The sequence below is a fragment of the Neoarius graeffei genome, chromosome 25 (assembly GCF_027579695.1).
Source record: "Neoarius graeffei isolate fNeoGra1 chromosome 25, fNeoGra1.pri, whole genome shotgun sequence".
Taxonomy (NCBI): domain Eukaryota; kingdom Metazoa; phylum Chordata; class Actinopteri; order Siluriformes; family Ariidae; genus Neoarius; species Neoarius graeffei.
Window position 1 is genome coordinate 10,862,586 of NC_083593.1, and position 142,242 is coordinate 11,004,827.

General features: G+C 42.7%; 4 protein-coding genes across 10 annotated transcripts; 1 reads left to right on the plus strand and 3 right to left on the minus strand.

Annotated features, from left to right (window-relative positions):
- Positions 1-3,576: 3,576 nt before the first annotated feature.
- LOC132873369 (peptidyl-prolyl cis-trans isomerase-like) lies at positions 3,577-10,499 on the minus strand. The gene is made up of 5 exons (XM_060908859.1): positions 10,355-10,499; positions 8,173-8,203; positions 7,996-8,084; positions 7,606-7,778; positions 3,577-4,165 (listed from the first exon to the last, which is right to left on the minus strand). The coding sequence occupies exons 1-5, from the start codon at positions 10,421-10,423 to the stop codon at positions 4,033-4,035; spliced, it is 495 nt and encodes a 164-aa protein (XP_060764842.1). The 5' UTR covers positions 10,424-10,499; the 3' UTR covers positions 3,577-4,032.
- A 3,810-nt stretch (positions 10,500-14,309) lies between these two features.
- zmiz2 (zinc finger, MIZ-type containing 2) lies at positions 14,310-64,986 on the minus strand. Of its 4 annotated transcripts, none has more exons than XM_060909207.1 (19): positions 64,908-64,986; positions 37,677-37,782; positions 35,647-35,761; positions 34,282-34,475; positions 33,634-33,817; positions 32,774-32,998; positions 32,097-32,291; positions 31,497-31,598; positions 30,943-31,111; positions 27,111-27,252; positions 23,097-23,307; positions 22,773-22,878; positions 21,990-22,147; positions 21,589-21,656; positions 18,539-18,607; positions 18,199-18,443; positions 17,450-17,619; positions 16,765-17,004; positions 14,310-16,679 (listed from the first exon to the last, which is right to left on the minus strand). In XM_060909207.1, exons 2-19 carry the CDS (start codon positions 37,724-37,726, stop codon positions 16,572-16,574), a joined length of 2,751 nt encoding a protein of 916 aa, XP_060765190.1. In that variant the 5' UTR covers positions 37,727-37,782; positions 64,908-64,986; the 3' UTR covers positions 14,310-16,571. The 4 variants fall into 4 exon arrangements, with proteins under 4 accessions (XP_060765190.1, XP_060765189.1, XP_060765191.1 ...); XM_060909206.1 differs by lacking the exon at positions 64,908-64,986 and adding an exon at positions 64,303-64,867; XM_060909208.1 differs by lacking the exon at positions 64,908-64,986 and adding an exon at positions 37,900-37,924.
- A 16,980-nt stretch (positions 64,987-81,966) lies between these two features.
- pargl (poly (ADP-ribose) glycohydrolase, like) lies at positions 81,967-92,791 on the plus strand. The gene is made up of 16 exons (XM_060908358.1): positions 81,967-82,126; positions 82,677-82,952; positions 83,150-83,242; positions 83,359-83,442; positions 83,521-83,592; positions 84,072-84,158; positions 84,285-84,445; positions 85,324-85,403; positions 85,572-85,644; positions 85,723-85,798; positions 85,955-86,102; positions 88,936-89,014; positions 91,575-91,683; positions 91,765-91,873; positions 91,972-92,100; positions 92,259-92,791. Exons 2-16 carry the CDS (start codon positions 82,677-82,679, stop codon positions 92,369-92,371), a joined length of 1,689 nt encoding a protein of 562 aa, XP_060764341.1. The 5' UTR covers positions 81,967-82,126; the 3' UTR covers positions 92,372-92,791.
- ogdhb (oxoglutarate dehydrogenase b) lies at positions 92,494-142,016 on the minus strand. Of its 4 annotated transcripts, XM_060908354.1 has the most exons (23): positions 141,869-142,016; positions 137,931-138,213; positions 136,116-136,298; positions 135,528-135,621; positions 131,460-131,575; positions 129,447-129,601; positions 126,862-127,008; positions 126,620-126,710; positions 124,788-124,967; positions 123,864-123,992; positions 121,948-122,127; positions 121,665-121,817; positions 121,430-121,532; positions 121,112-121,240; positions 120,878-121,028; positions 120,641-120,768; positions 115,837-116,015; positions 115,678-115,749; positions 115,454-115,579; positions 112,801-112,873; positions 99,936-100,099; positions 93,637-93,791; positions 92,494-93,535 (listed from the first exon to the last, which is right to left on the minus strand). In XM_060908354.1, exons 2-23 carry the CDS (start codon positions 138,156-138,158, stop codon positions 93,415-93,417), a joined length of 3,057 nt encoding a protein of 1,018 aa, XP_060764337.1. In that variant the 5' UTR covers positions 138,159-138,213; positions 141,869-142,016; the 3' UTR covers positions 92,494-93,414. The 4 variants fall into 4 exon arrangements, with proteins under 4 accessions (XP_060764337.1, XP_060764338.1, XP_060764339.1 ...); XM_060908355.1 differs by lacking the exons at positions 135,528-135,621; positions 136,116-136,298; positions 137,931-138,213; positions 141,869-142,016 and adding an exon at positions 134,363-134,494; XM_060908356.1 differs by lacking the exons at positions 92,494-93,535; positions 93,637-93,791; positions 99,936-100,099; ... (2 more) ...; positions 115,678-115,749; positions 120,641-120,768 and having other exon boundaries at positions 115,925-116,015.
- Positions 142,017-142,242: the final 226 nt, after the last annotated feature.

Consider the following 142,242-nt stretch of genomic DNA (forward strand, 5'->3'; position numbering starts at 1 on the left):
AAATATGTTCAAAACCCACCAAAATGCACTTGAAACCGCCCAATCTGGCAACACTGCGCGCATGCTGCTTCTCTTGAACGTATACACGGAAGTAAGACAGAAGGTAGTTTGTCGACGTCACCTCAAGACGACGCCAACGATTGGTCAAATTTGCGGGAAGGTTGCGGTGATTGGATAGAATTGCAACACCGCCCTGAATTCGCGGGGATTGGTTGAATTTGTGTTGAAGTTGCAAATCGCAACATCGCGAAATCCTGGAGGGTCTGCTTTTTTGCTTGGCCCAGACTCCGTCTCCTCGCTCACTGTAGCTTTAGGTACTAAAAATCGGTCTATTTTGTCTCTGGCAAAGGCTAGCTGAAGTTCGCTAAATGTCCGCAATAGTAACTTATTCTGGTTTATGTTTCCTCACGTTGCGCCCCCCCTGAAGAACTCTGGTGCCCCCTAGGGGAGGTGCGCCCCACACTTTGAAAAGCCCTGGTCTAGTTCATATCTAGTGTTTTATACTGTTTATATTGTCTGAGTGTTTAGTCTGTCCTGTTCTTATCTACTGTTTATTTATTCTGTTTATATCGTTTGAGTGTTTAGTCTGTCTAAAGCCCTATTCGCACGGGATTAGTATTACCTGTGAACCTATAGTAATTTGTAAATTCCCACCCAACCTCTGTGTTAAATAAATCCCTTGCATTCGCACGGGATAAGCAAAGTCCGTAATTTACTCAATTTACAGACATCACGACCGGATATGTCGTAACATCCTGTACTTCAGAAACACCCATTCAGTCATGTCCCGCCCCAGTTAAAGACAGCTGACAAATCAGAAACACCCATTCAGTCATGTCCCGCCCTCCCGCCCCAGTTAAAGACAGCTGACAAATCAGAAACACCCATTCAGTCATGTCCCGCCCTCCCGCAACAGTTAAAGACAGCTGACAAATCAGAAACACCCATTCAGTCATGTCCCGCCCTCCCGCTGCCACTCGGCGAAAAAAAAGTGTAGACACAGGCTTTTTAGCTTACAAATTACTGTTTTTTAAAAAAATTATTAGAAGGCACATGGAGTTTAGTCCTGCCTTGGCCAGTGCATTCTGAAAGTATGTTTCGGTCTGTAGCCAACAATGCATGTTATTGCAGATCATATCTCTCCACACAAACTAAAGGCGCAGATGCCGACTTTTTCATGGACTGTAACGGCATTTGCTTACGTAGTAATTTTAATACAGAATTTACTCTGATGAAATTATTCAGACACTCCAACGCCCCTCCCCCCAAAAAAATCGGATCTGCATGAGCCGTGAAAAAGGCGCGCCGTTTGCATCCCTGTTTAAACTCATAGGTTAACTGACTTTAACCGGCTAATGAGGCTCGGTGGTCGGTCAAGATTTTTTTTAATTTTCGCCATCCCTAGTCCATGGAGGATATGGCCTGGCTATAGCTATGAAATATTAAAAATGTTCCTTACCGGAAGCAGCCACACAAGTCATCCAGGTCAAAAATCTCCGAGCTCTCCTCTTGGATTTCTTGCTGTTTTTGGGAAGCGGATTCCATGTAGTGTGGTATGGGGCACGACTACCACTTGCCCCTAAAACAGTACTCATGAAAATGTCAACCGTAGCCTCCATTAGCCTACTCCAGTAACCGGAAAAGATATAAAACGCGCGCAATTACAACAACAAACACGGACATGCGTATTCGCACGGGACTAGTATTGTCACTGGACGTCTGTGTTTGACAAAATATAGTAGGTAATTTGCGGCGGAATTATTACTTTACAAATTACAGACATGGCGCATTCACACGGGACTGACATCTCAGACATTCTCTGCAATTATTACAAATTGCCAGAGGTTCACAGGTAATACTAACCCCGTGCGAATAGGGCTTAATTCCTATCTAGTGTTTATACTGTTTATATTGTTTGTTTTTTCAATTATTCTATTTTTATTTATTGCATTGCCAGTTTGCACCGTGGGTCAGAGAGGACTGATATTTCATCTGTGCTGTATGTCGAGCATGTGTAGCATATTTGACAATAAAGTTGACTTGACTTTATTTGTTCTCTGGGGGGGGGGGGGGGGGCTGACTCTCCCACACTATAAAAAAAAAAGTTTTCCCATAATGTTGCTTTAAAAAAAAAAAACACCCCGACCGAAAACAATACTCAGTAGCGGACGAGGTAATAACACACGGCAAAACAAGCACTTGAAAACACTAAGGACATGGCTGAGAGGGAAATACAAACCTTTCACGAAGAAGTGATCACTGCAAACTTCACCACGCTTCGACTTCTCCGAGACTCAAAAACCACCTTTCTTGATGTCTTTTTGTAAAATCCTGTGTTCGTTTTTTTTATTATTAATTCACAGGAAACCTGAGGTGTAAGGTATTTTTCATACGAGTAATACACTATCAACTGAGCTTTAGTAGACCACCAGTTAGCTTTGAATAACTAATTAGGCGGATGTGACGTCACGCGAACCCCAAGCACTACAGGAGCCTTTGACTGACAGGCAGTACAGCCAATCAGCGTCTAGTTTAACCACAGGGCTCCAATTATCACGAGCTTTATGATTGGGCCATTTCACTTGGCATCAATGACGGAACTAAATTTGAGCCAATAAGCTTTATGCAAAAGCGTGTGGTTAGTGATGGCGGTCTCCAGTAGTCTGCAGGGCCTGAATCAGGGCCTGTTTCTGCACATAGTGTGTTTACATTATATACATTACTCCAATAGCTTTCTTTGATAAATTAAAAAAAAAAAACCGCTAGACTTGCTGGAAGTAAAAGAATGTCGTTAGGTTTCGAGTTTTACTTAAAGAAAAACATATTACCCATTTTTAAGTTATGATTAGTTAGGTCCTTCACCAGGCTCTTTTCATGCTTCTGCCACTTCATGATTGAGGCATTGCGTTTTTCAGTTCTCCATGCATCATCCTGTGTTCACTTACTGTGCGTGTGTCTAGGTAGGCTTAACATTTTGGGTAGCATATGCTCATGAAATAAAGGCATCAGGTTTGGTGGCATTCTTCATTTTGGATAAATATTTCAAAGTCCTAGATCAGTTTCTCAGTAAAGGCAATATCAAGACTTCAAAATACACTCAGTATAGGTTGAGACTGGGAGCCTGAGGGTAAGAAATAATTGATCTCAGCAACTATAATTGTCTCATCAAACATGATGTAAAATAAGACTTGGTAAATGCCTTCCTCCTACAGTTTGGTATTTCACTCACTGTACTTCACTTTGAGTCTTTGTATTAACTGTTGCACTTCTGATCTTGTTCCTCCACTGCAGGTGTCTGTTAAGGTACATGTGTATGTCCCATGTGCAGCAAACCATCCTCCCATCAAGTAAATCAGCAGTATATTGGATGAACAGGTGGCAAATAACCAGCACAAGCAAATACTCCAACAAGCTTTCCACAACAGGAAGTCTAGATTTGTAAATTACAAGACACTAAGGCAAGCATGGAGATTGGCAACAGTCGCATTCAAATGTGTCCCACTTGAAGCAAGAGTTAGTTAAACAAAAAACCCACACCAACTTTTCCAGGTGCTGATCTAGACACTAAAGTCTCTGTAGAAAAAAGTTACAATTTATTTTTAGAATGTATTTTCCTCTTGAGCATACAGTGAGCATATTGATTTCCTTCTCTTAATTACAGCTTTTATTTCCACTAAACCTCCCAACTAGAACTCTAAGCTTCCAAAAATTGTTAAATATCTCCCCTACAAATGTCAATGAATTTTTTTTTTTTTAATTTGCTAATGCCATTACCAGCTGCTTGCTAGAGTCAATCTGCAGCAGCACCATTTCCAAAATCAAGGGGGAACCTCATTTAATGCCTGAGGCAATCACAATAAAACAGATGGAAAGTGGAAGAGGTTCTTGTTCTGCCTTTAAATAGAACATCTGTTTAACAAAAGTATGGATGTTAACAAAAACATGGTTGATGCACAATTGTTTTGATAAGAATGAAAAAGAAAATTAAAGGGAAAGGAATGCACAAGACTGAAGCTAGGTGTTGAGTGGTATTTAAAGTTGGCCACAATCAGCAATGGTGATCTTGGAAGAGCAAGTGCCCTTGTCATTTCCTTTGCTTTCTATAGCTCTGACGACATCCATGCCCTCAACAACACTCCCAAACACAACGTGCTTGCCATCGAGCCTGTTAAAAGAAAGAGCATAAAAAGAGCTTTACTTTACTGAGAAAGACCAATACACACCATTTAATAAATAGCAGCAGCACAAGGCATGAAATAGTTAATGCTCAAGATAATATCCCCCCCAAAGTTGTAGTTATGATGAATTTCTTTGATTGCAGCATGGCTAGTGTCAGATGGGCTGGTTTGAATATTTGATAAAAATGGGCATTTTAAAGAGACGAGACTAATTTAATACAGAATTCACTCCCCCGCCCCCCCAACTGTTTTAGTAGTTCTTACGACCCATAACTGCAAACAAGATTGTGCCTGACTCATGCAAGGTCCTGTCCACTAAAGCTTTACATACACCTACTGGCACCCATCAAATTTTATTCTTCGTGCCACATGCATAGCACTGAATTTTGGCTTTTACAAACTTCCACTTACACCACAGCACTCTTGTATTCTCAAGTCTGTTTATTTTCCATCACAGCAGCAAAAATACACTGATTTACAATAAAGTGCACCTAACGGTTTCTACAGCAACAGTTTGCAGGAAGTCACATAGCCGACATGCTACAAGTTTCTGCTAGATGTTTTGAGTATTTATGGATTATCCAGCATCAGGACTTCATAACAGCATGTTCAGACCAAAAAAAGTCAGATCACTCATTTTCTACAAGAGTCCACATCTCCAGGGCATCGTGGCTCAGGTGGATAAGGCGCCATACCATAAATCCAGGGACCCAGGTTCGATTCCAACCTGAGGTCATTTCCTGATCCTGCCCCCTCTCTCTCCTGCTCATTTCCTGTCTCTACACTGTCCTATCCAATAAAAGGTGGAAAAAATCATCCACATCTCAGCTGCATGATCATTGGCAATGTTGAAGTCCAGACAACTTTACAGTAACACGCTATGATGCAGTTTGGCAACAACCAACCCAAATTGAGAAGCTCAAGAGAATACTAGAGACCAGTTGTGTAAATTTTAATCCTCAAACCATTCCCACATACAATAGAGAAAAGTTAATAACTGCAGCAGCACATTAGCTCATCCATTGCGTCCTTCCATTGTCCACATTTCATGAAAATCGCTTCTCTCAAGTCTTCACTGATCATTCTTTTTGGCAGGAAGGTAGGTCTGCCTGGGGTGCATAGCTTCTACCCAAATTTGCATATTGCAATTAAAGACGGAGTAATTAAGCCCTAACGAACAGTTTCCAGACGATTGTTTCTTCTGATTTTGATTCTTTCTGGCATGAAGGTAGAAGCATCTAGGTGCTCCTAACTTCTACCCAGATTTGCTTAAATACAATTATGAAGTTATGGACTAGTTAAGCCTTAATGAGCAGTTAAAAAAAAAGCTTCCATCAATTCCTCATCATTTTAGATCTTTCTGGCAAATATTTTTAGGGTGCATATAGCTTGCAGCAATTATTGCACAAGGTAGCCCACTTTAGGTTGCTACTTCTGGACTATACAGGGCTAGAGTGAGCGCCATCATTGATGGTCTCATTTATAACATGTCTGTTTACAACACTTCATAGCGATTTACACTCTAGATCATAGGTGGCCGAGCCGCATGCGGCTCTTTGCCTGGTGTCATGCGGCTCTCACCTTCACGTCCAAGTTGGTGTTCGTTTGTGGTTTTATGTGCGTTTTCGCTTCACTGCAGTTAATTACGGTTATTTTATTAAAGGTGCTTCGCTTGGTTTCATTACGGTATTTTCACATCATGACAAATGCACAGGTGCGTGAGATATGCTAAATTCCCCTACAAGTAGCACTTCTGCTGCTGTGTGTGTATATGTGTGTACATTTGAGTATGTGAATGTGTGCTGATGAATTCAGATACACTACATGCCAAAAGTTTGAACATACCTTCTCATTGAAGTAGCAGGTGACCGTTTGTGATGCTAACTGCGCGTGTGAGTATTGTACTATCCCTGCTGCTGAGGCTTGGGATACGCAGTGGGCACGCGCAAGCCTGAGTAGTGGGTGAGTGCTCATTCAGTTTTGACGCCTTGAGTGAGAGTAGAGTATACTGCAAGTGTAAATAGTCATGAGAACACAGAACACATTGAATGAGAAGGTGTGTCCAAACTTTTGGCATGTAGTGTATATACATTATGTATTTGTTCATTTGTTTTCCAGTTATCAATTTGTGCACGCGCGCGCATGTGTGTTCTTTCAAAAATTTGAGCATTGTATTATATTTTATCTATATTTGCACTTGCACTGATCACTGTTCCCAGTGCCTATAGAGCTTGTACTGTTCGAGGAAATTAAATTAGCACTTTGTAATTTCCATTTTCCAACTGACTGTATTTATTTGAATACTTATTTATTTGAATGCAGGTCTTGTGCAGGTCATGCAATTGAGAATTCAAGCTGAATCAAAATGGCTTTTGCATTTTCGATGTTAAACAGGTAACTCCAAAATGCACTAGAATACAGGAAATTGCATCTAAGAAATCCAAAATTTTTCGGGGGAGGCCCCCCGGAACCCCCCCAATGGGGGGAATCCCCACATGTAAACAATGTCTGCCTTTGTGCCCCACCTACAATTTTCTTCACCAGTCGCCACTGTTGAAAATGACTGGCCTGTGGTCTTGGTACGGCAGTAAATGTATCATTATCATGTTGGTGTGGGGCATTGGTTAAGTTGGAGTGTGACATCAATGTGGCTGTGTGTGTCTGCGCGCGCAGAAGGAAGGGTAATATTCGTGTGCCCATGTTCATGTGCCGATGTGGCTCTTTGCCGTAACACAGTAAGAATTGTGGCTCTTGGGCTCCGACTGGTTGGCCACCCCTGCTCTAGATACTTAAAAAGCAGGAATGCAATTCATTGGCTCACACAGATTGTGGTGTGCATCAGTGAATAAAGACCAAGGAGCGTGGATGGGATTTGTTACCATCAAGTCCTTGCATCTCTGAATGAGATGCCATATCCTGGCTTGACAATTCATTAGTCCACAGAAACCTGCACTGTTAACCATACTTATGGCATCACGTCTAAAATAAGATCACTTTGATTTCATTAACTTGCCTGTCACAGTTCCTCCAAGCCAATGTAACAGTTGGAATCCATGATAAACTTCAGCTGTCAATAAGGTTGGACCTTGGCTTTTTACATGTACAAAGACTTATTAAATCCAAGCCGTGTGTGGTTACAAGCCACCTTTTCATTTAAAAATGAAGTGATCCTACACCATACTCCACTTCACCATGCTTTCAGAAACAATGCAAGATTTGATCATAACGGGCCCTTACAGTTAAAAGGAGACCTACTCACTAACCATTTATTCCTTAGTTGAGAACTCTTGAGTAATTCTTCCTTCCAAACAAGCAATTGTCAATTAACCACCCTAGACCAAAACACTGCATATTAAGAGCATCAAGTCATATTGCATCTGACACACAAAGGAAAATGTGCAAGTGAAAAAACTGAAACAGGGCTCACCAGGAGGTTTTCGCAGTGCAGATGAAGAACTGTGAGCCATTGGTGTTGGGTCCCGCATTAGCCATGGACAGGGTGCCAGGGGACGTGTGCCTCAGAGTGAAGTTCTCATCTGCAAACTTCTCACCATAGATGGACCTTCCACCAGTTCCATTGTGTCTCGTGAAGTCACCACCCTAAAAGGATTTGCAACAGCAATTCAGATCCAGTCAACAAACTGGGGGTGGGTTTCCCAAAAGCCTCTTAACCAAGAGAGCATTCACTTTGCAGCTCACTAGCATTTAACAACGATTTTTGCACCATGACACTTTTGGGAAACTCTGGCCCAAACAGTTTAATGTTCAGGTATTAAAACCATCCCAATAAACTTGGGTTAGGTGTGTGGGATCTTACCTGACACATGAATCCTGGGATGACACGGTGGAAGCCAGAGCCTTTGTAGCCGAAACCCTTCTCTCCAGTGCACAGAGCTCGAAAGTTCTCTGTGTAGAATTTCACAAGAAATGTTCACTTTTTTTAAAAATAAAAATTAACTCACAGGAGAAATAAACCAACAAAGAAAATACTCACCAGCAGTCTTTGGGACCGCATCAGCTCTCAACTGAGAAACAAAAAGGAAGAAAGATCAGGATTCCACCAAGATAGAAACTCACTGGACCATGAACCAATTCAACAACATTAGTGCACAAACTCACTTTAAAGCCATTACTAAAAGTGGGACACACCCACTGATCACACATTAAACCAGTGCAAGTCATGCAGGCAAAGCTACATTTTAACCCAAATATTTACATAGACTTATCACTGCAGGTCCAAGTGCAATTAAAGCATTTTACCAATAAATGCTTTGAACCTGCAAGAAGCACAAGACTGAAATGTTATCCATTTAATGACCAGGGGATTAAAAACTCAGCATGCATCCTTCAGTTAGACTACAAGTATTTAACTTAACGTACTCATAAGCGTGAAAGGTATGCTTTATGCATTAATTACTCCTGCAAGTACAATTTACTGGAAAAAGTACATGCAGCAGTAAATATAACGCACTGCTCCCTCCTGCGGTGGTACACGTGAGTGCGCTTTTCTGCTTCTCTAATGACATGCGGCTTCAAAGGAGCGGCGATTACAGTAGTGCGCCCCCTGTCGGCTACAACAGTAATGTCCGGATCTCTCACACTTCAACGAGTCAAATTCGAAGCAACACTTCAGCCTCCAACTCATTTCCACTGGATTTGTTTAAAGACCAGTCGTAAAGTCAAATGCAAAGCCGGTAACTGTGGACGAAAAGAAACTCTTGCGTTAACGTGCCTGCTGTATCCGCTTACCCAGCATCTGGATGTAAATCTTAGCGGAGTCATTTCAAAGTGGCACCTCGAAACGTGAGTCGAGTCTGCCGAGATGACTCAGCGGAAAGATTCGAGTCACGCCTAAGCGACATTAAATGCATTTCAGTTAAATAACTTATCGAGATAGATTTGATACTCGTTTTAGCTAGTTTGATTGCTAATAGTTTTCAATTAAGCCCTTAAAAAAAGGCGACCTTTTCTCACACACCGGCTCCGGTTTCCAGAAAGCGGTCCTGCCCAGTAATTTTCCATTAACCGCGGAAGCCCTCACCCTCCCACGGCTCGGCTTTCTGAAATATCCTCAAAAAAAAAAAAAAAAAACTCACACAAACCTCTCCACACCACACTATTGAATGTGGGTATATTACACAGATATAGCCTCATGTTTTTCTTAATTAAGCTGAGAAACACCGAGCCAGTGACCGTCGCTTTGGGATCCGTGAAGCGGAATCTCTTCAGCGACAGAGGAAGCGGTTTCTACAATCTTTCACCTCACATTATCAGTTAATTTTCTTCAGTACAGACAAACAAACCCAAACCCATTAAATAACTACATCTGAGCATTAAAAGATACGGTTTTTTGTTGCGAAAACATCTCTACTATTAGGGAAAAAAACCAAAATGGCGGATTGACTCGCTGCTCTTCCCTCAACTCTTTTGAAGTCTCGTTTTCGGCCACGTGAGAACAATGAGGCCGAGTTTTTTGTTTTTTTTTTTACACACACACACACACACACACACAACTCCTGCTTCATTACACTAATCTCTACGGCTGGTGAAGGTTTTAGCCCTTTTAGAGCATTCCTGTAGACTTGTACTGAAAATAACCAGCTTGAGTACCATTTTAGTAAATCCTATTTATACACAATTAAATAAAAAGTCGTGCACGGGCATGAGAAATCAGTTATGCCTGCGAATAATTAAAAAAAAAAATTTAATGCCACCCATGAAAAATAAAGTTTAACATCAGAAAAACGACTATAACGCGAACAACTTTTAGCCAAATATGCCAATATGATGCTCAACAGCAATTCAAAATGGCACCTTTAAGCCAGGAGGGAAATAAAGATGGCGTCTAATTTCTAAAAAAAAAAAAAAAGCTCCATTAGGAAACTTGACTCGTCTTTTATCTTGGAGCACGTGATCATTTTCAATCCGACAAAATACGCAGCATCTATTTTCTCTGCAGCGCCTTACAAAAAAATAAAATAAATTTAAAAAAAAAATCCATATATTACTATAATAAATATGCAGGTGTGTACAGTTTTATGCTTACAGAATAGTCTGAGCTTAAGCTTTGCTACAGTACAAGGAACAACATGAGTAACTGTACCATACTACCCAGTCTGTTTCAAACAGTTAGTCATATTTAAGCAAAACTTAACCAGTCATTTTCATTTCCTCACCTCCATCACAATCCTTCCTATATTTTTCCCATCAACAGTGATATCAAAAAACACTCTAGGGTTGGCCATGTCGACAGAAACGTGCTCTACTCTCCAGCACTAATACGAGAAACCGTGAACAGGATGTAGGAGACCGATCTGCAAGCAAAAACTTGAATATATAGAAGCAGTACGGAAGCCGTTTCCTATTGGAACATATTTAGACACGAGCTCTTGATTGACAGGCAGTACATTCAATCAGAGTCTGAGATACTGTATCGTTTTACCACAAAGCTCCAATTATCACGAGCTTTCTTACGATTGGGCCATTTCACTTAGCATCAATGACGAAACTAAATTTGAGCCAATAAGCTTTGTGCGAAAGCAAGTGGGTGGGTGTCTGTATTCGCGCGGTTAGTGACGTGGTGTCATGGCGTCAGGGCGGCGGCCAGGGATTAAGTTCGCCATTATGGAACAGACCAGTGGGGAGAGTGGCTGGTTATGAATCAGGAAAAGTCACTTGTTTGTTGTGTCAGTATAGATTAAAATAAGAACAATAAAGCAATTAAGAAATGGTTGCCTGGGGGGGGAGAGTTATGGAAGTTGTTAGAGGTTTTTGTTCCCTGGACTTTGTAAAATACTGACTGATAGTATTTTGTATTTTTCCATGATTGTGATATTACAGAGTAAAGGAACCTGATAGTTTAACGGTGACCTGTGACTCACCCGTTTGGGGTTCCAGTGCTGGGAGTGTGTGATGTTCCAGTGATAGAAATCACAGCCCAAGATGATCACATTTATGTTTATTATTGAGCATTTATAGTTATCTGGTTTAATACTCAAATAAATTACATACTAAATATAATCTGTATTTCTAACTGAACCAAAGACAATATACAGTCAGGTCCATAACTATTTGGACAATGAACATTTTTTTTTAATTTAAAATGAAGCAATTAAGATGTGTTTGAAATGCACACTTTCTGCTTTAATTCAAAAAATCTTGCACTAACCTTTCAGGAATTACTTTTTTTTTTTTTTTTATTAATATACATAGTCCTTCCATTCTCATAGGCTCAAAAGTAATTGGACAATTGCCCGATAAACCATTTCATGCCTAGTTGTGGCCTGTTTCCTCATTATTTCATGACAAATTAAGGAGATAAAAAGTCTGGAGTTGAATTTACATTTGGTAGCTGTTCATGGGAACTTTCAACACCTCTATGTGGTCCAAAGAAGTTTGAAGTAATTTAAGGAGGCCATCTTCTTCTTTTGGCCGCTCCCGATTAGGGGTCACCACAGCGGATCTTTTGTCTCCATCGCTCCCTGTCTTCCGCATCCTTCTCTACCACACCTGCCACTTTCATGTCCTCTCTCACTACATCCATGTATCTCCTCTTTGGCCTTCCTTGTTTTTGTTTGCCTGGCAGCTGCATCCTCAACATTCTCCTTCCAACATGCTCTGCATTGTCCGGAATAAATTGAATGATACACGTTGATGGATTAATTTGCTTTTCTACGCCCTTTTTTGAGGAATGTATTGTAGGACTTAAACCATCATCTGAAGAGGTGAGATCGCTCCTTTTTCCCCCTTATTTTTGCTGGCGGGATTGACTCTGCCCTAAGGGCTATTCTCTCTCTCTCTCTCTCTCACTTTGCACCAGGCATTACACAATAAATATTCACAGTGAAAATATTTTGTAAGCGCATTTCATGAACCAAGTTATAGGATTTCTTGACAACTCGCATCGCATCGCAATGAGATCATTGGCACTACTGGTGTTAAGAATCAGACCATTTTATAAATGAATATTTTGCTGTAGAGCTGCAGTGTTTGTACAATTGCATGTTTTTGCTTCACTATTACTGTCACTATTCTGCTTCTTGCATTACTACTGTGAACTAACACTGAACATAATAATAATAATAATATCCAAGCTCGTGTTTCACTCTCACTAGTGCTCTGTAAGGCTTTTTCCTGGTGATATTCGTTACACTTCTACCCAGCGTGAAGCACTCACAGTCATGTGGTTGTGACGTCATCGTAAACAAATCCGTTTTACTCATCCAGACGACTTCACAACGGCAACGTTGCCAGATCTTTCCACTCTGGAACCCGTTCTCAAAAAGATTGCGTTTTGGGCACCCAAAACGCCGGTGCCGTGTGGACGCCAGGCCTAAACGATAAGCAATTGTATCGGAGTCACCCGAATCCGTTGCCGTGTGGACAGGGCCTCAGTCTTATCTCTCTTAGCTTAATTCCCAATATGTGCTATCCCTCTGATGGAGGCCATCATTAGGCTAAAATCTCTCTCACACACACACCAGAGAGATGGCAGAACATTTGAGTGGTCAAATCAACAATTTGGTACATTCTTAAAAAGAAGGAATGCACTACTGAGCACAGTAACACAAAAAGATCTGGAAGACAACTAACGTGGATGATCAGAGAATTCATTCCTTGGTGAAGAAAAACTATCTAGCCAAGTCAAGAACACTCTTGAGCATGTAGGCCTATCGTTATCAAAGTCTACTATCAATAGACATCTTCATGAATGTAGGTTTATCTCCAGATGCACACCACTGGTAATGCTCAAGAACAGAAAGGCAAGATTAGATTTTCCTTGAAAGCCTGCCCAGTTCTGGAACAAGATTCTTTGGACAGATAAAACCAAGATTAACTTGTACCAGTCAGAATGATGGGAAGAGATGCATAACGACATCATCTGCCAAACATGAGCATGCATGGCTGTTCATGGAACTGGGCCACTGGTGTTTATTACCTCTGCCAAATTTGTTGGAGGTGGTTATGTTTTTGCCTCCGTTTATTTGTTTGCCCATTCCATGCCAACTTAACTCAAAAAGTAATGAATGGATTTTGATGAAATTTTGAAGAACCATGGGCCAAGGAACAATTAATTCGATTTTGATGTAAATCTGAATACATGGCTTGGCAGAGGTATGCACTCTACCAAGTGCTCTTCTAGTTGACATGACTGCTGATTGAAGTAGCAGGATGGATTCTGAAGTGGACAGAGCAATACTTTATGCTCCGATTCAGTCAAATGCTGCAAACCTGATATGACAGCGCTTCACAGTACAGAAGGATAAATGACCCAAAATGTACAGTGAAAACAATCCAAGAGCTTCTTAAGGTACAGAAATGGAATGTTCTTAAAACGCAGAGCTCATCAACCCAATTGAGCATGCTTATATTTATAACTGTTAGTTTGTCCAATGGGTGGCACGGTGGGGTAGTGGTTAGCGCTGTCGCCTCACAGCAAGAAGGTCCAGGTTCGAGCCCCGTGGTCGGCAAGGGCCTTTCTGTGCGGAGTTTGCATGTTCTCCCCGTGTCCGCATGGGTTTCCTCCGGGTGCTCCGGTTTCCCCCACAGTCCAAAGACATGCAGGTTAGGTTAACTGGTGACTCTAAATTGACCGTAGGTGTGAATGTGAGTGTGAATGGTTGTCTGTGTCTATGTGTCAGCCCTGTGATGACCTGGCGACTTGTCCAGGGTGTACCCCGCCTTTCGCCCATAGTCAGCTGGGATAGGCTCCAGCTTGCCTGCGACCCTGTAGAAGGATAAAGCGGCTAGAGATAATGAGATGAGAGATGAGATGAGTTTGTCCAATTAATTTTGAGCCTGTGAAAATGGAGGGTCTATGTAAAAAAAGAAAAAAGTTAAAATTCCTAAATGGTTCATGCAATATTTCTGTTAAACCCCTTGAATTGAAGCCAAAAATCTACAATCACGTTTTGATGGCTTCATTTGAAATCCATTGTGGTGGTGTACAGAGGCAAAAATCACATAACTGTCCAAATACTTATGGACCTGACTGTAAATCTTAGAAAGCAAATTGTCCCATCCTGAATGTAGGCAGTTCGTGCACTTCCCATTTTTTTTTCTTTGTTTGTTTGTCCCCTCCAACAGAGATGGTCTTATCTTAGGACCTCAAATAACTCAAATGCAACAGGATGGGGATTAAGTCTTTACTTAAAAAACATAATGGAAATATTTCACATCTTTAGAAAAACAAAAAATGATTAAGATTTTACAAGTTTAATTCAATCATTAAAATGAAAGTAAAAGATTCACCTACACATGACGGTCAAACTTTTTTTTTTCTTTCTCCTAACAGTTGGACGAACAGCAAGTGTGACTTGCTGCTGGTCTCAAAGACGCTTCTCCGCTCTCTTATTGAAACTCTTCATGGTCACAGATCTGATGGTGAAATGATTTTTTTTCTTTTTAACAAATTCATAAACTTTGCTAGATAACACACCGAAGAGAGATGCATACAGGTCCACCAATTATCTTTATAATTATTATAATAACAATTATATAATCAAAAGATAAAATTGTATGATACACAAATGTCTTCAAAAACAATTGCACATCCAAGAACTCCTGACCCTCCCTGGATTATTTAGGATACAAACTGCACATAGCCAACAGCGTCCAGAGAGCAATCATAAATAATAAAGACAAGACAGGATACGGGGCAGCAGACTGTCCTCCTCTCTCCATCGAGTCTCTTTTGCAATCAATCAAACTGAAAAGGAACAAGAGCTTTTTGGACAAAAACGAATGTTTGCCATAGTGTTTAAAGTGTATGTGGCGTTTTACCATGGGGTACAGAGAGTGAATACATCTGTAACAATAATCATCTTATATCTGTACATATTTTTAACACGGCTCCCTAATTGTTCCTCATCAGTAACAATAATGGGTACTGCCATTAGACCAGACTATCAAGAGGCCATCATACTGCAAAAATGAAAGATCTGGATGTCAGAGACAAAATGTGAGACTGTGAAAATTTAGGACCTGAATGCACTCTTAAAACAGGAGAGTTGCATTTTGTGAGCTTGAGTGTGCATTTGTGAGAGATCTACCCTGTCTGCTAGGTGTGATTGGGTTGCTTGTGCTCTGTGAGACCTCTTCTTTCTGCCGAATAAGGGGACATTGCATATCTAAAGGCAACTAAAATAACATGATGCCTAGAAGGTAAAGGCTGCGTGAATCAAGAAAGGCCAGGATTGAGACTTCTTTTGCGTAGGACAGGTTTACAATCAGCACAGGACTTTGTGCCAACAGTGCAGGAAGACACCATTATTTAAGTAGAAGGAGGAGGGAAAGAGCGGTGAGTAGAGAAACACACTTGGTGTAGTTTGTGGTACGTCTGTGCATTAAGGTGTGCTTCTTGTATTTCGTCTTACGTAAACAAACTCCCGGGGACTGAACGTGTTTTTTTTTTTTTTTCATATCTACATTGGCTGCCAGACAGCGCAGGATTCAAACCCCTCCCTCTAGACACGGCCTAATTTTTTTTAATTCGGCAAATGAGTACAGTACGTTTCTTTGATGCTACAGCGAGATATGCTTCGGGACTGCATCTCTAAACAACAAGGCAAAGGACAAGGGCATGCAGGCTGTAAAGAGGCTCTTAACACAAAGTATAAGCAAACTCCTGGACTTCAAGTACAAATTTGTGAGATCAAGTAATGGTGTGGGCATATGATAACATGCTAGCTTACTGGTGGAAGGGTTTTTTTTTTTTTTTTAAACCTGTTGAGGTAAGGCATGTCTGTGTCTTGTGTTTGCAGGGTCCATTGGCATTCCCAGCTTTTACACATGCATTCATCAAGTTACAACAGAGGCCAGGCATATTTTGGCTTTTTTTTGTGTGTGTGTGTCATTCTTAAAGAGCCTGTAGCTTTATCAAAACTCGCTTCTTCATGTTAATTGACAAATTCTGGATTTTAAAGAATGTCAGTACTTTACACTTGATTAAAACATGATCAAGAATAAATGACAAATGGGCAAATTCAATAAACTCCAAATGCAATGTAATTTACACCAAGCACAAGTCAGACATCAGATGGGGTGTTTTTCTACAAATGGATTTTGCAGAGCTGGAAATATAAAAGGGACTCTTCAAATAAAATAATAATAAAAACACAATAAAACCATGACATTTTTCAGAGGCAGACTAACAGAGACATCAAAGTCGGATTAAACCTTCTGCACCTTCCTTGCTATGAGCATTTCTGCATTCCAGTCTCAAAGGAACAGAGCAGGCCAATAATTAGACTCAAACGTTTGTGAGGATTCCACGCCCTGATTCCCCACACTTCCTCATAGCGTGCTAAGAGTATGTACTGCTGGGAGATGGTTTTTTTTTTTTTTAAGGATGGTGTGGCTAAGTTGGAGGTGGTATACAAGCTGTGTGTGAACTCAGTTGCTCTCAAACAGCGAGAGCAGGTCATCATTGCTGTTGTTAGGGAGGTCAGGAGGACCCAGGTAGGTCAGCAGCTCATCTGGGTTTGTTAGCTCTGGGAGCAGCTAGAGAAGCAGAAGAGGAAAGACAGCGTTAGGGTCGTTGGTCATTAAGAATCATCGTAAACCAGATGATTCAATGGTGACTCACATCAAGACCAGGCTCCGTTACGTCGCCTGGCCCCCCGGGGCCGCCCAGGCCAAAGCTATCTGTGTGCAGCCGGGGATTCTGGTTGGAGTTGCGCGAGTGCATGGGTCCTCCTGGGCCGCCCAGGTTGGAACTGCCATGGAGAGGTTGATGCTGCTGTTGCGGCTGTTGCGGCTGCTGCTGTTGTGGCTGCTGTTGCTGGAGGGGATTGTGGGATGGGTCCATGCGACTGGAGTGGGGAATCTACAAAAAAGGTAAAGGAGCTAGATCACAGAGTGACACAAGTGATTAAGAAATTGTAAGTGCACACAGAGAAACAGGACATGTGCCTAAAAGAAGCAGCTTTAATTGTGTAAAAGCTGTGGTTTAGAGGAGCAGCTGTCAGTGACATGGCTGAGAGTGCAGCAGGTCGTACTGTCGCCTCCAGAACCAGTCAAGGAGCGCTTACTCTCACATGCAGCACCTGGAACCGTAAGCCATCATCTACCTTCACTGTAGGATGGTATTAACGCAACTAATGCATGGTAGTGGTATGAGGCATGTCCCTTTAACAAATCAAGTTACTTAAGCTCAGAATGACATGTATGGATATTAAAATTCTCAACCTCAACTTTGTCATTTTTTGTGAAAGCCTGGGAAGAAAAAAAAAAAAGCCTTATCAGAGGCACAAACGACATAAATGTGCTACCTGTCCGGGCATGGGGTGCCCCACAGGTTTCTCAGGGGTCAGCAGGCCACTTGGAAGGTCGGCCTGGTAGGAGAGGGGTGGAGGCCCCGAGGAAAACTCGCCCAAGGTTGGAGTGCTGGGGGCGTTGGGGAAGTCTGAGAAGCCTGGCTGATTGGAATATCCTGAACCGGCTAAGAGACATAGGAAACAAAAAGGTATACCATCAGTTTACAGGCTGAGAGTCAGTCTTCACAGGCTAACAAGATGGACTTCAGTATTCAGAACTGTCAGGTATTGCTTGTCTGTCTGATCCAGCTAGATCCATCTGGTCCATCTCTATTTTCCCGCCCACTTGCTCATTCTCTCGCACAACGACTATTGATCAGGTTTGACGAAAGCTTAAATGTGCTTCCTTTAAAACTCCGCAACATTTTCAACCTGACACTCATGTAGCATCACGGGGCAGCTCGGTGAGCACGGAGGAGAGCTCTAACGCCTCTTCAGTATGCACAAACTCGCAGACATCTGTAATTTGTTGGTGTGGATTCCTTCCCAGACCCTACTGCGCTGTCCAAGGTCTGTTATACTGTCTGGGAGTCCCAGCTACAGAAGGCAGAACTGGGATTCAAACTCATGATCTTCTTAGACAGCTGAGCCCCACACACTGCTTCGAAAGCTATATGATGTGTAACTACTTTGAGGCTAATTTTATGACTGCATAAACATTACTAGACAAGAAAAAGGAATAAAAAATTTTTTTTTTTAAAAACCTTGGCTGGGGTAATCAGGTGTGCTGCTGCTGCCGCCTTGTGGTAAGGACTGGTAGGGCGACGAGGCCGGGCCCAGGGCGGCAATCATCTCCATGACACTGGGCAGGATCATGTGACTGGGGCTGAGGGTGCGACATCGTTTCAGCGCTGGACCGTCCGGATCCTCTTTAATATGCAGGTCAGGCTTCACAGGGACCGGCTTCCAACTACACACTGGATCAATAGTGATCTCCTCATAGTCAGAACTATAAAAACACATTCAAATTCAGGTTAAAGAACACTGGAAACTAATTAGCTCAAGTTTACCGAACTAAGGTCACAGTGGTGTACGCTAACTTACTTCTGGATATAGATGAGAATGCCCAGCATATACTGATCCACTTCTAGTCCTTCCAGAAGAGCTGTCTTACTGCAAAGATCAGTGTAAGAGATTTGAGCATTTCTCAGAGTTCATCGGAACCGGTCCTTTTTCATAAGTTGTGACTGTTTTTAAAATCAAAACTACTGTGTTGGAATTAAAGTGGCTGCTGGCACATTTGATGAAATCACTTTTCTCGTTTTCAAAGTAAAACCATGTGTTTGGCTTCGAAAGGATTAATACATGAAAGACTGGTTGGCCAAGTCGAGCTATTCCAATATTAAACTGCTTAGCCAATAGTTAATCTGGATAAATTCAGTGTTGCATGTGTGATATTTGAACTTAGTACTGATTGCAAAGTGTCTCACTGCCTACGCAAGCTTAGCATCAGTGAGACATTTGGCATGTTAGACATGGACAATCTTAGCTCTTCTAAATCTACCGTGTTGATTTTTTTTTCTGCTTTAAATAATTGACATTGCAACAACCCTTGCACTTTTAAATCTAAATGTTTGAAATGTAATTTAGTCCATAGTCTTGCATGTCCTGTCTTGTGTTGTTGGTACTAACAACTTCGTTTATAATATATAGCTTTTTTATTTTTAAATTAAATACTGTGGGCCCGCAGTAATTGGCTAATGCTGTTGTGGTCACCCTACCACACACACACACACACACACTTTCTTGTAAAGATTTATATTATTTATTTTATTAATTTTAGAATTGATGACGAGACTAATAAAATAAAAATGTTTTGTTGTGTGACCTTTCAGCAGTGATGCAGGTATTCTTCAGGACACTACACACTTTCAGCAAACATCGAATTTTACAGAAAACATTAGGCATATATAAAACAGTAAAAGCAGATAACGTATAGTTTGAAAATGTCATATACAACCCCAATTCCAAAAAAAGTTGGGGCACTGGAAAACAAATAACAAAAACAGAATGTGAAGATTTGCAAAATCATGGAAACCTTACAGTACATTTCATTGAAAATAGTACAAAGACAACATATCAGATGTTGAAACTGAGAAATTTTATTGTTTTTTTGAAAACTATATGCTCATTTTGAAATTAAGTGCCAGCTAAATGTTTCAAAAATGTTAGGACAGGGGCAAGAAAAGACTGGAAAATGTGTGTAATGTTTAAAAAAAAAACAAACCTAATGTTTGTTTCATTGGCAACAGATCAGTAACATGACGGAGCATAAAAATGGCATCCCAGAGAGGTGGAGTCTCTCAGAATTAAGATGGGGAGGGGTTCACTGCTCTGTGAAAGATTGCGTGGGCAAACAGTGCAACAATTTAAGAATAACGTTCTCAATGCAAAATTGCAAAGAATTTGGGGATCACATCATTTATGGGACATAATATCATTGAAAGATTCAGATAATCTGGAGAAATCTCTGTATGCCAGAGACAAGGCTGAAAACTGACATTGGATGCCTGTGATCTTCAGGCCCTCAGGCGACACTGCATTAAAAGCAGACACCTGTCTGTAGTGGAAATCACTGTGTGGGCTCAGGAACACTTCAGAAAGCCATTGTTTGTGAAAACAGTTCATTACTGCATCCACAAATGCAAGTTAAAACCAGATATAAAAATATCCAGAATATTCTCTGGGCCCCGAGCTCTTTTTGGAAAACTGTCCCGAGAACTGACGAATCAAAAGTAGAAATTCTTTTTAGAAAATCATGGACACCACGTCCTCCAGGCTAAAGAGGAGAGGGACCATCCGGCTTATCATCAGTGCACAGTTCAAAAGCCAGCATTCTGTGATAGTATGAGGGGACATTAGTGCACATGACATGGGTAGCTTGTACATCTGGGAGGGCATCATTAATGCTGAATGATATATACACGTTTCAGAACAATATGCTGCCATCCAGACAAAATCTTGTTCAGGGAAGGCCTTTCTTCTTTCAGCAAGACAATGCCAAACCGATTTCTGCACATATTAAAACTGCATGGCTCCATAGTAGAGTCCGGGTGCTAAACTGGCCTGGCTGCAGTCTAGGCCTGTCTCCCATTTCAAACATTTGGTGCATTATGAAGCGCAAAATACGACAAAGGAGACCTCAAACTGTTCAGCAACTGAACCTGTATATCAGGCAAGAATAGGACAACATTTCTCTTTCAGAACTACAGCACTTGGTCTCCCAAATGTTTACAGAGTGTTGTTAAAAGTACAGATGATGCAACACACTGGTAAACATGCCCTCTGTCCCGAAATGTGTTGCTGACATCAAATTCAAAATGAGCATATATTTTTCAAAAAAAGAATAAAATTTCTCAGTTTTAACATTTGATATGTTGTCTTTGTACCATTTTCAATGAAATATAGCATTTCCTTGATTTGCAAATTAACACATTCTGTTTTTATTTACAATTTACACAGCATCCCAACTTTTTTGGAATTGGGGTTGTATTACATTTACGAAAATGTACATTACATAAACTGTAGTGTCATTGATAACGTATCTGAAAGTCTTCCACAGACTAGAGATCAAACAGCTGCATTGTTAAGGGTTAATAATTAATTCCTTTGGACAAATGATAAATTTATTTGCTATCCTACTGGCAAATACAACTCCAATGTGCTGGTCAGTCCTGTGGCTAAAAAATGGTTAGGTAATGTAATGTAATAACTTGTGACCAACTAGTTTGCTAGTGAAGTAACAGGTTTATATGTTTGTTATTCTTCTTCAACAACAATTCTAATACAATGCAGTGTAATTTAAGTGACTTTTCCCTGTGTGTAATCTTTACTTTTTCATAATAAGGTTTACATTTGCATTAAACTATCCATCTGGATCAAGTGTTTTTGCATGTTAAAAGGTCAAACAGGGTGTTAACTCTGTTAGTTCTGCTTCACAAGCTCACTTATCAAAATGTGCAATCCATGCTTTCATGACTAACAAGTATCCAAGAGATGAATGAATCATTTAAATATTTTGAGACGCAGCACTTCCTCGAATTCTGTTCATAGGAGGTTAAATGTGGTGCATCTAAAAACGTCCTGACTCTTACTTGCACACAGGACAGCGCCAAGTCCCTCTCTCACAGTTAAGCTGCAGGTACGATTCCAGGTCAAAACACTGTGGGGGAAACACAGGCAAAGGCACTTTTACGAATCGATAAAACATGACCATGTTAAAGGTACAAACATCAGCAATCGGAGCAACCAGTCAGCAGGTTACTTGTTTACTCACCTTTTTAACAGGCAGAGTTCTATAGACCCAATATACAAAAAATATTTTTGAGCTCACAAAAAAAAAAAAAAAGAATCTTAACATACTTTTATCAACTTGATCCTAATCCCAACCAAATGACAGCTGAACTGGACTATAAGGTTTAAGATAACTTTCTCTCAATTTCAAATGTTCGCGCACAAAGGCAGGAAACAGGTATCCATCCCCTCATCCTCTCACCTGTATGTGCCTGCAGTCGTGGCCTCGAGCTGGAAGCTGGATGCGTCGGAAAGTGATCGGACACTTGAGGGAGACCTTGATGGCCGTCTGCTCCACGCCATCTTCGCCGTTTAGCCCAGGTGTTCCTGGTATGGTTCCGCTGCTGAAGTTCCTCTTGACTGGAAGCAGAGACGTGAAGGTGAATGACAGCAAAAATGGGCAAGATCATACTTCTCAAGGCCAATTTATGCTGACAACGCAGTCCTCGCAGATGGCGTCGCAGATGGCGTCTGCGTAGCCCCCCCCCTTCGCAGACGCTCTGCGCGCACCTCCCAAAAATTGTGACCACTGCAGAAGCCTCGCAGACAGCGTCGCAGACAAGAGGGCTCTGATTGGTCCACTCTACATCCGCTGTACACGCACTTCCGCTTCCCTACTTTCCCGGTTTGGTTTGTTTTCACGACCGCCATTTTTAAAAACACGAGCGAAGATGGAGCAGCACGAAGAGCGGTTGATCGAGGAAGTGAGGAAGTACGTACATCTATACGACTCCAGTTCTAGTCATTATAAGTAACCGGAGTATAAACACTCCACTAACCACACCCACCAACTACTCCTAGCGATTTCGCGACTTCGCGCCCCCTTGTGTTGTGGCGGTGAATAACATCGCGCACGCCTATTACTCCCCGCTCAACGATAAATTACAACTGTCTGCGAAAAGCTATCTGCGAAAGCCTTGTAGCAAGAGCATGCAGAGGCCCTTACACTGTAAACAGAGAGTGAACTGGCAAGACTAGGGCTTACTTTTGGTGACACAGTGCTCAGCAGGCAGGAGCCTCTTCTTCATAAGACCCTGCAGCACAGAGCGCACCGAGGGCCGGTGGACCAGCTGCAGCACGAACAGATGAGACTGGAGAGGAGGAGAAAACACACCTTTACAAACACATTTCATACTTAACATATAAATGCATTTATATTCATCACAGGCAGTATAAGATGATATAATAAACGCAAATGTCCAGTTTCCCAGAACATCAGGATCTAGAAGTTTATATTCTTTATTTTGTTTCACTTTGTAAGACTGTGTTGGTTCATTTAGCTTCAATTCTGATGAACACAAGCACTTACACAGCAGCAGGCGGTGACGGTAATCTGGATGGTGTTCCGACCTGGCTGGCACACATGTTTCAGGTATAGAGGCTTGTGGGAGGTTTTGTTGTCACCTCGTTCGATGGTGAGGGGCGTGGCGTTCACGCTCACCTGCACCGAGGCCGGCCAGTTGGTATTCATCTGCCGGTCCTCATGATGGTAGCACTTAAACTGCAACTCCAGGTCTGGCCTAAGCAAACAAACAAAGGGGATTCATCAGTACAATACAGTAGCCTATGCGTATACACTCCTGTTTGCACTACCTCGCTGCACTGTGTGTACCCTGACTGTTGTGTATATTTTTAGTATATTGTGTATATGGTGTGCTGTTTATTGTTGATAAATTTTTATAATGTATACTGTATATTATAGATATTGTATATTATTGATATAGATTTTTTTTATGCATAATATTGTATATTAGAGATAGTGTTTATTATAGATATTAGGGGTGGCACGGTTCACAAAAGTCGCGGTTCGGTACGTACTGCGGTTTGAGGTCTGCGGTTCGGTACGTATTGCGTTTTTTTTTTTTTTTAAATCTTAAGTACTCTGTATTTGGGCATATAGCCTACTATTTACCTTAAGTAAACATAGTTTAGGATACAGCATTTAAGAGAGGTTAAAATTATAGTTACAATGAAATAATCATGCACAAACTGAGTTTGAGTTGACATAGGCACATTTTATGAACAATCTCTGATGAAAAGCCAGGTAGTATTTTGAAACAGCAAGAGGGAAGACATGGATGATTTCAACAGCTTTTTTATTTACTACAGTATTTATACAAAGTGTCAGGAGTGTTTGCTGCCATGTTGTGGCATCTAGAGGAACCAGGTGTCTTTTGTCACATACAGAGTTTTCATAATTGGAAGAAATAAAAATGAACTTACTTTACAAAGCTTGCATATTGTGACGTTTTTGTCAATTGATTTTTTGCCGGCGTCATCGCATGTAATGGGAAAACCAAAATGTTCCCACACACCTGATTTGAATGCCGCGGGGGCATCCTCTATGTACGACGACCTGCCTTCTCCACTCCCACTTGCCATTTTTGCACTTGCCATCCACACTCCGCTGTCACTTCAATTCTTTCGAATCGCGTGAAAGAGAACCACGTGGTTTCATACGGGCATTCGGCTTTTTTTTTTTGGCGAACGTCTTAAATAGGGGTACCGCGGTTTATACGCGTATTGCACCGCAACAGGCGTATCGTACGGTTCGGTTTTTTTCCCATAACCGTGCCAAGCCTAATAGATACATATAATACATATATTTTAGACATTGTGTATAATATAGGTATTGTATATTATGTATATAGTATATAATAGTTACTGTAGATTGCATATTATATGGTGTAATGTCTACAGTGGTGCTTGAAAGTTTGTGAACCCTTTAGAATTTTCTATATTTCTGCATAAATGTGACCTAAAACGTCATCAGACTTTCACACAAGTCCTAAAAACAGATAATGAGAACCCAGTTAAACAAATGAGACAAAAATATTATACTTGGTCATTCATTAATTCATTCATTCATTATCTCTAGCCGCTTTATCCTTCTACAGGGTCGCAGGCAAGCTGGAGCCTATCCCAGCTGACTACGGGCGAAAGGCGGGGTACACCCTGGACAAGTCGCCAGGTCATCACAGGGCTGACACATAGACACAGACAACCATTCACACTCACATTCACACCTACGGTCAATTTAGAGTCACCAGTTAACCTAACCTGCATGTCTTTGGACTGTGGGGGAAACCGGAGCACCCGGAGGAAACCCACGCGGACACGGGGAGAACATGCAAACTCCGCACAGAAAGGCCCTCGCCGGCCCCGGGGCTCGAACCCAGGACCTTCTTGCTGTGAGGCGACAGCGCTAACCACTACACCACCGTGCCGCCCTGGTCATTTATTTATTGAGGAAAATGATCCAATATTACATATCTGTGAGTGGCAAAAGTATGGGACCCTCTAGGATTAGCAGTTAATTTGAAGGTGAAATTACAGTCAGGTGGTTTCAATCAATGGGATGACAATCAGGTGTGAGTGGGCACCCTGTTTTATTTAAAGAACAGGGATCTATCAAAGTCTGATCTTCACAACACATGTTTGTGGAAGTGTATCATGGCACGAACAAAGGAGATTTCTGAGGACCTCAGCAAAAGCGTTGTTGATGCTCATCAGGCTGGAAAAGGTTACAAAACCATCTCTAAAGTGTTTGGACTCCACCAATCCACAGTCAGACAGATTGTGGACAAATGGAGGAAATTCAAGACCATTGTTACCCTCCTCAGGAGTGGTCAACCAACAAAGATCACTCCAAGAGCAAGGCGTGTAATAGTCGGCGAGGTCACAAAGGACCCCAGAGTAATTTCTAAGCAACTGAAGGCCTCTCTCACATTGGCTAATGTTAATGTTCATGAGTCCACCATCAGGAGAACACTGAACAACAAATGGTATGCATGGCAGGGCTCCAAGGAGAAAGCCACTGCTCTCCAAAAAGAACATTGCTGCTCATCTGCAGTTTGCTAAAGATCACATGGACAAGCCAGAAGGCTATTGGAAAAATGTTTTGTGGACGGATGAGACCAAAATAGAACTTTTTGAGAGCATTATGTTTGGAGAAAGGAAAACACTGCATTCCAGCATAAGAACCTTATCCCATCTGTGAAACATGGTGGTGGTAGTATCACAGTTTGGGCCTGTTTTGCTGCATCTGGGCCAAGACGGCTTGCCATCATTGATGGAACAATGAATTCTGAATTATACCAGCAAATTCTAAAGGAAAATGTCAGGACATCTGTCCATGAACTGAATCTCAAGAGAAGGTGGGTCATGCAGCAAGACAGCGACCCTAAGCACACAAGTCGTTCTACCAAAGAATGGTTAGAGAAGAATAAAGTTAATGTTTTGGAACGGCCAAGTCAAAGTCCTGACCTTAATCCAATCGAAATGTTGTGGAAGGACCTGAAGCGAGCAGTTCATGTGAGGAAACCCACCCACATCCCAGAGCTGAAGCTGTTCTGTACGGAGGAATGGGCTAAAATTCCTCCAAGCCGGTGTGCGGGACTGATCAACAGTTACCGGAAACGTTTAGTTGCAGTTATTGCTGCACAAGGGGGTCACACCAGGTACTGAAACCAAAGGTTCACATACTTTTGCCACTCACAGATATGTAATATTGGATCATTTTCCTCAATAAATAAATGACATTACAGGTATTAGTTGTGGTGTTCTCAGTTTTGTAAGCACACACTCCGATAAGGCAATGCTACCAACAAGAAAATTCCACCAGGCAGAATGTTTGAGCATGACTTAATAATAAGCAACTCCTCCATTTTAAAAGACCAAAGGCACTACAGTCCTGACCACTTTTTTTTCCCCAAACCCAAAACAAATGCGTTTCCCCATTCTCGTTCAGTTACTTTAGCTCAAAAGGCAGAAAATAGTAGTCATCAGGTGTCTCCTTTATATTGCCTCAGAAAGGAGTCAACACTGTCAGTGCCACGGCTAAACTGGTGCCAGAACCCGATGACTCTGTTTTTGATTGACGTGTTTAAATACGAGGCGATAATGTGATATCAGTAGTATAGTTATATGACCTTGCCTTGTGCACGTTGCTGTATTCTCATCAGTTTATTCAGCGTTTCCTCCACATTACTGTGCATTTTAGAAGCCACTGTTCGCTAGCTAGTGGCATCGTCAACCTAGATTAAAGTGTTGCCACTTACCAGCCCTAATATATTTATACTTCGTATTTAACCCCAGTAATCACGTACTAAACGACGAGAAGCAATAAATTTGGAGATATATTTACACAAAGATACAAGATACCAAATATTCCAAGCACAAAATATATGAAAGATTTACAAGATGTACGAAAAAGCAAATCTGTAAAGTACTTGCTCAGACAGAACACTTAAGAGACAAACTGTGAGAATCAAATCAGGAGATTAGACTCCAGTGTGCGGTTAGTGTGAACAGTCTGTCTGACCTCATCATGAGCGTCTTGTAGACGGAGTCGCGCAGCTGGAAGACGTGGTTGCTGACAGCCAGGTTGTGCTCCAGCCGGAAGGGTTCCAGCACCACCCCATCCCGAACGGGGAAAGTCAGACGCAGGTCATCGCTTGGGTTCCCTGCAGACAGAGGACAGAGTCAGACCGAGCACTAGAGGAATGTTAAAGAAATACTCCAGCTTTTTTTTTTTTTTAAATCTCACTTTGAAACACATAGATAGGGTTTTAAAAAAGTAAGCAAGAAAACACTTCAGTTTACTCCAATTTCATGTATAAAGGAAATGCAGTACATCTGCTGAAGTATTCCTACAGAATGCTTCCATGCATTTCTCCGTTAATAATAAAATCTGTATAGTTCATCCTTTCGGAGATAGAACTACTTGACAGGGTGAAGAATTTGTACATATCTGATCGGACAGATACACCAGAAAACCCTTTGAGGGAAGTCTAAAATAAACGATCTCGTGCCTTGAGAACTGTTTTCTGGAGAATGAAATAATGTTAATTTTGCAAATGTGATTTTAGCTCGTTATCCCAATAAGGATTGTTTCATAGAAATCACTTGATTATACAGTGGAGGAAATAATTAATTTGATCCCTTGCTGATTTTGTAAGTTTGTCCACTGACAAAGAAATGAACATTCTATAATTTTAATGGTAGGTTTATTTTAACTGTGAGAGACAAAACATCAAAAAGAAAATCCAGAAAATAACTTCATATAAAAGATATAAACTGATTTGCATTTCTTTGAGTGAAATAAGTATTTGAACCCTCTCGCAAACAAGACTTAGTATTTGGTGGCAAAACCCTTGTTGGCAAGCACAGTGGTCAGACGTTTCTTGTAGTTGATGAGGGCAATTCCATGTAAATGTCAACCTCACCATGCAAAAATAAAGCAACATGTAATACATCAAAACCACTCCCAGAGATATCACTTAGGCCTGTATTTTACAAATGTGAATAAGTTGAACCAGTTTGTAACCAACCTAATATGTCACAGTCAGTCTTTCTTTCTTATAATGTAAAACCCAAGCTAAAATCAACTTTGATCATGTACAATTCTATATTATTGCCACAAGCCACAGAAATGTATGCTAAAATCCACAAAACAGCAAAACAATAGCCATCCTAAATATTATTTAAGAACTTTGATAGTTTTAGCTGATATTTAGAGAGTTTTTCAAAGGGTTATGGTGGTTAAATTGCTGATTTTCTAAACATATGCCATGTCTATTTCAGACGCGTCACATCCATAACGGAATTTCGTCACATCCATAACGCTGACTTTTCCTTCCGAAACTCTGCATGAAATACAAAATATTTTAAACAAAGATTTTTTAATATTCACCTTGGACCCCTCTATCAAATGGATATCTCCATTTCGACATTAGGTTTACAATTTCACAGAGTTTGATAAAAATGTACAGTCACCCAAGAAAAGTGATACTTTTTCTGTCACGTCCATAACGCATCTTTTATTGGCATTTTCTGGCATGCCCTAGATGTACTATGGGAATTGTTCTTGTTCTATCACTTCTCCAGTATGGTACAGCCTTAAAATATGCAACACCTGTTTAAATACTGGGAGACAATAAAACATGCACTGGGTCATTTGTTGCCATTTTGAGTTCAAGTGTCACGTCCATAACGCTGGAATTGCTCGTGACCAGGTTTGCGCACATGTCAGGAGGAATTTTGGTTCACTCCTCTTTGCAGATCATCTCTAGATCATTAAGGTTTTGAGGTTAAGGTTTTCGCAACTCGGAGCTTCAGCTCCCTCCATAGGTTTTCTATGGGATTAAGTGGCTAGGCCACTCCATGACCTTAATGTGCTTCTTCTTGAGCCACTCCTTTGTTGCCTTGGCTGCATGTTTTGGGTCGTTGTCATGCTGGAAGTAGTCTGGCTAACGCGACTTCAAAGCTCTGCGAGCATTTGGTCTGGCAAAGATATTAAGCCCAACCGTTTCCCAAAGGCGTGGTTGACCCGCCTCCCTGAAATGCCGCAGTTTGCTACTGGTCGAAGCCAGAAAAGGCTGTGACGAAGCTTAAACCAATCACATCACTCTTTCCTCTGACGTATGTGACGTGACGGAAACTGCTTGAGTAACAGGAAGAAGATAAATACCTCCAGGGCTGCTCTTTGCTCCGTTTTCAATGAGAACTTCCCGTTGAATGCTTTCAATACAGCATCTACCGCTGTGTCAAAGGCTTGCCGCTGCTCCATGTTCGTAATGTTTCTAGTGAATGAAGCGCTTCCGGCATAGATTCTGTAAACAATCTATGGCTTCCGGTCGCAGTTCTACTACGTCACTGCCTTGAACACGCCTCTACCCAGGGCCGTTGGAGATGCTCAAAGTTGATTGGCTCCCGATTTTTCGGGAGCTTGGAAGAGCTGGAGATAGCTTGCCTTGCCAGACTAAGCTCGCAACAGGCCCTCGTGTTGCGTCACACTTAGGATGGGCGGGCCCAGGCTATGCTAGAAGACCCATCCACGACCCATTTTCAGTGTCCTGGCAGAGGGAAGGAGGTTGTCACTCAGGATTTTACGGTACATGGCCGCGTCCATTCTTCCGTTGATGCGGTGAAGTAGTCCTGTGCCCTTAGCAGAGAAACACCCCTAAAGCATAATGTTTCCACCTCCATGCTTGACAGTGGGGATGGTGTTCTTCAGGTCATAGTCAGCATTTTTCTTCCTCCGAACACGGCGAGTTGAGTTAATGCCAAAGAGCTCGATTTTGGTCTCATCTGACCACAGCACCTTCTCCCAATCACTCTCAGAATCATTCAGGTGTTCACTGGCAAACTTCAGACGGGCCTGCACATGTGCCTTCTTGAGCAGGGGGACCTTGCGGGCACTGCAGGATTTTAATCCATTACGGCGTAATGTGTTACCAATGGTTTTCTTGGTGACTGTGGTCCCAGCTGCCTTAAGATCATTCACAAGCTCCTCCCGTGTAGTTCTAGGCTGATCTCTCACCTTTCTCGTGATCATTGATACCCCACGAGGTGAGATCTTGTGTGGGGCCCCAGACCGGGGTCGATTGATGGTCATTTTGTATTTCCTCCATTTTCAAACTATTGCACCAACAGTTGTCTCCTTCTAACCCAGCTTCTTGCTTATGGTTTTGTAGCCCAGTCCAGCCTTGTGCAGCTCTACAATCTTGTCCCTGACATCCTTAGACAGCTCTTTGGTCTTGCCCATGTTGGAGAGGTTGGAGTCTGATTGATTGATTGATTCCGTGGACAGGTGTCTTTTATACAGGTGTCAATTTAAGACAGCTGTCTTTAATGCAGGTAACGAGTTGATTAGGAGTGTCTAACTGGTCTGTGGGAGCCAGAACTCTTAACGGTTGGTAGGGGATCAAATACTTATTTCACTCAACGAAATGCAAATCAATTTATATATTTTATAAAATGTGATTTGCTGGATTTTCTTTTTGATATTCTATCCCTCACTGTTAAAATAAACCTACCCTTAAAATTATAGACTGTTCATATATTTGCCAGTGGCCAAACTTACAAAATCAGCAAGGGATCAAATAATTATTTCCTCCACTGTAACTTTGTTCAGTTTTCAAAAGTAGCAGATATTTCACGTGTGAGAAAAAGAAGCAGCTGATGGGACCCCAAATCAAATAAAGTGACCTGGTAAAGATGTCTAAAAGTAAAAACTGCATAAAGGTACTGGTTCGAGGTTCTAGTCACTGTATGTATGGTTAGTAATATAGCCGTATATACAGCGAACTGCTGTAAAGAGTACTAAAGCAATATTGTGAGAGAATATATTGTGAATGTATTAGCTCCGGTACCTGTCGGGGGCTGCATTGTGTTGATATTGGGCTTGACATCAGGGAGGAAGGGAGACTTCACATCCTGACCAGGCGACATGTAGGGTGGCATTGAGCTGCCAGGAGTCATGGGAGGAGTAGGGTTCCCTGGCAGGGGTGAGCTGGGGTAGCCAGGCATCGCCCGCCCGGGCTGGAGGAAAAAAAAAATATATATATATATATATTGTAATAATAAAATAACGATTACATGTACACATCTGGAACAGTACAATTGCTACCAAATAAATGCAAACTGCACACAAAAAAAATTCTATTAATAATAGCATTAGTCATAAAAGATAGATTAGTCATATGCAAATTACACCATGCTAACCCACTGCTTCAGTGATCACATTAGCATTTTTGGAGGAAGTGCCCTTTTGAGACAGAGCACCTAGTGACAAAGTCCAATCAGGGTGCTTCTGAAATTGTTAAATATTAACTGGATGTGACCTGCATACTTATTTACGAGAACATGTAAACAGACAGAAAGACAAAAAGAACGCGTGTGAAACAAAGAGAGACAGGACACTGACCCCGTTCACAGCCCCTTGGTTAAACGTGTTGTACCCTCCACCTCCACCCACTCCTGTGGCCAGACTCCCATGGTTGTTACCTTGCCCGTTGAACTGATCCGCCTGAGAAACAAACAATTATCTTAAATGTCAGACTATCAAATTATAATAAGGTGTCATTCAGTCCTACCTGATCGTCTCCTCTGATCACCCTTTTGCTATTACAGCAACACATTCACCATCAATAGTCAACTAGCATTTACAAATAATACTGAAACTAATATTAGTGTATTTACCAACTCATAAACAAAGGTTTTAAAGCAACATTTATATTCGTGCCTCATTTAAACCACAGATCCGACTGGTCTTTTGCTGTCCGCGACATTTACAAGATCTTTTCATGTTCACTCGGGCAGTAGTACACATATCAGATTCCAGCGTTTTTGCGCTCACAAAGCAGCAGTTTGTCTACCATGAAATACAGAAGCAGGAACCTCTTCACTACGACATCTGATACCGCTGGCTACAGAGCGACACAAGCCGCTTGCGAAAAGACCATTGTCAAAATCTTTCTAAATGTATTCTGCTGTGATTAAACTAAGTAAGCCATGGCTGTTTCACCTTGTAATATTGGCCTGGGTTTCCTGATCCTGCAGGATACTGGCCCATGTTGGACTGCTGAAGCGGCATCCTGTGGCCCGTGTAAGAAGGCGAAGATGCCGAGCGCTGTGGCCCGGGGCCGTGGTACTGCATGGCCTGGCCAGGATAAGGACCTGCTGCTCCCATTCCGGAGCCATACTGCTGGCCTGGGAATCCCTGTGAGAGGAAACCGTCACATGACGGAGGATAAATACTGATAAAACATACAGCATCATGCTGCTTGAAGACAGAATAGAAAAAATAGTGCTGTGATACAAAGCAGTCAGTGGTACAAAAGTGCTCACAAGATCCGTGTTTGTTTCTTTCCAAATATATTGTGATCTTGATCATTTATTCCCCAAGTCTGATAATCGCATGGTAGGGAGGAGGCTTTAGTTAACACAGAGGTATTTCTGAGAAATTACCAAATTATTTTAGAGGAAGTTTTGATGACAAGGAGCATCACCCTAGTATGAGAAATTGATGCAGGATCTTGCACAAAACACAACCATTGTTGAAACAAACATGAAAACAAGAAGAGTACACTTACATTATTATGCTCAAAACTTTTTGCTAGCTTTCCTAGTACTGTGCCCATATTAAATTACAACCAACAGCTAAAAAAAACAGACACAAAAGCAGCACCTCCTCTCACTAACCTCAGAGTTGTAAGGGCGCTTCAAGCCCTGCTGGTGTCGTGGCGGAGGGCCCTGCTGCCCTCCGGGGTAACCGGAGTGCTGGGGCATACGCTGTCCCTGCGAACCGTACATGCCTCCCATAGAGGGGGGTCTGGAGCCCACCATCCCGGAGGAGGCCATGCCTGGTGGGCCACGGGGTCCAGGGTGGGGCATGAACTGAGTGTTGTAAGAGGAAGCACCACCCATCTACAAGGCCAAAAAAAAAGAGGAGTAAAACAACAGAAAGGTCCCTACGCCCATCAGACCTAGCATTCTTGAAACAATGGCTGGAGATTTGCCTGACACTGACATGCACTGGGCACAGATAGGAAAACAGCAACTAGGTCACCATCATGGACGATCAAATCCACCCTCAACACCGCGGTTATGATGTGATGTCTACTGCTGTCCTGCCAGTGTGTAAAGTCTGTTTTTATGATGAGAATTGGGGGGGAAAACATCTCCTTTTAGACTAATTAAAGCCATATTCTTGGATTGGTATTTTGTGATCTGCTGTTTCACCAGCAGGGGGCATATTGAATGCAACCAGAAGCTTGTACCACACAATGGCATGTTAGATTTGAAACACAGAGTGCTCAATGTGAAAGGGAAATTTGAGCTGAAATCTGTACACCTCCATCAACAAGAACAGAACAGAACATGGCATGCTCTTTGTTTTCCTGCCTCGTTTCTCAAATGAAGCAAGTGACAAAATAAAGGTCACCTGGCTCTGGTCAAGTGACATTCCTTTTTGTGCAATAAAACCTCCTCCGTGGTCAAATGTGAGCAAGATGACCTGATAACAACTAAGCAAACAAAGACAAACAGGAGATGCTCCTTACAGGCCCATAGTTCATCTCCTGGTTCTGCTTTTCCTGTATTGCGGCAACAGTCGCCGTGGCAGTGGCGGTTGCTGTGGCAGCGGCAGCGGCGACGGCGGCGGCGGCAGCGGCCTGGGTGAAGTCAGTGGGAGGGCGAACGCCGTGAGGAGGCATCCCGAGGGAGCCTCCACCATTATTGGGGTAACTAAAAACACAGGGTGCAAACACAAACAAGCCGTCATTCATGCTGGCTCACATCATCACCCATTCAACACAACAGGACACCATTACTGGCTGTATTGGAAAACAGATGTTATACTTTGGAGCGTGGTGTGGGAGTGTAGGTGATTATGTGTGTTGCTATGCAAAGTAGAAAGCTTCATCGTTGAAGTGTTCCATAGAGAAAAAGCAAATGATCAGAGTGCAAAGATATATTGCTATGCAAATCACTTTCAGGGGGAAAAACAACAGTGTGTGTGCGTGCGTGCGCGCGCGTGTGGGTACATGAGTCAGTGCAGGGGTGGGACTCCTCTCTGACACACATGCTCAGCCCTCGCAGAAGTGACGCTGAACCAAAACAGTGATGTCGTCCTACTGCTTCACCACTCAAGGCCTGATCAAATCTCCTCTAAGAAATGAATTCAGACCAGAACCGTAGGCTCTTCTTACCTGCCGCCATACGCAGGTCCGGTCGGATATCCCCCGCTAGGCCGGCCATACATCCCCTGCTGCATGTAGCCCTTGTTGGGCTCCGGGTAGCCCTGCTGCCCCATGAACTGGGGAGAGTTCATGCCAGGGCTGTTGCCAGGCATCATGTGACCACCAGCTGAATTGCCACCCGGGCCCATAGGAGCACCAAATACCTAATAAACAGAGAAACAGTACAGTATTCATCGATTTGCTTCTCTGTAATGGTTTCTAAACTAAAATTACTGATTAAAAAAAAAAAAAAAAAACAGCACTACACCAGAAATATCATCCAGGTCCGGAATATATGACCTAGGGTCAATTGCCTCTTTTCCACCAAATCAGTTCCAGGGCTGGTTCGGGGCCAGTACTGGTGCTGGTTCACAACTCGTTCAACTTGCGAGCCAGCTGAGAACCAGTTTGCTTTTCCATCGCTCACGGTGCTAAGGGAAGCCACGTCATTACGTCGCTGTATGCGTCAGTTACGTCGCTACGTTTGCATAAACCTTGGCACGAATATCGAAGCAAAACCAACACGGAAGAAGCAGCAGCAGCAACAATAATAATAATGGATGACTTCGCGTTTGTACAGCTGCGGCTTCTCGTCGCTTAAAAATGGCGATCTTTCGCGGTCTTGTTATTGTTGTTGGTCTTAACAACTCCGCCCCCCCACTGACGTAAGCGGTTCTTTCCTCTGGCCCAGCAGAGAGTTGGTGCTAGCCTGGAACCGGTTTTTCTGGCCCCAGAGCCAGTTCTTTGTCAGTGAAAACAGAAAACCTGGTTCCAAACTAAGCACTGGCCCCGAACCAGCCCTGGAACTGCTTTGGTGGAAAAGGGGCAAATGAGAAGCTTGATCGTACCCAAAGCATGATATCCATGATGTTTCAAAATGACCAGGATAACAGAAAACCTTTATCGAGCTCAGCGGTATTTTATAGACAGTTTTAACAATCGTCCATCTGAAAGGGGCTTTTCCATTGCACAAAGTACTGTGACATCAAATGTAAGTAAAAAATATAAAACACTCCAAGGTGCGCTGTTGTAGGAAGCTCATCAACAAGACCCTGACGCTGATTATTTTCCAATAATATTTCTCTTACAACAGCGCTTCGCCAACATTTGCAATTTTTAACTATTATTTTAGATCGTTAACGAGTCGTTACTATCGAACGGTAATCTATTAGATTGAACACGTGCATTAATATAAACCTGAATTACAGTCAGAACTACTGCTGTTGGAGAAATTTAAACAACTTCTGACCAAGTAGCGCTGAGGATTCAACAAAGCTGTGGAACAAATCGGTTTTACATGAAATCTCTTTAGATGGTCAAAGAGGCCAGGCTTACCTGGCTGGCTGAAGGATTGGTAACCCCCCACACTGTGGTTACCACAGACAGGGAGCCGGGGGGCTGGTTGGTGCCTTGCTGCCAGGACGCTGGGTCATAGGGGTACGAGCCGTCACTGTGAGAGAGGGACAGCATGCAAGGGCGCCAAGGTTAGGATTAACGGAAGAGACAGGAATGCTAGCCTTTCTCTCTTTTTCTCCTCTTTGTGTGCGCCCTTTTGACCATGTGACCGGGCAGGTGGTGAATGTTTGATTTACCTACTGTGGGCTGATCTGTTGCCGAATCGACAGGGCTGAAATGACATAATGGATTTTTACGCTCATGTCTTCATGTGATACTGACATACGGTGTTAACAGAGTCAGTGTGTCAATGAGAGACAGAAAGCATGTGTGTGTGCGTGCGCGCGCATGTTTGGAAGTCTTTGTGTGACTTGAATGTGCTACAGCCACATGCTCTAGAGGTGCTCGGCGCAATGTTTCCATGGCGACTACAGTCACTTAGAGACAGGAAAGAGTAGCGATGCCAAGGGAGGGGTGTGTGTGTGTGTGTGTGTGTGTGAGAGAGAGAGATTGTGTGTTGGTGTTCGCAGATGTGTGTGTGTGTGTGTTAGAGTACCTACTGTTTTCTGTATAACTGGATCAAACCAGATTGCTCTCATTTAATCTTTCCAAAATTAGCCAAACTACATTAGGCGGTGCAGCGGATCAAAGTGGAAAAAATACAGCTGGTAGAAAATATCAGTATGTGATTACACGCATCTTATTTTGCTTCGAAATGAAAAATATTAATTCTCTTACAGTGGAAGTATCCTAAAGACAAAAACACCAAAAGACGCCCTGTGTACACCATAGAGCTGTGAGTTTTACTGGCATCAGGATCATCATCAGAACAAAACTGTTGGTTGATTTATTTATCGTTGTAGCACAAATGGCATAGAGAATATCGGGAGCTGAAATCATACTCAAGCGTACTTTCTGTAGGAGTAGAAGAATCCACAAGAAAGGTTGCTTTTTTTTTTTTTTTTAATCCTCACCACATGACTAACAGTGAGCTCTTGACACACAGCATAGCTGCAATCTGAACAGTTAACCCTGAGTACCCTTTAACACTCGATATCAACAGCACCGCTGTGGAAGCTCCAGAGCCCTGCTGAACGTGTTTTCAGCTCAACCAGTGGTCATTTACCGTTGGCCCGCCGCCCACAGGATATTGGGGCTCTGCTGAGAGATGGCCTCCAGCCGTTGGTGGTCGTCGCAGGATTTGTGGAACCGAGTGAGCAGACCAGCTTGCCTACGGTGGCATGAAGCATTCCACAGGAGGCTGAGGGTTTTTTTTTTTGAAAAGGGGGAAGAAAAAAAAAAAAAACCCACCAGATGCTCTTCCATCATACACCCCCGGCCTCATATCAACCCACCCGCACTGAAACAGGAAACCGCTGTTCCGGAGCCAAACCCAAAGGCACCAATCAACGCAGAGCTGACAGCACAGCCAATCAGAATTCAAATCAACAACGAGGCACATCCGAGGCAGGGCGAATAATGACAGGCAAGGATTCGGCACGCTGCTGAGGAGTAGTGAAGCCATCACCACTGCGCCTCTTTTTGTAAAACCGATGTTCACTTTTCATATTTGGTTAATTATGTTCTTTCACTACTAAGCACGTGTACAGGGCAGAAAGAGCACTACTACAGGAAGACGCTACACAACAGTTAATAAAATACATCTCCGATGTCGCTTGCGGTCTCTTAAATGCTATACGTAGTAAATAAGTGCTAGATCGGCGAGACCGATAAGCAGCCAGAAGCGTTGTAAGGCACGGCTCGAGTCTTCGGGGAACGTGAGGAAACGAGTGACAGATCAAGAAATTCAGGGGCTCAAGCGTGCCATTTTCGAGGAGGAAGTGTGTGTGGGTGAAGTGTAGAAGGCACAAACACACACACACACACAGTGTACTGACACATGAAGAAGAAACAGAGAGCAGACAGTTTGTTCGTGCATGCACACACAAACACACAAACATTGCACGCACCTGTGTGGCGTTGGAGGCAGGGCAGGTTTCATGGAGTTGATGGGGTTCATCGGAGGTACGTGGGGGTCAGCTGAGAACCCCGAATCACCTCAACCTGGCAGGCAGTCTGACAGAGACAAAAAGACAAAATGTCAGATTGACTGAAAGAAAATGTGTTGGGTTTTTTTTTTCTCGTTATGAGTCACTGAGGGCATGTGGGTGCAGTGGCATCGTGTAGCTTTACTTTGATGGCTGCAGTTCAGCCCCTTCGGCAGAACGGGTTAATCACCAAGCGCAGAGCACTGGGACTCCTCTCGACTCACCCCCCCCACCCCACCCCCACTCCCACGCTTCGATAATGCACATTTCACAAGCAGTGCTCGAGCTGCACCAATCACAGCACTAAAAATAAAGACCACAAAGAAAGCGCTTTTCCAGAAAATGCACAATCCTCTCAGATTCCCCCTCAGTGCTGGGGATGAGAGAGGACTTGTTTCCGGCTGGAAAGCTCAAGCAGACAAAAGAAAACACATAAGACTGAGTGTGTGTGTGTGTGTGCACTACTAGAGGGATGGAGACGAGAGATTTTAGACGCATTTGTGGACAAGGCGAGTACGCCCTGCTCCAAACACCACTGGCTGGCTGTAGATTCCTCCTCTCCATCGAGAGAGAGAAGGAGGGAGGGAGGGAGGGAGGGAGACGATGGGGCTATTTATAGCGCTTTGATTTCAAAAGGAAGAGAAAAATGCAGTGTGGAAAAAAGCGGCTCAGGATCTTGTGGCGGTCTGTGTGCGATTCGAGTCCTTCTTGAAGATAATGCCTTCAACCCCCCATCAATTATTCAGAGTGACCGGGGGAGCGCATTTGAAGAAGAGGTGGCTTTGCTGGTTCTTGCTGGGCTTTTTGTGGATGTACATGTGTGCGCGCGCACGCACATGCGTGATTGTGTGTGTGTATTGCAGTCGTTAAGTAATGACAACACCCCCACCTCCAAACACACACACACACACCTTGATCAGAGCGGTATCCTATCCTTTTCTCTTGTTCAATTCCTCCGTGTCTGCCTCCTATCTCGAGGGTAAGCACCATTAACAGACATGCTAATTTGCTGCCAACATCAGTGCCTGTCATCCCCTTCCCTCATCCTCCACCCCCTTCTTCCCTCTCTCTTTCCGTACAGATTTAGGTCAGACGCCCTACAGCTTGGAAAAGAGGGATGGAGAAGAGGTTGAGTGGGGAGGAGGGGAGAGATGGGGTTTATATACGAGAGGGTCACCTACAGGGATAATGATATATACATACACACACACACACACACACGTGTGTGAAAACTAGTAACAGAGAAAAGGATGGGGAGTATTAGATGGATGAGCTCCTCCAAGGTCATGTTTTGATAACCACTTGATTGAAGCAGGTTCAAAAATATTAACATGCTCGCACTGGCCTCTTTTCAGCCACGTGCCAACGTGCATGTTGTGAAATCGCCCATCTTTGTCTCCCCACACCGCAACACTCCACGAGTACGTGGCCGCTTTTGTGCGTTTAGCCTCCTAACGACGCCTGAACGCCCTCGCCGTGCTTTATAACGCCTCGATTTAATTAACGTCCACCGAACGGCTGATGAACTTAACCGTCTGTGCTTAATTAGGCCTGCACTTGAAAAGCCAACCTCTGTGATTATTAGCGCCGTGCATTCAAGAGCCCCTTCAGCGAAGGAGCAGCCATCCAAACCGGTACTACAAATTACAGTAACACATCTGCTGGCGTGGCTAAACACGACACTGCAGCGTTCCCTCTCTCTCAATCCCTTGTAAACCACACACGCTGCCTTCTGAACGAACAGTTTGAAGTGCGGAAAGCATAAGCTATGCGTCATGGCGGCAGCTAAAAGAAGGCACAACACAGCTTGGCACCATGCGGACAGCGTGCGTGCGCGCTCGCGCGCACAAACCACTGGATCTTATTTACGAGCCCCTGGGTAGTGCACTTCAGCATCCTGATCTCTGTGTTTGTGTGCGAGGGAGACGGATAATAGCACAAACTGTTCTTACTCCGCAAGGAGCAGAACACACTGTTCTTTCTTTCACTCTTGCCGAGGTGGATTTTATCCATCTTTCATTCCTCCCCCTGTCTGCAGTGCCCAGATCCTGCTGCTGTGCCCCCACCTCCTCCCCCACCCCATCACCAGTGCACACTTGCTAACAACCATCTCTCTCCTTGTGAAATCTCCGTCTATCCTTAAGCTTCCATTCCCCTCTCTCTCTCTCTCTCTCTCCATTTTTCTGTTTGTGTCGCAGGTTGCGTCCTCCGCTTGCAGAACAGGAAATTTTGGGCAGGGACGCATGAGACGAGGTGCGGCTGCAGGAGTGTCGATTCGAGGGAAAAAAAACCAGACACGAAAAATGTTTAATATGTAATCCTGACAGCGAGCACGTGCATTGAGCGTTTACTAAACGCCTGCAGGTCTTTTTATTTCTGATAGGCCGTAGAAACGGCTGCGTGTCAGCGCTATTAAAACCCCAAGTGCAGATTCAGCTCTCTGAGGGGACGGTGTGTTTCAAGTGCACAACCATGTAGTGGAGCAAAACAAGAGAACGGAGCGATCCTACACAAACGTCGGCGATGCCTAGCCTATATTTTAACTGTAGGTTACTGTTTAACAGTATCCAGAAGCCGTGTCCTGTCCCTGCTTCATCAAACCGATTGAGTAGACACTACAAAACAAAACAAAATCACGAGTCAATAACCCAAAATGGAGCATCACTAAAAGAGAAAATGAGCTAATAACCCACTTGGGACCGCCGTCCAAAAATCTCTCATTTGTCCGCATGCCAAACCAGGAGCGACTCTAGTCACATGACCAGGAAGCAGCCCCTCCCCCCGTGTGGCCCCAGGCTGGAGGAGTGAAGTTTAGAGGCCTCCAGCACACACTAGGACACACGGGGGAGGGTAGCCAGGGGGAAGGGGATTAGGAGCCACAGGAAGACTGGGTCTGATAACACATTCCTGCACACACACACAGGCTTGAGCACGCATTTGACAAGCACTGCGAAAATCATTAACTGCCACCATAACAGGTTTAAGGTGATCAGGACTGCAGGGCAGGAAGTCACACACACACACACACACACACACACACGGAATGAGAAGAAAAAGTGAATTGGCAAACAAACATTTGCAATGCCAACTCCCGAAATCAGTCCTACACTGTTGGAATCTGAGCTATTACTTAGCACTTCCTTTTTTTTTGCGCAAAAGTGGAATACCACCTGCACAGGGGTCTTGAAGCGCCTCGTTTATTGTGACGATTGCTTTCCAAAAAGCGTTGTCAGGTTAGCAATTCGCATCTGAGCGCTGGGTCAATTTTCAGCAGACGGCACCTTGCTTCAAGGACATGAATGCCTAAGCACGGATAAAAAGACAAAAAGAAATGGATTTCCTTCTACGAGCGTAAAAAAATAAGCAAAGTTTGTGGGCGGAGCTTCTGCGACAGACATTTCCTGATCACAACTATGGTTCCGAGGCGTTTTGAAAATAAAAAAAAAACAAAACAAAACCAAGGATCATGACGAGTTAAAGAGTACGCAAATCGGTCCACGCTGTCGTGTGATGACTTCCAGCAACTTTGAGTACGCGTTAGCCATCAGCTGCTTTCCTTGAGGGGGGCGACTACACAAGTGTCGTCTCCCAGGTCAGCTGTGTTTGCATTAGTCGTCAGTCCCGCGCTCAAAGCTTGTTTGCTTTTCTCATACCTACAGGTCTTGTGTGCTTGCATAGCGTTCTTCTGACACCTCCCTTTGAATAAACTGATCAGATGTCAGCACGGAGCACGGGACGAGGTTTAAAACCCAGCCTGGAATGCTAGCATTATTATTCTCAACATCCTCAAGTAGCTTGCTGCGGATAGGACTTTGCCGACATGGCATCTCCAAAGCGTCCGTGTTTCATGAGACATCTGTAAGTGGTTTGTAAGTTTGTGTCTAGCCGAAAGGCAGAGAGCCAAGGCTGAGGAGCCGCAACAGCAGAGTAGAACGAAACTATCTCTACTCAGCACAATTAATGGTGCAGCGAGCGCCTTCTCTAGGTCAAGTGTCCCACCCTTTTTCATCACGCCCTCTTTCTCTATTCACGAGTCCAAAGTTACAAAGGAATACTCGGCCTCCACCTTAATCACCTTCAAGACAAGGCTGAGGCCAGTAAACATTCAGAATATCCTGCATGCCTTTGGTTCGTCTTGGAGTGGATGGAGCTTGCTGTAACATGCTACAGTTGCAAACGATGGCTTATCTCGTTTAAACAGGAAATGAAAGTAAACAAGGCTCGTGTAAACCAAGCGATTAACAACACTAAAGAGGAGCAATGGGCAACACTGTTTACAGTGATTAGCAAAATCAAGCACAACTTACTGGTACATGGACACCAAAAAGACTCGAATGCCCCTTTTCCACCAAAGCAGTTCCAGGGCTGGTTCGGGGCCAGTGCTTAGTTTGGAACCGGGTTTTCTGTTTCCACTGACAAAGAACTGGCTCTGGGGCCAGAAAAACCGGTTCCAGGCTAGCACCAACACTCTGCTGGGCCAGAGGAAAGAACCGCTTACGTCAGCCGGGGGGGCGGAGTTGTTAAGACCAATAACAAGACCGCAAAAGATCGCCATTTTTAAGCGACGAGAAGCAGCAGCTGTACAAACGCGAAGTCATCCATTATTATTGTTGCTGCTGCTGCTTCTTCTGTGTTGTTTTTGCTTCGATATTCGCGCCAAGGTTTATGCAAACGTAGCGACGTAACTGACGTATACAGTGACGTAACTGACGTGTCTTCCCTTAGCACCGTGAGCTATGGAAAAGCAAACTGGTTCTCAGCTGGCTCGCGAGTTGAACGAGTTGTGAACCAGCACCAGCACTGGCCCCGATCCAGCCCTGGAACTGATTTGGTGGAAAAGAGGCAGAATAGAAACCAATCAAATTTGCTCAAGTGCCAAGAGCTTGTCTTTGGTCACAACATGACCAAAACCAACTCTACCCAGTAAAGCGCTTGCTTGGAGGGAGATCGCAAATCTTGACAAACTGGGAGCTTATGGATACAAAAAGCACTCTGCGAATGCATTCATCTGCCCTGTGATGGTGTATGAACAGTAGTTAGGATTACTCCAACTAGTCCACTCAAGCATACTTCGATGACTTATATTAGGCTCCCAAAATGTTCTACATGTCCAGAAATGCATCCTCAGATTTCCTTTACTGCTCAAGATGTAGAGCAGGAAGTCCCGGCGCTCTAAAACGCATTTTCCCTGCATGAGCCGCTTTGAATCGAGCAGCCGCGGATGGATGCAAATGGAGCCACGTTGTATTGATTCCTCTTTAACGACTTTGTTACGCCGCTGACTGTCCTTTATAAAAGCCGCGTCTGCTGGTTCGTTCAAGGGCCTCTGCTTGATAAACTTGTCTGACTTCAACACTCAGTCCTCCCCGTCACCCCTCCTTCCCCCTGCAACGTGACTCACTCTGCACACAGTGATGGCTTTCTCTCTTTCGGTGGTGTAGAGGGGAGAAAACAGGGTGGCTGACTGATGGTTCGCCTGATTAACGGTGACACAAGCACACGATGAAGACTAGGTTCGTGCTGCCCTGCCTTGCTGACAAAAGCCACATTATTCTCTGACCTTACAGTGTACGGTTTTAGAAGAATGTTATAATCAAAATAAAACGGCGTCACACCTATTCGGTTTCGCCATGTCCGTACCATGCAACAAGTTAACCAGTGACTTTTAGCTTTGAATAATGAACACAGCCCTCAGGCTAATAAGCAAGCTCAGCCTGTTAGGCTAAACTCCTCTTCATAATGAGATTTCACACCTAGTTGATATTCAGAGCCGTACCGGTCTCGCTGCGAATGCCTCAAACCGATGGTGTGCGTCAACGCTCAAGACGGAGATCAGACTAAACATTTCGCCAGGGAAATGTTTACGCGAGACATTTCTCCTCTTTTATTTAACAAGGGAGCGCCCGAGGTGAGCTCAGGACACCGTTCACATGCGTGGCCTTCAGGCTTTAAAAAAGAGAGCCGTGAGGATCCAGTTGGTGAGAGAAGCGCTGGCGGAAAGCCTCGGACCACAATCCATACAGGGCAATAAAGCCGCTTCAATCGCATGTGAACAAGCAGCCGAGAATCCCCTTTCTGACCCACGTCAACACTTGAGGTCTCATCTCAGACTTACATAGGCTATTGTGGTGAATAAACAGGAGCTATGGAGAACGGCAAGCAGAAATGTGTCCAGCTGCACACATGTGGCCTTTGCGCATGGTCAGGTCTGGTTAAGCTGATTACTGAGTGAGGTATAAACGAAAAGATCTGAGGACATTCAAGAAACGCAGCTGGCTTTCCAGGAAATAAAAGCTCTCTCACACACACACGTCCTCTCTCTCAAACTCACTCTCTCACTCTTCGATGCAAGCATGCTATGAATCAAACATGTGGACTGATAGAACAACGGCTTGGTTTCCAGTCAGTGGGTGTAGGCTGTGGTCAGAGCTGCTACGTAAGCCTCAGAAAGAGCAAAACAAGACGGTGACGAGGCGTTTGGTGTGGAGATGTCAGAAAGCACGGGCTGTCCGTGTCACAGTTGCGGGGGCGCTACGCCGTGTCGTGGCGTCAGTCAGACAAGGAGTTCCACCCCCTGCGCCCTGCACTGACTCATTCCAGTCTGACACACATGTTGCAAGCGCTTTCCAGCTTACGTTCACACACACTCATGCAAATGCACATTGATCTTGCACCCAGCATATTTGCAAGTCCTTAAAAACATGGTGCTAGATTAGAGAGCAAAAGCGAGCGCCCTGGAGCCTCTTCGCAGATAGGAGGCACATGGGGAACGAGAGTAAAACCAAGTTTCTTTTCATCCAGCTTTCTGTTTTGCAATTCTCCAGACCTGATGCATTTTTATTCATCGCGCATCACACGAAATACGTCATACTCTACCGTGATTAACCGCTCCTGACTGCCGTACTAGGATTTTTTCCCCCCCAGACTGAGTAGGAGTACCAATTCTGAAATGACTAACCTACTTACTATCAAACAATAAACGGTATCATGGAAGTTTATTTAGCTCCGTTTATATTCGTTGCTGCTAGCAGTAAACTCCTCGTGCCGAGTTTTACGTTTACGATGTTGCGTTGTTTGAACGTCCTGACTGAAAACGAGAGCACCTTGACTCATGAGCAAAGCGTAGATGTGGGCGAGTATGAGGAAAGGTAGCGCACGTGTCTCAGTGCTCTCTGTAGTGAACTGCACAAATAACGCTTGATGGTTTGAATCTGTAGATCTCCTTGTGTGAAATGAGCTAATCTGTCACTGGAGGAGTAATTCATGCTCTCCGTGACGAAGGTAGTAAAGCAATAATAAATACGCAATATACCTATAATCCAGGAAATATGCCTCTATTGGACTATTGTCTCTACTGGAAGTCACGAGCAGGCATATCTACAAATGTATTTTTTTAATTTATTATTATTTTGGCGCTGTTGTTGGTCCTCCACTAGCCTGGGAAATCCCATGCTGCTTTGCACAATCGTTCCGATCTGAAAAGACAGCATGGAAACTATGGTCTAAAGGCTCGCCCGAGTTAGGGAGCCAATCAGAGAGTGGGGAGGGGTGGAAAGACGGTGACGCGTACTACTCGACAAACGGAAGCTTGTAGTTTATTTGGGACTGTTTACGGATCACATTTAACATGGCGGCGAGCGATACGAACCAAACTTTCGATCAAGCTTTAGACACTGTTCTGAATAGTTTAGAGCGAAAGTTTTGTTTTGCCTTCTCTTTCCTTCTCTTCTTCGCCTCTTCATCGCTCTAACTACGTCACCGGGTACAACTGCCATGATTGGCCATGGGCTACGTATACGCCAAATGATAGACATTCGCAACATCCAATAAACGGCCGTTGACAATCGTAAACCACACCTCCCCTACGAGAAATTCAATAGGCGGATTCCAGACCATATTTCACTTGTGATATGGTCTGGTGTTAACCAGACTAGGTCCTCCACTATCCTCTTGCGTCTGTGCCACACCACACTCTCAATGACCGCAAAAAAAAAAATCTAGATTTTGGACTGGTCTTAAATGCACGCCTTCGCAAATAAAATACAACCTTAACGCTTTAGATTGACCGACAATCCAGTCACGTCTAGGTACGAGACACAATTGTGTTGTCTCGATACAAACATTGCAATACGAATTTTGCTCCTCTGATGTATATTGTGACATCTCATCTCATTATCTCTAGCCGCTTTATCCTTCTACAGGGTCGCAGGCAAGCTGGAGCCTATCCCAGCTGACTACGGGCGAAAGGCGGGGTACACCCTGGACAAGTCGCCAGGTCATCACAGGGCCGACACATAGACACAGACAACCATTCACACTCACATTCACACCTACGGTCAATTTAGAGTCACCAGTTAACCTAACCTGCATGTCTTTGGACTGTGGGGGAAACCGGAGCACCCGGAGGAAACCCACGCGGACACGGGGAGAACATGCAAACTCCGCACAGAAAGGCCCTCGCTGGCCCCGGGGCTCGAACCCAGGACCTTCTTGCTGTGAGGCAACAGCGCTAACCACTACACCACCGTGCCGCCCCATATTGTGACATTTCCGTTCAATATTCATTATGAGCTCTACACCCTCTTACACAGGTGACGAGAGAGCCACAGAGGAACTAGCATACGAAGTTTGCAAGTGGAAACCTAATTGCCTCGAAACAGGTTTACTTAACAATCCAAAACATTGTTCCAATCATCCTTCTTTTCCACCAACAGGGAACGGGTTCCATTTAGAGCATTTCAGCTACAAATAAATTAGCTCGGAACCTAAAACACTCGTCCCCAACTGGCTTTTCCAGCGTGAACCGTGACGACATAAGTGGGCGTCATTCATTTGGAGAAGGAGCAAAGTGCAACAATGGAGAACGCAATGGAAAAGGAGACATCTTTTTTTTTGGGGGGAGGGGGGGTTATTGAATAGAACGAAAACATATGTACAATAACAGAAAAGATCGCTGGTGATCAATACGATCCGCCATCTTGCTACTTCCGTTTACTTCCATTGTATTGTGGTGCTATTGTATTCCAACGCCCTTGATTAGAGTGGTTCCGCTCAAAACTGGTGAAAACGTGGACTGGTTTGCTAACAGGCACCAAGGTTCAAAGAATCCTGAACGGAACCGGTTCAAGAACCCGTTCCCTGTTGGTCAAAAAGCGGCATCGGGAAGGAAGCGTTGCGGCACGTCTCGGACACAAAACCTGTTAACCAATGACAGGACGTTCATGAAAAATTGGTAGCTTACTTCAGTGAACATGAAAGCTCCATGCTAGTAGTATAAACCATTCTACCATGTTTTTTTTTTTTTTTTTACTGACCTAATAGGTCTAATCATCTCATTTTCTGTTGGTGTGTCTTATACATTCCTACGTCCTTTCGTCTTCATCGAACTGGCTTCTTCGCCACATCTGAGGGCTGCTTTATAGTTTTCAGGCGTCTCTTATGGCTTATCACTGTGGCGCGGAGTCAAAAAAAATCATATCATAAAACGCTACAACTAAAACTTCTGAAGCAATCTGAAAGCGTATGGCGTTTTATTCAGGGTCATTCTGACAGTCTGGTGGGGGAGGGGTTTGATAACTCAAGGATAATCCGCGATGACATCATTTCGGATTATAAATCTCGCAGCACAATCCAAGCATTAGAGGGTGTCATTTAGTGACCACTCCACCTCCTCCAGAACACTGTGTGAGGTCGAAAAGGTTAAAGGTCAGGACAGCTTTATTGTCCTGATGGCTTCTTAGTGCTACAGCAGACGGAGTGTCTGCACAAACTATTTTATGGCATCTCCTATCTCTACAACAGTAGAGATAGTACCCTACTGTACTCGCAGTACACCGAGTCTGAAACAATCCAGGACATCCGATTTATGTTTGGTGAGCTTAAGCCTCAAAAGGGTATGCTGCTCAAATCAGACATTTGTCCCTAAACTGATTGGGTCACTCTTAGTAATCAAAAGCTCTTGAAATAAAGTTTTTTTTTTTTTTTTTGCCACTTGACTCATCATCTCAAGACATACAGAAGATTCAGCCGTTTGATTGGGTCTTTGAGTGTTAGTATAATACCGTGCTAATTTTCTTTAAAGTGCCACCAGTTTGTTCTTACTAGCAGAAATTCTGGTGGTGCTTAGATGCTAAATCTACATAAATATACAATCGTGGTGATGAGATCATCATAAGCTTGAAGCGGCTCGTGGTATGGTGTAGCGCTAATGAGGCATCCGTCAGGGTCCACAATGTCCCCGTCACCGAGTACAGAGAATCCATTAACCCGAGTGACCTTGCATAGCTCCTACTCAGCTCTGCCTGAGGAAGAACCTGAAAAAAAGCTCTTCAAGCCAGCCGGCTGAGCCTCTTTACAGCAGATCAACTCGGCATCTCTTCTGGAGGAGGATGGAGGCAATAAATAGAAAGGAATCGAGAGTCGACTTGTGCTGAGCAGTTTGTGTGGAGTACTTAATGGTGATTTGAATTTCATTTCCAATCCAAATCGATCTCGTGGAATAATAAGCAAATGCTTTCCCTCACGCAAAGCTCACACGGTCTTTATAGTACCAGACTTCCACGTATTTATCCGAAAGCTCTTTGATGAGCACAGAAACCCTTCACTGCGAAGATAATAGTGGGATTTCTGCTGAACTAACGAAAGTAATTATTTGTGTAGGCCTAATGCTAGTTTAAACAAACTAACAGAAGTCTGCGATTCAGCCAATGCAAAGCAGTTCATGTTCTCAACTAAATGTTACCCTAATGTAAGCAAATGAGTACGTTTCTTCACACAGGAGACGCAGCCTGGAGCCCCCACTTCCTCGCCCTCCTTTTGTCTGTATAATGATAAATTGTACTGTACCTGTACCTCCTCACTCGCCATATGGAGAGTATGAGTGATGACATGGAGCTGTTTTCCTCTGGTGGCCAGATTAAAGGGAAACGGGTTTATTTATGGAGTAGCCACGTGGCAGGGCAGAGTGGCGGCAAAACTGCATCAGAGCCAGGCACAGTGCTGATGGGAAGATTAGACCAAAACCAACTTCACAGGCAAAAACCACAGGAAGTCACTCTAACCGAACGGTTCTGCATCATCCACTGTACGAAGTAGCACAATATAATGGCATCATCTCTCGTCACTTGTCTAGCATCGTATTTAAAACAGGATATTTGTTTAATTGGGTTTATTTTCACAAGACTCCACGTGTCTATTCGGATTTGCAGACTAGGGTGGGGTTTACATTAGACCGTATCAGCGGATCACCAGATTAACGTTTTTAAAACGATTAGTGTGCACACAGCAACGCCAATACACGATTAGCGTGCACACAGCAACGCCAATACACGGATACGCTCGGCTCCGCAGGCATCCTGCGCTCCAAATCACTCCGCCCTGAACAGCGAGTGCCCTCTGGAGGGTGCGCACTCCGGCCCTGCGCAGCTCACAGAGCGCGCGAGTATAGCGCACGAGCAGTGATTCGGGACTGAGCCGCTGTGTGTGTGATCTCAGCGCATATCACTTACCACTTGCAAGTGGAAGGATGGCAAGCCTAAAGACCATCATAACGACACAATGGGCAGTATTTGCATCAGTATTTGCAGTATTTTCATACTTTTATACTCTTTAATGAAAGGTGATACAAGGCGGAAGTCCGCGCCGTTTTTCAGCAGTCGCGTCACATGACCAACGCCAGCGAATCAGGAAGGTGGATGTCACAGTGACGTTGTCCAATGACGACGCCAGCTAGAGCTCAGCACAGCGTATCTGCGTATCCTCAATGTTTACACAGCACCGGACCAGACACGATTTGGATTGAATACGTGGACCCTGGCGGATTCCCGTTTCCCGGCGTTTCCAGGCGTTTTAATGTCAACGGACAGTGCATCCGCGAAGAAAACGAGATAGATACGGTCTAATGTAAACTTGGCTTAGAAAACACTGAAACAAATGCAGAACTTTAATGGTTTTACTGGACATTAGAATCCAAAATTCAGGATCGTGGTTCAGAAAGATTACAGCTAAAACGGAAGAATTCACGACCTACGGGTGTTACGGTTTGAAATTTTCACGCTATAACAACAACCGAGTCTACAAACACCTCATGGAGTCATGCGATCATTGACCATTTCCAAACACACGAGCCTGTAGTGAGAATGAAAGGAAACTTTTCATTTGGGACGCGATACTTTTTCTTTTCTTCGAAAGATGAGGATTTTTTCCATTAATCTATTTTGCTGTCGGGACTCGTCACGCTGTCGTTACACGCTGAACAAGTGTGCAAATCCATACGTCAGAAGAGCAAGAGTTTGCGCACGCCATTTTCCAGACACAATTTCACCCTTCGCTGGGTTTTGATAATGAGAGTTCATCAAGATCATGCACGGGTACTTTAAAAATGATCAAAATGTTTCATTAAATACTCATTTGCTAGAACTGCGGAAGGATTGGTTTCGTATTAGTTCTTCGCTGCCCGTTTACGCCAACAGCATTTCGGACAATTTTTCACGCAGCCTACCCAAAGAACAGAACAGAACTCATTTATAATGTATTTACTACAGCTTTTTATACATTGCGCAACCTTTAATTAGCATTAAAAGGTGCTGGATGTGCAATTATGACTAAGTTAAGTTTCACTTTGACTTTTCTGGCAGTCTAAAAACATTTTTTAAGCTGGGAGTAGTTCTGGCAGTAAGGCAAATCACAGATTTATATAAATGTGCTCTTTCGAATGTTTTATTTCTATAGTAACAGCTACTTTACTGGGACTTGTATGTCAGCATTTTTATTTTTTAAATGTAACTGCTGATATGGTGGAGTCTCCAGTGTTGGCACTTTGTAACAGTCAGAAGTAAAGTTTTCCACCATTGGGAAGTCTTATTTTGTTGTATTAATTTCAAGAGGCTGGTGAAGGAACAACTACTGCATTTACATCTACTAGAACAAAAGTGATCACTTGTTTCCCAGGCGTTCCACAACATTAAATGTGACTTTGAGGGAGATACGCAGAACCATGGCCTCACTTTTTGTTTATAAATGCCTTGAGATCTCAAGAATGGCATAGGAATAGTTTTAAGCGTTAACAATAAATCTAATACGAACATTTTTACGATTAAAGTGATTTATATAGGCAGCGGTCTGAGTGAATGGCCTTGACATCTGTGACGTCACAGCGGGAAGTCTATTGGTCTCATCGCCATTTCCACTATACTAAAACACAGAGCCGACTGCAACGCCGATCCTCCGTTTTGAGCTAATTTATCGCCATGCCACATATGTGTTGCTGGCCAGTGCAGCAACACGATAGAAGGTGGACTTAAGTTGCATTCATGGCCCAAGAATGTTCAAACTGCAAAGATTTGGATGGGTTTTGCGAGAAGTTCACAGGCACGTTGGGCGCCTACGAAGTGGTCTCTCCTCTGCTCTGCACATTTTACTGAAGACTCGTACGAAACCTCTGATCTGTTGAGGAGCGTTGGCTATTGAAAGAGGGTGCAGTACCAACAATTAAAAGAAAATAAAACTATAAGAAAAGGAAAGTAAGTTCAATTGCACCAGTTCTCCTGGAGTTGTTGCTAAAACCCACGATGGAACGGGGCATATTATCGCTCGGGCAGTGACCTCCCCGCGGTTGTTGCTAAAACCAGTGATGTCCCGTCTTGGGTTTTAGTAATTGCCTGAGCTGAGCAATAATGGCGGAGTACTCAGTATGGAGAAAACGGAGAACGAGTGGACCAGCCATCTGATTTCTCCGCTGGATATGCTTGCCTCAGTAGCAATATCTCGCCCTTACGTGGAAGAAGCAAATAAACGAAGAACTGAAAGTCAGATTGTTTCAAAACAATCGGCCACAAGATCGGCCTTCAAGAAGCGAGAACACCGACAGGTAAGATGTGACTCTCATTTGGATACAAAACAACAAAAACAGCAACACTCGTTGTTTACCTGCATTTAGATTAATACATGTAACTTGTATTGTGTATTTAAGTTACCGGTACAAAAGATTATTTAATTTGCTTCAGAGTGTGATTGTCTCAGTTCATCTGATTATTTAATTAGCCTTTTACGTTTTATCAGTGCAAATGCATGCATGTACATGTCTGTTGCGTAAGTTATAACACCTATCCTGTTTTAATGAGAGTCAACCCACAATCAGTGAAGTCAAATCGGTCTTAAGCTGGGCATACACTGTGCGATTTTTAGCCCGATTTTGACACGATTTTCACTCGTGCGACTATTTTGGAGATCGGGCCGAGTTTTGGCTCAATCGTGCGTCTCGGATCGTGTAGTATACATGGGGTAACGACAAGCGATTAACACCTCGCGACCTCCTCCCGATCGATCGGATGAAAATCAAACCTGTTTGAAATCCTGAGCATCGCATCCGAGCATCGGATCGTATAGCGTGAGAACAGGAATCGTAAGCTGCATGCTGTTTACCCCTGCGATTCACTCGTACAGTGTGAGCAGCAGCTGAATACCACGATTGAAAAAATAATAATAATAATCGCACAGTGTATGCCCAGCTTTAGTTGAGCAAGTCGGTAACGGTATTTCTTCCTTTCACCATAAAGTTTTATTTATACAACTTTGGTCTATAGCTGTCAAAGGCCTCGGCCTTAAAACCGGTTACCGCTGTGACGTCACGCACTCAGGGCTGGCTGGCTCAGCGGGGCAGCTCGAACGCCAACTTCATGGTTGATTTTAACTCTCGAAAATATATTTTTTTAAATTCCCATTTATGCAGCATACAAGAGTCAAGGATGGGGATACTATCCACTCAGAAATGTATTTAAAAATAAAAGGTTCTGCGTATCTCCTTTAAAGGGACAAAAAGTGTGATGGGTTGTGCTTTCATAGATAAATAAAAAAATAAATACCATCACCTTGCTTGTGGGAAATGTAGCTGAACTAATAACTTACGGTGACAATTCTTCACAGCAATGCGACTTGGACAAGCGTCACAGCAACAGGTCAACAAAAGTTCCCGCTAATTTCCACCCGTTAAGTCAGATGCTGTTCATGTTCAGAAGTTTATGCTTCCCGACCGCTTTGCTGCCCCACTTGAAATGAGTTTTCCAATATTCTGAAGGCTTTGAGAGCATAAACCTGCCTTCAGGGTGCTGAGGCAAAGTACTTGAACCATCGCAGTGTCTGCGGATTTTCTTAAGAGCCCATGTACCAATACAGTATCACAAGAAACAGTGGTTAAGCCTCTGGACTATGGAATCAGAAGGTTGTGAAGACCACCAAGAAACAAGCTCTCAGCAGCTTCTTCTTAACTATTATTAGTCTGTGGTTCAAACATCTCACTACACCACTTCAGAGCGTCGACTGCTCTTAAGAATAAATTAGTATTATTACACACACACACACGCGCATATTCTGTAAAGGAGAAGAATCCATTAGCAGCTAGTCATTCATGTGAACACCCTCTTCACTCACATTCTCAAGATTCCCAGCAGCTGGTAGAAAGGAACTCAGGGCTGACCTCGGTGACCGTTGCACATTTATATCCAAGACAAAGTGTCTCATCTTTCAGCAGAATCAACAGTCCCCAGGCCATGGTGCCTACAGGAGCAATTTGAGCAAGTGGTCCAAAAAAGCCTTGTGTCCTATAGAGATCAAAGCTGTTCCTGTGCAGCTAAACACACCAGGGGGAGTGAAGGAACATCAGTTTGCACAGCAAACGGCAGCTGTTCCGAAAAGGGAGAGTTACCTGCCCCCCCCGCACTGCGCAGACCAACCCTTCCCCCAATCCCAAGAGCGTAGTCTTTAGTCGTTTTAACAGCCATTACGCCTCCATGACAAAAAGATCTAACACGGACACGTGTTCGACATTAAGGACGGCGACATCATTTGCCGGGAGACTGAGATTTATAAGACAAGATAGCACAAGAGTCTTGGTCTACATCTTGCCTGTTTGTGATGCAGTGTTGGGCACGTACAGTCGAGTCTGGGTTCTCCAGGTTACTCTGGGCACAGGAGAATTCGTTAGCGAGCCAGGCCACAGTTCGGAATGCTAATCATGCTGAGATGGCCACAAGGCAGCTTGAGCGTGTCTCGACACTTTGGCAAACCCGCTGTCTGTGGCTTAACTAACAAAAGAATGGCAGCCTAAATTCTGGCTTAATGGTTTCACGAGAGACTGTGCAGAACGTGCCGTCTTTTCTTAAACGAAGGGGGGGGGATTTAAAAAAAAACAAAACAAAACCTTCTTCCATGCGGCGGTGCTGCTTGGCCACGATTCTCCATTTATTATCCAAGATGATGACCCCTGGCCTCTGCTTTTGATCAGGGAGATGTGTGCAGAGGGGGGTAATGAAGCAGTCAGCTACTAAAGATCTTTACTGTGTGCTAAGCCAGTCAATAGGAGGTCAGCCATCTCTTTCTCCATCTGTCTGAATATGCAATGCAAGAGTGGAGGGAGGGGAAGCGGCAGGCAGGGCACAGACAGATTACACAGGCAGAGCTATCTGATGATCTCCAGGCTGTTCAGTCTTACTGTCAACCTTCTGTTAACACTTGTGTTGCGGTCTGAGAAACACCTGTGTGTATGATCTGCTCTCTGATGCTAGGGACTGTGCCGAGAAGGATTAGCGCTCGATGAACATCCTGGGCTTATGCTAATAACGGACATGTGATTGCTGACAGGGTTTAAGCTAACCAGGCTTGATGATAGGGTTGTTACGGTGTCATGGGTTTACAGTAAACGTACAACACGCTCCCTTTTATCTTACAAGGACAAAATGCTGACAAGATTTTACAGAAACGTCAATGTCAGAAATATCCTTCAGGAAAGATTCGGTCATATCCGAAAAGAAGCATGCTTTTTCTTCAAATAAAGGACGCTCCGGGAAGGCTTTTCTATCTACCGAAACCAAGTAATCGGGCGAGTTTAAACCTCGGCACAATAAAATATTTAGTACGGTTTAAAAGGACTTGTCAGAGAATTGTAGTCCTGCTTCCACGGTCAGTTATAAAGTTCCTAGCATAGCTACGTATTATGGTCATGTGACCGTCTTATGATCAAGCACAATACACAATGTGGCTAAAAAACAAGCCGTACGCTAAATAGCAAACCCTAAAGGCCTCTGCATGCTCTTGCGACAAGGCTTTCGCAGATAGCTTTTCGCAGACAGCTGTCATTTATTGTTGAGCAGGGAGTAATAGGCGTGCGCGATGTTATTCACCGGCACAACGCAAGGGGGCGCGAAGTCGCTAGGAGTAGTTGGTGGGTGTGGTTAGTGGAGTGTTTATCCTCCGGTTACTTATAATGACTAGAACTGGAGTCGTATAGATGTCCGTACTTCCTCACTTCCTCGATCAACCGCTCTTCGTGCTGCTCCATCTTCGCTCGTGTTTTTAAAAATGGCGGTCGTGAAAACAAACCAAACCGGGAAAGTAGGGAAGCGGAATTGCGTGTACAGCGGATGTAGAGTGGACCAATCAGAGCCCTCGTCTGCGACGCTGTCTGCGAGGCTTCTGCGGTGGTCACAATTTTTGGGAGGTGCGCACAGAGCGTCTGCGAAGGTGGGGGGGGCTACGCAGACACTGTCTGCGACGCTATCTGCGAGGACTGGGTTGTCAGCATAAATTGGCCTTAACACCCATACTTGATAACAGAGCCCTATTTGCATGGTGTGTGATTTTGCACTGTACCAGATCACCATGGGTATTTGGTTCACAACCACATGCACTTAAAAATATTTAACACTGTATGCAGGCCTAGACATTAAGCATTTACCACTGGTGGCCCATTGGGCCAGTGGAATTGAAAAGTTACTGGCCCAAATGGAAAATGTGGTGGCCCGAATGCGCGTGGTACGCAAACCACAGCTGCCGCAGGCAGCCGCTGCAAGCACCACAGGTGCTTGCACAAAGAGAGGGGTCCGGGGGCCCTCCCCTGGAAAATTTTGATTTTTCAATTCATATTCGTGCATTCTGGTGCATTTTAAGGTGAAATTAATGAAAATAAGATTATTCATATTTTGCTAACATTATTATATCTTGATTGTTTGTTCACATTGATATTTTATTGTTTGCATTTCTTGTTCTATCAATTTCTTAGTTACATTTAAAATTTTCCTTTGTTCTTGTTCTCTGTTCGTTTAACACATGCTGTTGGTTACTGTTTTACATTAACAATTGTTTGTATAAGTTTTAGAATAAGCTAAGTTTTGCCTCACCATGCAACTAACTTGTTTATAGAATAAGCTTTGCCTGTAACCCACCCTGTGTGATGGAGACATATTTTCTTTTTTTGTCATGGTTTCAGCTTTGGCTCATATATTCTCAACATTGTAGATATTGAATTCTCACCACTGTAGATATTCTTATAGAAATAGAGGTACAATTAACTTTTTAAATACACCTTTATATAATAGCCACAAGACACACACAGGCCAGTCCCAAGTCTGGATGAAAGGGGAGGGTGGCATACGGTACTAACCCTTATCAAGCTGGATTTAAATGGGCGTTTTTATTGCCCATGAAGAAGTTTTATTTCTTAATTAATAAAATATCATGAGAATCACTGACAAACCATACATTTCCTGAAAGGGTGGATTTTGGGGAATAATCTAGTGAGATTTTTGCAAAGCCTTACCTGCTCGGGGGCGATTTATAACCCTAATTACCTGTTAATTAGCTAATTAACAGGTATGCTCAGGTGAGTCAAAAAGGGGTGAAATGTTTGGGCTTTTTTTTTTTTAATAAGACAAGATATAAACACCAAATTTTCAGGATATGTCCTTGGAGGAACTAGTAGTAAGTTTTTGCAAATTCAGCTCATTTGCATAAACCAGTGCCATGGCAACAGCAGACACCCTAGCGACTGAGGGTATACTGGGTTTAGCATGGTCTGGTTGTACCAGAGAGGGTCAGAATAGTTATTATTTTTGTTGTAATGAACTAATGTAAACCTAGTTTGGCTATTTTGATAGATTTTATCATCTTTGGATATTTGAATAATATAATATATGGGATCAGATCTAATTTACCACATTATTTTATCTGTTCTTCTATTTCAGTCATAGCAAGCAACATTTATACTTCATTCTTGAATCACTAAAAGGTGATACATGTGTAGCCATATTTCTTGGCAGTGTATCCTGAAATTTTGATATAATATACAAAGTCTGAACGATTTTACACCATCTGAAGCTAAAGCGCGTGTGGTGAAATGCTGTTTTACGATTTGGCGAGTTGTAAACCGAGCGCGACGTCGCGCGCTCTGATTGGCTGCCGAGTTCAAAATGAAGCCGAACATCTCCGAAGATGCACGAAGACGGCACACTCCTGCCACGGAGCGGAGGATGACAAAAACAAAGGTGGCGGACCTCGTATCGAAAAGGTGCATTTTCCGAACAATTTCTTCACAATTCTGGGTAAAATATGAGTAATAAAATTTGTTAATTTGTATCGAAAACGTACTGGCCCGCCCGGGCCACTGTTTGGCCAAATTTAGTGGCCCGAAAGACGTAAAAAACACCGCCGGGCCATCGGGCAAGTGCTAATGTCGAGGCCTGGTATGCAATGCTGTGTGTAGGACATCGGCTTTGTGTTAGTACTGTATTGCTCAAACTTTATTATCTGCAGGATCTTAGTTAGGTAACGATGCTGTTTTGAAATAGATCTATTTCAGGATTTAAGGCTTTGCTTGCAAGCTGCAACCTACGGTGTTAATTTTAATCTAACCTAGTGCGCCGCAGTACATTACTCAACGCAGAACCAAACATCCGAATGAGTGTCTGTTTGTAAGCGATGACTGTCCAGACAGGCATTAAGGCTTAGTCATTTTTAACCAAGATCAGATACGGAACAGAACCAGGAGAATATCTTACAGTATATAATATTCAGCTAAGACGAAAGAGTTGCGTCTCGTTCTGGTCTCCATTACTGACCAGATTGATTTTCAACATCTGAAATGTTTCATGGTGGACAAGCCCCTGTGAGCTGCTGTTCTATGATCTGATTAAACCTGTTTAAAAGCACGAGTAGGGGGTCCCGTGTCAGGGCGGCCCGTCTGTGTGTTAACGAGAGGGGCATTCCTCGGAAACTCGAGCCCGCTCTATTAAGTACGACGACCGCAAACCAGAGCTGAAGAGCGAAACCTGACATAATGCGAGCCTCTGAGTGATTCTTCAGCGCAACCACAATGAGTCGATCCGAGCAGAAAGCGCGGGCTGATTATTTCAACACGGTTGGCACGGCTCAGTGCGCGATTGTAAAAATCCAGTGCGGCGCGACGGCAGACAAGAGAATGGAGAACAAGGACTGAGATAGCGAGCAATATAGAAATGTTCAGTGTCAACCAACGTGCTGACAAAGCTAAAACAAGCTAAAACTAATATTTATAGATACTTATGAATGCAGAGGTGTGGCTCTTTCAGAGAATCCTCACAGCACGTTCGTAGTAACTGCTGATTATTCAGAATGAATCTAAATTCCCAGTCAAGGTCATTTCCTCTGCGAGTGCTTTACTCATTGCGTCATGTATTATGGGGCTTTGAAAGTCTGTAATCCTGAGCCACAACTATGAGGCAAACAGCTGAAAAAAGAATCAGGGTCAGCGCGTCAAAAACTTAAACGCACTCGGTTAATGATCGGGCTTCATGAAAGCACCATGAGGTCACGTTTGCATCAAGGCGTTCTCTGTTTTGGTCTCTAGCTGGTGGAATAAATTTCCCCGGACTGTCTGAACAGCCGAGCTCAAGTGAAGATGGAAGACCTACCTCTTCTCAGGACGATTTAAAAAAAAAAAAATGATGGTGGTATTCACATGAGAGGTGAAGCTTTGGAAGCTGGTTTGTTTGAGAGGAAAGTGGACAAAAGCCCTGCTGCACCACCATCACGATCAGGTAGAGGAACCCACCAACTTGGCAAGTCGAGGAAAGAAGCTCAAATTCAAAAACACACACAATCTTGGACCTCACATGTTAATCATGAAGGTTAACGCGTAACAAATCAGACCCCCTATTGTTCACGAGCGCACCGTAAAATACCAATTAAATCATTTATTCAACAAGTATGTCAACCTCGAGGTGTGAGGGCGCCAATCCTCCTAAATCACCCACTGTCTCTGAGAGCAAGATCTAAATTAAATTACCTGCTTGCTCTTTTGTTTTGCCTCTGGAGCGCCTGTTGACATATCCCAAATAGAAAAAGGAAAAAAAAATGCTGTCTTCACATTCCAAGCTCAGTATGTTTTCACAGTCCAAGGTTAAAGAAAAAAGAAAAGATAAATTTAAGGGTGTACTGGCACTCTTTTAAACCTGACTCCTCCCCAGGACATGTTAATTGCTTTTTAATATGTTCGAAAAGAAGGTAGTGGACTCAATTAAGATATGATTAAGAGATTATAAAGCTTTTCCTCTCCGCTCTGTGTGTGTGTGTGTGTGTGTGTGTGTGTGTGTGTGTGTGTGTGTAATAAAGTGGTGAACAGAGACGCTTAAAAAAAAAAAAAAAGGCCCTTATGGAAGCATGAATCAAAACATCTCAAAATAAGCAGTTTGTTAATGACCCACATCATTACGTCAGGAGCAAAGAGACAAACGGAAATGAGTGGGAAGCTCTGACTAATATCATCAAGTCCTAAAAAGAAAGCTCGCTAGGACATCTAAAAGCAGCATGGATGACTCCTCCTCGCATGAGTGATCTGAGTGTAAAGGTACAGCGTTCGTTTTCAGAACGCCGAAGGTCTACTTAAAGCCAGAAGCCGTGCACTTAATAATTTACTAAGCCTTTACGACAAGGAGTGCTTCATGGAAACGTTACCTGCCACTGCGAGGCATGTTCGAAATAAAAGTACACGGTTTTTAGGAACACCTGTACACCTGCTCGCTCACTCAGGGTCAGCCAATGAGGTCACAGCAAACCAGCATTTAATTCTTCAGTTAATCTTGAAGTCACACGGGGGAAGTCCGAAGCTTTGAATATGGCCTAAATGAGGCAGCCTGAATACTTTCGGGATGATTTCCTAGATTTTCATGTGTAACAGTTGCTTGAATTTACCCAGAATGGGGCTCCCAAAAAAAAAAAAAAAAAAATGCAGTGAGCAGCAGTTGCGCAGGTAAACACCACTCTTTACAACAGCGGCGAACAGAAAAGCATCTCAAGACGCGCAACACTGAAGCGGATGGGCTACAACAGCAGAAGATCGCCTGGGATTTCACTCCTGTCAGCCAAGAACAGCAACCTGAAGCGACAGTGGGCACAGACTCACCTAAACCACCTGACTGGATAGTTATATGAATGTACAAATGTAAATGTGTTCCTAATAAAGTGCCCGGTGTGAGCATGCAACCAAATATTTCTGTGCAATTTGCATTGCAAAAAAAAAAAAAGGGGGGGGGAGGGGTTGTAATTATAGGATTACTGACTGAAACCTCATCTAAAGGGAGAAAGTGTGCCAGGGAGTTTATTACCAGAACCGTTTTAGACGAGGGGAAGCAGATGGGATGTTGAAGAAAAGTCATTTACACTACAGACTGACTATTTTAGATAATAAGACCCAGGAATTTCTATAACATTATGCCATACATATACACACACACACACAAACAATTTTTCTTTCTTTGCGCAACTTTGTGGCATAGTGGAAAAAGTTTGTCAAAAGTCATGACCCTTTACTACATTAGAAAATAATAAAATAATAAAACGCTCATCATTAGCGCAAGTAACGTCACGTATCACTTAAATTTTAAAGGTGCATTAGCTAATATTAGTCTTTATTTTATTATCGAAGACTAGGTCTAAAGTTTTGGTGCGTTCGACATTTGAATGATTCCCGACCATGTTTGTGAAGCTCCGCCCCCAGGATCTACGCTGGAAGCGGTCACACTACAGGCCAAACGCAAAAAAGCCTTCAAGGCCAGAAATCGGTGTTCCAAACGGACTCTCTCACTGACTTAATACACTTATTTATACAAGTAAAGAAAAAATATTAACTATTGCACCTATAAGTTCTGCTATTACACCAAGGCATAAGATAAACGTGTGTCGCTGGCGTTTATTTTCAAACACGTTTGTCGTATTGCGGTGCTACAAAGAGTCAGGGCGTGTTAAATGAAACGTTAAAGCCGTCTGATTAAAAAGGAGCCAGGTGGCCATGACTTGACCCTTGGAAAAGGCATCTGTACCCTACCTGTTCTTTGACCCTCAAACACAAAGACTGTATCATGGATCCTGGCTCATCAAAAGAACCTCACCATCTGTCCCCATCTGTAACATCACCATCTTTTCTGACCTGGGCAACAGTGTGCGTTCACAGAAAGCAGACAACCATGTGCAGGAAGAAGCAAATTAAGCATCTGAACATTGCACAATATCATATCTGGCTTTTTAAAGCACAACGCCATCATGTAAAGCACATGGCTGGAGCGCTCCAGCGTAAAGGAACTGTAATGTCGACGTTCACACATAGCTCAGACCGAGTGTATCTGAAGCTCGCCGTTTCTGTAGCCAAATCACAAATTTCCCTTTGCGAGCCAACAGTTCTATCGGCTCGCTCTGTAGCAATTAACAGCGTTGCGGTAACTGAGCCGACTCTCAACAAGCTTTATATTATATATATATATATATATATATATATATATATATATATATATATAAAAATGCTGTCAAGCGATTAAAATATTTAATCACGATTAATGTCGCGACTGTCATAGTTAACTCGCGATTAATCGCAATTTAATCGCACATTTTTGTCACATGAAAAACCATGTAATTCTCTTATCAGCATAAAAAAGTGAATGGGCTTGCTTTGTACCAATGTTTTTTTTTTATTGCAGAGCATAACACGTCTTGTCACAGCCACTGACATCCATAACTTCCATATTAGATGAGAAAACCAACGGATGAAAAATAAAGTGCATATCACTGTGAAAATAAAAAAATGTTTTACTTTACTCTTCATTAGTTTCTTTTGAAGAGAAGTATTTGCCATAAAAGAAGAAAAAAACAAGGGGTGTCATGGCTCAGGTGGATAAGGCGCCATACTATAAATCCGGGGACCCGGGTTCGATTCCGACCCGAGGTCATTTCCTGATCCCTCCCCGTCTCTCTCTCTCTCTCCCCCGCTCATTTCCTGTCTCTACACTGTTCTATCCAATAAAGGTGAAAAAAGCCCAAAAAAATCTTTAAAAACAAAAAAAAAGAAGAAAAAAACAGATAACAAAAATAAAAACATTCATCATACGTTCAAAAACGTTCATCATAGTGTGGCACTGTATTCTCTAATTCTCACTGCTTATAACTCTACACCTCCCCGGTGGAGATGAGCTGGGAAACTGAAGACTGAAGGAACAGTATTGAAAAGTATTTTTCCAGTCTCACCTGGGAAAGGTAATCCCATGTGATCTCGTTTGGACGGTAAACCTGTTGGTACAGTTAAACGCAGCACATGAATGAGGCATCTTTATTAGACGGTTGAAGAATCTCCACTTTGCCCCATCCAATATGGCGGCGAGGATGTTTATATGTCTATGCCTTTCTCCATCACTCACACGTACTCTTATTGAAGCAGCGTGCGACAAGCCTCAACAGGAACTACGGGTGACTCGCAGGGCCAAATTAGAATTTGCGTTAACGGCACTATTTTTTTTAATCGCGTTAAATTGAGATCGCGTTAACGCGTCATTATCGCGCTAACTTTGACAGCACTAATATATATATATGCACAAAACATAACGCTATTGCACATTTGACGCTGTCTTGCATTTACGTACAAGATCCATCACATGAAACAATGTAACATGCTGACGGCATAAAATATCCATAATCAGATCGGGAAATGTGTCAAATTTACTTTCTCGTGAACATCACCAAGCCTTCATCAGCACTGCAAATTGCTTTGGATGAAATAAAAAAATCGCCTGCCAAATGAGCACATGTGCAGAAATATACAGCTCTATCATTTCACATTGGTACTTCCTGCCAAAAAAAACCCCAAAACACCTGACTGAGAAAGGTCCTTGCATCCTTATTTCCAGACCCCTTAAAATCAGCTCAAATGACTTCTACTTATCTAGCTGTCTGGGAAATTCTTAAACGTGAAGTAAGGTGAGGCAGGAGAGATAAAATTACACTGGTATTTCATCACATCTCCATAAGGCAAACTTGCCGCATGAGTCGAGTGTAAAGACAGTAAGAAGCTGCACTACAGCTGACGTTAGGTCAAAAACAGTAAGAGCAGTGCTGGCTCTGCCAGGAAGGCTTTGGATACTGATCAGAAGGTTGCGAGTTCGTGTCCCACTACTCACTGGACAAAAGCGTTAATCCAATGGTTCCAGTTCCCAATGGAACCGTGGCAAAATATTATCCTTAAATGTTACTAAAGACATCGTTAGGGGACAGATTAAGGTTTCAACTTCACCGTTTTACTCCCATTCTCAAATTCAAAATCACCATCTCATCTCATTATCTAAAGGCGGGGTACACCCTGGACAAGTCGCCAGGTCATCACAGGGCTGACACATAGACACAGACAACCATTCACACTCACATTCACACCTACGGTCAATTTAGAGTCACCAGTTAACCTAACCTGCATGTCTTTGGACTGTGGGGGAAACCGGAGCACCCGGAGGAAACCCACGCGGACACGGGGAGAACATGCAAACTCCGCACAGAAAGGCCCTCGCCGGCCACGGGGCTCGAACCCGGACCTTCTTGCTGTGAGGCGACAGCGCTAACCACTACACCACCGTGCCACCCCCAAAATCACCATAACAGTTTTATAGAAAATAAACGGTATTCAGTGCGAGTGTGAACGGGGCACAAGTCAAGTTTGTGGGGTTTTATTGTCGTTCCTGTATATAGGAACGAAACAACGTTTCTCCAAGACTGTGGTGCAACAAATTAAGGCTTTGTTTGAAGGACCTGTCATTCTCAAGGTCCCAATCACACCATCACCAACTTCTTAGTCAAAAATCTAAGTGTTTTGAATGAAAATGTGACAGCAAAGACACACAAAACGACATCTCTTACTTCACCTCAGCCATAACGTCTGGGTGATCCTGAAGACAAACTGTGAAACTACGGACCAAATCTGACATCTCAGTTCAGACTAATGTGAGCTCCAGAATGGAATTAAAAACACCATCCATGGTGCACCTCTGTTCCACTTACCTTCCTACTGCACTTCTAATATCATGATAACCCCAAAATAAATTCCACATGCACGTCGAATCATTTCTCACACCAATTTCGCTTGGCTTTAAACCAGAAACATGGGTCGAATTCGTTCGTGTAAAGCAGCACCTTAGCTTGAGGAGCTAATTCGAGTTGGCAGAGCAGCTCGCTAACCCGAGTCCTCATACCTAGTAGTAATGCTAATGCGTTAGCATGGCTCAGCTAGCTCACCAGCTGTTAGCATGAATTTAAAAAATACCTTAAAAGCATTTTTAAAGGGACATAGTGGAGTCGGGTGGGCAAAGAAACCGTGGTTAATATTTAGAAATTATTTACGTTTATATATATATATATATATATATATAGATAGATATATTTTTTTAAGTAGCAGTATTGGTTAGCTTTGCTAGCTAATTAGCCGTGTAGCTCTTACCTTGAGACTCCTCCAGCTGCCCGTGGTTGCTCGGCTTGGTGAACCGTGTAGGACTCGGAAAGACACTGAAACAAAACTAACTACTCCTCTGCTTGCTACAAGGAGCTGGATTTAATAACTGTATTATTACTACTACTACTACTAATAATAATAATATTATTATTATTATTAATTATTATTATAGAAATAAAAATCCTTTTTAAAGGGATTGACTGAACTTGGAGTTAAGACGTGACACCGCGGCTAGTCGTCCTAGTTCTGACTGTAATCCATCTACGAGGAGCCTAAGAGCTAAGAGCCGGGGCTACCAGTGAAGCTCCCGGGCTCTGTGCGTGTCTCTGGCGGTGGAGGAGCTCCCCGGAGTCCGGCGGTGAGACCGCAGCATAACCAGGCGAACACTCGGAGCGCTGTGTGTGTGTGTAATCCGTAATGTTACCCACTCGGCCGTATTTTGCCAGGCTCAACCGCATTCCTCTCTCTATTGCACAATGAGCCGCTATAATTTATTCATGAGCTCATGGGGATGGAGTGAGAGTCTCTCTCTCTCTCTGTCTGTGTATGTCAGAAGAAAAGAGAAGCAGTTTTTTTTTTTTTTTGTCACTCACCCCCTCATCATCCTCCTCATCGCCGCCCTCCCCGGGCTGAACTGAACTTCCCCCTCCGCTACTCTTCAGGCCAGATTAACAGATCAGCACATCGAACGAGTGACAATCGACCAGCTTGACTATCGCTCAATGACACAGATAGGTTCCGTCCTAAACCGCGCGCAAACTCACTAAAGAGTCTGTCAAACTCACGCGCCACTCTTACCATTTAGTAAGCAGTTATGCACGTGTTCTTACCTCAGCTTAAGTGCACTATTTATTACACTAGTATGTGGTTTTGAATGTAGCCCGCCTACTATTGAATACAGTAGGACGCAATTTGGCATGTAGCTTATTATTATTACAGTACAGTGGCAGTATGCAGTCTTTGTTTGTTTGTTTGTTATATACTACCACCACCAGTAATTTATATAGAGGAACTCAAGATGACACAGTTTTGGAAGAATAAAACAGAATATTTAGTATATTTAGCATAATGATTTAATAATTAGATGTAAAAGTTTGAATTTAAATCAAAATGTTTATGGGAGGTGTCACGGTGGTGGTGGTTAGCGCTGTCGCCTGACAGCAAGAAGGTCCGGGTTCGAGCCCCGTGGCCGGTGAGGGCCTTTCTGTGCGGAGTTTGCATGTTCTCCTCGTGTCCGCGTGGGTTTCCTCCGGGTGCTCCGGTTTCCCCCACAGTCCAAAGACATGCAGGTTAGGTTAACTGGTGACTCTAAATTGACCGTAGGTGTGAATGTGAGTGTGAATGGTTGTCTGTGTCTATGTGTCAGCCCTGTGATGACCTGGCGACTTGTCCAGGGTGTACCCCACCTTTCGCCCGTAGTCAGCTGGGATATACCCATACAAAAAAGAACAGTAAAGAACTTATAAGAGTTTACCACTGTCTTAGTAGTAAATCCTTATAAATATAAGGATAAATCCTTATAAGGATTTATAAATAAATATATATGCCATGTATGATTTACTCCTGAAAGTGGCCCATTTTGCATTTTCCTCATACAAATTTATGAAAATCTAGTATGTATGAAGTGAACATTGTGCATGGTTTTTACAGATAATGTGTATGATGAATTACACCGTCTTTGTATGCTTCATGTAATGTTTGTAGTTTTAAATTATATTTTACAGTTTAAAATGTATATGCCTTTTATATGTAAATCCACATATGTTTGTGTTGGATTTACATATAAAAGGCATGTACATTTTAAACTGTAAAATATAATTTAAAACTACAAACATTACATGAAGCATACAAAGACGGTGTAACTCATCATACACTCATCTCATCTCATTATCTCTAGCCGCTTTATCCTTCTACAGGGTCGCAGGCAAGCTGGAGCCTAACCCAGCTGACTATGGGCGAGAGGCGGGGTACACCCTGGACAAGTCGCCAGGTCATCACAGGGCTGACACATAGACACAGACAACCATTCACACTCACATTCACACCTACGGTCAATTTAGAGTCACCAGTTAACCTAACCTGCATGTCTTTGGACTGTGGGGGAAACCGGAGCACCCGGAGGAAACCCACGCGGACACGGGGAGAACATGCAAACTCCACACAGAAAGGCCCTCGCCGGCCCCGGGGCTCGAACCCAGGACCTTCTTGCTGTGAGGCGACAGCGCTAACCACTACACCACCGTGCCGCCCTCATCATACACATTATCTGTAAAAACCATGCACAATGTTCACTTCATACATACTAGATTTTCATTAATTTGTATGAGGAAAATGCAAAATGGGCCACTTTCAGGAGTAAATCATACATGGCATATATATTTATTTATAAATCCTTATAAGGATTTATCCTTATATTTATAAGGATTTACTACTAAGACAGTGGTAAACTCTTATAAGTTCTTTACTGTTCTTTTTCGTATGGATAGGCTCCAGCTTGCCTGCGACCCTGTAGAACAGGATAAAGCGGCTAGAGATAATGAGATGAGATGTTTATGGGATTTTAGGGTTGTTTTTTTTGGGGGGGGGGGGGGGGGCTGGGGCAGAGATGAATTAGTGTAATGGTTCTCGTTTTTAAAATAAATACAACAGCTCATTTTAAAAATGTCTCATTTTATCTTAGACATATTTTCCTTTGCATTTTGTTGTGGATTCTGTATTAACAACTTAATCAAGATATAAAATGTTTACGGAATTTATAGCACGTTTTTATGATCCAGCAAGCTGATAAATTGATCACTGTTGTTGTTGTTGTTGTTGTAAATATCTGCACATTTTGTAAGCATTCCAATAATTCTAGGATTCCCCAAGTAAATATAAATCCACATCAATATATTTGCACATTTTACAAACATGCACTGATAAACCACAGTCTCTAGACATCTGCTCTAAATGTCAAATTTATATGAAAGCTTTTCAAAAGTTTTATTTTACAAAATAATTTTTTAGCCTGGCATTTTTTTTTTTTGGCAGAAATTTAAGTATCACTTGATTTTTCCTTTTTCCTCTTTGCCTGCACTACAATCAAAATTACAGGATGAGGACGCATGTGATACTCTGTGTATAGTCTATGGAACCTAACCATTTTAAGGTCACTTTTTTTGCACAAAATACATGATTTTATATCATAATAGAGATAATTAGGTATAATTAGCTTTATCTGGTAATTAATGTTTTTAGAAAATATTAATTTGCTCTTCATTATGCCAACAAAGTGCACCTATACAGTGGGGCAAAAAAGTATTTAGTCAGCCACCAATTGTGCAAATTCTCCCACTTAAAAAGATGAGAGAGGCCTGTAATTTTCATCATAGGTACACTTCAACTATGAGAGACAGAATGGGGGGAAAGAAATTATAGGATTTTTAATGAATTAATTGGTAAATTCCTCGGTAAAATAAGTATTTGGTCACCTACAAACAAGCAAGATTTCTGGCTCTCACAGACCTGTAACTTCTTTAAGAGGCTCCTCTGTCCTCCACTCGTTACCTGTATTAATGGCACCTGTTTGAACTCGTTATCAGTATAAAAGACACCTGTCCACAACCTCAAACAGTCACACTCCAAACTCCACTATGGCCAAGACTAAAGAGCTGTCAAAGCACACCAGAAACAAAATTGTAGACCTGCACCAGGCTGGGAAGACTGAATCTGCAATAGGTAAGCAGCTTGGTGTGAAGAAATCAACTGTGGGAGCAATTATTAGAAAATGGAAGACATACAAGACCACTGATAATCTCCCTCGAGCTGGGGCTCCACACAAGAGCTCACCCCGTGGGGTCAAAATGATCACAAGAACGGTGAGCAAAAATCCCAGAACCACACTGGGGGACCTAGTGAATGACCTGCAGAGAGCTGGGACCAAAGTAACAAAGGCTACCATCAGTAACATGCTACGCCGCCAGGGACTCAAATCCTGCAGTGCCAGACGTGTCCCCCTGCTTAAGCCAGTACATGTCCAGGCCCGTCTGAAGTTTGCTAGAGAGCATTTGGATGATCCAGAAGAGGATTGGGAGAATGTCATACGGTCAGATGAAACCAAAATAGAACTTTTTGGTAAAAACTCGACTTGTCGTGTTTGGAGGAGAAAGAATGCTGAGTTGCATCCAAAGAACACCATACCTACTGTGAAGCATGGGGGTGGAAACATCATGCTTTGGGGCTGATTTTCTGCAAAGGGACCAGAACGACTGATCTGTGTAAAGGAAAGAATGAATGGGGCCATGTATCGTGAGATTTTGAGTGAAAACCTCCTTCCATCAGCAAGGGCATTGAAGATGAAACGTGGCTGGGTCTTTCAGCATGACAATGATCCCAAACACACTGCCCGGGCAACAAAGGAGTGGCTTCGTAAGAAGCATTTCAAGGTCCTGGAGTGGCCTAGCCAGTCTCCAGATCTCAACCCCATAGAAAATCTTTGGAGGGAGTTGAAAGTCCGTGTTGCCCAGCGACAGCCCCAAAACATCACTGCTCTAGAGGAGATCTGCATGGAGGAATGGGCCAAAATACCAGCAACAGTGTGTGAAAACCTTGTGAAGACTTACAGAAAACGTTTGACCTCTGTCATTGCCAACAAAGGGTATATAACAAAGTATTGAGATGAACTTTTGTTATTGACCAAATACTTATTTTCTACAATAATTTGCAAATAAATTCTTTAAAAATCAGACAATGTGATTTTCTGGATTTTTTTTTTCTCATTTTGTCTCTCATAGTTGAAGTGTACCTATGATAAATTACAGGCCTCTCTCATCTTTTTAAGTGGGAGAACTTGCACAATTGGTGACTGACTAAATACTTTTTTGCCCCACTGTATGTTAGGTGTACCTAAATAAAGTGGCCTACCTTGAATTGAATCCGTTTCTGGGTGATATGAGAGAATTTATTAGGATTCACGAGTGTCTTCTTTCTAGATATACAGAAAGGAGTTTGGGAACACTTGGAAACTGTTGCTCAGTTTAGGAGTAGCCAGCAGCACTGTTTGTTACTGGCAGTGTCAAATTAAAAGACTAAAAGTAGTTTTTTGGGGGGACATTCAATTTTTGCTTATAAAGACTTGTCATAGATTTAAGTATCAAAAATTTGATATAAAAGACACAGATGCTGTCTGTCAGATGTCTTGAAACACACTATCCATTCATCTATCCATTATCTGTAGCCGCTTATCCTGTGCAGGGTCGTGGGCAAGCTGGAGCCTATCCCAGCTGACTATGGGCGAGAGGTGGGGTACACCCTGGACAAGTCACCAGATCATCGCAGGGCTCACACATAGAGACACACAACCATTCACATTCATGGTCAATTTAGAGCCACCAATTAGCCTAACCTGCATGTCTTTGGACTGTAGGGGAAAACCAGAGCACCTGGAGGAAACCCACACAGACACCATGCAAACTCCACACAGAAAGGCCCTCGTTGGCCGCTGGGCTCGAACCCAGGACCTTCTTGCTGTGAGGTGGTAGTGTTCACCACTATACCACTGTGCCGCCATTGAAGCGCACTATTAAAGCGTAAAGCTATCCATAGACGAAACAAAAAACATGTTGATTAAATATAGCAAAGATATACATGTATTTAAAGTCTTAATTACTGGACATTCTCAGATCTTAAAAGGTCTCTACAGTCAATTTAAAGGGTAAACTAATAAGTCTATAAATACTTATAAAGTCTCATCAGTAACAGTATTAATGGTAATGCTTTACATGAATGATCCCATTAATAAGTAACACTATAAAACATATTAGTTTACATGAACAAACCATGTACTTCTTTAATAGCGGAGCAGAGTCCCTTACTTAAGAGAATATAGTAATGCATTGACCTGATTTTTGATGGCTTTTGATTGTACGCGTATGACGTCCGTATGAACAACGAACGTGTATCACCACAGGGAACCCAACCGTACGTGCAAGGCAATGTATCTCATAAACACTTGAAAACCAGACAATGAAATTTGTATCTTTATTTATATAAGACAGATGGGTTTTGAGCCAGTGCTTATTTTTAACTTGCTTTTTTTTAAAATAACGTGATTATTTACTAACACGTTTTATGGAAAATATTCACGATAGTTTCATATAAAACAAGTTAAAACAGTTTTATTAATCCACTAGCTTGTTGGACAGTTGACAGTTTCTGTCATGTAACAGCGATAGATGGATATAAGTGCAGGAAGCATTTTATTGAAAGCTTGCTAGCAAACAGATCCAAAACGGAGACGAAGTCAGGGTCGAAAAACAGGCAGTGGTCAAGCGAGACACAGACAGACAGGATATCAGAGGTAATCCAATACGCAAAGTCCAAAAACACAAACAGGATCCAAACCAGAAAAGTGCTACAAAATACAAGGCTTAATAACGTCAGACACAGGGTAGAGCATATACTTCGGAAAGCCTGCGTGTTACTGAGAGTCCTTATATGCATGCGCTGTGATTACACTCTAATCAGGAACAGGTGCATGGTAATTAGTCCTAATTGTGCGGTGTGCACATGCAAACGCGCATCGAAGTGAGATTTTTCCAGACAACTGTTTGACGTATCAAGTTTGATACTGGATGGTGTGACAGAGTGCCTGTCAGTAAAGTTGAGTATGTGCTCTGACTGCCATACCAACAAGCCTGGCTCTTTGGTGTTGTGGTCAGGGCGCAGGTTTGGCAGGATAAGGTCACTGTTCTCTCACTTCACGACAGATGGTGTCAGAAGTGGGACGGCTTGCCGGGAGGCCATCGGAGGTATGCCCTGTGTGTGAGCTGTACGAGGGACCCCCAGGATAGGTGGCCCCTGTGCAAGGGACCCCAGAGATGGGTGAAGCACAAGTGTGTGGGGCACCCTGGTATGGGAGAAGTACAACTGGGGGATGTGTGAGGGATGCCTGTGTGTGTGAAGCGCACGGATGCGCCTTCTTCCCAAAGGACTGGGCGGTGTGACGGAGTGCCCGTCACTACAGTTGAGTATGTATTCTGACTGCCATACCAACGAGCCTGGTTCTGTGGTCAGGGTGCAGGTTTGGCGCCCTGTAGACCTGGGTTCAAGGTAGGATAAGGTAACTGCTCTCTCGCTTCAGTAACTACATAGTAATGATGTAAAGTGAAGGCGCTGGTTCACTGCTGTCCACCAGGTACCCTGCAGAGTCACACTATAGTAAATGTTGTGGTGTTGTTTCTGGTGCATGGCATACGGTCTCAAAGAAATGAATAAATACGTAACTGTAATTCATTATTGGTATCACTGTCAGAAGACGATGCAACAATTTAGCGATGACAATTCAGTGGTTCATATGCTATAATATTATTATTCTATTCAAGTTGATTGTTGTGCCCTTGCAAATATTTTGCAATAAAATAAAAGCTCCACTTTTCGGCCGTGACGAAATATCTATATTACACCCTGAGTGACTTACATTTGTATTAACTGTTTCTAATTCTTCTTCCTTCTTTTTAATGATAAGCCAAAACAGCCAAAGAACTGTTCATCACCATCTCCATTAACCAAAGGTTACACCATTAATGAGCCCACAATAACTGGTTATTAACTGGCAAAATTCAGAACTGAGGCTGAAAAGCAAGTCCTAATAATTACCTCAGAGTTCAGGAGCATTTAGAAGCATTCACTGTTGGATCCGGAGCCTGTCCTCAGGGTGTGAGGTGAGAATACACCTTGGCTGGAATGCCTGTACATTGCATGGCACCGTAATAATTCACAACTAGTGTCACTAATCTACCTAATATGTTTTTGGGACGTTGGAGGAAACCTGAGAACCCAAAGGAAACCCAGGGAAGAACATGTGAAACACTGCATAGCCAAAAATCTGAACTCAGGTTCAAACCCTGGAGCTGTGAATCAGTAGTGCTACGTACTGAAATTTCATTTTTGCTCATTTAAATGGGATTTGTTTTCAGGCACTAATTGATTAACCAGTAGTCGATGCAGGTCAGTTAACGTGTTACTTTGCACGTCATCGTTCTGACTGAAGCCCTTGTTATCTCTGCCCCGTTAATGAACTCTCTTTCAAAGTGACTTAGATCTTTTGTAATCTTGATTGAAAATTGAGGTTGTCATCATATTTCTACATCCCTTATACTACTGTAGGGTGTTAATTACTGTCAAACATTGTGTTATGTGCCTAATTAGTGCCTACTTAAATATAGGAATTTTTAAATGAATTCTAATCCTTAATTCATTTCTATCAATCCCTGGCATATTTTTTATTTTTGTTTAATATAATTATCATTTTTAGAGTATTTCAAACGAGCCCGTTGCTTGAATCTGCCTCTCGGTGTATGTTTGTTTGTTCATATGCAACTGATCTTCGAAAAATATTGTACTTATTCAGCCGTTAGACAACACTGGCCACACCTCTTTAAGTCAATTATGTCTTTGTGTTCCTTTGTTTGTCAATCCTTCACTCTTTCGCTGGAGCGTAACTGATATTCCTTCCTTGTTCTACCTTGTTATGATCTCACAGGGCAATGCCATATCTGCAGAAAAAGAGGAAAAGAACTGCCCTTAAGACACTGAGTCAATAAAACAGACACTTTACCATGCCAAGAGGGAATGGATTACACCACCGCAGCTCAGAGCTGGGAGGAGAGCTGTACGGGTAGGATGAATGGAGAATCTGGACGATACAGAATTATTCATAGCACCGTATGTGTCACATTTGAGTGATTTTGTCGTAAACGACGGAGCGCATATGAGGCAGAGTGGAGCTGTGGTTATATAAGGAATGAGCTAGAATATCGTAGTTTCCTTCTGTCGTCCCCCTGTTTGGGAATGGTACATTCTGTGCCGATGGCAAGAACATGTCATGGGAATTATCCAGCAGAGAGAGACAGCAGGAAGGAGGGAGGGAGAGAGAGAGAGGGAGAGAGAGAGAGAGAGGCTAGACTGAAGCTGCTGAGAAAAGAACAATAGATCTGCAGTCTTGGTGAGCGTGACTGAATGCGACTCTAGAGGTTTGGAACCAGACATGTGCTGTAGGGAGTGAGTGCTTTGTCAAAGGTGCAGGGAACAAAAGGAGTCAGCTGACCAGGTAATGAGAGGACAAATTAGAGCCCATCAAAGCATTACATCCTCATAAGCAACATCGATTTTTCATCCATTCAATTAGTTCATTCGGCTGTTGGATTAGACCTCCTCACCTGACGTTAAGGGAACAAGCTGAGTTTGATGCATGTTCCACAGGTCAAAGGGACAAGGGAGATTATTTGAGAATAAAAAGAAAACACTGAAAACATTATCGCTGTATTATGCTTTGTGTGTAAGATCAGTCACTTGAAGTGCCTGCATCACTGTGTGAGGCCAGTGCAGCAAAGGCAGGAGGGGTGGGAGGGTGTGTGTGTGTGTGTGTGTGTGTGTGTGTGTTGGGGGGGAGAATAAGTCAGACTTATGCTCAGCAGCTCCCTGTTGCCCTGGAAACAGGTGCTGAGATTCTTTGCCTTTTTTCCCCATCTTTTTCTCCTCGCTATCGATGTCAGTGCCACCTCCCACAGCCTCCCTTCCCCCACGACCTGCCACATGCCCCCCCTCCCTCCTCTTCCCCTTCCCCTTCCCCATTCCCATCTACTGCAGTCATTTAACAATGTCACAGGCCAGAACAACCCACCTCCCCCTTTTTTGCCCTTCAAGAATGGAAAGCCTGCCATATCAGGGTCAACCAGCACCCAGCTATTGCTCGCAAAGAGTGCCGGGGGATTTCGTCCACTCCTGTCACCCACGGCCCGGGTCCTTCCTGTAAGATAAACGAAAGACAAAGAAGAATACGAGAGAACAGAAGTACATTCCTGCATCCTTTCCTATTCCAGCGGTGTGCAGCTGTCGAATACACATGCACGATCTGCACCAGAGTGATGGATGCATTTGTTGTTGGTGCAGCTGTGGGTTTTGTTTTTTTTTTTTGTGTGTTGTTTTTTTGTTTTTCCTCATGGAGGAGATTTATCTGCTGTTTCGACCACATTTCTCGATCTAAAGCCCAAAAGTGAAGCATGGTTCTTGGAACACATGGAAGAGTTGGAGTGTTTGATTTCATTTTCTGGCCTTTTAAAGTCAACAGTGCTTTTTGGAGGGGCCGTGCTCTGCATTCCATTGTAGTGACTTCTCCCTGGCCTGGAGAGGAACATTCCCGGGAAGTGGCTAACAGCAATGAAAAAAAATAATAAAATAAGGGAGGGGGTGGTGGTGGTGATGGAAGGTGGGCTTTGGATGGCTGGATCAGGAAGGGAGATTTGTTCTCTCCAGCCTTCTCTGATCCAGTGACATAACAACATTGCAGCACTGAAAACAGGGCTTGTGCATTAAAATGCACAACATAATGTAGACAAAAACAACTCAATGCCAAATTATCTCCTTTGGAAAGCTCGTATTTCAGACAGCTGTGTTCATACGAGATGTGTAAGAAGTCACCTCAAAAGGGCGGGCAGAGCTTGTTGTGCAAGCCTGCGGATAACAGTGGCGTAACTCAGAAGGACGTTAACAGCCACATCATTCAGAGTAACAGCAATCGAAGCAGGCATTCTGTCCCACTCAATCATACCATCGCACTCCTAATTAGGATGAAAAGAGCCAAGGCTCCAGAGAAAGTATGTCAACTTGATTCTGCTGTCCTCGCTCGCTGAAATAGGAAGTGTTGTGATTCCTGTTGGCCGTGTACTGATGTAGTAAACACTGTCAGGGTAAAAGATGTTCACTGTTAACAGGCAACATCGAATCAGACACTTAAGTGGAACAGAAACATAAATTAGCAACAACAGGAGCTAAAGAGTAAACAGAGGTGATCTGTAGTATCGTTTAATCATTAATATTGGCTCGAGCAGCATGGATAAGACAGAGGCTTAAGATAAGAGTTCAAATCATATGAAAGTGTAGAAGGGAGGAAAAAAAAAAAAACAATACACACCCTCAGGGTAGAACCATCTGACTCAAACAGGGAGAGCTTTTCACATTTAAAGTGGCCTGTTGTTCTGGTTGCCAGAGGTGATTCTCTGTGAATGGTGTCCTGCGGAGGGGGTCAGAGGACTTTGGTCAGTGAGTCAGCGAGGACAGCTCAGCATTGTTGGGCTGTACCTAAAAAAGAAAGAAAGGAAAAGAAAAAAAATGGTTATAAAAGCAAACTTTTAAAAAACATGCAGCGATCCAGAGGTTAATCACTGGTCCGATGGGACCTGAAGAATGTCATAGTTGTGGTTATGATTCGATGAGGTTGGGTTCTTTTCCTAGGTAAAAACCCAGAGATAACACTGTTCTTAATAAATGTTGATAGTTTCACAGGGCTTGAGTCTAAAGGAGTATAATTATTGTTGACTCAAGTCGAAAAGAAATAATTTGAGTGGTAGTGCCATCTGTTGGTAGAATCACACTTTCCACCAGACGATGGTCCTGGCGTACCCCTACCCTGGACATTTAGCATTTAGCTTGTTCTAAAACACTGTAAGCGCTGAGGGGCCCAAAGGCCCGAGTGATCAGCTTACATTTTAAACACCAAGGGGCCGTGTTGTAGTACTTGAGACCAGTTTCAAGACCGCTTGTTGAAGGTCTCGGTCTCGTATCGGAATCGACCGCATTTTTACTCGGTCTTGGCTTGGTCTCAGACATAGAGGACTCGGGATTTAATTTCAAGAACAGTCAAGACCACAACTGCGGAGATTTCACTAAATTGCCTGTGCATTGTCTGATTTATTTGTTTAACATCATTACTGTGATTGGATGTAAAAATTTCTTGCTTTAAATGCAACCAATAACGTGATTCATTGCTAATTTGAAAAATTTCTTCCTGTTAACGGCTGTCACCCCTCCCTCTCTGCCCCCTTCACACCCACTGGTCTGGTCCTGGCCTTGACTTGGTCTCGCCCTGCCTTGGTCTTGACTTGATCTCAACCCCTCAAAGTCTTGGTCTTGCTTCGGGCTTGAATTGGACCGAGACAAGACCAAGTCATAACTCAGACCAAAGTGTATCGAGACTCTTGATACACTTTGGTATTGGTCATGACTTGATCTCGGTTAGGTGGTCTTAAATACAATGCTACAAAAGGGTCTGTGAGCTCTCACATTGGAAGCACTTAGGCCCTGTCCACACGGCAACGGATTCAGGTGACTCCGATACAATTGCTTATCGTTTAGGCCTGGCGTCCACACGGCACCGCCGTTTTGGGTGCCCAAAACGCAATCTTTTTGAGAACGGGTTCCAGAGTGGAAAGATCTGGCAACGTTGCCGTTGTGAAGTCGTCTGGATGAGTAGAACGGATTTGTTTATGATGACGTCACAACCACATGACTGTGAGTGCTTCACGCCGGGTAGAAGTGTAACGAACTCGATGCGAGTTGTCAACAAATCCTATAACTTGGTTCATGAAACGCGCTTACAAAATATTTTCACTGTGAATATTTATTGTGTAATGGTGCAAAGTGAGAGAGAGAGAGAGAGAGAGACTCTGCCCTTAGGGCAGAGTCAATCCCGCCAGCAAAAATAGGGAAATAAAGGAGCGATCTCACCTCTTCAGATATTGGTTTAAGTCCTACAATACATTCCTCAAAAAGGGCGTAGAAGAGCAAATTAATCCATCAATGTGTAGCATTCAATTTATTCCAGACCATTAAAGACGCCGCCTTCCGCGTAGAATCATACGTCATCCTCGCCGCCATATTGGATAGGTCAAAGCGGAGAATAAAGATTAGCTGCGTTTAACTGTACCAACAGGTTTGCCGTCCAAACGAGATCACATGAGATTACCTTTCACAGGTGAGACTGGAAAAATACTTTTCATTGTATTTGTTCATTATAATGTAATTTTACGAACAGATTTTCCTGACTTTGTGGCTAATATGAAGTCTCGCGCATAATAGTTTATGCGCATGCGTCCTTACTACTTCTATTGTTCTGGTGTCTCCGAAGGGACCGTCTTACAGCGCCCCTAGAGGTGTGGCATGTGTATTGCATCATTTTCAGCAAGCGTTGCGTTGCCATATGGACCTGATATTTTACTGATCGTTGCCCATTTGGACGCGATATATTTTTAAATAACATCTCGTTGCCGTTGTCGTGTGGATGTAGCCTAAGAGTTTGGGGGGCAGTAATGGTCAGCTCACACTTTAAACAACAAGGGCACTGGGAGCTTGCACATTGTAAGTGCTGAGTAGTCTGGGGGGCCCTAGTGGTTAGCTTATGCTATAAGCACTCAGGAGCCTAATGGTCAGCTTGCACTGTGTGCACTGAGGGCCCAGGTGTTGAACTTTCTTCAGAAGTCTTGAGCCACGCACAGTGTGTGGCCTGAGGCTTGGAAGCCCCCTGGCAGTCTGAGGCCCCAGGGCAATGGACGCACTGGCTCAGTCCATAATCTAGCCTTGCATCCTGATTCCCTAGGTCATGGACGAAGACAACTATCAGTCTAAAAACTGGTCTTTAGTCTTCGTTCGAAGACTGCTAGTGACTCAGCTATTCGGGCATCTCGGGGAAGTTCATTCCACCCCCTGTTGTAGATGCCAGAACACAAAGAGTCTTGATGCAGGCCTTCCTTGTACCCTGAGAGATGGTGGGACCAGTCGAACAGGGCTAGAGGATCGGAGGGGGCATGGCGCAGTGCAGGGTGTGTAAACAATTATTTTTTACATGTCTACAATGTCTATAATCTCATTAGCTAGCTAGCTCATGTTAATTCATACTGTGTTGCAAGCTACATAGTCATCTGTCTAGCAAAGATGCCCTTTACACATTAAACTAAGTGTTACCTATAGGCAGTGTTAATTTTATCCAGGAAAATTATGAAAAGTATTAATTGACAACCTTTTATTTCATGATGAAATCTCTGTTCATTATGCCCTGACGAGTAAAGATGAAATGAAACAGCTGGGTCTGTTCAGGCAGACACATTCATTTTATATGATTTGGTTTGGGCGGCACGGTGGTGGAGTGGTTAGCACTGTCACCTCACAGCAAGAAGGTTTTAGGTTTTAGACGGGGGCCTTTCTGTGTATAGTTTGCATGTTCTCCCCGTGTCCGCGTGGGTTTCCTCCGGGTGCTCTGGTTTCCCCTACAGTCCAAAGACATGCAGGTTAGGTTAACTGGTGACTCTAAATTGACCGTAGGTGTGAATGTGAGTGTGAATGGTTGTCTGTGTCTATGTGTCAGCCCTGTGATGACCTGGCGACATGTCCAGGGTGTACCCTGCCTCTCGCCCATAGTCAGCTGGGATAGGCTCCAGCTTGCCCGCGAGCCTGCACAGGATAAACGGTTACAGATAATGGATGGATGAATGATTTGGTTTTGGTAAGTGTTAACTGCAAGAGCAATACAAATAAGTATCAGGGCCAAACACTTATAATAATGTTTAACACGTTATTAATTTAAAAGAAAAACCAAATCCATACTGAACACCACCAGTCTCTTAAAATACCTGTACATGTTTCCACAGGCTTTGGCTCACATAATTTGCATGGTATTTTCTTTAAAGCATTTAAAACTTATGATAACTGATAAATTAAGCCAGAGATGTTCATCTGTCTCTGCTGATGTCATCAGACATTGCTGCTTGGGAACATTTGGCACAGGAAGTGTAGAGTTTCGACAGGAAACTGCTTTATTTTGATAGAAATTTGAAATATAGAATTTTTTTTACTTGATAATGGTGATAAATAACTGTAATGAAGTTGAACATTTTCTTTAAACAAACAAAACTAAAAGTACTACAATTTAATTACACTGAAAAAAGTTCTATTACAGTTAACTATGTAATCAGGTCCTGTACATGCAGTTTGTTACTTTCCACTATATTGCAGTAAATCTGAATATCTACGTTAAATTATTAAGTGAATTTGGGCAAACAGTATGCAGTAAAAAAAATGGATTTGTCAAAATTGTTCCCACCATGAAAGAAAACATTTAACTATTTTAGTTTGTTCACATGCACATGGCCAGGGTCAAGATTAAAGTTGATGTAGCACAAATCTGAAATTTTGCCTTAACGTAAGCACAGTTCAGATGTTTTTCTTAAACTGCTTGAATTTTCAAGTGGTTCTACATTGGGCATTGCACAGATACAAATGTTGAAGGGGAAAAAAAATGATGGTGCCACACTTGAGCAAAACTACTCTAATAATAATAATAATCCATCCATTATCTCTAGCCGCTTTATCCTGTTCTATAGGGTTGCAGGCAAGCTGGAGCCTATCCCAGCTGACTATGGGCGAGAGGCGGGGTACACCCTGGACAAGTCGCCAAGTCATCGCAGGGCTGACACATAGACACAGACAACCATTCACACTCACATTCACACCTACGGTCAATTTAGAGTCACCAGTTACCCTAACCTGCATGTCTTTGGACTGTGCGGGAAACCGGAGCACCCAGACAAAACCCATGCAGACACAGGGAGAACATGCAAACTCCACACAGAAAGGCCCTCGCCGGCCGCTGGACTCGAACCCAGGACCTTCTTGCTGTGAGGCAACAGTGCTAACCACTACACCACTGTGCCGCCTGCATAATAATAATAATAATAATAATAATAATAATAATAATACTACACTTGAATTGAGTAAAAGCATACTCAAGCTCTGGTGGAAAAAACTAAAAAACTACTTGAGTGTTTTATATAAACTCTAAATAAGTGCTTTATTAAAGACCTGTAGATAAATGACCTACAGGCAGTGATACTATCAACCAAAAGACAAAATATCTCATCTCATCTCATAATCTCTAGCCGCTTTATCCTGTTCTACAGGATCGCAGGCAAGCTGGAGCCTATCCCAGCTGACTACGAGCGAAAGGCGGGGTACACCCTGGACAAGTCGCCAGGTCATCACAGGGCTGACACATAGACACAGACAACCATTCACACTCACATTCACACCTACGGTCAATTTAGAGTCACCAGTTACCCTAACCTGCATGTCTTTGGACTATGGGGGAAACCGGAGCACCCGGAGGAAACCCACGTGGACACGGGGAGAACATGCAAACTCTGCACAGAAAGGCCCTCGCCGGCCACAGGGCTCGAACCCGGACCTTCTTGCTGTGAGGCAACTTTTCTATATTAAAAAAAGACTATAAAGGGCAGTAAACATTAAAAAAAAACTACGTTACATGTGGCATGCTTTTAAAACTATCAGTCACTCAGTTCTCAGGAAATTGGATGGTATGTTGTCCCACCATTTTGAACAACCTGCTTGGCTTCTTCTCAAAAATGTCATTTCCTTCTATTTGTGCAATACAAGACAGCCTCCATTAGTCCCCCCCCACTCAGGTTACTTTAACAACGTATAAATTTTAATCTATCAGCAAGTGTATCAAGTGCAGCCTCAACACTGCTATGCAGCTAACAGTAGACCTGTGGTCAGAAAATGGACACTGATAAAGTGCTGGTATATCTGCAAGGTGACCAAGACACACAGGTTTGTCAGATAAACCCCCCAGTCCCACTGCTGTATCTGATAGACTTCTATCAGAGCTACACTGTGGTGGACACTGTCCCATGATGGACAGGGTAGAGGGATCTGGCAAACTGCATGGCCACAGATGGGCTACAGTCAGCAGTCTGATGATGTACTGTAGGAATATACACAGCCAGTGTTATTGTAGGGCCAAGCCCACCCTTATCAGTGGGCGTGGTCTTGAAACCCGTAACTGTGAAGCTGCTACTTTCTGCTGGAACAGTCTGAATAGTTCTATTGTTATGGCCAAAGCCACCTGTAAGGAAACTTTCCGAAAGGCATTTTTATTTGGCCACAGATAACTGCTTCGATTTGAAAAATCACTTCTGGAGGTAAATTCCCATTATCATATTAAAGAATAATACAGAAGAGCGTTTTATAATAATAATAATAATAATAATATTATTATTATTATTATTATTATTATTATTATTATTATTAATTTTTATTATTATTATTATAACGTTTATCTAACGAGTCTGAGATTTTGTACATTATATTAAATATATTTACATTAAAATAAACTGTTGAACAAATTTATGCAAAATGAAATTTCTATTCTAGGAAAAAAAATATCGTGTAGAGTCATTATAAATAAAGTATGAGAGATGGAAAGTTTAGTAAACAGACAAGCAGCACTATTTTGTCGTCTTTTTTTTTTTTAACCGTAAAACCATTTATATACGCGCACTACAGACATTGTTCTTCCGGAAGACTGAAGTTTACCAGGCAACATTTTGTTTATTTAATATGTTATGTTTGCACGATAGATAGATAGATAGATAGATAGATAGATAGATATAAACAGCTCTACTATTGTTATATACTCTACGCATTTTTGTTCAAACGTTTACATTTGTTTCAACAAGAACAGATTGAACTTGAAATGAAATGATTTACCGTATTTGTGCTTGACGTGTCTGAGAACTCTTGTCACATGACCAAGCTAGGCTAAGAGTCTTGACTTCCGTTTTGTAAATTAAACGTCGCTTTGTGTTTTCAGGCTGTATGAAATAATTAAAAAACACTTTAATGTCAGTGGTGTGTAAAATGATTATTTAGCAGCGAAATGTCCAATAGGAGGTTAAAATAATAATAAAACAAAAAAAAAACCCAAAACAAAAGTCTTGTATTTCCTGTCGAGAAGTTTCGACTACTAACATGAAAAAAAAAAAAAAAAATCCTCGGATATTTATCTTTGTGGACCAATCACGGTCAAGCAAGATGTCGTTCTAAGGTACAACCCAGTGTGTGTGAAAAAACTATCACTAGTCTGTACACTTTCACATTCGGTTTCTCAGCAGCTACACTCCTGTGTACAGAGCTCACCAACACCGTGAGTAAACAATATAACCAGCTGAGCTGTGTTCACTTTATACATGTGACTCTTAACAGATGTAATGCTTATAGTGATCATAACACACCAGTTAGAAGTTCTCTGAAGTCGAAATAAAACCAGTTGAAAGAGTTTCAGTAAAATCAGGTACTGCATGACTCTCTCTCTCACACACACACGGTGTTACATGGTGCAAATCAACTAAGTATTGCCTAAAAGTAAATATCTTTTAAATGACACAAAACTGTCAGGCTTTGGTCTGATGTAAAATCTTAATACCATTTGAAGTTGCATTGAAAAAGTGTTTAATTAAACTTGATGGATGCCATTACAACCTGAAAATTGTTTATACTTCTTCATCTTCAGGTTCTCTGTCTTTTTGGAGCGTATCCCCTGGAACACTGGACCTGAGGAGATTACTCCATAAATGCTATTCATCTGTAGTTTGTTTTTCTATTTGTATCAGGATTAATAATATACAGTTATTTTCTGACCTGTAGCTATCAACGTTCTTTGGAAATGAATCCACTCTTATCTCGTTTCCCATTAGATGGCTTCGAAAAATAACAGCTCTCAAATGAGGGATTGCCTTACACACTCGGAAACAGCCAGGGAAAGCAGAGCGGGATCGAGCCGAGAGACAGTGCCCCCGAAACAAACGTTCGGTGAGACCTGCAGTGCTGAGCCTCCCAACTTGAGGCAAAAACAAGGCACTGAGGCATGGCCAGGAAATCCATGTGATGTGGGAAAGCTGAAGAGAGAACCTGATTGCCACATGCAGCTGGACAGACTGTGTGCAAACAAGAAACACACAGTGCTTATAGATGTAAGAGCCTTAACGTTAATATCAAATCATAACCAGTCACATGCCAAGCTGTATTTGTTAAGCATCTTGTGGCAAAAAGCATAATGGTAGCTTAGCAGCTTGACAGAGAGACAGGAACGTGTGTATAATTACATACAAAAGCAAGTTAGTTGTGACTGTAACTTCAGACATCCATGTCAGTCATCTTGTCTCAACAGATAAACGAATTTTACAAGGGCAAAATAGTTCCACATAAAAATTTGGCAACGCGCGGTTGGGACAAATTCCATGTGAAATTACCCCAAGATTATGTAAGTGTATTGTTTCAAACACTTTTGGGACTAAATTTGTAGAGGGAGTTTTCATCACTCAAAATATACAGTATACTATATTGTGTGTGCTTTTTTTTTTTCCCCTCCCCTCATAGCCACCGAATGGCAAGGAGTCTCGCTGGGAAGCCACAAAGAGAGCTCTGACAAAGCTTAAGAATGCTTCAGCAGGAGATGTAGAGGTATTGTAATGTACATACAACATAAATTTACAAAGTATTTACAGTGCTGTGTTAACAATTGAGCGTTTTCTATTTCAGAAAGCCATTAAAACTTACAATCAAGCCTACTCTAAGGACTGGCATTTTGATGGCCTTCACACATATGTTGCGGTTAGTGACTTAATAATCTACTGACTGTAGCCCAGATGTTGCTCTGGACAATTTGACAGCCCTGTCAGTGGACGAAGACAATCAGAGGGCCACAGCAGACCAGATATGATTTGGATGTTGGACTGTTCCTTCTAAGTTCCTCATGATCTGCCAGCCAACAGCAGTCCTCTGCACGTAGAAGTTGGAACAACAAAATAGCTTTGTCTAATACAGTGACCAAAATGAGCAGTGAATTTAACACCCCAGAAATCCTGCTCTGCCTGATGCACACGACTGTGTCAGTGTTTCTGCTAGTTGAAAATGGTCCACTAGCCAGATATCAGCTGCTCAGCCGTGGTCCTGCTGTAGTCCTTGGCCGTTGGCGGATGGAATAGAGAGGGGGCTGACTAATTGTGGATAGCAGCAGTTGGGCTACACTATATTTGCCTCTGATATATTCTACACAATAGTGATTGGTTAGTTATGACTTCATTCACCAGATTTTACCAAAGCTGGAGAACAATTTTTCCAGTGTGATCTCGAAAATGGCCAGACTGGCAGTGAATCTGCCCAACCTCATCCAACAAGTAAGTACCTCTTTAAAATTCTATTTATTAAGTCAATGTAAAGATTTCTCCTTTCCTTGGTGAAAATTTTTTTTCATTGCATCATTTTGGGTTGTTAATTTATTTCTATGTTGTGCATGTGCATAGCCCATCCCGTTGCTGAGGCAGAACAACCCCCACGCCATAACGATGTCCCAGGAGCAGATCTCCTGCCTGCTGGCCAATGCATTCTTCTGCACCTTTCCCCACAGAAACACACATCACCCCAGGAGTGAATACAGCAATTTCCCCACCATCAACTTCAGCAGGTCTCACAGTTCACTCAACTTCACTTCCTTTTATAGTATGTGTTTCTTTGTGTCGAAGCACTTCATTTGCAAAGGTGCTTCTCACGAAACCCAAAAATACAGAATTTTCCCAAACTATATATTTGGTGCTGAACTGCATTGCAGCGTTTCTTTTTATTTTTCCCAATTTTCTTCCCAGTTTGGTCCTTTGTTAGCTAGCTATCAGGCTAGTATGTGCTTTTGCTGAGAAGCCAACTGCTTTTCCAATCTTTTCAAACTTCAAGCGCTATCTGCCCTCTTCCACATACATGACCTCAGAAATGTCCATTACTTTACAGGCGCTGTTCAAGGGCACTTCAGCCAGTTCTGCTGGTACAGGGAATTGAACTAGTGACCTTTTGGTCCCAAAGCTGCTTTTCTAGCCTTTAGGCCATGGCTTCCCCATGATTGGCTAGTGGTGCTGTGATTGACAGAGGAGAGAGAGTAATGCCATCCCGCTCAGATTGACTTGAGGAGCCTGGACCTGGGAGGCAGTAATGCCACCCACTGGGCCACCGTGTTGCCTTTTAGGGAACTAACCGACACTAATATAACCCAAACACTCTTCCCTACCTCAATAACTAAAATAAAATTCCTTCCTGTTTTACCAATAATAGTTATAGGAAAGGCTTTATTAGATTACTTACAAGTTTCACCGGACTCCTAGCTCATACAGTTACTTTGATAAACACCTGCTCTAGATAATTGTTTGCCACAAGAGCTTATTGGCTGCATGGTGACACAGTGGGTAGCATTGCTGCCTCAAGTCCACGGTCCCTGGTTCGATCTTGAGCTCCTGAGTGTCACACTTGTACTTCTGTAAAGCCAAATCATGCATTCCGCTTTTGTTCTTTGCACAGCCTGTTTGCTGAAGGGTCTCAACGGAAGTTGCAGAAGCTGAGAGCCCTTTTTCACTACTTCAGCACTGTAACTGATGAAGGTAATAAAGGCACATCAGTATGTTCTCATTAAAACGCTAGGTTGCTGTAATTGTCTGGAATCATGAGCAGACGAGAAGCGCATTAAAGACTTAAGACTCACGATCACTTTTGTTCACTGGACACACTGCTACTGTTGGGGCATTATGTTGTTCTATGTTGTGAAACAGCTACCAAACCAGATGGACTGGTCACGTTTGAAAGAATTTGCATTCCTCGACCTGAGTGGCCTGAATGGAATAGGTAAGTGACTTTCAGCTGATTTGTGAAGTAAATGCAGTCATGCAATGCGAGTTCTCACTAATCCAGATTGACTTCTAGGCGTTCAGAAAATATGACCAACCTTCAAGTGTTTCCGAATGGCTTAATCGAGAAGGAGGGTGAAGGCATGCTGCAGGTTCGTCTTTCAAACTCAACACCAAAGTGGAATTTTGCAAGTTGCTGGTCATTTTAGGGATCGTTATATTAAAATGAAGAACTCTGTGAACTAAGATGCAGTCACCATAGTAACCAGAGAAACATCATCATGATGCTCGTCTTTCACTCTGGAAAGGTGGATTTTGCCGCCAAGTTTGTAGGTGGAGGAGTGCTCGGGCGAGGACTGGTGCAGGAAGAGATTCGCTTCCTACAGTGCCCTGAACTGATTGTGGCCAGGCTCTTCACTGAAAAACTGGCCGACAACGAATGCCTGAAGATCACAGGTAGGAGTCAGGTCCAGGAGGCTAGTGGAGGGTTTCTGAGAAGGTTGAGTTATTCTTAAACTAATAGGATTTGGGTGCTAATAACAAATACTGATTAAAAAACAAAAGGTGACTCTAAATATCTTCTGAAATGTAAATGAAATCCAACACAAACAATGTAAAAGAAAATTACAACAAAAGAAAGAATAGAAGTATGTACAGTGGTGCTTGAAAGTTTGCGAATCCTTTAGAATTTTCTGTATTTCTGCAGAAGCGTGACCTAAATACTTAGAGTAAATAATGTTGTCATGATGGACACAATGCGCATTGTGGTTCGTTTGTTTTTTCTCTTTAAATAGAGATATAAACAAAATTAGCAAAAAAAAAAAAAATTCCACAACTTTTATAATACAGTGGTGCTTGAAAGTTTGTGAACCCTTTAGAATTTTCTATATTTCTGCATAAATATGACCGAAAACATCATCAGATTTCCACACAAGTCCTAAAAGTAGATAAAGGCCGAATCCCATTTCACCCCTTGGACCAACCCCTTGGCCCTTCCCCTCCATTTTGCGCGTTCACGTGAAGGGGTAGGGGTATCCCAATCCCAGTTAACGCGGAGGGGTAGGGGAAGGGGGAGGGCTTCCGTACCCCTCCAAACGGAGATTTTCCTGGAGCTGACTCCGAACGAAGGGGTTTGAGTGATTTCCCACAATGCCATGCGGATTTCAGAAAGATGGCGGTTCCCGCGGCGAAAGATTGTCATAAATGTATTTTCTCCATTATTTACGTGTTTTAAGTTGTTATCCAGAGGAAACACGCCGCTTGATTCGCTTTCGAGCTGAGAATGAGCGGCGATTTCTGAAATCCAAGCTGCTGCTAAAAAGCTTTGGGAGTGAGTATTGTTTTCGGTTGCTTTACTGCGTATGTTTTGTTCTGTTATTCTCGCTTTTATTGTTTACATGAGTGTTCTGACACCTCATTCTGTCGGATGTGGTGCACGAAGCGCCAAAGATCTCCCATTCAGTGGTGTTAGTTAACAAATCACACCCTGCCAGCAGAGATTTCTGTTCTGGCTCTGACTGTAGCGGCTGGTCGCAGCCAATGACGCATTTGGTCGCGTTTTGCTAACGTAAACGCTGACGGAGGTACGCGATGACGTATGCGATCGTTGAAGGGCTATCCCAATACGTAAGGGTTGAATTTCAAGCCCTATCCCTTGTAGCTCAGTTTCAAGGGGAAGGGCCAAGGGGAAGGCGGAGGGGAAGGCAGAGGGGTAGGGGTAGAAATTAGAATTGGGATTGGGCCAAAGAGAACCCACTTAAACAAATGAGACAAAAATATTATACTTGGTCATTTACTTATTGAGGAAAATGATCCAATATTACATATCTGTGAGTGGCAAAAGTATGTGAACCCCTAGGATTAGCAGTTAATTTGAAGGTGAAATTAGAGTCAGGTGTTTTCAATCAGTGGGATGACAATCAGGTGTGAGTGGGCACCCTGTTTTATTTAAAGAACAGGGCTCTATCAACATCTGATCTTCACAACACATGTTTGTGGAAGTGTATCATGCCACGAACAAAGGAAATTTCTGAGGACCTCAGAAAAAGCGTTGTTGATGCTCATCAGGCTGGAAAAGGTTACAAAACCATCTGTAAAGAGTTTGGACTCCACCAATCCACAGTCAGACACATTGTGAACAAATGGAGGAAATTCAAGACCATTGTTCCCCTCCCCAGGAGTGGTCGACCAACAAAGATCACTCCAAGAGCAAGGCGTGTAATAGTCGGCGAGGTCACAAAGGACCCCAGGGTAACTTCTAAGCAACTGAAGGCCTCTCTCACATTGGCTAATGTTAATGTTCATGAGTCCACCATCAGGAGAACACTGAACAACAATGGTGTGCATGGCAGGGTTGCAAGGAGAAAGTCACTGCTCTCCAAAAAGAACATTGCTGCTCGTCTGTAGTTTGCTAAAGATCACGTGGACAAGCCAGAAGGCTATTGAAAATGTTTTGTGGACAGATGAGACCAAAATAGAACTTTTTGGTTTAAATGAGAAGCGTTATGTTTGGAGAAAGGAAAAACACTGCATTCCAGCATAAGACCCTTATCCCATCTGTGAAACATGGTGGTGGTAGTATCATGGTTTGGGCCTGTTTTGCTGCATCTGGGCCAGGACAGCTTGCCATCATTGCTGGAACAATGAATTCTGAATTATAGCAGTGAATTCTAAAGGAAAATGTCAGGACATCTGTCCATCTCAAGAGAAGGTGGGTCATGCAGCAAGACAACAACCCTAAGCACACAAGTCGTTCTACCAAAGAATGGTTAAAGAAGAATAAAGTTAATGTTTTGGAATGGCCAAGTCAAAGTCCTGACCTTAATCCAATCAAAATGTTGTGGAAGGACCTGAAGCGAGCAGTTCATGTGAGGAAACCCACCAACATCCCAGAGTTGAAGCTGTTCTGTACAGAGGAATGGGCTAAAATTCCTCCAAGCCAGTGTGCAGGACTGATCAACAGTTACCGCAAACGTTTAGTCGCAGTTATTGCTGCACAAGGGGGTCACACCAGATACTGAAAGCAAAGGTTCACATACTTTTGCCACTCACAGATATGTAATATTGGATCATTTTCCTCAATAAATAAATGACCAAGTCTAATATTTTTTGCCTCATTTGTTTGACTGGGTTCTCTTTATCTACTTTTAGGACTTGTGTGAAAATCTGATGATGTTTTAGGTCATATTTATGCAGAAATATAGAAAATTCTAAAGGGTTCACAAACTTTCAAGCACCACTGTATATAATAGAAATGAACAAATAAAAAAAAAGACCACTATTTCTTCAGGTGTCCAGATGTACAGCAAAACCTCTGGCTACAGCGATGACTTTGAGTGGCACAGCCCTCATAAAGACTCCACTGAAAGGTAAACACCTAAACAAGAAAATGCAAATGAGCTCACTTTGAGTAAACTGGAGATTTGGGAAGTGCAAATTCTACATTATTAATATTACATATGAATAACCTATTTGTAAATATTTTGATACAGTAGTAATTAATTATCCACAGCTGATCTGTTATCCGGCTGTCCATTATGCCTTATAGCCCAGGAGTAATAGGGTTATACCCGGAACAAATTAGTAACAAGCTGAAAATTTCAGAATATGTTCAGAATACCTTTAGGAATAACATACTAAGGCCAAGTTTACATTAGACCGTATCTGTCTCGTTTTCTTCGCGGATGCACTGTCCGTTTACATTAAAACGCCGGGAAACGGGAATCCGCCAGCGTCCACGTATTCAATCTAGATCGTGTCTGATCCGGTGCTGTGTAAACATTGAGAATACGCGGATACGCTGTGCTGAGCTCTAGCTGGCGTCGTCATTGGACAACGTCACTGTGACATCCACCTTCCTGATTCGCTGGCGTTGGTCATGTGACGCGACTGCTGAAAAACGGCGCGGACTTCCGCCTTGTATCACCTTTCATTAAAGAGTATAAAAGTATGAAAATACTGCAAATACTGATGCAAATACTGCCCATTGTGTAGTTATGATGGTCTTTAGGCTTGCCATCCTTCCACTTGCAAGTGGTAAGTGACTTGCGCACAGCGGCTCAGTCCCGAATCACTGCTCGTGCGCTTCACTCGCGCGCTCTGTGAGCTGCGCAGGGCCGGAGTGCACACCCTCCAGAGGGCACTCGCTGTTCAGGGCGGAGTGATTTGGAGCGCAGCCGCTGAGGAGGAAGCGATGAGCCGCACTGACACATTTCAACTTGCGTGCCGAATTAGTCATGTGATTAGCGTATCTGTGTATTGGCGTTGCTGTGTGCACGCGAATCGTGTATTGGCGTTGCTGTGTGCACGCTAATCGTTTTTAAAAACGTTAATCTGATGATCCGCTGATACGGTCTAATGTAAACCCCACCTAAAAGTCCCCGGAAATCCCCCTTGTGCTCTCTGAGAAATTCAAGATGGCGTCCAAAATGGCCGCCAAATGGAGATCTGCCCATATCTCAGGCCCAAAACAAAATATTAATGCAATTAAAAGGTCAGAATATATGTTTTGTAGGGTAGGAGAGTAAATTCCAACATGTGTGTATTAATTACATTGCGTATTAACATTATATAATAACAATGTACACATTATTATAACAGTATATTTGTGTATAATGTGTTTGCTTGCCATGTCTGTCATATTTTTTGGCACTTCACCAGTTCACATTTATGAATGTGCACAGTACTATGAATGTGTGTAGGTTTCATCCAGTCCGACCCTTGAATCAAGTATCAATCTTGAAACGCCCTGGCCCATAAATTCACATCCAAGAAGAAATAACAATGACTTATGACAAAATAATTGTTATGGTATCATGAAGATGTCTCGTATGTTTTTGAAATGGCTTCAGTTCTTAATGTTTAGGACTAATAATTACAGACTTATAATTGTAAATCTATACATGTGCTATTTAATGTACACTACCGATTATAGAGTGTGGATCCATTGGTTACTCGTTCACTCCGTATCATCCTATTCTGTTCACAAAACAACAAACACAATTACTAGGGGTTGGAGCGCTTATTTTCATTAATATTCATTAAAGTAAATTGGCGGTGTAAAATGAAAAATGGCATGTTAAAAGGTCATGCTGAGTTCAGTCGTTTTTAAAAGGTCATGCTGAGTTTAGTCATTTTTTGTCCGAACACACTGGCATTGCTAGTAGTAAAGACTGGCGCTAGAAACTCAAAGATTAATTTTTTTCCACCCTTAAACAAGCTTGAATAAATTCCCTACTTCATTGATGGTACAACAAAGGTCCAAGCATTACAACTGAGGCACTGAGAAGTGTTTAAGTCTACTCATTGTTTATAAGCAAGAGCTTTTATTGAAGCAGACCTTTTTGTCATGAAAGTCGCCGGAATGTTGAAGAAGTGTACTGAAACAGCTTGCCATTGTAGTTTTAGAAGATAGAGTTCTCAAATTTAATTTCCCTTTAATATTTTATCAAAGCTTAAAGATGCACTAAATATTAAGGAAATTGATGTCTAATTGTTGTCTTACATTATGTTCATGTATGTAGGTAGCCTACTAAGCTAATCTGTCAATCATGTCAACCATCAAATTCCACGTAATTTCCACATTAATGACCTTGTAATCTTGGTTAATTTTAATTTTAACAGTGTGACAATGGTGAATTTGCATTGCTTGTATGAGAGAACATATAATTTAACATTTTAATTGCATTTATATTATGTTTTATCCCTGAGATATTGAAAAATCTCCAATCGGCGGCCATTTTGGACGCCATCTTGAATTTCTCAGAGAGCACAAGGTGGATTCCCGGGGACTTTTAGTATGTTATTCCTCCGGGTTGGACTCAGTTTTGAGCTAATGCTCTTGGGTTATTATGTACTATCTGCAGAAAGTTTGTTTTAGTAACGAAGCATTGACTAATAGTAGGTTTTAACCCCGTGGCTTTGTTCGAGGGATGAATGGAAACGGCGTTACTGTCAGATTGTTGCCATCGACGCTTTGAACTTCGATGACCCGAGACAGCAGTACACCGAGGAAAGCATAAAACGAGAGCTCCTCAAGGTCAGCGTTTTTTAGTGAAACATGAACAACTTTGTGCATTGTATTAATGGGTGGGCTAAATTTTCTTCGTTGTTTTTAAAGGCGTACGTCGGGTTCAGGAAGGATCCTGATATTCCTATTGAATACACTCCAGCTATTGCAACTGGCAACTGGGGATGCGGAGCTTTTAAAGGTGATCCAATGCTCAAAGGTAATCAGCAGTGCCTGTCCCAAACATTGCATATTATATGCTATGACGTTAGCATATTTCAAAACATTTTTACCTAATCTTTCACTGGCCTGTAAAAGCTCTTATCCAGATGATGGCTGCCGCTGTGGCTCAGCGAGACTTGGCCTACTTCACCTTTGGCAATAAGATACAGGCAGTCGACCTGGAGAAAATGCATGGGTTACTGAAGCGTCGAAAGATAAGTGTGGGTGAGTAGCACACGAGTCTCACCCTAGTATTTTAAACAGTAGTGAAACAGGGTAGCACATTTATCCCACCTGAACATAGTGGTATAACACAAGTGTTAATAGCGTTCAATATTTTATTACAGTAATCCCAGCTCTTAAAAGTCTCTGTACTTTCGCAGACAAGTTATACAACCTGCTGAAGGACTACTGTGAGCACCGCAGTCGTCATCATGGACCGAAGAACGTGTTTGACTACATCCGCGAGAAGATCACTGGTTCCAGTCAGCTGTAAAAACCTGCAGGTCTTTGGAAGGGACACAATAAATCAACTGCGTTTCTCTTAAAATGACAAACTGTAATGCTGTTCAGTTTCAGTTCCAGAGTTTAGATTCAGCTGCAGCACAAACTTAAATGTTGTCTTTGGTGTGAGCACTTTATTCACCTGTTTTAATGGGATTTTCATTACAAAAACAAATCATGAAGTGTCGATATTTCTTTTAATAAGTAAAGCTGTGTGTGTTTTTAGAAACTGAAATTCATTTAACTGCAACATTTGTGCATATACACTCGAAGAAGAGAATGAAAGAAAAGACGCTTTTCTTGAAAGAAGTATTTTAAGAGTCCAACATACATTATTAAGAAAATATATAAAAATTCACTCGTTTTGTAGAGATTTGTTTGACGTTATTTGACAATAAAAGTATACTTCATGTTTCTGCTTGAGGAGCCTCTTGAGAAGGATATAAATAGCTTTGCTTCTTCTGCTTTACAAAGTCTGAGTTATTGCCACAGGACAAATGGATCCTTGTGTACAGTCTGTGAAATCTAACATATAAAACAGGCAAGCTTAAAATATTCCATTCACAGTCTCTTCAGAAAAATTGTCCATTTCCTTCCACTCGCTCATAAAACTTTTACTGGCGTTGGAGACGAGTGTTGTATACGCTGAGGGTCACAAACCTTTTGTTGCATTTTTATGTGCACTTTGATACATAAATAGTGTTTAAAGAAAAGTCTCAAATGTCTTGATTAATGCACCTTGTCAGCAGTAAAAGCTGCGATATGGAAGACATGCAGTCTGTCTCCCATCTCTCCTGGAATATATGTGTGCAATATCCGCAGTTTCAAAGCAGCCAGTGTTTTGAGTTTTTAATTTAAAAACAAATTAAACCCCGACTTATCATCTCGGATGCTCCTTTATTGTAGCAGTACGGAGATGGTGCCAGAGTAATGACTGGGAAGCAGTTTCATTATATCTGGAGCTGGAGACAAGGACAGAGATGAAAGGATGGCACTTTACTAAGCAGGCAGCAGGGGTTTTGGGTAGAGTGGTGTTTAGGGCTGGCTCTGGAAGGCATCCAGGTTGAAAGCTGTGTCCAGGAAACGATCCAGCTCCAGGAGATGGGCTTTCTTGTTCCCGGTGGCTGAGGCAGCAGCAGGTTCACGCCCAGCGTACCTGAGTATAAGAGCAACGCGCGCACAAAGGAAATACTGTTGTAAATAGGAATTCCATAAACATGAAAAAGAGAGACTCAAAAGAGGCAGAGAAAAGTTTACCAGACAGGACGTGTACAGGCAGTGGTGGAGAAGATGCGCGGCCTGATGTAGTTGTAGTAGCCCTGGTTCTTGTGCTCCTCTTGGCACCACACCAGCTCAGCCTCTGGATACTTATCAGTCTCTGCCTTCATCAAGTCAAACGGGAATGGAGAGAGCTGCACAAATAATAAAAGTTAGTTAAATTGTGGAGGTGAGTGAGATGTTTGCTATAGTCAGGTTTTATCTACAGCGTCTTTCTTCTTGCCAATGCCATGCTCTCTAGAATGCTTGAATGTAAGTGCAAAGGAGAGATTTAATTATCAAATAACATGAGGGACAGGCGGTGGCATGGTGGTGTAGTGGTCAGCGCTGTCGCCTCACAGTGAGAAGGTCCGGGTTCGAGCCCCGTGGGCGGCGAGGGCCTTTCTGTGCGGAGTTTGCATGTTTTCCCCGTGTCCACGCGTGGGTTTCCTCCGGGTGCTCCGGTTTCCCCCACAGTCCAAAGACATGCAGGTTAGGTTAACTGGTGACTCTAAATTGACCGTAGGTGTGAATGTGAGTGTGAATGGTTGTCTGTGTCTATGTGTCAGCCCTGTGATGACCTGGCGACTTGTCCAGGGTGTACCCCGCCTTTCGCCCGCAGTCAGCTGGGATAGGCTCCAGCTTGCCTGCGACCCTGTAGAACAGGATAAAGCGGCTAGAGATAATGAGATGAGATGAGAATCACATCTTGACTGCTTCATTTTAAATCCATTGCGGTGGTGTACAGAACTGAAAAAGCATGTGTGAGCAAGGAGGCCTACAAGCCTGACTCAGTTACACTAGTTCTGTCCGGAGGAATGGACCAAAATTCCAGCAATTTATTGCGAGAAGCTTGTGTAAGGCGACCCAAAACATTTGGCACAAGTTAAACAATTTAAAGGTTGCACGGTGGTGCAGAGGTTAGCACTAGTGCCTCACAGCAAGAAGGTTCCGGGTTCGAACCTCATGGCCGACGGGGGCCTTTCTGTGTGGGGTTTGTATGTTCTCCTCGTGCCTGCATGGGTTTCCTCCGGGTGCTCCGGTTTCCTCCCACAGTGGATTAGTTTGACTGGCTACTTTAAATTGCCCGTAGGTGTGAATGTGTAGCCTGATGAGGGATTGGGTCCCTTTGGTGTGCTATAATCACCCAAGGAATTTAAAGAGACAGAATTTAAAGGCATTACTAACAAATGTCTGTAAACAACTGACCCATTGGGTGAATGTGGTGAAATAAATAAATAATTCTCTCTACTATTCTTCTGATATTTCACATTCTTAAAACAAAGCAGTGATCCTAACTGACCTACGATGGGGAATTGTGGAAAAACTGTATTTGGCTAAGGTGTATGAAAATTTCCGACTTCAACTCTATGTTGATGTTGTACTACAAGGTGAAGTTGTGTTATTTTCCAAGGACGTGCACAACAGCAGCGCAGAATGACTGCGGTACACCCAGTTGTGTACATGTATGTGCAGCTAAAATCAATATTAAGAACCACAACAGAAGGTTCTCTTCAATCAGTGCAGCCCTCAAGAACACTGACTGCAGAACCTTAAAGGGGAACTGAAGTCATTCTTAAACTTGCTTTATTTCTTAATTAACATGTTATTCAATTATGTTTTCCACCATACACCTTAGCCAATTCGGTTTTATCAACCTTATATCGTGACTCGTATTGGCATATTATATTACACTTATTGGCCTTTTCGGTTTTTAGCCATGTTGAATGTAGTTCGTTTGGTCCACGGCAGGTGTCGCTTATCCGCGCGATCTTTACGAGACTTGTGCGAGACTTCAAGCGTGAAGTGTCAGCGCTGCCATTTTGAAAACTGTTTAGACAGTGGCCAGATCGCCATATCATTCCAATTTAGATTAATTTCGAGATTTGCCAGCTTCATCGGTGATGGAGATTAGTCCATACGACTTTGAACCAACGTGGAGTAGAGAAGAGCTGGAAAGACGACAGGATAAGGACTAGTCCGTCGCACTGGCATTTACGTCATTACTGTCGCACAATTACAACGTGCCAGATCAGGCAGCTGGTGGGTTTTCAAAATACACTGGCAGTCGATGAAAAAGTCCAGGTCAATAATTCAACATATTATGCAATACGGAGTTGGGGAAATGTTTGTTTTGAGATGTTTCTATTGAATAGCGTGCACAGAAGTCATTAATGAGTTCTCCTCAATCCAAACATTTTTCAGTAGTCTTCAGGGAGTGGTCTTTAGGAATCAGCTCAAAGTGCTGTTTTGGAGAAAAACAAAAATTTGTACACGGTTGAAAGGATGGGTTGGATAGCCTTTATTAAGGCCATGAAAAAGCCGACTTTTGTATTCCTTATGTCCAAGATGCCACGGTTAAATCCAGATGACAGATGGCCTAAGTTTTTCAGAAGTTGGGCGTCGATTGAATGTCCAAACCCTGCCATGGACTGCGTATTCACCTGATCTCAATCCCATTGAGCATTTATGGGATCACCTTGGTGTTCAGATCCAGAACCGTGTTCCTCGTCCCATGAACAGAGGTCAACTGATCCAGGCTCTTCAAGAGGAGTGGCAGGCCATTCCACAAGACAGGATTCGCCGTTTGATACGCAGTATGCGTCGCAGACTGACGGCTTGTATTGCTGTTGGTGGGGACAATACTCGGTACTGAAGCTGCAACTTTCCAATTACAGGGTATCCATTTTGTTCGGACTGTACATTATCAAAGCTCACAACAATTGTGATTTTTTGTTTATTCATCTCGAGTTAAATGTCAGTATATTGATCTGTAAGCTTCTAGTACATGATTTCATAGCTTATGAATAAAATTATTTTCATAAATGTCACCTGGACATTTTCACTGACTGTCAGTGTAATAAATACATGCATGCATTTTTGTGATAAATACATATTATACTGAGCGCATTTCCCACATAATCCTCACTAAAGTTTCAGACAGCACTACAAAATGGCATCCCTACTATACTAGTGCATCTCAAAAAATTAGAATATTGTGAAAAAGTTCAATATTTTCCATCAGTTATTTAAGAAAGTGAAAGTTATATATTATAGACTCATTACACATAAACTAAAATGTTTCAAGCATTTTTCTATTTTAATCAGTATGGCATACAGTACAAAAACAAAAAAAACCATCTCAAAATATTACAATATTTCATTTCGAGTTTGAGTAAAACAGTATGAACACAGTGTATCTCTCGGTCTAGTTCAGTACACACAACCACAATCATGGGGAAGACTGCTGACTTGACTGTTGTCCAGAAGATGATCACTGATGCCCTCCACAAGGAGGGTAAGCCACAATGACAGTAAGTCATTGCTGAAAAGGGTGGCTGGAAAAGGTGCACAAGCAACAGGGATGGCCGCAGTCTTGAGAGGATTGTCAAGAAAAGTTGATTCAAGAACTTGGGAGAGCTTCACAAGGAGTGGACTGAGGCTGGTGTCAGTGTATCAAGACCCATCACGAACAGACATCTTCAAGAAAGGGGATACAGCTTTCGCATTTCTAATATCAAGCTACTCCTGAGCCAGAGACAATGTCAGAAGTGTCTTATCTGGGCTAAGGAGAGAAAGAAATGGACTGTTGCTCAGTGGTCCAAAGTCCTCTTTTCAGATGAAAGTACATTTTGCATTTAATTTGGAAATCACGGTTCTAGAGTCTGGAGGAAGAGTGGAGAGGCACAGAATCCCAAAAAATACAGATACGCTGAAGGCCACTATCAAAGCAACCTGGGCTTCAATAACACCTCAGCAGTGCCACAGACTGATCACCTCCATGCCACACCGCATTGATACAGTAATTCATGGTAAAGGAGCCCCAACCAAGTATTGAGTGTATAAATGAATATACTTTTCAGAAGTTGGACATTTCTGTATTGTAAATCCTTTTTTTGATTGATCTTACGGAGTATTCTAATAATTTGAGATACTGGATTTCTGATTTTCATGAACTATAAGCCATAATCATCAAAATTAAAACAAAAAAGGCTTTAAATATTTCACTTTACATGTAATGAATATAGAATATATGAAAGTTTGCCTTTTTGAATTAAATTATGAAAAAAAAGGAACTTTTTCATGGTATTCTAATTTTTTGAGATAAACTAGTATAGTGAGTATGGAGCAATTTCGGACGCAGGGAAAACTTCCGGCTTGATTACATCAGCATTTGAAGGAGGGCGCGCGCGTCTTTTGACAACGTTGGTAGACGTCGGTCACTTTGATTTCCGCTGTACGTTTTACTTCCATCCTACGATGTCTCGTACAGGTCTCAGCGAATCTCGTTTACGGCCATTGCTTTGACATATGGACTGATATATTACAGAGCATATTTCAAACACTCATAACTTGCTATAACAGTGACAAAATAGCTGTCAGAAATGCATGCCTATATTTTATAAAATGAGATAAACAGAATTTTGATGATAAAAAATTTGCCTTCAGTCTCCCTTTAATTCCTCACCTGGTCACAGGGTCTCTGCACATTTCTGACCAGCAAAAATAATACTTTTTAAGACCATTTTAAGACCACTGAGTATAAAAAATAAGACCACTACCGCGGAACAAATACATACAGTAAAAAAAAAAAAAAAGCACACTCTAGGTTAAGTTCAGAGCATTTTTTAAATAAAGAAGTGCATCTTCAGTTTACAAAACAACATTAGCTGCCTTCTCGATATTTTAATAGTAGGGTACTGCTGTAAACATAAACAGTGAGGAAACAAATTGATCTTCAGTTAACAAAACAGAACATTAACTGCCTTCTCGATATTTTAATAGTAGGGTACTGCCATGAACATAAACAGTGAGGAAACAAGCAAGTTTGACTACTGATCGAACTGCCTCAGTGCATCGGATTTCTCCTTAATGTCAGCCTTCAGGCCAACCAACTCCTCCCTTTTTTCTTTGGCTCGACGTCTGAGTGTGTTGAATTTTGTTATTAGAGTTGCCATTTTTGTTCCACCAGAATTTTCTGCTTTGTCAGCCATCTGGTCCGCTTCATTTTGTAGACCATCACATACACTCACTCTCACTAGAGGTCCTCATAAACAAGTCAAACAGTTGCAAAAGTTGCTTACCAATTACAGTATTAATTTCCCATTTACATGAAACACTGAAAACAAGACGTTTATCCTTATCTTAATTTGTTAGGTTGGTGGAAGCCTACCTTGAAGTTTTCCAGCAAGTCCTCAGCAGTTGAGTGGCCCATATACTGTGATCCGAGATACCGGGACTGCACTCGAGAACCAGTCTCATCCGTCACCCAATACCTCACGTGAATGTCGAGCTGCTTGCGCTTGGTGGTTCGATTCATAGACTCATCAAACATGACAACGAAGCTGCCTTCATTGACGGTAGCCAGAAGTTCACGTTTGATAAATGGAGCCAGACCGAATCGCGCTAGATACGATGTCTTGTCTTTCCCACAAGTAAACGATTTGGCATACTCGGAATCGGGGAACATTGCCTGGAAGACTGCGCCCACACCTTCATTTGAAGTGTATGAGTGGTGTCGGGTAATCGTCTGCAGAACCCACAGTATTTCTGCCTTCAGCGTAGCGGTTGGGGCGAATGCCGCGAAAGCACTTGTGCTGGGACCCGGAGACGCTAAAGCTGGTGTTGCACTTTTTGTGACCGTAGAGGCGAACATTGGCATGGGGACTGTTGTTGCCCGACTAGCAGCATAGCGCATATGCTTTTCCCCTTTCGAGTGAGCGTCAAGGGCTTTACAGCCCATTGTTGTTAACTTGATGTCTTTCCGACATACCTTACATCTCGCTTCATATTCTGAAGTTGCTGTTGTTAGCCAACTTTTGTATTTTGGCTCCTCAAGCCACTTGTTACTAAACTTACACTTCCCCATCTCCGTTCATGTTCAAGTTCAACCACTTCTTCCTCGTCTGCTCTACTCTCAATGGTTCTACTACATGGATAAAAGAACACACTGCCCCCTGTGGCGTGGTTCCTGCGCTATTAGAACTAGTGCTAGACACACAACGGCTCTTGTGCTACTTGTTCAGCATCTTGATAACAAAAACGACGCTGGTTGAATAAATAACGTTAGCGCGGAAAAAAAATCCAGACACATGGTTTTTTTTTTCATTTACCGTAGGCTACCCGGATGAAATTTCATACCTCCCATGTGAAATTTAATACCATAGCTCAAAAAATAGCGAAATATAATGCTTTTTAAGACCTTAAAAAACACATATTAAAAATAAGACTTTTTAAGGATCCGCGGAGACCCTGGGTCAGTTCAGCTTATTCATTAGAAGTGTATCTGTGCATAGCACCTGTTCGATGCGGGCAATAGCCACAGTAGCCTCCATTTCTTTGTTCTTGCGCTGTTTGGTCAGGTCATAATACACCTTGCCAGTGCAGAAGATGATGCGCTTCACTCCAGCTGGATTCTGAGATGCTGCACCTTCTTCTGGGATCAAACGCCTGAAGTATGTGCCTACACACATCCAAACAGCACAAAAACGTTAACACAAGCCAGGGTGCTACATACAGTGCCCTCCATGATTATTGGCACCCTTTAGGGAAAAGGGTTAGAAAAAAATCCACCTTTTGGTGAAGTCGCTTCATCTCACACTAAAAAATTTTTTTAAATAATAACGAGAAAAATCCAACCTTTAACTGAAATAAGTTTATTCAGAGAAAAACAAATCCCTCATCAAGAAATAATGATTGTCAACAAAAGCGTATGAAGCAGTGTGAGTTGGTGTTCGTGCGCACTTTAATTTCATAACCATAGCACCACGTGGGGAGAAATGGAGCACAGCGGCTCAGTGCATGGAGAGTTGTAGTACTACTACTCATAAAGGAGATGCCAGAGAACAGGCTTTATTACAGCTGCAGTGTTTTCACCTGACCTGTGGTCCCTTATCCCAGTTCCAAAATCTGGCAATCTCTCTAAGACAGAGGAATAAGTCTGTCCAGCACTATCGGCAAGATGTACAATCGTGATTCTAAATTGCGTCCGCGATCCTATTGACACACACTTGAGATACAACTTTCGCAAAGGCTGGTCCACTCTGAACCATATCCTCACCCTGTGCAGGATCTTGGAAGAGGTGAAAAGGAACAATCTGTCTACCTTCATCGACTTCAAAAAGGCTTTCGATTCTATTAAAGGTAGACTGCCTTTCAGATTTTTCAAGTGTAGGTCAGAAAAAGAATTTTCCCTGACACCCAGTTAGGCCACCCATTTTTTATCTTTAGGTTCATGGATTTTTTCAACATATTTTTGATGATGTCGGTCGAAATAGAAATAAAAATGTCCTTGTCCAATTTTTTTTTTCATGGCAAAATTTCAATGTCGGATTAAGATTTACATACACACACACAGACGTGTGTGTTCTTGTGTATAAGTTTATAACACGGACTAGCATTCCAGTACTTACTTCTCTGAAGGTATATGTGGTCATATGACCGTTGAGCTCTCATGAGCACATCGAAGGCTGATACGTTCGTGCTACTTGATTCGATAGGACTCTCTGCGGCACCATCCTCTTCTAATTCCACAGTCAGATACTTGCAGCCAAAATCGCGAACTAACGTTATGGCAGGCATATTCGGCATCGCGCTCGTTACATCACCACCTTCTTTCTGAGAACCAAAGATCGTTTTGATCTTTTCATTGTTTACTTTCAACGCTTGAGAGACGAAATCGCCCACGTTTTGGTTAGTGAGACAGTGAAAAGACTTTTCTTTACCACACTTTATGCTTACGTACAGTTGAGGCGATAGCTCGGAATCCATGCTGTCAGCGTCAGCCATGGTCAGCACGAGGTTGACACTGTCGTAAAGAGGTCGTAAATACCATAAAAACATTCAAGTGAATACTCAATGTCGTAAATAGTTTCGTTTTCGGACTCGGCTGAAGTGGATATATACAACACACATTGTCGTTTGTATTTGCGATTCTAATACTTTTTACTTAAAGAAATATGACCTAGTACCAGGGATACAGTGCTGTTACAAGAAAAATGTGACACTTTTTTTTTACATTTCTTTTTGTACGTTTCGGCGGTTAAAATACAACCCCGATTCCAAAAAAGTTGGGACAAAGTACAAATTGTAAGTAAAAACGGAATGCAATAATTTACAAATCTCAAAAACTGATATTGTATTCACAATAGAACATAGACAACATATCAAATGTCAAAAGTGAGACATTTTGAAATTTCATGCCAAATATTGGCTCATTTGAAATTTCATGACAGCAACACATCTTAAAAAAGTTGGGACAGGGGCAATAAGAGGCTGGAAAAGTTAAAGGTACAAAAAAATGGAACAGCTGGAGGACCAAATTGCAACTCATTAGGTCAATTGGCAATAGATCATTAACATGACTGGGTATAAAAAGAGCATCTTGGAGTGGCAGCGGCTCTCAGAAGTAAAGATGGGAAGAGGATCACCAATCCCCCTAATTCTGCGCCGACAAATAGTGGAGCAATATCAGAAAGGAGTTCGACAGTGTAAAATTGCAAAGAGTTTGAACATATCATCTACAGTGCATAATATCATCAAAAGATTCAGAGAATCTGGAAGAATCTCTGTGCGTAAGGGTCAAGGCCGGAAAACCATACTGGGTACCCGTGATCTTCGGGCCCTTATACGGCACTGCATCACATACAGGCATGCTTCTGTATTGGAAATCACAAAATGGGCTCAGGAATATTTCCAGAGAACATTATCTGTGAACACAATTCACCGTGCCATCCGCCGTTGCCAGCTAAAACTCTATAGTTCAAAGAAGAAGCCGTATCTAAACATGATCCAGAAGCGCAGACGTCTTCTCTGGGCCAAGGCTCATTTAAAATGGACTGTGGCAAAGTGGAAAACTGTTCTGTGGTCAGACAAATCAAAATTTGAAGTTCTTTATGGAAATCAGGGACGCCGTGTCATTCGGACTAAAGAGGAAAAGGACGACCCAAGTTGTCATCAGTGCTCAGTTCAGAAGCCTACATCTCTGATGGTATGGGGTTGCATTAGTGCGTGTGGCATGGGCAGCTTACACATCTGGAAAGACACCATCAATGCTGAAAGGTATATCCAGGTTCTAGAGCAACATATGCTCCCATCCAGACGACGTCTCTTTCAGGGAAGACCTTGCATTTTCCAACATGACAATGCCAAACCACATACTGCATCAATTACAGCATCATGGCTGCGTAGAAGAAGGGTCCGGGTACTGAACTGGCCAGCCTGCAGTCCAGATCTTTCACCCATAGAAAACATTTGGCGCACCATAAAACGGAAGATACGACAAAAAAGACCTAAGACAGTTGAGCAACTAGAATCCTACATTAGACAAGAATGGGTTAACATTCCTATCCCTAAACTTGAGCAACTTGTCTCCTCAGTCCCCAGACGTTTACAGACTGTTGTAAAGAGAAAAGGGGATGTCTCACAGTGGTAAACATGGCCTTGTCCCAACTTTTTTGAGATGTGTTGTTGTCATGAAATTTAAAATCACCTAATTTTTCCTCTTTAAATGATACATTTTCTCAGTTTAAACATTTGATATGTCATCTATGTTCTATTCTGAATAAAATATGGAATTTTGAAACTTCCACATCATTGCATTCCGTTTTTATTTACAATTTGTACTTTGTCCCAACGTTTTTGGAATCGGGGTTGTAAAAATACGCACAGACTTTTTATTTTTCTAGCGGTAGTATTTAACTGCCGTCGGCGGATCCGTGATCCGAAAAATCAAAAATGAGTCGCCTTATTTTTGTTTCGTAGACTGAAAGCTACTGAATTTGAATCACAGACTTTCAATTTTATTATTAAAAAAAAAAAAAAAATAAATATTATATATATATATATATATATATATATATATATATATAATAAACAGTTAATTAATTTAGGACCACGTGGGCCTAAATTCCCCGCTATTTTTTCCTGCTTCACCATGACCCAATTCAAGATACTACGTCATGCATCACGTGGTGGGCTTTCCCCATTCACGCAAGGCACTGTGGGATACAAATTTGAAACAGGAGAGAAAAATGGAGGACGTGAGTGTGCGAATGAAACGTGAAAGACCGACTACAGTACCAGAAAGAGAGAAGAAAACACGCTAAGTTGTGAAAGAAAGGAAACGCAGGACCAAACTAATAAATATCGGCGGTCAACGAGCACCTCGGTGTGATCAGCGGTTCGTTTAGCGACAAAATGATGGAACTGTCAGTGCATGGTCAAAGGTAAACCTGAGCATGCGCACACGGACTTCCTCAGGTAATTTCATGCACATTATTTGCTGGGGAATCCCTTCAAATTAAATAACTTCCCAGCCACAGAACAGAATGGCCTGAAATTTTGTGAGATATTACAGAAATAAACACATATCACAATGACCAAATTTTGGAGGGGGATTAAGACCCTGTCCACACGTAGCCGGGTATCTGCTAAATCGAAGATATTTTTCTACGTTTTGGCCTGTCATCCACATGAAAACACATCAAAAACGAATATTTTAAAAAACTCCGGGGGACTTCCGGTGGCTACCCAGGTGTGATGCACGTGTAGTTCTGAGCTCCGTCTCAAAAGTCCGATAACCTACAAAATATCCTACAATTCGGAAACTATTTTGGTTTAACTGACGTCTAAATACCGCTACATAATGTCGAGCGGGAGAGGAGCGAAAAATAAATCGTCTACGGACGAGTCAGCGGGCAAAAAGAAAGTTGTGGGCCAAGAACCGGAGGACACTTCAAACGCAGCCATTTTGTTAGCATTGCGCGAGCAAGAAGAAAGGCTAACCAGAAAAGTTAAGTTGGCAGTAAGAGAGGCAGTCGAGGAAATGCTGGCCGGTGAAATACAAGCCCTGAAAGCTATGATTGAAGCCTCCAACTCGGCAGTGAACAAACTTAGCGGGGATATTGCACAGCAAACCGAGGTCAGTAGAAAGTTGCAAGGGAGGCTAGACGCTACATCGGCTAACATCAGAGCAGTGAAACACGATGTTGGTGACCTCCAGAAAGAGCTACTGAACCTCCGCCAGAAAGTCGCGGAGATGGAAGACAGATCACGGAGGTCTAACCTCCGACTTGTCGGCCTACCAGAGACAGCGGAGGGGGAAAACGCTATTCAGTTTTTACAAGATAACTTGCCTCTGTGGATCCCCTCCCTGGCCGGGGAGAAAATTGAAATTCAACGGGCTCATCGTATATTCACCACTCAGGACAAGACCAGCCGTCCGCGGACCCTCATCTTCCGGCTACTTCGTTACCAGGACAGGGAGAAAATTCTCAATGGAACCAGGGCCCTTGCGTCCGCACCTACACACCAGATAACCAGCGAGGGGCAGACATCGACATCCAGGCTGCTGTTCTTTCCCGACTACAGCAACGACACCGCGCAGAGGAGGAAAGCCTTCGATGCGGTGAGGAAACAACTTGCCAACAGAGGGCTACGGCCGTTCCTGAGATATCCTGCAACCCTGAAGGTTAGACACAACGGCTCGCTGCATTTTTTTGAAAGTGTGGCAGACGCGGAGACCTTTATGGCCAGGCTCGACCGGAGCCCTCGCTCAACATCCAGTGAAGCCGGCACCCCCCGCGTTTCTTTCCCCACCATATCGGTTGATGAGGGACCCTCGGCGGATACTTTTCCCGCCTCAACTTGATCCAGACAGCGGATCACTTACCGTAATGTTTCATGCTGCTTACTCTCCTCTAGACTGTACTAAGTATTTGGCTTAGATTTACTTAAAGCATGCTACCTTTTAATACTGATGGAGTTACTTTAAGTTTTCAGTTCAGGTTAATGCAGGCTGATTCTGTGGAGATAATTTAATCAAACCCCAATTTTGTCTCACAAGTGGATGGTTAATTAAGTTAATGTTTCCGATACCCATACGGGCTCGGACGGGAGGCGTGTATCGCTGTTGAGACCACAGTTAGTCGATAAAAAACCCCTTTTTGTTTGTTTTGAAATTTTTATTTTCTTCTCCATCCTAAGAGAACATTTATTATCTCTTGCGGATGGATTGTTTTGTTGTAAATGTTCTGTGTTTATTGCCTGAGCCTTGCCATTTATGTAGAAGTTGTTACATGTTTTTTTCTGATTTGCTTGTTTTACATTTGAGGAGCCCCATTTTGCGTAGACCTGCATGTGTTATCCTCCAGGTGATAAGATGGCACAAGCTTGTATATGAGTAACTCCTTTAATGTAATGTCGTGGAATGTACGGGGCCTAAATTCTCCAGTAAAACGCACCAAATGCCTAGAATTCCTTAAACGTAAAGAGATCGCCATTGCTTTGATCCAAGAAACACATCTGAAAACAACTGATATTTATAGGTTTCAGAATAGGTTTTATAAGTGTGTTGCTCATTCTTCTGCGTCAAATAGGACAAAGGGAGTAGCTATTTTATTCAGTAGGAAGTTAGGGGTGAAGGTGGAAAAATCAGGTAATGATAACATTGGCAGAATGAGTTACATCTGTGTTACAATTAACAATACAAAAATTTGTCTTGCATCAATATATGCCCCAAACATCCATGATCCAAATTTCTTAAGCTCAATCTCTAATACTCTCCTAGATCTTCCAGGTTATCAGCTTATAGTTGGGGGTGACTTTAACCAGGTGTGTGACACAAATTTAGACAAATCTGTAGGTGCAAGCTCAACTCAGGACTCCCCTCGTGGGATTAACACCTTTATTTCCGAGCTTAATATTATTGACCCATGGCGCTTAAGGAACCCTTCAGTTAAGAATTATACCTTTTTCTCGGCCAGACACAAGACGTACTCAAGAATTGATTATATATTCATTTCTGCCTCCCTGAATCACTGTATCAATTCCACCAATATCCTTCCTATTATAATATCAGATCATGCCCCTGTGTTATATAGCTTTAAGTTCCTACCGACATGCAGGAAGGATACATACAGGTGGCGTTTCAATACAACATTACTTCAGAATGCAGATTTTTTGAAAAAACTAAAAAATAACCTTAAAGTATTTTTAGAAATTAACTCAGAGACAGCAGCCTCACCCCAAATACTTTGGGAAACTACTAAATGCTTTATAAGGGGAGAGGCTTTGTCATTTGCCACTCATTTGAAGGCGACCAGGAGACGCAGGGTTACACAATTGGAAGATGAGATACGGACCTTGGAATCAAACCTAAAACGGCAGTTTTCTGAACAAAATCACTCAGCTCTCTCAGCCCTGAAATTCGAACTGAATAATCTGCTTAAGGCCAAAGCTGAGTTTATAATTCATCGTACAAGACTCACATATTATGAGCAGAGTGAAAGATCAAGTAAGCTTTTAGCTGCCAGATTAAAACAAAATGAATCCTACTCCGCTATTAGTGCAATCCAAACATCGTCCGGATCAGTCACCTATGACCCAGGTGAAATAAATAATACTTTTGCGGAATTTTATTCTCATCTCTATATGGCGGACCCTGCTCCTGACTTGCCTGCCCTTAAATTGTATCTGTCGGAACTTAAATTACCATCACTAGCTGTCAATGATGCAGAATCCCTTGAAGCACCACTTACTCTTTTAGAACTTAAAGAGGCATTGAGCTTGATGCAAAAAGGGAAATCGCCTGGTCTTGACGGGCTTCCTCCAGAGTTGTTTTTGGTACTGTGGGATGTCATTGGGCCATTGCTTTTAAATTCGCTTAACTATGCTTTAGACACTGGTTCCTTTCATCGTGATCAAAATACATCTCTTATATCAGTCTTACTTAAGAAAGATAAACCACCTTTGAGATGTGGTAGTTACAGGCCGATATCACTTATCACAACAGAACTGAAGCTTTTTGCCAAAGTGTTAGTCAGAAGATTGGAGCCATGTGTAGGTAAATTAATTAATTGCGACCAAACAGGATTTTTAAAGGGGAGACTTGCATCAGATAATATCAGACGCCTTTTCCATATATTACAGGTGTCAGAGTCGGATAAACACCCCGCAGCGATATTCAGCTTGGATGCGCTAAAAGCGTTTGATCGAGTGAGCTGGATATATCTGTGGCAGGTTTTGGAGAATTTCGGATTTGGCAAAAAATTTATATCAATGATCAAAACACTATATACCAACCCTTGTGCAGTTGTACAAACAAATAATATTCTGTCCAAAACATTCCATCTGCAGCGTGGAACTCGGCAGGGCTGTCCATTGTCTCCGCTCCTTTTTGCTTTGTCACTTGAGCCGCTAGCCCAGACGATTAGATTAGACCCACACATCTCACCCATCAATATACAAGGTACACAACATAAAATTTCGCTTTACGCGGATGATGTATTACTTTTTTTTACTAGAATTTTTGAGTCTTTACCTCAAATACTTAAAGTTTTCACGCAGTTCAGCCTATTTTCCGGTTATAAAATTAACTGGGATAAATCCCTCCTCATTCCTTTAAATGCCCCTGCAAAAGACCTCACTTTACCAGTTATTCAACATATTCAATGGCATAACTCTGCATTTACATACTTAGGCATAATTATAACCAATTTCTCAGATATATCACATGCTAATTACAATAAGCTTAAAGCAGAGATTGCATCAGACATTCAGAGGTGGTCTACTCTCAAGATGTCATTGCAAGGTAGAATTGCGATACTGAAAATGAATGTACTTGGCCGACTGAATTTCCTGTTCTCTATGATCCCTATACCTCCTCCACCTAATTATTTTGAGGAGCTACAGTCCATGACCAATAAATTCATTTGGAATGATAAAAGAGCTCGTATTAGTCTACGCACATTACAGCGACCAAAACACTCTGGAGGCTTGGCAGTTCCTGACTTTAAACTATATTACTGGTCATTTCAAATAAAGCAATTGACAATTTGGTGCAAAGAGAATGTAGTCACACCCTGGCGTCAGATAGAGAAAGAGATGGTAAAGCCGCATAGGATGATAGACATACTATTCTGTGGGCTGGAACCTAGATCTGTGTGTAGAAAGTTTGGACCAATTATAGGCAACTCCCTGAAAATTTGGTTTGCTGTCCAGAAACATATGGGGTGCAAGGTAAAGCTCTGTGACCGCTCTCCTGTTTGGTATAATTACAATTTATTACAGCATTCTGGTCCCTATTATAATGACAGTTGGGCTTCTGGAGGAATTTATACTCTCCAAGATCTGTATGATAGAAATGGTTTGATTTCGTTCCAAGAGCTTAAAGAACGTTATTCTCTCCCGGGGTTTCCTTGGTTCTTGTATTTACAGTTGAGATCTGCAATCCGTGCTCATGGAGTTCCATGGGACTCGCCTTTACCCTCTCATCCGTTGGACTCTTGGATTTCCGCTCGAACACCCTCTGTTGGATTAGTGTCTGTTATCTACAATGAACTGATATCTAAGGATGTTAAACCTTTGGGAGTGATCAGTTCTTGGAACCGTGAACTTGAGGGTCAGGGTTATAATCTGGACTGGGACAATATTTGGACCAACATACCCATCTCATCAAGAAATCCAGCACATCAACTTATTCATTACAAGTTTGTGCACAAATTTTACGCCACACCATACAGACGATTTACAATGAAACTGACAGAAAATCCCAACTGTATAAAATGTGATCAGAACGTTGTTGGCACATACCTTCATATTTTTTGGAAATGTCCCTCTGTGTCTGGCCTCTGGATCAGGGTGCATAGTTGCCTTGAAAATATTTTAGGTTTTCCCATTCCTATGTACCCCCCTCTACTTTTATTCAATGATGACACCGCTCTCAGTAGCAATACCAGATTGGCACAGAGGAAAGTTATATTTGCAGGTTTAACGGCTGCTAAGAAGACAATAATACATTCATGGTTTTCCCCGGACATACCATCGGCAAAAGCATGGCTAAACCATTTTAGAGACATTGCTGTTTTAGAAAGGTCATTGGCTATCATACATAAAGCACGAGCATCTACTGTGGAGGCCTGGGACGCTCTTATCGGTTATCTTTCTGACGTAACATTGTTTGCGCGTATGTAGGGTGTACATCTCCTCTTTTTATTTACTTAGTTGTATAATGTGTGTATATAAGTGTGTATGTTTATATGTCTTAAAAGTCTTTTATGGCAAGGCAAGGGCATTTCGTTTGTAATACAAGGTTCAAAATGTTCAATAAAAAAGTTTGTCACAAAAAAAAAAAAAAAACTCCGGGCAAAGTGAAGATTTTTGAAAACTCCGTGTATGCCTTTTCGTGTGGACAGAGATAACCGGAGTTTTGCGTTTTAGAATGTCACAATCTGCGCCAAAAAAATGACAACAAATCTGCCCTGACGTCAAACGTGCAACCTTTGTTTACTGCAGAAGCCAGATTAAGCATGGACTTAAGCTAGCCGCACACTACGGCGATCCACGCGGTACCGAACCGACCCATTTCAGAGCCGACTCCCGACAGGGCACGCACATATCCCCCGACTGTTGACGAGTGCAGTCGCGATTGAAGCGACACGTGACAACTTAATAGCTTTGTGATTGGCTATTGGATATAGTTACTGTTAAATCCAACACTTGAAGATGCTACAGGCTGAATTACAAATGACACAACATGGAATATGTAGCGCACTATCTAGGCTGCATGAGCTATTATTTCCAACCTTAAATAGTGCACTTATATAGGGGAGTTAAAGCGATTTGGAATTCAGCCACACAACTTGAGCAGAGTGGCTTTCCAGCCCACTGTGTCTATGGATAAAGCTTCAGTCTATGGAATTACAGTATATACCTGCATTAGGTGCTACCAACACGTATTTCTCGCGCTAGAAATTGTGTTTAATGATGTCACGTGTTATATGCGAAAGATATGATTGGTTATTGCTAGCGACTCTCGCCGATCAGTCTGGCTCCCGATTAGTTTTTCGAATCGGCTGTGAGATGAGTCGGTACCATCGAAAACTAGTCTTTACGCCTGACTCGCGACTTCAGTTGGCTCGGTACGCTGAAAATCGGCGTAGTGTGCGGCTAGCTAAAGAGTAATGGATCGGAGTAGTGCCTTGAAAGCGTTAATTATTGTGCAGGTGCTATTTACATCTTTAATTTTAGAAGCCCAACTACTGCTCCAAGAGTACAGGCGATGTGATTAGGGGGTAGGATTTGGGGAAATAATGCCATCTACAGGTTGGGAATGCTTATGAATGTGATTGAAAACGCAGATGTTCGGTTATGTGTGGAAGGGATTTTTTTCGAAGACGAGGTGGTGTGGATAAAACATTTTTATAAACGGAGGGGGGGAAATGTTCGGTTTTAAAAATACCCGGCTACGTGTGTACATGGCAGCAATTTCACCAATTTTATGAAATCGAAAGGCCGTCTAGCTTTAACAGGACGAAAATGTTTGGAATCTTGAAAGCCTACAACATTCCGTCTCGCCTTCTTTCTGTCATCAAGGCCATGTACACGAACACCGGTGCCAAGGTGATAACTCAGAACAGAGATTCTGACAAATTTGAAATCAATTCAGGAATATTACAAGAGGACACGTTAGCCCCGTTCCTGTTCATCATCACCGTAGACTTGGAACTGAGGAAACTTAGAGTATGCAGATGACACTGCACTGTTTTCGAATGATATTTCCCAGGCACAAAGTCTTCTGGAACATGTGGAAGAGGAATGCAGCTGCATTGGTCTTGAGCTTAATGCTGCAAAGACTAAAGTTTTAGTCTGTAACACTCCAAGCAATATACCACTTCGCTCCTGCCAAGGTCAATGCCTTGATGAGGTTTCTGATTTCAAGTACCTTGGCTCGTGGGTTAACTCATCTGAGATGGACATTAAGGTCAGGAAAGTCCTTGCTTGGAAAGCACTCATCAGCGTGACGGATGTTTGGCGATCAAATCTATCTAGACCGCTAAAGCTTTGTTTCTTCTCAGCTACTGTCAAATCTGTTTTCCTTTATGGTTGCAAGGGCTGGACCCTCACAACTGCATTGGAGAAATCCCTAACTGGCACCTCCATAGGGTTCTTAACATCAGCTGGACAGACCATATCACCAGTTCAGAGCTGTATGGTGACAATCCCCTGCATCTTGGACAAGATTGGCTACAGGAGGCTTGGCCTTGTTGGTCATTGCTTTCGCCACCCTGACCTTCCCGCAGTTCAGCTGGTGCTGTGCAGCCCAACCCATGGTCATCTGGAGAGAGGCCGCCCTCCAGCAACCTTTCTAGACACACTACTGAGGGACACTGGGGCTCAGAGTCTCTCTGAACTAACATCGTGCATCAACGATCATGATGACTGGGCTACCAGGCGTATAGCTCGGCTGAGGTAGCATTGATGAGCGTTTTCGCCATTATTCTACAGCACTGCTGTGTATAATTTTCAATAATAATTGCAAAGGCTCTAGGGACACATTTGCTGTTAGGGTCTTTGAGGGAATGAAACACACAAGCAACATGCTCACAGAAAGTGGGCTTGCTCTCTGCAAACACCTGTATAGAAAACATCCCAGGTATGGTGGCACCAAGCTTTTCATCAGAAAAGAATGTGTCTAATCCAGTTTGGTACCAACCCACTATGTCAAGCCAACAATGGTGAATTCAGTACTTAGTGCTGAAATGGTACAGCCCTAACATTAATGTAAGAAGTACACTACCGTTCAAAAGTTTGGGGTCACCCAGACAATTTTGTGTTTTCCATGAAAAGTCACACTTTTATTTACCACCATAAGTTGTAAAATGAATAGAAAATATAGTCAAGACATTTTTCTGGCCATTTTGAGCATTTAATCGACCCCACAAATGTGATGCTCCAGAAACTCAATCTGCTCAAAGGAAGGTCAGTTTTATAGCTTCTCTAAAGAGCTCAACTGTTTTCAGCTGTGCTAACATGATTGTACAAGGGTTTTCTAATCATCCATTAGCCTTCTGAGGCAATGAGCAAACACATTGTACCATTAGAACACTGGAGTGAGAGTTGCTGGAAATGGGCCTCTATACACCTATGGAGATATTGCACCAAAAACCAGCTAGAATAGTCATTTAGCACATTAGCAATGTATAGAGTGGATTTCTGATTAGTTTAAAGTGATCTTCATTGAAAAGAACAGTGCTTTTCTTTCAAAAATAAGGACATTTCAAAGTGACCCCAAACTTTTGAACGGTAGTGTATATTAGAAAATAAATGTGTTATTTTTTCAGTTGCAAAATAAGACAAAGTTTTAAATGTATTGAAAGCACTCACCTTGGAGCATGTCATCAAATGTGGACTTGGCTTCTGGGTGTCGTAGCAAGGATTTGGGGGTGAAAATAATTAGCTGTAGATGCAAGAAGGAAGGAGGAAAAAGGAAAAAACAAAACAGTGATTAAGACTTTTCGTCTAATACATGTTTAATAGAGCATATTTTGTTTGTTAATTTTAGGAATGAATTACTTTATCTGTGACTAATAAATGTCCTGGGTATTAGTAAAGTGACCCTAAATGTTTAGAACCTTTAATGGGAAATTAAATCGAGGGTGCAAATTAATTGAATACAGAAAGGGTCACATCAGCAGCTCTGCAGCATTTTCTAAGAAAGAAAAATGAGCTGAAATCTCACTGGGTTGAAGTAATAACAAGCCAGAATTATTAAGTCACTGCACACAACCTTAGGGCAACTATGGACAATCAACTGTCCTTTTCTTCACATATTGCTGAGAGCACGTGCTCATGGCGATTTCTCCTTTTCAACATCAGAAGGATTCGTCCATTTCTATCCACACCGGCTCCTCAGGTGCTTGTTCAGTCCCTTGTCATTTCGAGACTGGATTACTGCCACTAGCTCCTGGCAGGTCTGCTTCTGAGCTCCATTCAAACCCTGCAACTGATCCAGAATGCAGCTGCACGATTTGTTTCCAACCCTTCCACCACCCCGTTGCTACGCTCACTCCACTGGCTTCCTGCATCAGATTTATAACAGTCAGTGCGTTTACATGCACATAGAGTAAATCGAATTTCTGCCGTAGCTCGACTGAAATCGAAGTTCTAAATGCCATGGATACACCTTAGCTCGGCTGAAGTCGAAACGAACTGTCTCGTCTCGTCTTCTTCCGCTTATCCGGGACCGGGTCGCGGAGGCAGCAGTCTAAGCATGGAAGCCCAAACTTCCCTTTCCCCAGACACCTCGGCCAGCTCCTCGGGAAGAACACCGAGGCGTTCCCAGGCCAGCCGAGAGACATAGTCCCTCCAGCGTGTCCTGGGTCTTCCCCGGGGCCTCTTCCCGGGGGGACATGCCTGGAACACCTCCCCAGGGAGGCGTCCAGGAAGCATCCGAAAAAGATGCCCGAGCCACCTCAGCTGATTCCTCTCGATGTGGAGGAGCAGCGGCTCTACTCCGAGCTCCTGCCGAGTGACTGTGCTTCTCACCCTATCTCTAAGGGAGCGCCCAGCCACCCTGCGAAGGAAACTCATTTCGGCCGCTTGTATTCACCAAAAACCCCTATGGAGAAAAAAAATCAAGGACCGTGACGTCGCCCGGTATGACGCAGCCGGGGCCCCACCCTGGAGCCAGGCCCGGGGTTGGGGCTCGTATGCGAGCGCTTGGTGGCCGGGCCTTTGCCCATGGGGCCCGGCCGGGCTCAGCCCGAAGAGGTGACGTGGGCCCGACCTCCTGTGGGTTCACCACCCACAGAGGTAGCAGTAGGGGATTGGTGCAATGTGGATTAGGTGGCAGTCGAAGGCAGGGGCCTCGACGACCTGATCCCCGGACACAGCGGCTGGCTGTTGGGACATGGAATGTCGAAACGAACTGGATTTCTTGTAATTGAGCTACACGACCTAGATGATGCGATTGTAGCCGAGCTACTTAGTGCATGTAACCCTATCGAGCTACGTAGTCGAGCTACTTACTTCCCTTCCGGAAGTGACGAGTGACGAGACCACAAGTGGGAAACACAACAGCCTCGGTCGGCATGACAACAGTAGTAGTAGCGAGCAGCAGAAGAGGTCAGGAGGAACAAGGAGACAAAAAAACAAAAACAATTGAACTTTTTGTGTGTTTATTAAGACATAAGTTAAATTGTAAGCAAAAAATGGACTTTAGAAAAATATACAATTGTGCAAAATAAGTTGTCTTACAAAACAGTGGTCTGCGCAAGACAGTTTGTAGCCAACAGGTGGCAATGACATGTGGTGTGAATGTAAAGTGGAAATCGGAAATCACTCCTCTTCTTCATGACGACAACCGGAAGTCTACCAACACGATGGGGCGTGTAGCGCCACCTGTGGCTCGGGTGCACAATGTACCTCACACAATAGCTCGATTTCCTTGTGTGCATGTAGGATTGGATTTCTCTGGCACCCCTGCTGGGACCCTTAGCTCGATTACCGACAGTAGCTCGATTTGGATGTGCATGTAAACGCACTGACTGATGCTTGCCTACAAAGCCAAAACCGGACCAGTGCCCACCTACCTTAAAGCCCATACTTCCTCTGATCCTCTAGCACTGCTCGAGGATCTCAGGGTACAAGGAAGGAATGCATCAAGACTCTTCTCTGTTTTGACATCTAGGTGGTCGAATGAACTTCCTCTAGGTGTCTGAACAGCTGACTGAATGTATATCGTCAAACAATGTCTCAAGACCTACTTCTTCCTGAAGTACTGAAATGATCACTTTCGTAAAAAAAAAAAAAAAAGTTTGTGCTTTTCCTACTATATTACCTCCCCGATAGACATCAGTGTTAAACTCTATGATCTAGTGAATCAGTATCAGGATGTATTTAATGATAGAGCCTTCAAAGCACTTCTGTAAGTCACTCTGGATAAGGGCGTCTGCCAAATTCCATAAACGCATAAAATTATGCAAGATAAGATAAGAGTCTAATAGCGGTGCGTGCATGTGTGGTTAATGGCTCTCACAGGTTTGCGGAAGGCTTGAAGGATCTGCCTCCTCAGCACATGAAAGTAGTTGGCTGGAGTGGAGCAGTTCACCACTATCCAGTTACAGTCATACAGCTGCTGTACCTCAAAGTCAGCTGTGATTTTCTGAAATGAACAAAAATAGTATGAAGAAAGACGTACAAAATAGACTGCCTATTATCTGGCATTGACACCAATTCAAAAGTATATTGTGTCAGACTTGCAGGGAAAACGTCAGGGTCATCGTTGCACATCTGAAGGAAGCGCTCCGGACGAGCGGAGGAGTGTTCGGGACCCTAAGAACATCAAACATCAGCTGTGTGTTATGAATGGCAAAGATTTAAAATCAACAGAGAGAATATCCAAGGAGAACTGGAACATACCATTCCTTCCATTCCATGTGGAAGCAGTAGGACAATGCCATTCTGGCGAATCCATTTGGCCTGGCCAGCACAAATAAACTGGTCGATGATGCACTGGGCTGTGTTGTGGAAGTCTCCAAACTGTGCCTCCCAGAGCACCAGTGCATTGGGGCTGGCCATCGCAAAGCCCAGCTCAAAGCCTAAATAGGGATAGGCTTAAAATCACACTTTATAGAGATACAATGCATCTTAAAGGAATACTCCAGAGTGAAATGCTTTTTAGGGCTATTTTCGCATGATCGGGAGTGCATACGTTGAGTTGGTAGCACAATCACGTCAATCGGTTGTGTTTTGAGAAAGTTGTTTTTTTTGTGATTTAAACCGAAAGCGCTAACGCGGCAGTGCGAGGGGCATGCCATTTCGCCGATACAAAACGCTGTTTTTAAAACCATTGCCAAGGTCCAAACAACATTACAGTTCAGTGGAAGTGAGTACAGGGTTCCTACACACAAACCGAAGTGTCCCTGGCTCTGTAAGCGTACGGACAGATCGTCTAGAAGACTGAATACAAAACATGTACCTTCCTGAAAGTAGTTGTTCTCTAGATGCCATCTTCAGGGGACAGTCCGTAAAAGTCGAGTGACAAGCTAAATCCTCTGGAAATGCACAATTTCATAGCATTTTATGGAAACACAGTCTAGTGTTTAGTTCGAAATTAAAAGGAAACTGCACGCAACAACATTATAGTCCAAGCAGGTTGGAATTTTGAATGGGAGGTCATGTGATGCTATGAAATTGTGCATTTCCAGAGGATTTAGCTCTGCACTCGGCACTCGACTTTTACGGACTGTCCCCTGAAGATGGCGTCTGGAGAACAACTACTTTCGCGAAGGTACATGTTTTGTATTCAGTCTTCTAGACGATCTGTCCATACACTTACAGAGCCAGGGACACTTCGGTTTGTGTGTAGGAACCCTGTACTCACTTCCACTGAACTGTAATATTGTTTGGACCTTGGCAATGGTTTTAAAAACAGCATTTTGTATCGGCGAAATGGCATGCCCCTCGCACTGCCGTGTTAGCGCTTTCGGTTTAAATCACAAAAAAACAACTTTCTCAAAACACAACCGATTGACGTGATTGTGCTACCAACTCAACGTATGCACTCCCGATCATGCGAAAATAGCCCTAAAAAGCATTTCACTCCGGAGTATTCCTTTAAAGCACAGCCTAATAACCATGTTTTGCTAAATATGCACGTAATCGAACAACAGTACCAGACTGCATTTAGTGTTACCTTCATTTTTAATGTAGTTGTTAATTAACTGTACAGAAATGGCACTGTGGACAAACTCCAACACCATAATCGGAAATCATGACATTTACGTCATCTTCTACAAGCCCTACCTCTTTTGTTCTGTGGTGCACGATAGACCAATTAATGCAAAAGGTGGCAACTGTTCGACACTTCATGTGTTCAGCAAATTTGTCCAGTAAACTAAATTTATTTGTTCAGTCAGTGCGAACACACTAGACCAGGGCTTTTCAAAGTGTGGGGCACGCCTCCCCTAGGGGGTGCCAGAGTTCTTCGGGGGGGCGCAACGTGAGGAAAAATAAACCAGAATAAGTTACTATTGCGGATGTTTAGCGAACTTCAGCTAGCCTTTACCAGAGACAAAATGGATCGATTTTTAGTACCTAAAGCTACAGTGAGTGAGGAGACAGAGTCTGGGCCAAGCAGAAAAAGAAGGAAGTATGACCACGATTATTTAAAGTTTGGATTTTCATGGACTGGATCTGTTGTCTGCCAAGAGGTGCTAGCTAACGATGCTATGAGATGTTTAAAATGTGTAAAACAAGATTTAAAAAAAAAAAAAAACCACAAATGTTTAAAATGTGTAAAAAAAAAGATGTCTTAAAAAGCACAGATGTTTAAAATGTGTAAAACATGTTTTTTTTTAAAAAAAGCAGATGTTTAAAATGTGTAAAAAAGTTTTAAAAAAGCACAGATGTTTAAAATGTGTAAAACAAGATGTTTTTAAAAAAAGCACAGATGTTTAAAATGTGTTTAAAAAAGATGTTTTCAAAAAGCACAGATGTTTAAAATGTGTAAAAGAAAAAAAATGTGTACAACAACCATTTTTTTAAAAATACGAATGGAACATTAAGTATAGCAACAATAAAAATTGGGGGGGGGGCGCTGTTGTTTATTTGCTCTCTGAGGTAGAGGTCTGCGCGGGTCAGATTTTTCAGTCCCGCTCCCGCCCGCGCCCGCAAAGAATTATGATTTTCAGTCCCGTTCCCGCCCGCGCCCACAAAGAATTATGATTTTCAGTCCCGCTCCCGCCCACAAAGAATTATGATTTTCAGTCCCGCTCCCGCCTGCCATATTTTGTCCCGCTCCCGCCCGCAAATCCCGCATGATGCAGACGTTCGCGTTATCACCGGCGCGGGAACCGGTGGTGCGGCAGCACCCCCTGGTGGTGGACCCTCAAAACTGACATGAACATAAAACAAAACTTACGTGAAAATATATTTATTTATTTGTTTTCATTTGGCTCTGCTGATTTTATATGTCATGTTTTAGATGTAGGATGATGAGGGCTACATTTTAGTTATTTAAAAAAGGATTTAATTAAAACTTAACTTAATATGTAGCCTAGTGGACCATCAGAATTTTTTTTGTCGTGACGTTGACGTTCAGCTTTTCAGCGCGCGAAATTACAACAGGAAGCGAGTACGAGTCGACCGTCTGTAGAGAAGAGTTAGTTAGTTGATACTTAATAGTTACTATGTCTCAGAAGAGAACCGTGTGGATTTAAGTGGAATAATTGCGAGAAGTCATATGATCAAGACAGCGTTTTAAGGTAAGGCCATTTGGTTATTAATTTTGCCCACTGTGTCGTGTTCACTTGAGCCTATTTAGTATGCCTTGAACAAGTGCAGGTGTTGCTAGCATCGTGCTTTGAAGTTGACTCAGATGTAACTACAGTCTTAAAAAATGTTCGTTTAAAATGGTGTGTCCATGTTCATCATGTTTTACTTTTACTTTTCTTAATGGAGAGTGTGAAATACCGCTGCATCACTTTTATGAGTGATTTTTGCAATAGAACACTAAGTTAGTGTCACTAACCCATAGTAGTAGGATGAGTGGGTTCATGGATGTCGGTCTGTTGATTGAGAGAACCATGGTGTTTGTGTTGTTCCAGCGAGAGTGTTGTTCTGTTTCATATGTGTGTGTGTGTGTGTGTGTGTGTGTGTGTGTGCGCGCGTGTGTGCGACTAACTACTGTATTTGAAATGCACACTCGCTTGACTGGATCTGGGTATGTAAGGCTGTAATCGGGTGGAATCCGCGTCTCCTTCAGTTTATCTAGAGCAGATGTAAAACCTGCGACTGTTAAACCACAGCTGTGCGCTTCTGCTTCTAAAATAACCTGTCCTTCGTAATCGTGTTAACTGAGAATTGTCATTGACAGACAGGCTTCAGATTCTTCCGTCATCACTCAAAAAAAACCCCCCAAAAAAACCGTCGTTTTTACAGATTAGGCCTATAAGTAGTAGGCAGTTTAACGAAATATTGCAATTGCAAGCTTAAAAGGATTTCGGACGCCTGATTGGTTAAAATGCAGGAAATTGCATCTAAGAAATACAAAATTTTCTGGGGGAGGACCCCCCTTCAAAAAAATGTCCCAGGTCACGTCACAGCACCCCCTGCCGACAATGTCTTCCCGCGCTGCTGCGCGTTATTTCTCAGGAAAGTTCTTGTTTTGACACAGCGTGATGGTGCCCCGCCCCCTACTTTGAGTGGATTTGAGCATAAATATCTACAGCTCACGTTCACGTTTGTTATTATTTACCTTGTTTCTGAATTCAGCATGTAGTGTCTCTAGTAATAATAATTAGTGCTGTGAAGCGATTAAAATATTTAATAGCGAATCGCACATTTTTGTCACATGAGAAACCATTGTAATTCTCTGATCAGCATAAAAAAGTGAATGGGCTTGTTTTGTACCAATTTTTTTTTTTTATTATTGCAAAGCAGAGTTAGCAAGAGAACCATGAGTGAACAGCTCTAATCAGAGAGACAGGTTATACAGTGACGGTAGGCTTGACTCAATGCTATCTCAGAAATCCTTCCTGTAATATGCAAATTTGGCCACCTCTGATTGGACAGCCAAATTTGCATATTACAGGAAGGATTTCTGGGATAGCATTGAGTCAAGCCTACCGTCACTGTGTAACCTGTCTCTCTGATTAGAGCTGTTCACTCATGGTTCTCTTGCTAGCTCTGCTTTGCAATAAAAAAAAAATTGGTAAATCACTTAGTTAGTTAGTGTAAATCAATCTGGTAATCTGACTCTCTCTGCAAATTTAGGCATCTTAAAATGTTTTTATTAATGCCAAATAAAATATCCAGCACAAATTATATATGATAGACATAAATTAATAATTTATAAATTTTATTTCAAACACGTTTTTAGTTAGCAGGACTGCAGCTTATCACCGCTCCTGCCCGCGCCCGCCCGCGCCCGCATATGTACACTCCCACTCCCGCCCGCATATGTGCACTTCCGCTCCCGCCCGCGCCTGCAATGAGCTTTCAAAATTTGTCCCGCGCCGCACTGCTTTGCGGCGGGTCCCGCGGGAGTGCAGGGCTCTACTCTGAGGGGGGGGGGGGCTGACTCTCCCACACTTTGAAAACCCCTGCACGAGACAGTTGTTAAACATGCAAATTGAAACACAGCTCTTGTTCAAGCATGACATCATTCTAAGAAGCAAGGTTAGTTTCCGTGTCATATAATCTTAAGATGTAAAACATTTACCTAACACCCCATACTCTGAGAGTGAGCTATTGCACACAGTGTAAGGAGCCTGATTTTGATCGATGTGATTCATAGGGGTGCAGGTTCTCTTGTCTACCTTCTGATCATGCAGTACGTGGTGGCGGTGGCTGTGGTCAGGACAAAGAGAGGCCGTTAAAGTAAACTACCAGCAATCTGACAAGGTTTGAGTCATGTCAGACGTAAACAGTCTACTCTGTAAGCTGATGTGAGCAGAACCTGAAGGTGCCTCTCTCCACGTCCTGGCCGCTAAGCCGCACATGGATGCCCTCTTTCAGCAGGGAGCCAAATGCCATGTACTCGCCCAGGGCCCAGTCCACCATCCGGTTCTCCACCATCGCCTCTCTGCTCTTCAGGATGCGGCTCAGACCTTGTAGAGCGAGAGAGAAAAACAGATTTAGTTCTGAGAAAGCGCATGTTTGTGCATAAGAGCGTGATTAAACTCAAACACACCTCTGTGGATGGTGAAGCCATCAACGGGCACAGAGGAAGCCACTTTTCCGATGTGGACAAGCTGCTCTTCATTCAGGCCAGTGGAGGGACAGTTCATACTCTTCGGCTGGCCATCCACAGTGAAGAAATCTGCACACCCAGTTATTCCCCATTTAAGTCAATGAGGCTACAACTAAGACACGAGTATCTTAGTATCTTAGTCACAGGTACAGAAGGTGGGGTGAAAAAGCACCTCTATAAGATTGTCATGAAGCAACTCTGTGGTAGTAATGGTATGGAGAACTTTAATCCATGACCCACTGTCACACAGACACATACCAGGCCAAGGAGAGTCAAGCCAATGTTTGATGTGGAGGATCTTCTCGTCTTTGGAACGCACATAAGCCTCCTCACAGATCTTGTCATAACTGGCTACCTCTTCCTAATGGTGCAAAGAACATTTGCCTTAAGATTCCCAGAATTAACTATTATTTATATACTGCAGATTATGTTCATGTCTTTATATGCTGAATTGTGTTTGATTATCACAAGTGTACACATCCTGCCATCTGACCTCATACTCCTGCCTGGTCACAACTCCCTCTGATATGAGCTTCTCTGCGTATTTCTGCAACACAGGTTTCTGTGTCTTTATCTGTTTGTACATCAGTGGCTGCGTGAACATCGGTTCATCCATCTCATTGTGGCCGTTCCGCCGGTAACATACCTGCAAATCCGTCCATGTATCAAAGTAAAAACAGAAACTGAACCAAACATGAGATGTAAATGAGAAGGTAATGACAGAATTATGAAAATGTTCCTTTTTAGTAGGAAAGAGCAGGAAGTTTGCGGCTTACCAAGTCCACCACCACGTCTTTATGGAACGTCGCTCTCCACTCGGCAGCAACATTGCACACGTACATCACAGCCTCGGGGTCGTCTGCATTGACGTGGAAGATGGGGGCGTTAACCACCCGCGCCACGTCAGTGGGATAGGGAGAAGAGCGGGCCATACGTGGGTCAGTGGTGAAGCCAATCTAATAAGGCAACACAAGATGGTTGAGGGTTGGAACTACTCCTTTATGTAAGACTTATATAATGTCCCAAGCAAGTCTGTTTACACTTGACCATTTCATATAGTTGGGTTGGATCCTGAAAAGATTTTAAACCCATGCATTTGCACTTAATGGATGGACTGATATTTGAAGGGGTGCCAAATTTCTAAAGTCACATCACCATTTTCATGAGCCCTTGAAGAGCCAAAAGCTGATGCCGTTATTATAGTTATTCATACCACAGATTCTTTAGTGTAGTAGCAAAGAAGAAATCACGCAGCTTAGATCATACATGTCTTCAGTCCACCTCTTGCTTTTGCTTCCCCCCCCCCCCCCCCCCACACACACACACATTTGTTGTAGGTTGCGACACAGATGTATTTTGACATTTGGAGTAAAGCATAACATTAAAGGTGGGGGCATTGTGGCTCAGGTGGATAAGGCGCCATACCATAACTCCGGGGACCCGGGTTCGATTCCAACCTGAGGTCATTTCCCGATCCCTCCCCGTCTCTCTCCCGCTCATTTCCTGTCTCTACACTGTCCTATCCAATAAAGGTGGAAAAAGCCCCCCCCCAAAAAAAGCATAACATTAAAGGTAAATTAGTAGAAAGCAGCAGAGAGCTTGTAATTGTCAGTATTCAGTAGAAATACAATGGAAAACACGAACAAATTAAAATAAATAAAAGCAAACAGGCATCCAATGAACCCATGTGTCCTGTTGCATTTGTTCTGTCACTCTGTCTCAATTTAAGTCTCTATAATAATAATAATAATGGGCGGAGGGCGGCACGGTGGTGTAGTGGTCAGCGCTGTCGCCTCACAGCAAGAAGGTCCGGGTTCGAGCCCCGTCGCCGGCGAGGGCCTTTCTGTGCGGAGTTTGCATGTTCTCCCCGTGTCCGCATGGGTTTCCTCCGGGTGCTCCGGTTTCCCCCACAGTCCAAAGACATGCAGGTTAGGTTAACTGGTGACTCTAAATTGACCGTAGGTGTGAATGTGAGTGTGAATGGTTGTCTGTGTCTATGTGTCAGCCCTGTGATGACCTGGCGACTTGTCCAGGGTATACCCCGCCTTTTGCCCGTAGTCAGCTGGGATAGGCTCCAGCTTGCCTGCGACCCTGTAGAACAGGATAAAGCGGCTAGAGATAATGAGATGAGATGAGATAGCGCCTTTCACAAACCCAAAGGACGCTTTACACAGGAGTTACACCAAAAAAAAAAAAAACACCCACACTAGGAAGAGTAATGTGAGGTAAAGAGGAAAGTTTTCAGGTTAGCTTTGAAGGAAGAGAGAGTGGAACAGTCACGAAGCGATTGTGGTAATGAATTCCAAAGTTTAGGAGCAGCAACACTGAATGATTTGCCACCCATAGATGCCAGTTTAAAATGTGGGACAGTCAAAAGTCCAGAGACAGAAGATCTGAGGGAGCGGGAGGGACAGTACAAATGAATTCTCTCACAGAGATAGGAAGGAGCGAGACTATGATGAGCTTTATAAGTTAGAAGCAAGATTTTGTATTGTTCACAAGGTGTTTGTATGATATTGATATTTATAGGTAATTGGAATAAACACAAATATAGATATTACTGACTGTCCCACTGTCTTGTGTCACACTTTTAACTGAACCTTATTCCAAATATAGCTGGCACAACTATAGATGAATGTTTGCTGTAATATACTTGGACATCTCATCTGAAATGAAGGGACAGGACACGCACCTGATTGTTGACTACCACATGTACTGTGCCATGAGTGGTATAGGAGGGCAGATCACTCAGGTGAAAGGTCTCATACACGATGCCCTGTCCAGCAAACGCTGCATCTCCATGTAGCAGAATAGACATCACCTAAAGGGAAGGACAGAAAGGTCCTTGTTTTGTAAACGGACATTCAAAATCTGCACTTTTCACTGTGGCACTGTAGTCTGCTACAGTGAAGCAGGTTAAGACATTAAAGATGTCTAGGTTGCATCCCCTGTTCTGACAAAGTGACAAGCTGGTGAGGCAAGATTCCACGGAATGAAAGCTGGCACAAAATGTACCGACAGGTGACAAATTACAGGAAAAACCTGAGTGACTGAATAAGATGGAAATGACTTTGAAAAAGGTTTCATTACTGGGACGCTGACAGCAAGAGTTTCAGTTACAAAGATGTATAAGGAACAACGTTGATATTAATTCAGAAAGTGACCAAGATCATAGAAGGGGAGGGATGTTATAGCAGGGTTGCACTGCATCAACACCTCATTACAAAGACAAACGCACATCTGAGAGTTCAGAGGTGCAAAAAAACAAAGGCAGAGATGTGGAGAAAAAAAAAATCATACAGTCAAATCCTTATTCGAACAAGTGGACGAGAGTGCGAGTGGCTTACACCAAGACAAACATACGGTACAGATGACTGTTTTGCTGTGGAAGGCATTTTTTACTGGCACATTGTGCTGAACTAACAACTGTTCCCTTAGAAAGAAGTGTCACAAAGTTATTTAGCCTGAACCGACCATCTTTATTCTATGGCGAATCATTTCCACCTGATGTAGATGTAGAAGGGCACAACAATAAAACAAATGTACAGTTTGTCCTAACCAGTATATCAGATCTGAATGGAGAATATAAGAGCTTTTATGACTTGACAGTGCAGACCCTGTTGCCTTCAGTGTCTCCGCAGTAGAACTGCTCAGCTTTGGTCTTGCCCTGCACTACCGGGTTCACTGCCTCCAGGTGAGATGGGTTGGCCACCAGCGACAGGGTAATGTTGCGGTCAGTCACGTGGTTAGTCCATCTGTGATATGTCCCCAAATGATACTTCACATCACCTGAACCCTGACAGGCAAACAACAGAAAGGAAACAAAGAACACAGAATGAAATGCTGACAATGCTCTAAAACCTGTTTAAACCAATTAAGGGCAAGTGTGACAGAAAAAAATGTGTGAGATAAAACCACTGGAATTCTATACAACCTGCCTTAGAACTGAAGGTTGTATTTTTGTTTCACTTCGTTCTTTCCATGCCTTCTTTCTTCTCATTTAGAATGGTGTGACAAGGGCGATAATTAATATAAAATTGATACGGTGATAAATTATTTCACAATACAATTTTCTGAATCATCATGGACGTCTTGATATCTTTTTATTTTATTTTTTAAATAATTACAAACTGAATCTGATTTGATGGTAATATTTTGGAATTAGGCGGCACAGTTAGATTAGATTAGATAACTTTATTTGTACCCAAAGGTAGATTTGGTGTGCAGCCAAGTGATCTCCACTCATACAAAACATTTAAAACAAAGGACACACTTAACATACAAACATTTGAAATATTACAGAAATGTTTAAAAATGGCGGCACGGTGGTGTAGTGGTTAGCGCTGTCGCCTCACAGCAAGAAGGTCCGGTTTGAGCCCTGTGGCCGGTGAAGGCCTTTCTGTGTGGAGTTTGCATGTTCTCCCCGTGTCCGCGTGGGTTTCCTCCGGGTGCTCCGGTTTCCCCCACAGTCCAAAGACATGCAGGTTAGGTTAACTGGTGACTCTAAATTGACCGTAGGTGTGAATGTGAGTGTGAATGGTTGTCTGTGTCTATGTGTCAGCCCTGTGATGACCTGGCGACTTGTCCAGGGTGTACCCCGCCTTTCGCCCGTAGTCAGCTGGGATAGGCTCCAGCTTGCCTGCGACCCTGTAAAAGGATAAAGCGGCTAGAGATGATGAGATGAGATGTTTCCTCCGGGTGCTCCAGTTTCCCCCACAGTCCAAAGACATGCAGGTTAGGCTAATTGGTGGCTCTAAATTGACCGTAGGTGTGAATGTGAGTGTGAATGGTTGTTTGTCTCTATGCGTCAGGCCTGTGAGGACTTGTCCAGTGTATACTCCGCCTCTCGCCCATAGTCAGCTGGGATAGGCTCCAGCTTGCCCGCGACCCTGCACAGGATAAGCGGCTACAGATAATGGATGGATTGTGGAATTAATCTTTTGCCTTTTAGGCCACACCCACTTCACATCTTCACAATGTTGGTGTTAACTGGCTCAGGAGCGTTTCTGCCTCAATAATTGTCAAAAAGTGGTTGAACTTTATGAACAATATAACCATTACCTGCCAATCAATTATAATGGGGCAATGTTCAAGACAAGGTCCTGAGGAGGTCTGCTGAGTTTTGGGCGTGGTCATCAATAGTTCCATACCATATATATGTGTAAGCTGAAATGCTCTTATAACCACAAGCCAAGAACCACTGGTGATACCATAGCAACTGCTTCATAATGCCCCATCAACCCCTTAGTGACACCAGGGAACTCTGTCGGCTGCAAAATCACATCAGCAAACGCACTTTTCGAATTCTGTAACACTGCCCACCACTGTGTGTAAAAATGTCACCTTTGCAGATACACATAGCAAATCTAAAGTTAATTTGAAACCAGCTTGGATATTCACTGTTATGAGCAGTCATGACTAGTGTGACAAAAGACTAAAAATCCCAACCTCATCAGCAGCCTCGAGCTTGGAATCAAACTGACAAAAGATCTGCTCCAGCTCTTTATGGATGACGTTAGCCAGTACATTCAAACGTCCTCTGTTGGGAAAGGAATACTGAAGTGAAACACACTTGATGCATGCAAGCTTACTTAAACCTAACTTACCCAAGCCTGTGCCATGACTAAAATGTGGCAAAATTTCAATCTAAACAGAGTGTGAGAATGAAATCTGAGGAGTGGCTGGGGTACCTGTGGGGCATACCCAAGATCATGCTCTCTACACCGTTCTCACTCGACTTGTCGATGACTGTCTTGAGGGCAGGGATGAGTGCTTCGCATCCCTCCAGTCCAAAACGCTTCTCCGAGGACCACTTCCTCTGCAGGAACTCTTCAAATCTGTTGGAAGCAGAGAAAACCCACCATATCATAGTATGATCCATTGATGGTAACAAAATTAAGAATGTAAGGGGTTTTAAATACCTTGGGTATACAATTACCAACGATGAAGAAAAGACGTCTCGTTTCCTATTTGCAAGAATTGGAGCGGCCTACCAGAAATGGAACGAGCTAAAACATATCCTCACAGATAAGCGAGTCAAACTATCAACTCGAGTCAGATTCCTCACCATGTGCGTGCGATCTCGCCTTCTATATAGTATACAGGCATGTGCACTGACTGAAAAAGAGTTGGATACAGTGGAAGTGATCTGGAATGGATTTCTAAGGAAAATGGTCAAGGGTGGGTTTCAACGCATCAGTGCTCCCACAAGAGAAAAGCAAGTGTCCGATGAAGTGAACTAGATTGGAGATACAAAATTTCCAATGAAAAACGGAGGGAACTTACAGTGGTGCTTGAAAGTTTGTGAACCCTTTAGAATTTTCTATATTTCTGCATAAATATGGCCTAAAAGATGATCAGATTTTCACACAAGTCCTAAAAGTAGATAAAGAGAACCCAGTTAAACAAATGAGACAAAAATATTGTACTTGGTCATTTATTTATTGAGGAAAATGATCCAATATTACATATCTGTGAGTGGCAAAAGTATGTGAACCTTTGCTTTCAGTATCTGGTGTGACCCCCTTGTGCAGCAATAACTGCAACTAAACGTTTCTGGTAACTGTTGATCAGTCCTGCACACCGGCTTGGAGGAATTTTAGCCCATTCCTCCGTACAGAACAGCTTCAACTCTGGGATGGTGGTGGGTTTCCTCACATGAACTGCTCACTTCAGGTCCTTCCACAACATTTCCATTGGATTAAGGTCAGGACTTTGACTTGGCCATTCCAAAACATTAATTTATTCTTCTTTAACCATTCTTTGGTAGAACGACTTGTGTGTTTAGGGTCGTTGTCTTACTGTATGACCCACCTTCTCTTGAGATTCAGTTCATGGACAGATGTCCTGACATTTTCCTTTAGAATTCACTGGTATAATTCAGAATTCATTGTTCTATCAATGATGGCAAGCCGTCCTGGCCCAGATGCAGCAAACCAGGCCCAAACCATGATACTACCACCACCATGTTTCACAGATGGGATAAGGTTCTCATGCTGGAATGCAGTGTTTTCCTTGCTCCAAACATAACGCTTCTCATTTAAACCAAAAAGTTCTATTTTGGTCTCATCGGTCCAGAAAACATTTTTCCAATAACCTTCTGGTTTGTCCATGTGATCTTTAGCAAAGTGCAGACGAGCAGCTGTGTTCTTTTTGGAGAGCAGTGGCTTTCTCCTTGCAACCCTGCCATGCACACCATTGTTGTTCAGTGGTCTCCTGATGGTGGACTCATGAACATTAACATTAGCCAATGTGAGAGAGGCCTTCAGTTGCTGAGAAGTTACCCTGGAGTCCTTTGTGACCTCGCCGACTATTACACGCCTTGCTCTTGGAGTGATCTTTGTTGGTCGACCACTCCTGGGGAGGGTAACAATGGTCTTGAATTTCCTCCATTTGTACACAATCTGTCTGACTGTGGATTGGTGGAGTCCAAACACTTTAGAGATGGTTTTGTAACCTTTTCCAGCCTGATGAGCATCAACAACGCTTTTTCTGAGATCCTCAGAAATCTCCTTTGTTCGTGCCATGATACACTTCCACAAACATGTGTTGTGAAGATCAGACTTTGATAGATCCCTGTTCTTTAAATAAAACAGGGTGCCCACTCACACCTGATTGTCATCCCATTGATTGAAAACACCTGACTGTAATTTCACCTTCAAATTAACTGCTAATCCTAGAGGTTCACATACTTTTGCCACTCACAGATATGTAATATTGGATCATTTTCTTCAATAAATAAATGACGAAGTATAATATTTTTGTCTCATTTGTTTAACTGGGTTCTCTTTATCTACTTTTAGGACTTGTGTGAAAATCTGATGATGTTTTAGGTCGTATTTATGCAGAAATATAGAAAATTCTAAAGGGTTCACAAACTTTCAAGCACCACTGTACAAACACTCCTCCTATCTGCATCTTCTGTCAGTGCCAGTATTTGAAATACCTAGGCCATGTTTGCAGGTTACAAAACTGGGCCATACAAAAGCAAGTTCTTTTTGATTGTAGAACACCGACCAAAGTCTGGACTAAGGTCGAAAAGTTGCTTGGGGTGGATAGGACACAGGCTAGGCAGTGTATAATGGACAAAACAAGGCTTATGCAACTGATGGATGTTAGATTACCCCCATCAGGAGCGCCCCAAGGCCAGTAATGTGCCAAGAGGGAAATATGATGATGATCCACAATAGGGGTATTCAACTAAAATGTGTAAATTTGCTTACCACAAAATTCATTTCAAATCAGCTGAAAAGGGACAAGGTAACATTTTACCCACCTAGTAGAGCGGATCATGCGGGTTAGAAGATTACGTTTCTCCTCTGGAGTGAACTGGATCGTGCCAGGCTTCTCAAACTTTTGCCTGATCCATTGGCACTGTTTGAAATCATTGATGAACATAAACTCCACTCCAATGTGCTGACAGTACGCCATCTGCGAGCAGAGGGCAGCGTTTAAACATCACTACATTCTTACTTATGACTGTTACACTGTAGACGTCTTCGATAAACACTAAACAAATGTCTCCTCGATGAAAATAGCATCATGTTAGTGATTACATGCTTTTTAAAAACTGTTTATGTGGACAGCCCAACATGCAAGTCCCTGCGTACACCGTTACTATAGAAACCTTGTGGCTGGATCTACTGTCCAAGCTGCTGTTATGGAAAATTAATCAACATCGTCTGACCAATGAGAATTGATCAATAGTGCTCTGGTATAAATGTTTATTACTTCATGCTATCCAGCCAGGCGGCACGGTGGTGTAGTGGTTAGGGATGTTAACCGATGACCGTTTGACCGATGGTTGACCGAATCAACGTCAACCGGTTAATTTTTTTTTGGTTGTCGGTTAAAAAAAAAAAAAAATCGTTTTGAAGCTGCCGATTTTGGAGCGGAGAACCTGGAATTCTGCGTTGTAAACGCTTGGGGCATGCCATGCGGTGTAAGGACGACAGCTGACAAATCAGAAACACCCATTCAGTCATGTCCCGCCCTCCCACCCCAGTTGAAGACAGCTGCCAATCGGCGAAAGAAAAGTCTCAGTGTTGGATTACATTTTACTACGATGTTAACCAGGTACGTAACATCAAGGAAATTCTTGACTATCAAAGAAACAAGAACACGGCGCATGAATGAAGTCGATGGTTGATTAGTCTGGTGAATATTAATGTCAACGTAATAATAATACACAAGACCTGAACTAAAACCTGGTTACTCACTGATGTTACTTAGCATCAGACAGTTGCTATATTAGCTTAGCGGCTAATCAGCTCAGCTCCAGCTATCCCATTCCCAATGGCTGTGCACAATTAGCAGCCATGTAACCGTAATATCAGTAGCTGGAAAACAATTGCAGTATGAGGTCTCTGTGTCTCACTTCGAAGAAAAGTGCCTAGTCCGTAGCAGTATGCTTCAGAGCAACTTCAATACCATGCAGTAATGGCGTGTTGATATTGGTAACGGCGTTATAACGATTGTAGCTAATTAATTAGATTACCTGGCGTTATAACAGCCTTTATTTTAACGCCGTTATTCCCATCACTTCTTCTAGCACTTGAATTTATTTTCAACACCATCATGGCCAACTGAAACTGTCCCTAAGCTGGAGCCATTTGTCCTCCGCTCCAATACAAACACCTCGACATCAGTGCCGCGTTTGACTAAATGTTTCGCGCTGTAGAAAAGGTAATGTGAGTGGAGGGCAGCGACTGGGACTGAATGTGCGGATGCTCATGGTTAGATTTAGAATAGATTCTAATAATTCCGATTCTAGAATTTTAAAAACTCATAGGTTAACCGACTTTAACCAGCTAATGAGGCTCGGTGGTCAGTCAAGATTTTTTTTAGTTTTCGCCATCCCTAGTAGTGGTTAGCACTGTTGCCTCACAGCAAGAAGGTTCTGGGTTTGAGCCCAATGGTCGACGGGGGCCTTTCTGTGTGGAGTTTGCATGTTCTCCCCATGTCTGTGTGGGTTTCGTCCAGGTGCTCTGGTTTCCCACCACGGTTCAAAGACATGCAGGTTAGGCTAACTGGTGGCTCTAAATTGACCGTAGGGGTGAATGTGAATGGTTGTTTCAGCCCTGCGATGATTTGGAGACATGTCCAGGGTGTACCCCACTTCTCGCCCAGAGTCAGCTGGGATAGGCTCCAGCTTGCCCGCGGCCATGCACAGGATAAGCGGTTACGGATAATGGATGGATGGATGGACTATCCAGCCACTACATACAGTAAGTATGCACTGTTTTTCATTCATATAATGCATGTTCATACAGCAATGCAGCATGTGTACCTCTAAGTGGTGGATGATCTCTCTGAGTGGCAGCGTGCTTTCATTGCCCCCGATGAAGGTGGTGGTGGGAAGTCGGAACTCTGTGTCCAGGTCTGAATCGCTCAAACCATAGAAGCCTGAACACACAGGTAAGACAGAGGAAATGAAGCGCCATCATCAGTCATTCCAACATACCCAAACCCGAAAGAGAGAGAAAAAAAAAAAATCATCGTGTTAGAGGAGTACCACATACACACCACAAGGAAAACTGATCCATGCAGAGAATGTGAAAAAAGGTAAGCAAAGTACTAAAGCGCAAAAGAAAGAGATGAGGAGATGAAGTGTTTTATTCTTGGTACCTGAATATGAATTCATTTGATTTCTTAGGTCGCTTTTTCAATGATGCGTTCCATAAAACTGGCTTGGAAGGTTCACTTACTTTTTAGTAGTTTGACGTTACATTATACAATCTAGGCGAAAGGTCAACACCCTTTAGATACGTGCAGCATGAATGACAGTTTCCAAAACAAGAATGTTCTCTTGTACATTTCGTACTCTAAATGTCAAATACACGTGCTTACTTTCACTGACTACGCTCTATGAGGTGTAAAAGTTGGCATCTTTGCCATTTACATATTGTTCATTAAACAGAACTTGTCCCTTGTGTAACAGACTGTACACAAGTTTTGTACATAAACAGCTGCAAGGACTTTGTTTCACGGAATCTGTAAACATTCCAACTGTGAACACTTTGTTTCCTTCCCTGCTCAAAAGCCTCGACTATTACAGTTATAAGAGTGAACCTGTTACAGAATGAAGGGACGATTGGAATAATCGAAGCTTGGAGAATGTAAGATAAGCCCCAGATGCAAAATAAGATGTTACATCTGGGCCTGGTTTAGTTTTATATCCAATTATAGTCAATTAATCCGTCTAAAAATGATTTTAATTAATCTAGCAACTGTGTCCCTGTTTAAATAGCAATAATGAATGTAAGCTGCCCCCCATGAGTGGTGTAACATAAACGTGTTTGGCTCTAACAGTTAACACCAGTATAGATATCCATGTCCAAGGGTCCGAGAGAACACATTTCACCATGTGTTCTGGCTGGGAAGGGTGAGATTCGGCACGGTGGCGTAGTGGCTAGCAATGTCCCCTCACAGCAAGAAGGTTCTGGGTTTGAGCCCAGCGTTCGACGGGGGCCTTTCTGTGTGGAGTTTGTTTGTTCTCCCCGTGTCTGTGTGGGTTTCCTCCAGGTGCTCCGGTTTCCTCCACAATTCAAAGACATGCGGTTAGGTTAACACAGGGCAGCCATGGTCTGAGGTTGGGCTGAAGTGCCCTTGAGCAAGGCACCCAACCCACACCTGCTCCCTGGATGCTGTAGCATAGCTGCCCACTGCTCTGGGTATGTGTCGGTGCTCACTGCTCACTTGTGTATGCATGTATGTGTTCACTGCTTCAGATGCGGAGGTTACATTTCACTGTGTGCTTGAATGTATGTGCGACAAATAAAGGCTTCTTGGCTTCCTCTCTCCCTTCTTGATTTGAGTGACATTAGAGACTCGTGGGTGGCTGTGAGCTCATACCAAAGAAACCGGTTAGTGTCTCCGCCAAGAAATACAACACTAATGTAAATAAACAGAGAGAAAACTAGATAGAACTCGACGACAACGGCGTCGATGGGGATGCTTCCGCCCGGTAGACTCCACGCCTTATTAAGTTGTGATTTGGGGATGGACATTTGACCTCACAGTAATCTTGACCTGGTGAAATTACTTGTATTAGCCTTGGAGATATTGTGTTCACAAGGTTTTCGGACAGACATTTGACCTCACAGTGACCTTGACCTTAGACCTTTTGAACTCAAAATCTAATCAGTTTATCTTTGTCCCCAAATGCACAAATGGTGAAAGTTTGGTGAAATTCCTTTCATCTGCCTTGGAGATACTGTGTTCACAAGGTGTTCGGACAGACATTTGACCTCACAGCGACCTTGACCTTAGACCTTTTGATCTCAAAATCTAATCAGTTCATGTTTGTCCCAAAGCACACAAATGGTGAAAGTTTGGTGAAATTCCTTTCATTAGCCTTTGAGATATCGCGTTCACAAGGTTTCGGGACGGACGGACGCACGCACAGACAGACGGACAACCCGAAAACATAATGCTTCCTGCACCTTACGGTGGCGGAGGCATAAAAATGGCACAGCATTACAGTACACCAACTCTGAAGTTAAAGCTATTCAAGGTAGTGAAACAGTGATCCTTGTGCATGCTCAAGTTTGAATTAAATTCATCTGTGCTCATCTCCACAACACCACGAAAGGATTTGGGTCTCGGCTGAACGTCTAAATCTCTAGACAGAACAACACAGAGCCTGTCCTTGTTCGAATGTGGGAGTTGTTTTACTTCTAACAGCAATGTTTGAAAGCAAAGTGAAAGGGACAGAAAAATCCCCTTTCTATCACAAAAACTGTTTTGAAGCGTGACACTGTAACAATCTAACCTGTGGGTATACCGACATTCTTAGACACTGATACCGTTTCCAGTAACGATGACGCTGTTGACAGAACACAAAAGATTCAGGTGGGTTTTTTTTTTTCCTGCTTGCTACATGAATATCACTGTTGAATTCATGATTCTGATTGGCCAGAAGGTGTTGATACATTTTTTATAACAGTAGCCTTACAACTGACTGGATCTTGTTTATATTAATGTGCTCTTTCTATAATAACAACTTATACAGTTGGACGTTGCATGTAAACAGATTATTTATTAATATGGGAATGCTTTCTGTGAAGAGACAAGGCAGGGCCTAATCATCCCCGGCGAGGGTGTGTGATGCTGAAAGTCCCAAAACACCCGATGATCCCAGGTTACATCACTGATTATGTGTCCAAGTGTATGACGAGAAACCTATTTAACCTTTGTGGAAGGAGTCTCCAGTGGCAGCTGTGACTTTAAGCCTTCCAACATGGGTCCATCTTCAGTACGAAGGGTTTCTATGGTTTCTCAGTAACATTACAAGCTGTATAGTACTTCAGTGCACCTGTGTTGAGCTGCATCACATGTTGTATTACTTGCATATTGCTTCCATCTTAAACTACTCATCCTGAGTACGGTGACTCTAAAAAGAACTAGCAGTGGCAACAATAAATCAAACTTTTTGACTTAAAATAATTATGGCCTTATCAACAAAATGCGTTAACTAAAGCCAAGAAACACGGCCTGACTTTAAGATACTTAACTTCTCTGTAATTATTGCGTGTGTGCAAGCTAGAAATGGCTTGAGGACAATTCAAAGTGAAATAAAGAGACTGCTGTTCACAGCATAAATGGAAATACAGATAGCGATCCCAGGAACCCTGCATGGATAGGGACACTATCACTAGAAAGGTCTAGAAAGGAAAGAATCAATGAACTAAATGAAAGAGAATAAATTGTTCCAGGTCACATGGACAGTTTCTAATGAGTAAATATACAGGAGTCAGACTCCACTCTAGGTAAAAAAAAAAAATTCTCCCTGCTAATCTCCTCTATTCCCCTTTCCCCTACTGACCCTGACATGAACTTGGCCCACCCATTAAAAACATGCAGGCAAGTCAGGCTGTAGTGACATTTCATGCAAGTTAAAGCAGTCAACAAAGTCGAGCACAGTGTGGATGAACGTGCATGCTTTTGCCACAGAGTGACATAAATCCCTCAAAACTCTCTCTTCACACCCACCCGTTGCGTACCCTCACCAAGCTTATGGGAAGACGTGAAATATCCATGGGGATGCACAAATTGAGATCAGCATCCATAATTCCCGAGGGGTCCAGCTGGGCAACGTGATGCCCGCGTATCTGTAAGAGTTCAGGGTTTCAGCAGAGATAGAGAAAACAGGAGCAGCAGCAAGAACAGGAGAGAGAGAGAGAGAGAGAGAGAGAGAGAGAGAGAATAATCCGAAAGAAAGTGAAAAAGTAAAAGCCAAAACAGCCAGAACGGATGAGACAAAGAACGAAGGCAGGAGGGGAAAATAAAAGCAAAATTAACACAGACTGGTCAAGGTCACTCAGCACAAACAATACACTCTACAAGCGCTTCTCACCGACTTGTCGGAACCCCACTGTAACCGGGGAATCGTCAAAATTTACACAACTGATGCCCAAAGGATCAAGTTTGGCCACATGGTGACCTCTCACCTGCAAATGAGGCAACAGAACGATTGAAATAACTAAGTGTTGCTTTAGTACTTATAAAAGTAAGTAAATTTAATAATATTTCATGGGACCTTTTTTTTTTTTGCCTTGTTACATCAATAATGTTAATAAAATGAATTCAACACAATTTTCTTTATGGACAGCATCTGATTAATATGAAGAATAACAAAAGTTGAATTCACTCAAAGTTAAATGAATTAGACTGTAACCAATACTGGATAATAATAATAACAACATTTCTGCAATTCTATTCTAATGTTTTTCAGCTCGTGCAGTTGCAATTTTATACTGGCACAGACAAATGTATTCATCTGTATTCACCTATTTGAAAAGGGAAAAACAATTAGTATGATCATAACTGAAACACAAAACTCTCATCAATGCTCATTTACTGTATGATCATAGTGTAATTAAAAAGTGTAGTAAGTACCAGGCACAATGATGCCAGTTTGTGTTCAGGAGAGCGGGATGCCTACCTGGTACATGCGGATGAGAGTCTGCACAGCCAGGTGGTCCTTGACTAGCTTCTCCACATTGGCTTGAGATCCAACCAGCGCCTGAGGTCGCACCGATGTTACTGCCACAGGAGGAGGGGGGCTCTGATAGGCAGCGCTGGGTGGCACACCAGCGTTGGCATTGCGAAAGAAGATGTCCCAAGACTGAATAACAGACATGAAACAGAAACACACCTGTTAGAGAATGGCATTACAATATTAAAATCCATGAAATTAACAATAAGGAGTTTATCTAATATCAAATCGCAGAGTTCTAACAATTTAACACAAAGGGCAATGACAACGCTTTGGAAAATGCACACTTCCTTCTCGGTGAAACTTTCCTTTCTCGGAAGCAATTTTTAAAAAAAAGGCATGTAGGAAAAATAAATGCTTTGCTTTCCTGAATGAACTCCATCAGACCTGTCATGTCATGAGGCACTAAATATTTATCAGCCAAAGAAATTAAGATCCTTGCAACCCCAAATAAAATCCCCAACAACAACAATAGGAAATATAAAGTAATCTCATCTCATTATCTCTAGCCGCTTTATCCTGTTCTACAGGGTCACAGGCAACAAATTTCATTAAATAATTGAAAGAATTCATATTCTGATATTTAAGTGCAAACTTTTATTAGGTATTAAACTAGAACAAAGTAAGCATACAAGTACAAGAGTTAAAAATATTAGTATTTGACATAGCAAATTGTCATTTCTATATTTATAATCGCCCTGTGATGACCTGGCGACTTGTCCAGGGTGTACCCCGCCTTTCGCCCGTAGTCAGCTGGGATAGGCTCCAGCTTGCCTGCGACCCTGTAGAACAGGATAAAGCGGCTCGAGATAATGAGATGAGAGATATTTATAATCGTGTTAATAGATCCGTAAATCAGATTATCAAAATGCAGCTCATGTTTACTTTCTACGAACGTGTTTACTTTTTACGAATTTTCTACGAATTAAGTGTCTCAGAAACCCATAACCTGACACAAAGATGATTCAGTTACACTAAAACTATAAACTGGAGTCAGATGATTCAGTTTCACTAAAACTATAAATTGGAGTCAGATGATTCAGTTACACTGAAAATAAATTGGAGTCAGATGATTCAGTTTCACTAAAACTATAAACTTGATTCAGATGATTCAATTACACTAAAACTATAAACTGGAGTCAGGTGATTCAGTTACACTGAAAATAAATTGGAGTTAGACAATTCAGTTACACTAAAACTATAAACTGGAGTCAGCTGATTCAGTTACACTAAAACTATAAACTGGAGTCAAATGATTCAGTTACACTGAAAATAAATTGAAGTCAGATGATTCAGTTACACTAAAACTATAAACTGGAGTCAGATGATTCAGTTACACTAAAAAAAATTGGAGTCTGGTGATTCAATTACACTAAACTTATTCAATGGTGCTTGAAAGTTTATGAACCCTTTAAATTTTTTCTATATTTCTACAGAAATATGACCTAAAACATCATCCGATTTTTATACAAGCCCTAAAAGTAGATATAAAGAACCCATTTAAACAGATGAGACAAAATTATTATACTTGGTAATTTATTTATTGATGGAAATGATCTAATTTTAGCCCATTCCTCTGAACAGAACAGTTAAACTCTGGGCTGTCGGTGGGTTTCCCCACATGAACTGCTGGTACAACATTATCACACATATTTAATCTTCTCCTGCTGGTTCATAGTGATATAATTGCATATAATTAACATTTTATTCAAAAGTGTCCCAAGTTCAGACCTTATAACACATTTCTTGAAACAGGCTTACCTTATGCACACTCCTGGGATCCTCCAGCCATGCATAGTACATCTCCTCCAAGTAGCTGGAACTCGTGCCATTGAGGAAGGGTTCAGCAACAACCTGCGCTGTGTAGCACCTGTTTGGCTGAAACGTCCTTAGTGTGCAAGCTGCTGAGCTCTGCTGCAGAACATTCTGAGCGCTCTGTGCAGCTGTGAGTGGCCGAAGCCAAGAAGCACAAGTCCTTAAGCGATACATCGCAGACTTTAAAGCAGTTTACCACTCCTTCACCGCTCCAATCCTGCAGCCTCAACTGTTTATGGCAAAGTCACAAGATGGGATTTGTTTTGGAGTATTGAATGTCAAGAAACAATAACTGTCTCTGAAATGATGCAAGAGATTAATACCAGTTTATTATTATTATTATTATTATTATTATGTTCTTTTGGGGGGTGGCACGATGGTTAGCACTGTCGCCTCACAGCAAGAAAGTCCTGGGTTCGAGCCCAGCGGCCGGCGAGGGTCCTTCTGTGTGGAGTTTGCATGTTCTCCCCGTGCCTGTGTGGGTTTCCTCCAGTTTCCCCCACAGTCCAAAGATATGCAGGTTAGGTTAACTGGTGACTCTAAATTGACCGTAGGTGTGAATGTGAGTGTGAATGGTTGTCTGTGTCTATGTGTCAGCCCTGCGATGACCTGGCGACTTCAACCCATTAACCCAGAAAAACTTGAGGCCCATTTTTCTAACCATTTTGCTGAGCGCCCGTATACACCACAACCGGAATTAGAGAATCCCCAGAATTTCCCGCATTTACTACCACCAGTAGACCTCCCTGTGATCGATGAATCCACGCCCAGTCGTAAGGAGGTTGAAAATACCATCAAAAGACTGATAAATGGGAAATGTCAAGGCACCGATAAGATATACTCCGAACAGCTGAAGTACTCCACGTCGGTAAGACTGCTAGAATATATTCTCCTGCTGATGGGATTAATATGGTCTCATGCCCAGGTCCCTGTGACATGGCTCGCAGCATCGATAACCTGCCTGTACAAAAGAGGCTTGAAGTCACTTCCGGAAAACTACAGAGGTATAAGCATCATAGCAACAATTTCTAAAGTACTATCAGGAATCATTGTCGAAAGGATTAGAAATACATATGAGCTGATTTTACTACCATCTCAATTTGGTTTCCGTGCAAACAGATCCACGTGTGATGCCATATTTATCCTACGCCACATTCTACAGTCATCAAGAAAGTCCAAAACACCATTATTTGTAGCCTTTATAGACTTAAAGGCCGCATATGACTGGATCCCTAGAGATGCATTGTTTCGATGCTTGGAAATACGACTCAAATGCCCACGCCTTATAAAAATCTTACGGGTGTTGTACACCGGCACAAAGAACTGTATTAAAAGCTCGAAGGCCTTCTTTGATACGTTGGTTGGGTGTCATCAAGGTGCCTTGGAGTCCCCACCCATCTTTAATGTGTACATGGACTTTGTGGTTAGAGTGGCGCGAGATAAGATTCTGAAGGATAACCCCAAAGCAGGCTTTAATGTGAACTATGTCATCCCCAACGAAGTGTCTCCAAGGGAATACCGTAAGAAGGCCCCGGTAACTGGTTACAATCAGGTTACTGAACTTCTATATGCGGATGATCAAGTGATATTTGCTAACTCACTGGAAGAGCTTCAAACAATGTTGTCCATCTATGATAGTACGTTTGGTCGATTTGGTCTACAAATGTCATATGAGAAGACCGAGACCATGGTATTCAATACAGAGGAAATGTTGATGGAAAAGGAAAAACCTAGTCACTATTGGTTCAAAGAAGCTGAAAAACGTCAGAAGGATCAAATATCTAGGATACACGATAAGCAATACTAGTAACACCTCTCAGTCACTGTATACAAGAATAGGGTCTGCCTTCCAGAAATAGGAAGAACTGAAACACGTCCTGACTGACAGACGCATTCAACTTGCAACCAGAATCAAATTCCTGACCGCTTGTGTAAGATCTCGATTACTATAGAGTATCCAAGCTTGGGAACTATCTGAAGAGGAAATAAGAAAGGTTGAAGTTGTATGGCATGGATTCCTACGGAAAATGGTCAAACGAGGATATCAACGGAAGAATACTCCAGACAGAAATCTGCGCAAGACAGACGGCCAAGCACCATCCGAGCCAGCTGACTGGAGTTTTGAAATATCGAACCAACAACTCCGTGATATTACAGGAACACTACCCATCTGCAATTTTTGCGTCAAGCAACATCTACAATACTTAGCTCATGTATGCAGGATGAACAACGACTCCCTGCAGAAGCAAGTGTTATTTGCACAACCAAACGGTCACCTGTGGAGCAAAGTCGAGCGGACCCTTGACATAGACAGGGCCCATGTTAGACGTATGATGATGACGAAGAATGACTTCAAGCAATTCCTCGAACTACGATTCAAGGAAGAGCGCCCTAAGGCTGCCAAGCAGCAAAACGGGAAAACGTGATGATGATGATGACAGAGTGTACCCCGCCTCTCGCCCATAGTCAGCTGGGATAGGCTCCAGCTTGCCCGCAACCCTGTAGAACAGGATAAGCGGCTATACAGATAATGGAGGGCGGCACGGTGGTGTAGTGGTTAGCGCTGTCGCCTCACAGCAAGAAGGTCCTGGGTTCGAGCCCCGGGGCCGGCGAGGGCCTTTCTGTGTGGAGTTTGCATGTTCTCCCCGTGTCCGCGTGGGTTTCCTCCGGGTGCTCCGGTTTCCCCCACAGTCCAAAGACATGCAGGTTAGGTTAACTGGTGACTCTAAATTGACCGTAGGTGTGAATGTGAGTGTGAATGGTTGTCTGTGTCTGTGTCAGCCCTGTGATGACCTGGCGACTTGTCCAGGGTGTACCCCGCCTTTCGCCCGTAGTCAGCTGGGATAGGCTCCAGCTTGCCTGCGACCCTGTAGAAGGATAAAGCGGCTAGAGATAATGAGATGAGATGAGACAGATAATGGATGGATGGATGGATGAACCTACACATGCAGTGAAAAGCACACCTCCAGATGTCCTGACTGGCCAATCAGGAACAAGAATCAGACAGAAAGAACAGGTCTCACTGATGTTCCACAACATTAAAAGTAACTATGTTATGATTAAAAAGGGTGAGCTTATAGGGTTAAAAAGGGTATGATTAAAAAGGGTGAGCTTATGAGTTCATTAATAAATTAAAAACTGTAATCATTTGAACATTGCAGGAATAGAAAAAGAACAAAACCTTTCAGGATGCACTGTGTAGGAAAATAATCCAGTACCCACAGCACCCTTTCACATCTTTTATTATTTTCCTGTAACAGCTTTCCTCTAAGCATTTTATTCCTTCCTTACTTCATGTAAAAAGCCACGATATGCAAATGACCACAGCGATGCAATGAATATGTAAATGAGCCGTGACATCACCACAGACATCTGAGCTCGCGGGACAAACAAAGCGCTTATTCAGCTAATTTGATAGCGGTTTCTGTGAAACTAGCTAATTGTTAATCGTTTATTATTAGGGCTGTCTAGAAGCTAATTTATTGGGCATGTAACTAGAAAGGACTGCACTTATTTTCCTGTGAGCTTCCGGCTTATAATGCAGTCAGTGGTTAGAAAACAAAAACAGAAGGTATTAAGAATTGCTGAGGTAATTCAGGGACAATACAGGAAAAAAAAAAAAACACCACAGGACAAAAATAGCTAGCTAATTAGACAAACAGCAGCATACTATTCTATTCTTAAAAAAAAAAAACTTACAGCAGGAAAATTCATCCAGGTGTATTAAATGTATCCTGGTGTAAGCTGTTTGTTTTGCATTGATATAAAGATGCTAAGTGGCTAACTGTGAAGAAAACTAATTAACAGCTCAGAGCTTTGACGCTTAATATACTGTATGCGCCAATAAATAAAATAAAATAAAATGAAGGAGATTGAAACTTTACCTTCAACTCCCAGTGAAAGAGATAGAAAGTCCTCAGAATAAAACTGATAGTTGAATTTAACCACAAATAAACCATAAATGTTGTAATTTCCGGTATCAGAGCCGGTCCAACACCGGCACCATCACCGAGTGTCTCACTCTGGGCTCCAAGTTTCAAACCCAGGGAGCTCGCGGGATTGCGTCACTGGGGGCGTGGCGTCATGAGCAAAGGTTCAGCCCATACATAATGTCAACAGCAGTGGAGGCCATTTTAATCATTTTAATGCTTTTAGCTGGTATAAATGCACAAGCAGAAATAATAATAATAAAAAAAATGCATCATTATAGGGTTTACTTTTGACAGCTTTTTTTCAGTTAAAAACGACTAATTAAGGA

Coding starts and splice junctions, on each gene's coding strand:
- LOC132873369 (XM_060908859.1), bottom strand. CDS start 10,423: ATGGCCAACCCTAGAGTGTTTTTTGATATCACTGTTGATGGGAAAAAT. Junction 8,085..8,172: donor TGCGGTCCCAAAGACTGCTG/GTGAGTATTTTC, acceptor AATTCTACACAG/AGAACTTTCGAGCTCTGTGC. Junction 7,779..7,995: donor TCCCAGGATTCATGTGTCAG/GTAAGATCCCAC, acceptor AAATCCTTTTAG/GGTGGTGACTTCACGAGACA.
- zmiz2 (XM_060909207.1), bottom strand. CDS start 37,726: ATGAACCCCATCAACTCCATGAAACCTGCCCTGCCTCCAACGCCACAC. Junction 35,762..37,676: donor CTGCCTCCAACGCCACACAG/GTGCGTGCAATG, acceptor CCTCTCTCACAG/TGACGGCTCGTACCCCTATG. Junction 31,112..31,496: donor ACCAAGGGGCTGTGAACGGG/GTCAGTGTCCTG, acceptor TTTTTCCTCCAG/CCCGGGCGGGCGATGCCTGG.
- pargl (XM_060908358.1), top strand. CDS start 82,677: ATGGCTTCGAAAAATAACAGCTCTCAAATGAGGGATTGCCTTACACAC. Junction 89,015..91,574: donor CATAAAGACTCCACTGAAAG/GTAAACACCTAA, acceptor GCTTTGTTCGAG/GGATGAATGGAAACGGCGTT. Junction 92,101..92,258: donor GCGTCGAAAGATAAGTGTGG/GTGAGTAGCACA, acceptor GTACTTTCGCAG/ACAAGTTATACAACCTGCTG.
- ogdhb (XM_060908354.1), bottom strand. CDS start 138,158: ATGTATCGCTTAAGGACTTGTGCTTCTTGGCTTCGGCCACTCACAGCT. Junction 115,750..115,836: donor CACATGGAATGGAAGGAATG/GTATGTTCCAGT, acceptor TGATGTTCTTAG/GGTCCCGAACACTCCTCCGC. Junction 112,874..115,453: donor TTCAAGCCTTCCGCAAACCT/GTGAGAGCCATT, acceptor TTGCATCTACAG/CTAATTATTTTCACCCCCAA.